Source organism: Sapajus apella, unplaced genomic scaffold (assembly GCF_009761245.1).
Source record: "Sapajus apella isolate SASKATOON/1434 unplaced genomic scaffold, GSC_monkey_1.0 scaffold243, whole genome shotgun sequence".
NCBI lineage: Eukaryota > Metazoa > Chordata > Mammalia > Primates > Cebidae > Sapajus > Sapajus apella.
In genome coordinates, this window is record NW_022437183.1 from 285,728 (window position 1) to 416,432 (window position 130,705).

Consider the following 130,705-nt stretch of genomic DNA (forward strand, 5'->3'; position numbering starts at 1 on the left):
GTCAGCAGTGGGAGAATGCATATATGTCCTCAAGCTGCAAACTGCATTCTGGGTCATCAGAGCTCTCTTTTCTGTTTTAATGTGGCACTGTGATCATAGAATCGCAGATACTTTGGGAGCAGTCCAGCTTTAATGCAGAGTTTTTCTGGAGGTTGGAAGGACTTGCCTGATAACCATCACCTTGCCCTCATTGATAATTCTGATGAAAGCCTGCCCCTCCATAGTCATCAGGCCTCTTACCTCAGATAACCAAGAGCAACCAGAATTCTTATGAGACATCTGGGATATGTTGTGCACTCATCATCTTTTGTATTAGCTGCCAGGAAAGCTAGTCTCTGGGAGAAGTACCTTTATCAGCACTTGTGTAGATTTTAAGATCTTCCAGACTGATTCTTTCAGTGGGAATTTTAAACCCAGAGTAGAGATGCTTAGAATGTAAGAAAAGATGACAGTGATTGAGAGGCAGTAGACACAAAAAGCTGATAACACAAAAAAGTTTTAATTTAAAATTTTCAAGAAACATTGATTGACTAAGATCATGATCATCTTAAAATTGGGGGATTAGTTTATCACTTATAATTAATATTGCCTAGCAGTCCCTTATGCTTGTTTGACATTTGTCATGGAAAAACATTGCAAATCCTTGCCCATGTTATATACTTAAGATTTGTGCACCCAAACATCAGTCTGCTAAGGAGGACATGGAGAATATAGACTTTCATGAAGTTATAGAAGAAAATGTAAAGGGCACTATATTCCAGAGTCTTTCTTTGTAAAGTTTTAGTTATATCAGTTATTAGCCCTTATGTTATAACTCCTGTTGCTGTAAAGAAATACCTGAGACTAAGTAATTTGTAAAGAAGAGGTTTCATTCTTTTACAGAACTTCATGGTACTGTAGGCTGTTTAGGAAGCTTGACACCAGAATCTGTTCAGTTTCTGTTGAGGCCTTGGGCTGCTTACAGAAGGCAGAGGGAAAATGTTATCTCACATGGTGACAGCAGGAGCAAGAGGTGGGGGGAGGTGCCACACATTCTTAAATGACCAGATTTCCTGAGAAATCACTCTGTCATTAGGACAGCACCAAGGGTAACGTGCTAAAAATGATTCGTGAGAGATCGGGCCCCATGATCTAATCACTTCCCACTGGCCCCCACCTCCAACACTGGGAATTAGGTTTCAACATGAGATTTGGTGGAGACAAATATCGAAACTGTTATCAGCCCTTCTTATAGAAGAGGTTCTCCTTTTACATTATATTCATATTGCTATTCGGGATGCGGAATGGAAGGAGGCCCCAAAACATCGGTGGAATTGTTCATGTGTGTAGTCTGTAAGAACAAATTATAGTAACTTGGTTAAGTGCTAATGGATTCACAACTCTACTGTCAACTAACTGATACTCCAGGGAAATTTGGTGTCCATGTTTTGACTTGTTCATGCTGTTCTCCTCACCACTGTTGCCACCATTGTGCGAAACCGTCTGTCCTTTTAATTTGCTTTTATAATCCAGTGTTCCCATAAATACTGCAGGCCAAAGGATGAGCCTGATAAGGAAATATATATATATATATACACACACATATATATATAATATAAATTTATATATGTATTTTATATATATATATTTTAGCAGAGTGAATAGTGTTAGCTGCCTTGGCAGGTGGCTAGAGAGCTCTCTGGGAGTGTTAAGGGAAACAGCTGGGGGTGCCATTTTGTAGATTGAGGCTCTGGATTGAGTTGGACTAGATGATCTTTATGTCTCTATTAATTCTGAGGATTTTTGAATTTTTGAGCACTCTTGGCCACACTTGATCTTTTCTTTTCTTTTCCTTACTTTTCTTTACTTGTCCTTTCTTTTCTTTTCTTCTTTTTGAGATGGAGCATCACCCTGTTACCCAGGCTGGAGTGCAGTGGCGTCATCTCAGCTCACTACAACCTCTGCTTCCTGAGTAGCTGGAATTACAGGCGTGTGCCATCTCTCCCAGCTAATTTTTTGTATTTTTAGTAGAGATGCGGTTTTGCTGTGTTGGCCAGACTGGTCTCGAAGTCCTGGCCTCAGGTGATTCACTCTGCCTGGCCTCCCAGAGTGCTGGGATTACACGCGTGAGCCACTGCGCCCATCCCACACTTGATTCTTAATAATCAGTTTGAGCCAGGCACAGTGGCTCACACCTATAATCCTAGCACTTTGGGAGGCCAAGGCAGGAAGATCCCTTGAGGCCAGGAGTTTGAGACCAGCCTGGGCAACATAGCAAGACCCTGTCTCTACAAAAATAATTAGCCACGTGAAACATACTGGAGATCACTATTTTATGATCTGTGTCTAAGCTGGGAAGGAAGTAGAGAAGACAAGAATAGCGATCAGCCTTCGAGCTGATTATCTTCATCAGGAAACTGGGAGTTAACAATGCAGGGCAGAACAGAATATCAAGGAAATAAGTCTCTTTAGAGAACGGAAAGTGGAAGAAGGGACACATTGCTCACAGTGTGAGGCTCACCTCAGGTGATAGGCCCTCTTATCCCCTCATTCATGGAATGGGGTAGGGAAGTGGGTGCTCAGGATTTAGAGAAAAAGGAATGTGACTTCCAAAAAAGGAAGAGTACAACTTGGCCTAGACACTTTCTGGTGGACATGCACTCTCATAAGACATTGAGAGGATTACAGAGTGTTGAAGAAAAGGATATCCCTGGGAGAAGAGAGCAGTGTTAGGGCTTTCAGTAGAGACTGGTTCCTTTGTCTGTTTATGACATTCCATGAACTGCCCTGTCCCCAGCATGCCTGCAGAAAGCTGCGTGAATGTGACATAAGCCCCCAATAGCTGGAAGAGAAAGGGTTCTCCTAGACAACACAGCATCACACACAGAGAAGCCAGATCGAATGTCCTTGTGAAGTAGAAGGCAATGAGGAGACATGGCGAGGCCTCTGTACACATGGCAGGACGGACAGAGAAAGGCTCAGTGCATGTGGAAGAAGGATGCAGAGTCTGTCCTGGAAGAAATAATGATTTCCTTTCAAAAAAGGAAGAGAATTCCCAAGTACTGTGGAATAGTTTAAGAGGAACTAGAAGTTTATAAAACACAAGTTCAGAAGTGATAAAATAACAGAATGAGGTGAAAAGGGAAAATACAGGGCCAAGAAACAGTTAAGGAACTTATTTGTTGCAGAACAACAAATAAATTAGAAGCAGCAAGGAAAAGGATACTCATGGCTGAAAAATTACCTTACTGACAGCAAAAGCTTGAGATGTTTACAGTGAGTGCAGAAGAAAAACATTGCAGCAATGAGAAAAATAGATGGGTATGGGAAAAAGATGGAGAACATTACAGGTTATTCGACTGTCTACAGGTGCAGCTGAGATGGTACCATTATGGGCCTTCACGTCTCTGGTTCAAGTTTGTCTTGGAATGATGATTTTAAGTTGCAGAAAATTTACTTTTTTAGATATGACTCATTTGGAAATATGTAAGCATTGGACACATTGGTGAAAATGAATATTCATGTGCTTCCTAGAAGAATACCAATGAGATAAAGATTTATTTATAGCCTGAAACCAGGAAAATCCCCCCTTGAAGCAGTTTGTTTCCTGGCATTGATACACAGGGCTTCCCTCCCCCACCCTGTGATGATTTTCTTTGGTCTGCAGGAACCAAAGAAAATCTTTTGCTAACTGTAAATACTGACCTGCTGATTGTAGGGCAAGCATTTTGCTGCTTTTTCTGCATCCAGAACTCATATGTAGGGTGGGTTTTATGGAGAAAAAAAAAATTTTGTTTTGTTCTGTCAGACATCTATGGTTAATCATTTACCTTTTCTTCATTAACAAAAAATGTTTCAAGTAAGTCTGGGTGACAAGTTAGCATACTGGAAAAGCAAACGGATCTGGTAACATTTACTGTCACTGACTGGAAACTGAACTTTCATTCCTTGCATGCCACCCAGTAAGGCTGAGAATCTTTACATTGCAGATTGCTTGGGGAGACTAGAGGCGGAGGGGAAATTGGTTGCTGGAATGCACTTGTCATGAATTATTCATTTACTTCTTCATTCTTTGAAGATCAGCTGGAGGAAGTAGTTAGTCCTGTTTGATGGTAGGAGTGATATGCTGAGGGCTTCAGTGAGCCCTCAAAAGTCCAGCTGCGACAGCCAGCCATGTGCCACTGCTGGCAGCTGTAGGGTGGCAGCTGCTGTGCAGGCAGCGCCCGTCCCCCAGCAACAAGCACAGAGGACTGTGCTGCGGGGAAGCACGGCACTGAGCACACACCAATGCATTCTTGTTGGAAAATGAAGCTTCAGGTAGGAGACGTGCCCTGTGAGCTGTGCCTGGTTTCTCACTGATGCTGGGATGCTATTAAGCTTTATGGAACAGATGTGTAGAATGGAGTTGTTACACAAGGATGCCTCACTCTTGAGATTCCCACACAGAAAAACTTAGCAATTTAATTTTAATTTCATTTTCATTTTATTTTTTGGAATGGAGTCTTGCTGTGTTGCCAGGCTGGAATGCAGTGGTGCGATCTCGGCTCACTGCAACCTGTGACTCCCTGGTTCAAGGGATTCTTCTGCCTCAGCCTCTCGAGTAGCTGGGATACAGGCATGTGCCACCACACCCAGCTAATTTTTGTATTTTTAGTAGAGACGGGATTTCACCGTGTTGGCCAGGATGGTCTCAATCTCGTGACCTCATTATCCGCCCACCTCGACCTCCCAAAGTGCTGGGATTACAGGCGCGTAAGCCACCGTGCCCAGCCATTTAATTTCATCTTCAAGATGTACTTTGTTTCTAATAAAACTGTTTCTTGAAATTGTGAAAAGTATTCTGAAGCCAGTAAGCATTTAAATATATAAATTATAGCATTTTAAAATGTATCATCTTATTCTTGATATGAAAAAATCTTTTTATTGATATAATGTTGTCCACTTGAATTATAGAGTTAGGGCTTTGAAAAATCCTGAGAAAGACAACTGAGTTCATAATTTGAATGAACACAGCTGCAGGCTCTCTTGCTATTTTCTAGAGGAAGGATTGTTTTCAGCCATTCCAATTCTTTCTACTGGAGCATTCGTTCTGGGAAGATCTTTTAGTTTCTCATAGGATGGAAAAATGCATCTTTGTTCTGTTTGTCGATACTGTTTCCCACGTGTGTGTGTAAGCCAGACACGTAATTTCATTCGACAGGGCTGCTCCCTCTGTCGGATTTTGTGTGGATGCCGTCCCTGTTAACTTTGCTGATGCTATGAGATGTTCTTGAGCTGTGGGGATCTGAAAATAGTAATGATGAAAAAAAAAAACCCCAGAGTATTAAGGAATCCAGGCCAAATTGAATATACTGTTTCATCAGTAAATATATCATTTATAGTTTTAAAACTTTAACAAACATCCTCTGAACACATAAACTCTGAGCTCTGAGATAACCAAAGAAAATGGACAATCTCTTTCTACACTGTTTTTTAAGCTCCTAAATAGCAGGGATCTTTGTTTTGTTCACTCATCATTCCCAGGGGCTGGACCTGTACCTGGCTCAAGGTAGGTGGTCAATAAATGTGTTCCTGAATAAGTCCATTCTGCACTAAAAACCATTAACTGCCCTTCTAGAAAGGTTACTTGCTCATATAGCACAGTAGGAAGTAGCTACAGTGTTATAATTTGTATAATAACTTTTATATCAAATGAATTCTGACTTGTATTGACCTAGATTATTTCAAGATTTTTGTGTATTTATTGGATACATTATTTTAAAATGGCAGAAATTTATTTGTTCATTTTACTGATGTATAACGAAGATTTTTTTAAAAAGTCAACAATGAATACGAAGACCTTTGTTTTCAGCAGACCCTTATTTCATACTCAGAAAATGAAAAATACTTAATGGAGAAAGCATTTGAAAAAGATTGTATTCTTCAGTACATTACTAAAAGATTATGATTCTAATCATATGTTGTATGTAACTTTTAAAAAGCATTTAATTTGTCAATCTATATCAGAAAGGCTTGGGGAACTGTAAAACCATTTATTCATAACTTTGGGAGTGAATTTTCAGCTGCAGTGTGTGGTGCTGAGCAGTGCTAAGCAGGGCACTATATTCCTCATAGACATTTGACTCTCAGAGGAACCAAAGGGGTCATCTTCGTTAACTGTATTTCCCTCCTCCTTCCACACAGTCCACTTTATAGAGGAGAAAGCTGAAATCCAGAGACTCTAGATGAATGGCCTCAGACAAATGCGTGGCTGTTAATGGTCTTGTGCTTGGTTGTCTCATATATTTTCTAGTTGCTTGTTACTTCATTGTTGTCACAATGAGATTTAAAGAAGAAAGCAGCAGCGGAAACATAATCACATGACTATAAATTTGGGCTGTATTATACTGAAAACAAATATTGATGCATTTTTAGCATTACTTTAATTAAATTACCTTAGTTTGATGAAATACAGTTTTATAAGTTGTAGATTTTCCCCTTTTAACTTCTGTGATGTAATTGTCTTTTTCCTAAGTTAAGATTGTAGTGACTAAAATATGGACTAAATTTTATTTCAAATTGAACTTCTTGTAAAATGGTACTTTATGCCATTTTTGTTGTTCCTTAAGATGACTTGGCCTTTTATATTTGAGATACATGTAGATTATGTCATAATTTTCCTGAATCCATTTTACTAACTATATTAGTCTGGTTGGGCTGTCATAAGAAAATGCCACAGACTGCATGGCTTAAATAATAGAATTCATGTTCTCAAAGTGCTGGAGGTAGGAAAGTCCAAGATCAGGGTCTGGCAATTTGCAGTTTCTGGTGAGGCCTCTCATCCTGGCCTGCAGACAGCTGCCTTCTCTCTGTGTCCTCACATGGCCTTCTCTCTGTGCACAAGCTGAAAGCATCTGTAAGCTGAATAATTGTAGTTTCCAACCTCCCGATGTTAGAATTCGTTTAAAAATTTGAAAGACTATTCTACACTCTCTCATTCCATCTTCTCCCTACCGTACTCTTCAAGTTAGGCATATAAGAGATGTTTAGTCTTCTTTCCCCAGAATCACTGGTTAAAGGTAATGTTCAGCTGGGCACAGCAAGAGTGTTAAAAGCTCCTTAAAGTTGCTAAGTTTAGTGTGCTGCAAATTTTCTTCAGGAATTTCAGATTGGATTTTTTTTTTTTAAAGCCTCTTGTTATTAGTGATCTTAAAGCTAGGAAGCCAAGCCAAGAACTCTGTATCAGATTTCACCTGTTTTACTTATAAGAATTCCTTATTTCTTGAGGTCCCTAAAATATCCCGAGACTCCTGGGCCTCCCAGGAAGTGGCTTTTCTTACTCACAATATTTACAAATCATATATCTAATAAAGGGATAATATCCAGAATATATAAAGAACTCCTATATCTCAACAGCAACAGATAATCTGATTCTAAAATATTGGAATAGACACTTATCCAAAGAAGATATACAAATGGCTGGCAGGCATATGAAAAGATGGTCAACATCACTGATCATTAGGGAAATGCAAATCAAAACCACAGTGAGATAGCACTTTACAACCATCAGGATGGCTGTTATGTATATATTTAAAACATGTTGATGAGGATCTGAACAAACTGGAACCCTGATTGTGCACTGCTAATAGGAAGATAAAATAGTGCAACCTCAATGGAAATAAAAAATAAAAGATAATTATTACTGTATGACCCAGCAAGTCCACTTCTGGGTATATATCCAAAAGAATTGAAAGCCAGATCTCAAAGACATATTTGTATACCTGTGTTCATAACAACATTATTTACAGTGCCAAATGGTGGAAGCAATTCAAGTGTCCATCAAAGCATGAATGGGTAAATAAAATATGGTACATTTATTGTATATAGTTTATTTTCTTGAAAAGGATTCTGGCCGGGCTTGGTGGCTCACACTTGTTATCCTAGTACTATGGGAGGCCAAGGTGGGAGGATTGCCTGAGGTCAGGAGTTTGAGACCAGCCTGGCCAACATGGTGAAACCCTGTCTTTACTAAAAAAACAATGATTAGCCAGATGTGATAGTGCATGTCTGTAATCCCAGCTACTTGGGAGGCTGAGTCAAGAGAATTGCTTGAACTTGGAAGGCAGAGGTTGCAGTGAGCTGAGATGACACTACTACACTCCAGCCTGGGTAACAGAGCGAGACTCCTTTAAAAAAAAAAGAAAAGAAAAGGATTCTGACATATGCTACAGCACGGATGACCTTGAGGACATTATGCTAAGTGAAATGAGCTAATCACAAAAAGACATACTGTTATGATTCCACTTATATAAAATATCTAGGATAGTCAGAATCATAGAAACAAAGTAAAAAATTTTTTTAAATGTTTTGGGGGTAGGAAGACATAGGGATTTGTTTAATGAGTAGTAGAGTTTCAGTTTTGGCAAGATGAAAAAGTTCTGTAGATTGTGCAACAATGTGAGTATACCTAATACTGAACTGTACACTTAAAATGGTTAAGATGGTGAATTTCATAATTATGTATATTTTATATGATGGTATATTTATATTATTTGTATTTTACCACAATTAAAAATTTAAAAAGAAATGGTGAAAGCAAACATAATTGCTCTTGTAATTTTAGGTAGTAAGCATTCAGTCTTTCACAATGAAGTATAAATGTTACCTGTTTTGTTTTTTTTTTTTTTAGACAGAGTCTTGCTCTGTCACCTGACTGGAGTGCAGTGGTGCGATCTCGGCTCACTGAAACCTCCACCTCCAGGGTTCAGGCGATTCCCCTGCCTCACCCTCCTGAGTAGCTGGGACTTCAGGCACGAGTCACCATGCCTCGCTAATTTTTTTATATTTTAGTAGAGACGGGGTTTCACCATGTTGGCCAGGGTGGTCTTGATCTCCTGACCTCCTGATCCACCCACCTTGGCCTCCTAAAGTGCTGGGATTACAGATGTGAACCACTGTGCCCTGCCCCTGTAATTTTTAAGTAGATGTTTGTATTAGTCTGCTTAGGCTGCCATAACAAAATGCCATGGGCTGGGTGGCTTAAATAACAGAAATTTAATTAATTTCTCACATTTTTGGACACAAGAAGTCCAAGATCACATTGCCAGAAAATTTGGTTTGTGATAGGCTTTCCTGTCTGACTTACATATGACTGCATTTTCTCTGTACCTTTCTTTAATATTGTTATTTACAGCTATAAATACCCACCTAATCACTATTTTAGTTGCATTGTATAATTGTGGTATTTTGTGACTTCAGATTTTGTTTTTTTTTGAGACGGAGTTTCGCTCTTGTTACCCAGGCTGGAGTGCAATGGCGCGATCTCGGCTCACCGCAACCTCCGCTTCCTGGGTTCAGGCAATTCTCCTGCCTCAACCTCCTGAGTAGTTGGGATTACAGGCACGCGCCACCATGCCCAGCTAATGTTTTTTTTGTATTTTTAGTAGAGACGGGGTTTCACCGTGTTGACCAGGATGGTCTCGATCTCTTGACCTCGTGATCCACCCGCCTCAGCCTCCCAAAGTGCTGGGATTACAGGCTTGAGCCACCGTGCCCGGCCAGATTTTGTTGTTTAATTTCCACATTTGTGAATTTGGTAATTTCTTTCTGCTGTTGATAAATAACATTTGACTCTAAAGTTTAACCCTGTTGTAGCCAGAATCATATTTTATTTGATTCGAATCCTTTTACATTTACTGATGTTTGTTTTGTGGTCTACTCTATAGTCTTTCCTGGAGAATGTTCCATATGCACTTGAGAAGAATGTACATTCTGTTGTTAGGTTGTGTATTCTATGGTTGTCTGTTAGGTCAAGTTGGTTTAGTGACGTTCAAGTCTTCTTTTACCTACCCTGGCTGTTCATTGTTGAAAGCAGGATTTTGAAGTCTGCAAGTATTGTTCATCTGTTTTCACTCAGCTCTGTCAGTTCTTGCTTTGTATATTTTGTGGTTTTCATATTAGGTGCTTATATATTTGTAATTGTTCATGATGGTTGACCTTATCATAGTAAAAGTCTCTCTTTATCTCTAATAAAATTTTCCTAAGTCTGTTTTGTCTGATATTAACATAATGACTACCGCTTTCTTACGGTGGTTGTTTTGTGCTGTGTATCTTTTTGCTTCTTTTACTTTAATCCTATTTATAATTTTGAATGCAAGTGTCTCCTGAACTTAGAATACAACTGGATTTTATTTTTTTGTACATCCTGACAACCCTTCCTTTTGATTTAATTGTTAATCCGTTTGCATTTCATGCTATTATTGATGCAGTTTGATTTGTTTGCCATTTTGCTTTTTGTTTCCTATGTGTCTTGCCAATTTTGTTCCTGTGTTCTTCGTTTATTGCTTTCTTTTGCATTATTTTATATTGTAACATTTTAATTTCTTTAATGATTTTTAACAGTTATTTTTAATGCTATTTAAAAATTATTTAGTGGTTGTTTCAGGGTTTACAATATGTATATATTTTTCTAACAATTTTCTTAGATTCATATTGATTTAATTCCTGTAATAGATAAAATGATTTCTCCTATGTACCTCTATTTCTTTGCTAATAATTGTTCATACATATCTATGTATGTTATAAACCCAATAATACATTGTAGCAATTATTAGTTTATATAACTGTCTTTTAAAGACATAAAAGAAAGGAGGGCATTATATGTTTATAAAGTTTGTTTTTTTAAACTTAGCACTTCTCATTATCTTCATTTGTTTCAGTGGATTTGAATTTCCATGTGATGTCATTTCCTTATGCCAACCTGTCATAGTAAAAGTCCCTCTTTATCTCTGGTAAAATTTTCTGAAGTCTGTTTTGTCTGATGTTAGTATAATGATGACAGCTTTGTACCCACCTATCTCTTATTACTGTTAAATATATTACTTTTGACTACTGTTTGGCGGTACATGCTTTCAACCCAAAGAACTTCCTTTAGTATTTCTTTTAAGGTGCATCTGCTTGCAATGGATTATCTGAGTTTCTGTTTATCTATGAATGCTTTTTTCATCTTCATTTTTGAAGACAGTTTTGCTGATTATAATTATCTTGGTTGACATTTTTTTTTTCCTTTCGGTTCTTAATGTCCTTTCATTGTCCCTGGCCTCCCTGATTTCTGAGGATGAGTCAGCTGTTAATCTTTTTGTGGTTCCCATGTACCATGGAGTAGTACATGATGAACCATTTCTTTCCTGCTGCCTGCCCTCCCCTCCCCTCCTCTCCCCTCCCCTACGTTCCCCTCCCCTCCCCTACCTTCCCCTCCCCTCCCCTCCCCTCCCTCCAAATTAAGAGATAAGAAAGCATGTGATAATGTGTGTTTTTACAGATGGGAGTGTCTTTTCTTCATGGCCATAAAACAACTCCTGGAGAGGGGAATTATGGTAGGTTTACTCTTGATCTCCTTCCTGGGAGTAAACCTTGGAAGAGGGAATTTATGGCACCCTCATTTGTCACAGTTTCTGCTTTTAATCATGAAAGGGAAGTATGGAGAAGGCTTCTTCCTGCATTCATTGAATATCAGATGTCTTCAGCTTAAAATCACCTTTATACCAACTGTGGAGTTTTGAATGGGTCCTCACAAAAGCAACAGATCAGAAGGGATTTATACATAAACAGATGCAGGAAGCCAACTGTCTTCTATTAAATAATAAGATTTACAAAAATATACAAGAGTACCACTTTGCTCACTATTTTTTTGGTCTGAGAAAATAGTTAACTTCATTGAAATGTTATTTTTATTAACTGGGTTTATTACTAATGCTAAATGAATGAAGAGATATATTTTTTAAATTTGCAATTTTAATTTCTAATATGGTAAATATCAATAGATAAAACCCTACATAATAATCACTTTCATCTTTTTTTTTTTTTTTGAGACAGAGTTTTGCTTTTGTTGCCCAGGCTACAGTGCGATGGCGTGATCTCAGCTCACTGCAACCTCCTCCTCCCAGGTTTAAGCAATTCTCCTGCCTCAGCCTCCTGAGTAGCTGGGATTACAGGCATGCGCCACCACGCTCAGCTAATTTTTGTATTTTTAGTAGAGAATGGGGTTTTACCACATTGGCCAGGCTGGTCTTCAACTCCTGATCTCAGGTGATCCATCCTCTTAGGCCTCCCAAAATGCTGGGATTACAGGTGTGAGTCACCACACCTGGCCCTTAATCCTTTTTTTTTTTTTTTTTTTTCCCCAGTATAAAGGGGTCTTGAGACCAAAAGGTTTGATTTCTGGTAACTTTTCTCTTTATGGTCCCAAAGTAAACTGCTTTACTTCCTGGTATTACATCTATTTTCCAGGCTGGATGAGGGAGGAGGAATTCTGGAGAAATGGGCCATGGCTATATCAGGAAAGCAAAATGTTTTCCCAGAAAACCTTTAGTTAATTCCTTTCAACAGAACTTTTTACATACTTAATATATTTTCTTAACTTCAAAGCAATGTGGAAAAGTGAGAACTTTTAGCTGTGTTTGTTGCTGCTCAGGGCGAAGTCAGGGTTCTTTTGGTGGGGACAAAGGGAGGATGGGTATTGAGTATGCAGTTAGCAATGTTCATTGCCCACATATTGTGTTTGTTTGTTTTTTTAATGACTGGTCCTGGTCAGAGTTCCAGGAAAACCCCACATGATGAAGTCCTGTTGTTTGACTGTTTTATATAGAATCTCAAAAACTTGCTTAGACGTCTCACTTCATTGTCTTCTTGATAATGTTTGGCTTCTACTTTCCAGGTGTGTTTGGTGTATGTGAGTTCTATGCCTTGGCTGTACCCCCAAGGTACATTCTGTTGGAGCCACATGTGGACTTGCAAAACATCACTGACAGTACTGATTAAATTGTACAATGTTCCTTATTCTACAGCAGAGCTTCTCTTTACCTTTGTGATCCGGTAACTTCTTTTTTTTGTTTTTTTTTATTTTATAAAGATGGGGTTTCACCATCATGGCCAGGCTGGTCTTGAACTCCTGACCTCAGGTGATCCACCCACCTCAGCCTCCCAAAGTGCTAGGATTACAGGCGTGAGCCACCGTGCCCGGCCCAGATCTGGTAACTTCTTACGTTAAGAAAACTGTTGAATCATACCCTCAGAGTCAGTCTTTCCCAATCTGTATCAGTGTGTTTCTGATTGATTTATTTTTATTAACTCAATTGTGGGCTCACAGCCATCTTTTACATAGAAATTTACTTTTAAAATAGTCATTATTTGCTTTTTAAAAAAGGAGTCATAACAGTAGTATGCCTGTAGTCTCAGCTGTTTGGAAGGCTGAAGTGGGAGGATCACTTGAGCCCAGGAATTAGAGACTGTAGTACGATATGATGGTACCTGTGAATAGCCACTGCCCTCCAGCCTGGGCAACATGACAAAACCTTGTCTTCAAACAAACAAAACTTACAGCCTTTATTGATTTTTCTGGTTCAGGATTTGGAATGAAAACTTAGAACACCTCAAACTGTGGTCTGGGGACAGCAACATGGGAGTCACCTGGGAGCTTATTGGAAATGCAGAATTCTCAATCCACCCTAGAGCTAAGAAACCACAATCTGCATTTTAGCAAGATCCCTAAATGATTAAGTGCCCAGAGTTGGAGAAGCACTGGCTAAAGGAGAAAACAAATGAAAAGAAGGCATGAAGCTGTGTTCTGAGAAGCTCTCGTGTTTAATACAGATGAAAAGAGCCAACCAGAGAGATGGGGAGATGAAAGCCAGGAAAGTATGCGACATCTCTTAGTACGTTCTCTGAGGGAGGAAGGAAAGATGCAGTGAGGCTTCCATCTCTCCTGGGGTCGCAAGGTGGTGGTACCCAGTAAGCAGTGACTGAAAGTGTTGAAGAGCTGTAAATAATTTGCCAAGGTTTTTATTACTTGGGCATTGAAGCTTAGTTTGGGCTTGAACTGGAACTTTTTTCTCTTTGGTATGCCTAATTCCAGTTCTCTTTACATTGATGCTTGGCAAACTTTCTCATTCAGAACCAAGATAGCATTCTGACTATAGGGCAGAGTGGTGTCACCCTTCCACCTTAATATACTTTATATATATGCTTTTTTTTTTTTTTTTTTTTTTTAGACGGAGTTTCGCTCTTGTTATCCAGGCTGGAGTGCAATGCTCACCGCAACCTCCGCCTCCCGGGTTCAGGCAATTCTCCTGCCCCAGCCTCCTCAGTCGCTGGGATTACAGGCACACGCCACCATGCCCAGCTAATTTTTTGTATTTTTAGTAGAGACAGGGTTTCACCATGTTGACCAGGATGGTCTCGATCTCTTGACCTCGTGATCCACCCGCCTCGGCCTCCCAAAGTGCTGGGATTACAGGCGTGAGCCACCGCGCCCGGCCATATATGCTTTTTTTAAAATGTCATTCTTAAGCTTTTCCCTAGTTTGTAAATTTCTCACCAAAACAATGTTTCAGAGCAGTTTGGTGGTAATAGATGTTGAGTGTCCCTAATCCAAAAACCTGAAATCCAGGGCTTCAAAATCTGGAACTTTGGAATGCCAGCATGACACTCAAAGGAAATGCTCATTGTCACCTTTCAAATTTTGAATTCTCAGATTTGGGATGCTTGACCAGCAAGTATAATGCAAATATTCCAAAGTCCAAAGAACTCAGAAATATGAAACACTTCTGGTCCAAAGCATTTCAAATAAGAGATTCTCTATATTATCATTGGCACATGGTTAGGAGTTGGATTTTTGTCCATATTCTGTGCTTGACAACAGTTGTTTCCACATAGTAGTTGCATAGTAAATAAGTGTGGAAAGAATGCCTGATTCGAATGAGTCCTGGGATTTGCTTTCTGGAAAATATCTCTGTTGTTGTCCTGAACTTTATATTTTTCTGTTAAATCCAAATAAATGGTCATTTAAATAGCATTGTTTATTGGGGGAAAGTAAAAGATGGTCTGCTAGAAGTAAATTGTTAAGATCCTACCAGATAGTGGAGAAGCAACCCTAAATAATGGTGGTTTCAGGCTTTAAAACACTTGTGTTTTCTGGGGCTTGTTATTTGTTTAGTTTTACCAATGTAAAATATGAATTGTTTTAATAAGAAAACAAATGAAAGTTTGCATTGTCAAATTGATTTATTAAAAGGTAAGGAACAACTTTAGCTCTCAATTTGGGTTTATAACGTTAGCTTAGCAGGTAGATCTCCCTCCCCAATTATTCTCCATTCTCTGTGGAATAATTAATGTCAAAAAGATCTGAGGATATGATTTATTGCTTCTGTTAGTACTTGTGAACTTCTCTGTAGATTTCCAGATGGTGTCAAACTAGCCATTCCTTATGAGATAGTAATTATGTGGTAGTGATCATAATTGATTTTCTATACAGGTAATCCAAGGCCTGTGATATCTTTCTTTTCTTTTAATTTAGTAGACTCTACTAAAATTTAGTAGTAAGTCACCAGTAGCTTGGCCTTAAAATTGGAACTCACAGCAGTGCACTGTGTTTAACCCATAAATACATTCCTGACTAATGAATAAAACTCAGATGGTTATAGATTACTTGTTCTCTGGACAGAGGACTTCCATCCCCAGTGAATGAATGTGTGAATAACAGGATTGAATGAAATTGCTAGTTAAACTTGGTCTTTCAGAAACATTCTTTGGTGACATTCTCCTAACACTTTAAGCATACTTTAAAATTTACTAATTGACTGTCTTAAGATAAAGAAACAGTCAGGTATGGTGACTCATGCCTGTAATTCCATTCCTTTGAGAAACTCAGATGGGAGAATTACTTGAGGCCAGGAGTTCAAGACCAGCCCATTCTGCATAGCAAGACCCTGTCTCTACAAAAAATGCTTAGTCAGACGTGGTAGCACATGCCTGTAGTCCTGCTACTCAGAGGGCTGAGGCGGTAGGATCATTTGAGCCCAGGAGGTTGAGGGTGCAGTGAGCCATGGTTGCACCACGGCAGTGAGTCATGATTGTGCCACTGCACTCCAGCCTGCGTGACAGTGAGCCCTCTCGCCACAAAAAATATTGAGTTGGACGTGTTGACACGTGTCTGTAGTCCCAGCTCCTCTGGAGGCTGAGGCAGGAGTGTCACTTGAGCCCAAGAGGTCAAGGCTGCAATGAGCCATGATTATGCCACTGCACTCCAGCCTGGGCCACAGAGCAAGGAGATACAAGTAAGATCATCTCTTCCTTAGGAGATATATATATATATTTATTTATTTATTTTTCTTACTCATTTGGGTTTAGAGCAAGAATAAGTGGATCCAGGAAAATGACTTTATTTTTAAAAATCAGATTTATGTTTGGAATGTTCTCTTTTTTTTAAAGGAAAGTCATAGCATGGAAGATGATTGTAGTTGTTTGGTAGGGTTGACATAACAAAGTGCCATACACATATACACATAAACACAAAGTTTATAGCTTAAACAACAGAAATTTATTTTCTCATAGTCTGGAGTTTGGAAGTCCAAGATCAGGGTGGCAGCAGGGCTGGTTTCTCTGTGGCTTCTAGATGGCTGTCTTCTCCCTCTGTGTTCACATTGTCTTTCATCTGTGTGTGTCTGTGTCATGATCTCTTACAAGGACACCACCCTATTGGATTAGAGTTCACCCTAATGACATCATGTAAATTTAATTACATCTCTAAAGACCCTATTCCAAATAGTTATATTCTGAGGAACAGGTAGTTTAGGACATTAACAACTAAATTTTCACAGAAGGGTGGAGAATATACAGTTAAACCCGTAACAGTTGTGTGTAAGGGAGGTCAACGTAAAGGCAAAAAGGCCAGGTGGGACCTTACTCTCCAATAATTCTAGTTGAGAAATGAGAATTTAAACTAAAGCATTGACAATAAAAATGAAAATGAGTTGTGATTAAGAGGCATTAAGGAGCAAGAATTCGATGCAAGACTATGTGACTGAAGGTGGGGGGGCACCAGAGGAAGGCAGCTGGCTTGGCTCCCAGATTTCCCTGCTCCAGGAGGAGAAACTGGCTTGAAGGAAAAGTGAGCTGTGTGACGTCCCTGTTGAATATTCAGCACTTTGTTAGCCAGACACCCCAGGGCTGGTCAACTGTCCCACTTTTCTTTGCTTTTTCGAAGCGGCTCTTCATAATGTGGACTGTGTCACATACAACTGAGCATGTAGCCTCTCCACTTGAAATGTGTCCTAAGACACTTATCACCATCTTAACTTCCACTGAAATGTGACTTAATACACTTATTACCATCTTATTTTGACAGTGAATTCCAAACTCTTCTTTTTTCCTGATAATAAAAAATTAAATATTTTAATTTAAATAAAAAGTTAAATCCTTAAGGACAGGGACTGTTGTTTTATTCATTTGCGCAAATCTCCAATATTTTCTGATTGGATACACACATCTAGTATATAGTACGTTGTGCTTAGAAATTCTAGTTCAGGTAATAATTTGTCAGTAGGGTTGTTATGATCAATTACTTGTTCTTTGCCTATTTTAATCAAAGATTCATACTTAAAACCTGTTTGATTTTCTTGCAGAATGAGAAGACTTTGGGACATTCCATGAGTCATTCAAGCAACATTTCTAAGGTAGAGCGCCATTGAAAAATGTTATTACCTTGAGGCTTTTGTGTTCTTTTTTTTTTTTTTGAGTCGGAGTTTCGCTCTTGTTACCCAGGCTGGAGTGCAATGGCGCGATCTCGGCTCACCGCAACCTCCGCCTCCTGGGCTCAGGCAATTCTCCTGCCTCAGCCTCCTCAGTAGCTGGGATTACAGGCACGCGCCACCATGCCCAGCTAATTTTTTGTATTTTTAGTAGAGATGGGGTTTCACCGTGTTGACCAGGATGGTCTCGATCTCTTGACCTCGTGATCCACCCGCCTCGGCCTCCCAAAGTGCTGGGATTACAGGCGTGAGCCACCGCACCCGGCGGCTTTTGTGTTCTTATGCCTTACATATGTTTATACTCTTTTTCTGAATAGACATTAAAGTTATTGATACACTTCTGTAATCTGTTCTGGAACCAGAAGAGGTGTGTGACAGTTATGTTTTTCTAGAAGGGCGATTTTGAGTGTGTGTTGGGGGAAGTAATTTCTAGGAGAAAACTCCATTTTTTCCAGAAACCCGTATACTTTAAGGCAGAAGAAATCTCAAGCACAAGAGTCTCTTGCCACAATTAGGAATGTATTGGACTGAAAGTAACAAAAAGCTAACTATGGTGACTTAAATAATTATGGATTTACATGGTTCAGATGACAAGGTACCTGGAGGTAGTGGTCTAGGGCTGAGTTGTTCACAGATGTTGCCAGGGACCCAGGCAGGCTCTTTCCTCTCCGTGCCACCTCCTGCTTGCACATGGTCTTGCAATAAGAGCTGGATCTTCAGGCGCTGTGGTTGTAGCCTTCGCAGGAATTAGAGGAATGATCAGGGATTAAGGGTCTCTTAGCTGAGAGTCATCATTTTCAGCAGGAAGGCAAAAGCTTTCCCAGAAGTCCCACCTGGCCACCTGAAATCTGCTTACATCTCCCTGGCCAGAACTGGATCACAGGCCACCTCTAGCTGGAAGGCAGCTAGGAAAAGGAAGGCTTGGGAAGTGAATCAGCCATCCAGTGGCATCTGCTCACCTGTGGTATGGTCACTTTAACCTACCAGGAGCACATTGGCTGCTAGGGTATGACCTAGGAACCAGGAGAGTGTATCTGATGCAATTAGTTTGCTCCCAGGCAGTGCTTCTCTCTCAGCCTAGACATTGACTCTGACCAAACCCTTGGCCATACAGTTATGCCCATGAAAATTCTTTGCAAGGGTAGATCTTTTCCCTATGTTTTTGGTATATGGCCAAACATGACACAGATCCAGTTGGGAGGATTCGAACAAGTGACAAAACCTGTCTGCTGTCTCAGGCCTCCTAGATACTCTGAAATAAACAGTTACATTATATGCCATTTTAATGTTCTAACTCAACATATGTTTTCATTCAGGTCACCTTATTTTTTGAAACTAAAAGTAAACTCTAGCAAACCTTCATAAGACATAAATTTGTCTGTTCTTAGGCATATTTTTAATCTAATTATATTCTTCTACTTAATTTTGCATTAAAAATATGAATGCCTTTCACAAAATATTTTTTCTCATCCAACCTCCATTTCTTTTCTTTTGCTGTCCCTTCAGCCAGGAATCCTACAGTGCTAAAACTGCAGTGGTAAACCATTACTGTCCAGTTTTGCCCTACCACCTTTCAAAGGAGCTGATCAGTGTCTAAGCATGGAGAAAAGTGACAAGGTGCAGCTGCAGATGGCCTGTTTGCTTAAGTTGAATTAAACGTTTTAAAAAACACTCAGTATCACACATTGCTTCCCCTTAGTAGCTAGTAGCCAAGGGCAGGTTCTGAAGGAGGACATCATCCTGTGCTTTAAACATGTACCTGTTCGTTCATGGATTTCAGTCATGTTTTATTTAAAGGAAACTTCTTCTATTGTTTAAAAAACTGCAAACTACCAGCTCAAAATGTCTAGAGGAAAGGATATGGTCTTCGCTTGGGTTGGGGGTATTTTGAGCTGCTTTGTAAGGATTTTGGAGTTAACATGGATGATGGTTTACTAGCCATGTGATTTTGAACAAGGACACTTCTTACAGCTTTAATTTGCTTATCAGTAAAAGTAGGGTAATAATACCACCTTCAGGGTTGTTCTGAGTATTGGGATTAATGTTTGCATGGAACCATGGGGCGGCTCACGCATTACATGGAGCCAACAAACCTGACTCTTGTCAAAAACTTTGTTGAATCCTGGTGATCTTTGGTTGATTCGGCCAGGGCAGTTCATTTAATTGTAGCTTTATTATTTGTTGCTGAACAATGGAGAATCATATAGTTTCTATTTTTTTCTTCTTGCACATATTTTTATTGTGTGCTCTTTGTGACTGGACACTCAACTGTTTGCAGTGAGTTCTGGGATACTTAGTAGGGTCACTGGAGAGAATCTGAGTGAAGTGAGCCTTTAGAACATCTGATTACTCTCAGAACTTCCTGGTGAACCTGTCAGCATGAAATCTTGTTGCAAAGTATACCCCCTTTGTAACTTAGATAGTAAGCATGCTATATAACATGGTTAGGCATGAGCCAGTTCATTGGGACTGGGGGAGTAGGGCCCCCTGGGGAAGATAACTGTTGATGAGAAGGCAGTTTTCTATTGGAGTATTTATTAAATGAATCTGCTGTTTCAAGCCAGTTATAGGTCATGACATGTAAAATCGTATCTTTAGTATAGGAGACGTACTCTTGAGATTAAAGAAGGCCACAACATGGATGTATTTTATGCTACCTGAAATCCCCACTGTCTCTGTAAGGAGTCTTTGTCTTCTGACTATTAGCCCCCAGCTAGAGTCAGCATATTAGCTAGTCACTGCATTCTGCTTTATGCTTCTGCAGTTCACCTCTTGCTAGCATAAGTTTAGAGGTTGAAAAGAGGTAAAAATAAAACTTTAATCCTGCCACCTAGTATTCCATCTAGATTTTGTTACAAAGTATTTCAGTGTGTATTGGAAGTATATGACTTTAAAAACCAGACTCTATTTTCAAAGAAGGAAGCAGGTAGGTTGAATGGGATGTTTTAAAAGAAGCATATGGCCGGGCGCGGTGGCTCACGCCTGTAATCCCAGCACTTTGGGAGGCCGAGGCGGATGGATCACGAGGTCAAGAGATTGAGACCATCCTGGTCAACAAGGTGAAACCCCATCTCTACTAAAAATACAAAAATTAGCTGGGCATGGTGGCGCGCGCCTGTAGTCCCCGTTACTTGGGAGGCTGAGACAGGAGAATTGCTTGAACCCAGAAGGCGGAGGTTGTGGTGAGCTGAGATCATGCCATTGCACTCCAGCCTGGGTAACAAGAGCGAAACTCTGTCTCAAAAATAAATAAATAAATAAAAATAAATAAAAAGAAGCATATGGGAATATTTAAGCAATTACAGTGGCAAAGTCTTCACCCAGTGCTTATTTTGTATTGATAGAATAATGTTAATGGATATCATTTGTTGAGCCTCTGTTACAAGGGCAGGATTTCATGAAATTTTTCTCCTCCAACTAACGTCCTAAGGGATCCAAATTCACCTTTTCCTTTTGTTTTTCAAGATCACACTTATTGCTGCCTGAGTTTTCATGAAGTTTTTCCGTTGAAACTTCACCCCACATGTAACCTCCATGAGTGTAGAACCATGCTTTGTTTATCCTTAAATCTGCAGAGCCAGTGATGGAATGGAGCCTTGGAAGTTGTCAGTACATGTTGAGTGAATGTTTGCATGGTGTTCCCTTAGACAGTTGATACCCAGCCCATTGTTCCTCTTCATCATTCTAGCCACTTCCTAGGCCCAAGCCTCCTGAACTTTTGCAGTAGCTTCTCAAGAATTTGTCCCAAACCATCTATCACCCAGCAACCAGTAAATAGAATCCTAATGCTTCTCTTTTCAATTCTTCAGTGTTTCTGATTATACTACCTTGAGCTGTCAGATCTAAGGTGACCTGACCCTGGCCACTTGGAGCCTGATCTGTGCAATTCTTGGTCATGATGATCCTAGGGTATGGTGACTACCTTAACTATTCTCAAGCCAAATTCCTACCTGCTCACATTTGCACATGCTGTTCTGTCTAAAAGGCCTCTTCCAGTCTTACCCCTTTTTTGCATGAATGGCTAAAATTCCTAACTCATTTCTTCATCAGTTCTTGGCTACTTTAGAGGCATTTACTCTTGACACCCTCCCCTTAATCTAAATTTTATTCCACCCATTTGGGTTTTGTATTCTTTTTCTTTATAGCGCCTATCACAGTTTGTAATGATAGCAGTGTGTAGAAAACCTTATATTTTTAGAAGCAGCAGAATGGGAAAAAAATCAGTTTAATTGGCTGAATCCCTGGAGAAGTCTGAGGTAGTTTGAGTCCCATAAGTGGCACGCTTATACAAAGACGGGCACTGGAATGCAGCCCCCATGAAACCCTCATGCATCTTGCCCAGACCTTCGCCTCACCACAGGGTCCTTGACCATGTGGGCAAGCTGAGCCATCCTGGAGGATGTTCCCCACGTCTCCCGTCCACACTCACTCCTCACCATGTGTACTTCCCTTGCTGCTGTTTGTTTAATCATTTTCTAAAGAACTAACTCAAAGTTTTATATCATTGTGTAGTATCTGAAATCACATTTGATTGGTTTTCTTTTTTCAGTTTATTTGTACGTATTTATGCGGTACCTCTGATATTTTGTTACATGCATAGACTATCCCTCACTGTGAATATTTATCATGTCTGTGTCGGGAACATTTTAAATCTTCTCTTCTAGTTATTTTGAAGTATATCATATATTGCTAACTGTAGTCACCCTACTCAGTTATTGAACATTAGAATTTATTATGACTATCTAACTGTATTTTTGTACCCATTAACCAACCTTTTTTTATCCTCCTTTGCCCTCCATGCACACCCTCCCCAGCCTCTGGTAATTTACTTTCTACCTCCATGAAATCCAATTTTTTTTTAGCTCCCACATGTAAGTGAGAACATGTAATATTTGTCTTTCTGTGTCTGGCTTATTTCACTTAACTAATGACCTCCATCCATGTTGCTGCAAATGACATGATTTCATTCTTTTTGTATGGCTGAATGGTATTTCATTGTATATATATGTCACCAATTCTATACTCATTTGTCCATTGATGGACACTTAGGCTGATTCCCTGTTGTGAATAGTGCTACAGTAAATAGTTGGAGTACAGATATCTCTTTGATAATACCAGTTTATTTTCCTCTGGGGAAATACTCTGTAGTGAGCTTGCTGGATTATATAGTAGTTCTATTTTTAGTTTTGTAAGAAATTCTCCTACTATTTTTATACTGGCTGTACTGATTTACATTCCCACCAACAATATATGAGAGTTTCCTTTTGTCTGCGTCCTCACCAACATCTGTTATTCCCTGCCGATTAGTTTTTCATACAATTTTGGGCATTTATATGTTTTTTTTTTTTTTTTTTTTTTTTTTTTTTTGAGAAATGTCTACTCATGCCCTTTGCCCAATTTTTAATGGGATTGTTTGTGTTTTTAATGTTTTTTGAGTTTCTTACATATTCTATTAGCCCCTTGTTCAGTGGGTTGTTTGCACATATTTTCTCCCATTCAAGAGGTTGTGTCTTTATTTTGTTGATTGTTTCCTGTGCCATGCAAAAGCTTTTCAGTTTAACATAGTCCCATTTGTCTATTTTTGGTTTTGTTGCCTATGCTTTTGAGGGCTTAGCCATAAAATCATTGCCTAGACCATTGTCCTAAATTGCAATCCCTGTGTTTTCTTCTAACAGATTTAGAGTTTCAGGTCTTATATTTGAGTGTTCAATCCATCTTGAGTTGATTTTTGTATGTGATGAGAGAGAGGGCTTCAGTTTTATTTCATTTTTCTGCGTAAGGATCTCTAATTTTCCCAGCACCATTTATTGAGAGGGTGTCCCTTCCCTAATGCATGTTGGGTTGGTGCTTTTGTTGAAAATCAGTTGGCAGTAAATACGTTGATTTATTTCTGTGTTGTTGATTCTTTTTTACTGTTCTGTGTATCCGTTTTTTTGTTGTTGTTTTTTGTTTTTTGAGACAGAATCTCGCTCTGTTGCCCAGGCCAGAGTGCAGTGGCACTGTCTTGGCTCACTGCAACCTCTGCCTCCTGGGTTCAAGCAATTCTCATGCCTCAGCCTCCTGATTAGCTATGATTATATGTGCATACCACCAGGCTTGGCTAATTTTTGTATTTTTAGTAGATATGGGGTTTCACCTGTTGACCAGGCTGGTCTTGAACTTCTGATCTCAGGTGATCCACCTTCCTTGGCCTCCCAAAGTGCTGGGATTACAGGTGTGAGCCACCGCTCCTGGCCTGTATCTGTTTTTATAACAACACCTTGCTTATTTTGGTTTTTCTAGCCTTGTAATATAAAGTGAGGTAGTGTGAAACCATCAGCTTTGTTCTTTTTTATTAGGATTATTTTCGTTATTTGTGCTCTTTTTTGGTTCCATATGGTTTTAGGATTTTTTTGTCTATTTCTTTGTAAAATGACATTGACATTTTGTTAGCAATTACATTAAATCTATAGATTGTTTGGGCATTTTAGTCATTTTAATGACATTCTTCTTATCCGTGAACATGGGATATCTTTCAATTTGTCCGTGTCCTCTTCAGCTTCTTTCATCAGTAGTTTACCTTGCAAGGTCTGAACTCTTTGATTAAATTTATTTCTAGATATTTTATTTTTCATTGCTATTTAAAAAAGGATTGCCTTTTTGATTTCTTTCTCAGCTAGTTCATTATTGGTATATAGAAACACTACCAATTTTGGTATGTTGATTTTCGTATTCTATAACTTTCCTGAATTTATCAGATCTATTGGAGCCTTTAGGTTTTTCTAGGTGTATAAAATCATATCATCTGCAAAAAGAGACAAATTGACTTACTTTTTTCCAATTTGAATGCCTTTTATTTCTTTCTGTTGGCTGATTGCTGTAACTAGGACTTCCAGTACTACGTTGAACAGGAGTGGTGAAGGTGGGCGTAATCGTCTGTTTTCACACTGCTGATAAACACATACCTGAGACTGAGTAATTTTTAAAGAAAAAGAGATTTAATACACTTATAGTTCTATGTGGCTGTGGAAGCCTTACAATCATGGCAGAAGGCAAAAGCCATGTCTTACATGGCATCAGACAAGGGAGAAATGACAAAACCAAGTGAAAAGTGTTTTCCTTATAAAACCATCAGATCTCGTGAAACTTATTCACGAGAACAGTATGGGAGAAACTGCCTATGATTCAATTATCTCCCACTGAGTTCCTCCCACAACATGTGGGAATTATGGGAGCCACAATTCAAGATGAGATTTGGGTGAGGACACAGCCAAACCGTATCAGTGGGCATTCTTATCTTGTACCAGTTCTTAGAGGGACAGCTTTCTTTTACCTTTCCTTCATTCAGATTTATATTAGCTGTGGGTTTGTCGTATATGGCCTTTATTAATATTGCGGTATTTCTTTGCCTAGTTTGTTGAGAGTTTCTATCATGAAGGAATGTTGAATTTTACTAAACACTTTTTCTGCTTCTAATGAAATAATCATATGGTTTTATCCTACATTCTGTTTATGTGATGTATCACATTTATTGATTTGCATATGTGGAAAGACCCTTGCATCCTTGAGATAATCGTGGTGTATTGTGTTTTTGATGTGCAATTGAATTTGCTTTCCTAGTATTTTGTTAAGGATTTTTGCATCTATGCCTATTAGGGATATTGGCCTGTACTTTTATTTTTTGTTGTGTCCTTGTCTGGTTTTGGTGTCAGCATAATGCTGGTCTAGTAAAATGAGTTAAGGAGAATTCTCCCTTCTTCAATTTTTTGGAATACTTTGAGAAGAATTGTTGTTGTTCTTGGAAAGCTTGGTAGAATATGGCAGTGAAGACATCCAATTCTGGACTTTTCTTTGTTAAGAGATTTTTATTACTCTTTAAACCTCATTACTTTTTATTGGTCTGTCCAAGTTTTCTGTTTCTTCCTGATTCATTCATGGTAGATTATGTGTTTATCCATTTCTTCTAGGTTTTCCAGTTTGATAGCATATAGTTGTTTGTATTAGTCTCTGATGATATTTTATATTTCTGTGGTATCATTTGTAATGGATCCTTTTTCATTTCAAATTTTATTTAGGTCTTCTCTCTTTTTTTCTTGGTTAGCTTAGCTAGTGATCTGTCAATTTTAGCTTTTCAGAAAATCAATTTTTTTCACTTCTCCTTTTGTATTATTTTATTAGCCTGTATTTAGTTTAGTTCTCCTCTAATCTTTATTATTTCTTTCCTTTTACTAATTTTGGGTTTGGGTTTTTTCTTGGATTTCTAGATCCTTGAGGTGCATCCTTAGATTCTTTGTTTGAAATCTTTCCACTTTTTTGATGTAGGTGTTTATTGCTATGGACTTCTCTGTTAACACAGTTTTTGCTGTATCCTATAGGTTTTGCTATGAGCAAGACTTTGTCTCAAAAAACAATAATAATTTGTCACCTGCTTGTGAAGTCCAGTACTTTAGGGGGACTATGAAAGTCATCTTCAGTGGCTGGGGGTGATGGCTCTCATGGCACCCCATTGCAGGTGCCTGTAACCACAAGATTATGTTGGCTGTGGCTGTTCATGTGAGTACTTTGGCCTAAAATTCTTTAGAGGCAGATTGAAAATCCCTGAGGAGGCTTGAACCCACTCTGTGTAGCTAGAATTTCTTTAATACCAGGAATTGGCCTAGGCCAGGCTAATCATAGGGGCTGGACTTTCTGGAGCCTCTCTTGATGCCTCTCAGGGGTGGACTATGGTGCAAAAAGGGCAGTACGTAGACACGATGTTATTTTACCCCCAGGGAAGCTTTCTCATTCAACCCTGGGAATCGAACTTGGTCCAGGTGACAAAAGTTCTTGAGCAAGTTAATGATTGGCAGCACTTACGGCAGGGAGAAGGCAGTGGAAGCCCATAGCATGAGTACCTCTCCTATAGCCCCCTAGCCAGCCTGGCTCTGTAGGCTCTGGCAGTTGCCCAAGGGTGGTACCCTGCAGACTGTGATATGTATCTTCTGTTAATCAAATATTCCGGTGTAGAATCAGACTGGACATGTTTAATGAGCACTTAAAATGATTGCTCTATTGCTTGGCAAGCACATCTCAATGAATTTCAGCACTGACCCTCATAGGCCTCTTGAATATTTTCTGGTTATTGTTGCCATTAGACAGGGATGAGATACAGCAGAATGTCACATGTCAGATGGACATGTCTTGCAAGGAATTCTTGCTGACCCACTTTTACTACACAAGGGCAGACCTGGATGTGGTTGTCAAAACCAGGGTTTGCTTCTTTCTGTTCCTGAATCCAGAGTTGACCAGTGACACACTGAGGTTACCCAGACTTTGTGGGTTACAAATACGGTAGAATGTGCTTTCTTACTTTATACTTAAGAAAACAGCTGTCCCAAAACAGGATACTTACTCCTAAGTGACACAAACAAGGGAATGAATTGTAGGAGTTGCAGGGGATCAGATGGCCCCAGCACCACTGAGCCTTGCTTGAGTCCTGACAGAGCACTGAGGCAGTGTTTCTATTTAGCTCTTTTGCAAAGTTTAACCGACTGTCTTTGCAGTATTTTTTCTTCTGACTGGTTACAGTTTAGTTTTTGGCTGAAGTTTGGTTCAGTTTCCTGAAGGTGGAAGGTGGGCAGGCTTAAAACAATTTCCCAATAATGCTAAGATTATTTGCATTTTTCACTCTTACTCTCCCATGAGCATACAGAAGCTAAACAGCATGCAAGGTAGCATCTTCCTTAGCTGGTGGAATATGTTCCTGTGTTTTAAGATGTTCTAATAAAGCAAAGATGGAGAGATGGAACCTGTGTAAACAAAAGCTCTTTGGGGGGCCTAAGTAATTTTTAAGAGCATAAGGAGGTCCTCTGGCCAACATGTTTGAGAATCTCTGTTGTAGAGGCATAGTCTCCGCAGAGGGTAGCCGTTTAGTTCATTCAGCAAATGTTATTTAAATACCTACTGTGTACCAGGCCAATCAGCAAAAGCTTCTAAGTTAACATATCCCAAAAACATCTTCTCATAAACCTTTATAGGTGCAACAAAAGAAATGAACAGGGTACAAGGATTGATAAAAGGGATGAAAAGCCCTTTCTGTGGAGAAACCTGAAGAGAGGCCAGTCATGCTGGGTTGGGATGTGGGAGTGTTCCTGGGAGGAGGAGGAGGGACGGGAAAGGCCACTGGTTGCTGGGCAGAGCAGAGGGCCCAGGCCGAGAGGAAGTGAGGGTCGTTTTTCCTGCCCGCCATGTTTTCGTCAGTAGTGTGGGCCAGGGCTGGCCAGATGAGTAGCCTGAGCAGAAATTGTTTTCTTCTCAGGTGGGTGGACGGTGGTCACCTTGGCTGGAATGAGGCATTTTGTAGCAGACATGAGACCTGCAGGTTTACTCTCCAGGTCATCAAGACTCAAGAGTGGTAGTCACACGAAAGTCTTGCTCCACACAGGAGGTGTGCCTTGAGTGGTATGTGCTGCATTTCTGCATCTCCCCTGACTTTGTTTGATCCTGGTAGCAGCGCTGTAGATTGCTGACCTCATTTTTTAAATGATTAAATTCCTGCTTGGTATTGTGCTTGGTGGACTGACCCCAAAACACAGAGGGAAGATTTTGGGGTCAAAAGCCAGTGCTTTGGCTACTGCCCCAAAATTCTCTCAAAGGAAATCTTTTATTGCCTCTGGGCAATGAAATGTATTTTGACTATATTTGAAAAGTTTAATATTTAAAGGAAATCAACAGTATTAAAGGGTCCTTTTGAGTGATAAATAACTCACAAACACAGCCCTTTTCACCGTGTTATTTCTGGTGATTTTGGACCTTTATGTGGTGACATCTGTAGTTTCTGGGACTTTGAAGCCACCTTTGCCCAGAAATCATTGTCTTCAATGTAATTTATTGAAAACAGATTATGTTTGCAAGATCCCCAACTGCAGCATGGAGGAAGACCGCCCTGAAAAAGTCTCTTCAGCTGTGGCCTTCTGTCCCCTCCACAGGGGACAGAATATAAGCCCCTCATTGTTCTGGGGACTTATTGCTACTCAAGTAGTTCTAACTCCCTTTAAAAGGCCACTATAGAAAAGAATTCCATGTTAATACTACTTGCTAAGCAATGCTAATAAGAGTCATTTATGATGGAAATCATTTTAGCATTCAGTAGTTTTTATTGTATATGCTCCTCTGTGAATCCTATATTGTATATACTTAATTTTTTAATGGTCAGCTTTAATTAATTGCCTTTGTGGAAGCTTGTTCTTGGCACAGCCCTGCATAAGAGTCAACATGTATTTATCAGAGCAAGCCTCAGAAAAGCCACAGAATGGCTTCTTTTCCTTTAATTGTGGCTCATTTTGAAGTTCAACACAACTGGGTATTTATTTATTGAAAGCAGACTTTCTCATAATGAAGCATTGGTTTGACACAGTAATTCTGTGCTAAGCAGAAAGTTTGGTAAGACGTAATCTCAGTGTGCACATTGCAGTATATAAACACCAAGTGAGAAAACTTTATTTGGCTCTGTCGTATGAAGTCAGGCCTGCTGAGTTGGCAGTTACGAGCAGATTCCTATCTCTTAGTTTGGAAGTGGGAGGGCAATAACCGCTAGCAACCTCATGAGCAGGAAACACAAAGAAGTGATTTGGTGAGCATGATTTTGAAAATGCCCCCCAAAATGTCTCTGTAATTGCCTAGAACCTGTGAATGCATTGCTATCATTACTCCTATGATTATGTTGTGTTGTGTAGCAGCACAGTTGACCTTTAAGGGAGATTATTTAGGGTTATAGATATGGGCCCCAGTGGAATCCCATGAGTGCTTAAAAAGCAAAGAACGTTCTCTGACTGGTGGCAGAAGGGGAAGTCAGAGAGATTAATAGCACAAGTGGGCTTTGAAGATGGGAGGGGTCATGTGACTGCAGATGCATGTGGCCTGCCCCTCAGTCCTGAAGCTGCGAGAAGTTGTGTTCTGCCAACAACCTGAGAGAACGTGTAAACGTGTTCCTTCCGAGGTCTCCAGGAAGGAAGGAGACTGACCAGAGCAGAGAATCCCAGCATGGGCGCATAGACTCCTAGTCCATGGGAACTGTGAAGTGATTATGTTTTAAGCTACTAAGTTTCTGGTGATTTGTTTACATAGCAAAAGACATCTCATATGGGTGGCAAATGCTTTCCATGTAGAGGAAAACCTTCTTTGGAGAGAGCTGTCAGACCAATTCACTTCTAGAACCTCTGGGCCAACAGCCAACATGATCTCTTAATTTAGCCACCTTCTTTTATTTCTTTTGTTTTTGTTTTTTGAGACTGAGTCTCACACTGTCACTGGAGTGCAATGGCGTGATCTCTGCTCACTGCAACCTCCACCTCCTGGGTTCACACGATTTTCCTGCCTTCAGCCTCCCGAGTAGCTGGGATCATAGGCGCACACCACCACACCCAGCTAAGTTTTTGAATTTTTAGTAGAGATAGGGTTTCACTATGTTGGCTGGACTGGTCTCGAATTCCTGAACTCGTAATCAGCCCACCTCAGCCTCCCAAAGTACTGGGATTACAGGCGTGTGTTGTCACCATGGCCGGCCCTATTTCTTTTGCTATTTTGTATTTTCTTTGTAGAAATACAGTCAGGCAGTGACTTTAAGTGACTTTGACCATGATCCATAGTAAGAAGCTTTTATATTGAAACCCAGTTCACTTAAATACACATCTGAGAGACAAAATTACCCCAAAAGACTTTATCCTTTTTATGTCAAATGCACTTTGACATATTCTATTTTATTGCATTTTTAAAATCATAGGTCATCACCCACTACATTGATTTATTTACCTGTCATCCCAGAGTTGGAAAGTCATTGCAGTTGGTTATGTTTCTGCAGTTTTGTTTTACTTTTTAAAATCATCAATCACATATTATTTTAAAAATGAATTTCTGTTTGGGAAATGGTACTCAGTGCAAAGTGGCATTATGGTTTTGCCGGTCTCTGTGACAAGTCCAGGTCCCTCCATTGAGGTTTCCTGGTCTCCCTCCTGGGTAGTCTATGCAGCACCAGCACAAATGGCAATGGTGCTTCTATCCACTTGTTTAACTTTGCGTGTTCATTACTGGACATAATTAGGGCTTTCCCCATCTTTTTAATGACTGCTGATACTTCTTTCTGTAGATAGAACAGTATTGACTCAGTCAGCTCTGAGCTGATGGGTATTTAGGATGATTCCAGCCCTTTACTGTCACAAACACTGCAGTGTACAAACCTCTTCCCACAGGTGTGTGGGGATGAATTCCTAAAAGAATTGCCGAGACAACGTATATGTGCCTTTTGTCATCCTAGGGAAGTTCACCATTTGCTCCCACCAGCAATGTATAAGCTTACCTGCTTCTCCACGCTTCTGCCAACACATATTACTTGATTAATTTTCTTGGCTGATGAGGGTATCTCATTTTAGCTTTTATTTGCATTTCTCATCATGAGAGAAGTGAAGTATCTTTTCATGTTTTGAGAGCTGTCTGTGCATCTTTTCCTATTGCTTCTATTAAGTCATTGATTGGCTGTACTGTAATTTGAGGTCATTTGTAAAAACGAGCTCTTCTCGCCTCTTAACCATCTTTATCCAGCCTTTCTTCAGGTTCCTCCTTGCGTAAAAACAAGCTCACCCAAACAGACCATTCCTGTGGTCCTCTCCCTTTGCAGATAAATCAGATGGGCAAGTTTGCTTTTGTTAGGGGCCTGAGACCTAAATGTTTAAAAGTAGCTTTGCTGGTAAGCGAAAAGAAGGCCCAGTCAGGGGGATGCACAGAAAAGGAGGGGCATGGGTAATAGAGGAGGCTGGGCAGTAACCTGGCAGAAGGTACCAGAGGCCAAGGAAGGCATGCTGGTGTCCTGCAGTGAGAAGGAGGTATGTGACGTCAACTGGGTAAGCACACTGCTATAGCTGCTCCAGTGATAGCAGGCACTCTAAGAGGGAACTGAGAGAAGGGGAATGCCAGTTTCTGCCAAGGATGTATAGAAAGGTTTTTTCCCCATATGTTCTTTGGAAGTCTTGTTAAAATCATTTAAAACAGTGAATTTGATAAGAAAGCCAGCTACTGAGAGACTTGAATGTAGCAAAACAAATTGTCAGAAAGTATTTGTCATTTCTAAGAAATAAACTGGCATTTAGGCTTGGATAGAAATCCAGAGGTTTGTTTTGGCATAATTAATTACAACTTCTTAAGAAGAGGGGATTACAAGAATTTTTTTGTAGTGAGATTGCTTTATATTCCTTTTCATGACTGGAAAGTCTGTCATTTATGACAACGCACAAAGAACTTCAGGAACAGAGGGCCTAAGTTTTCTTGACACATTTGGATTTTTGCATGATGAACATTTGTACTTCTATTAGTAACTGTTGAGTCGTGTGTGGTCTGATCGTATGGAGAGTAGAGTATAGGTGTTCTCTGGAGTTTTGTGTGTTACGGATCACTGAGCCTAGCACTGCCCCAGTTCCTGCGTGTCACACTGTCTGCTGTTTTCAGAAAGAGCAGGATGGCTAGTCCTGTCCCATCTAGTTGAGGTCCCATCCTGCAGAGCTCCTAAGAGGAGATTGCTGGCCTTTGACTACACTGGCTTCCAGAATCTGACCATGGAACCATATTTGAAACTGTCAGCTTTATTTTGTTGTTGATCAGGCTAGTCTTTTAGATCTTTGTTGGTTGATGGATTTCTCTCAGCTCTATCTATACCAGCAACAAATAAAGCTCTTTAAAATTGTTTTTGATGACCATTCTGCCTATAGATTTGTCCTAACCTTTGAAATGTTTGCTGTTCTTTAGTGACAGAAGGAGACTCTTCTGGGAGCTGTGATGAACCCACAAATCTCACTGGTTTTCTTGCTTTATTGGAGGAGTTGGCATTTGTTGAAGTTTATATTTATGTAAAATAACAATAAGTAGATTTTTAAATTTTTCTCGAAATTTTATGATCTAATCAGAATAGAGACCCTTTCTCTGTCATTAAGAGGCTTGTTGAGGATTAGACATACCTGCTGAGAATATTCTGTAATGTTTTCATAAGATTGGAAAGGGTGAAATGTGAAATGAGAGCAGGAATGTAGACAGAGGTTGCCGAGGCTGTTTCCTGTTTCCTAAGTAAAATTGAGCAGGGCAGAATCTCCCCAGCCTTGCAAGAACTCCCTTCCTTCCTTTTTGGGTCCACTGTCACTGTCATGCTGGCCTTGACGTCTACTACAAGTGCACACACATGGGGAACCACACAGGGAAGTGAACACATGTCCTGGCGTGTGTGCACCTGGTATGGCTGCTTCCTCAATCCAGGCTCTGTTCTGTTATAAGGCTCTACTCTCCTTCCTTCAGGCCTTGCTCCTCCTCATCATGGGCAGGCAAAGATGGAATCATTACCTTAGAGTACCCTTTATTTTTGAGATGGAGTTTCACTCTCACCCAGGCTGGAGTGCAGTGGCATGATCTCGGCTCACTGCAACCTCCACTTTGCAGGTTCAAGCAATTCTCCTGCCTCAGCCTCCTGAGTAACTGGGACTATAGGTGCATGCCACCATACCCGGCTAATTTATAAATATATATATTTTTTAGTAGAGACGGGGTTTCACCATGTTAACCAGGATGGTCTCAATCTCCTGACCTCATTATCCACCTGCCTCAGCCTCCCAGAAGTGCGGGGATTATAGGCATGAGCCACCGTGCCCGTCCCAGAGTACCTTTTTTGACATGAATTACTTGTAGTTCAGTACTGGAGTTCAGAAGTTTAGTTTCCCATCAGGAACCTACCTCCCCCCAGGACACTGACCGTGATTGGGCACCATTTTCCAGATAAGACACCACCTCCTCCCACAGGGTTTGCCTTCCCTTCACAGTACAGGAACGTACACGAGGTTCCAAGAGGACCATGCTCTTACTAAGTTAAAAGGGAGGTTGGTGACTAGGTACTTTCTTCTGCTGCCATTACTTGGAGGGCAGGGGCTTCCTTCCATACTTCAGTTCCAGGGACTATGTTTGACCCAGCAACACAGAGGAAGAAGAGGTGACCTTATAGCAATGAGGGGCAAGCATGTGAATACTGCTGGATATTCCTTCCTCAAAGTCTACGTGGGAACAGGGGATGAAGACGCTCACTTTTCTGCAATACACCATGGTCAGGCTGTGGTCTTCATGACACAATTCAACCTTGCCTTTGTGTGTTGAACAGAGCTGGTCATCCTCAGAAGTAACAGAATACAGCAATAAGTTCAGGAAGGCTTTTAGTCCTAGAATAGTGTAAGGACTAAATGTCAGAAAACAGGGGAATTGTAGGAGTTTGGGGACCTTAGCATGGGTCCCCCCTCAACCTGCTCCCCTGTGGTATAAACAGTAAAGCCCATGATACCAAAAGGCCTTGAGTGCTCGTCTCTGGGGCAGGTGGAGCCAGTGATAGGTGCCCCGAGAGGACGATGCTGGGGAAAGAAGACAGTATATAATGCAGTTGGAGAAAGAGGACAATGGCTCACGCAGTCAGACTTGAAGGATGCAAGGGATGTCACAGCAGAGTGTCCACAGGCATCCTAAGATGTTTCCCACATTGTTTTAGGAAGAATATTGACAAAAGGTAGTGATGGGAGGGTTATTTCAAGGATGCTATTTTCATGTCTCCAAGTAAACTTTAGATTCTTAAGAACTTTGACTTCTAATGCTTCTAAAGACCATATACCCCATGCCCATATGCATATTCCGTTAGAAAATAAATGTAGAAGCTGGGCGCAGTGGCTCACGCCTGTAATCCCAGCACTTTGGGAAGCCGAGGCGGGTGGATCACGAGATCAGGAGATCGAGACCATCCTAGTCAACATGGTGAAACTCTGTCTCTACTAAAAATACAGAAAATTAGCTGGGCATGGTGGCGCAAGCCTGTAATCCCAGCTACTCAGGAGGCTGAGGCAGGAGAATTGCCTGAACACAGGAGGCAGAGGTTGCGGTGAGCCGAGATTGCGCCATTGCACTCCAGCCTGGGTAACAAGACCGAAACTCCGTCTCAAAAAAAAAAAAAGAAAAGAAATGTAGATTCTTTGGTGAATTTGAAGACATGCTCATGGATTGGTGCGGCGTGATCTCAGCATACACGTGCAGCATGCTGACGAGGAGCTTCTTGGATCTTGTTTCTTTAGATGGACTTGGATTAAAGTGGTGTTTAATCTCTGTGCTGGAAGTGGGAGCAACCATGCGATGGGCAGCTTAATTTGAGTGCCATCCTGGCTTTCTCCAGGCTGCTGCGTTTGCTGTGAGAGGGAGGAGGAGGAGGAGTTTCTGGGCAATGGCCATATCTGTTCTGGTGACTGACCAATGTCAGGGGTCCCATTGGTGGAGTTCCAGGATGAGAATGCATCCTTGGGGATGGCACTTAGAAAAATTGGGACTAAGCCTCAGCCGGGGAATTGCGGGCCAGGGTGGAGCTCCCTTGTATCAAAGAGTTAGGGCCAAGGGCCATGCAGGTGGGCCTGCAGAAGGTGGGTGGTGATATGGCCTTTCCAGTGATAACAAACATGTGGCATTGTTTTCTTGGGGCTGTTGGGGTTGCATGGAGCAGATTCTCATTCAAGCTCACCATCTTAAGGGAAGAATGCTTATGAATACTCGTGGGTCTGTGGGGTCTGTGGAGCCTGGGGAACCTGAGGCTGGTGTGGGTGTCTGGGGCCCTCTAGTGGTAGTGGTGTATCCTCAGCTCAGCGGCACTCACCGTCCCTATTTCTCTCTGTCCATTTCTCTCCTCACTGAGGTACTTCCTGTCTTTCCTAGATTTTTTCTCTAAGTTTGACCATTCACCACCTTAGAGGCTCTATTCTATTCTATGACCTCTCGCTGCACTTTGTTTCAAATCTAAATTTTCTTGATTATTTTTCTTAATTTACAGTTCCAAGATTAGACCTATTGGGAGCATTCTGTGTTCCTCCTCAGCCCCTGGTGGCCCCTGTGGTCAGGTGGTCTGGTCTCCCTTTTGCGTGAAGAGCTGTGGCAGGGCAGTGAGGTTTTGTGGAGCACAGGGGCATCTGGCACTGTGCATGAGGTTGTGAGGTAAGAGAGAGCTCTTAAATCTGCCAGCCTTGGTGATCTTAGGAACTAGAGTGCTGGGGAACCCTGTGCTGGCAGGCCTGGAGCCTCTTATTTCTTTGACATTTGCATGATATCTTGTAGTACTTGGTTTCTTCACTTCTATATGAACGAATTCAATTTAGATGCTTAGAAAATAAACGGCCCCTGGACCTGCAGGAGATAAGTAGTGGTGTTCTGTAGCCTCAGACATTTCTTGGTTATACTTTTAGCCACAGAGAAGAAAAAAATAGTGCTATTTGATTTGTTTTGCCTAGGCTTAGAGGGACCTAATATGTGTCATTCGTTGAACAGCGGGAAATAGCAGATATTTCTAGGGTTTTTGCCCGACACTGTCCAGGAGACAGTGCGCATGGTCCCCTTGGCTCTTTCTGAACACTGACCAGAGGTCTGTCATTGCAGGCTGGGAGTCCTACGTCAGCATCAGCTCCGGCTCCGGTGTCTACCTTCTCTCGCACTTCTATCACGCCGTCCAGCCAGGACATCTGCAGGTAACACTCTGCTTCAGATGCTGCCGTGATCAGTGTGCAACTAGAAATAAGCATTAGTGTCTGCAGGTTCTTGAATTTCCATTTGCTTATTCAGTCTGCCTTTGGTCTAAACAGTTCACCCAGTTTTATGTGTGGTTTGCGCACCAAGTTGCCCATGCAAATTTCATTTCTTCACTATGATGTCTATTCTCTTTTAAAATTGTTTTTACTTTCTGTGCTTTTATCCCACTGTTCTGCATGCAGTTCCAGTGCAGTGTTTTCTGAGTGTTGTCACCACAGTTCCATGCAGTCTGCTGTTGTCTTGAAAGCTCCTCACTGCCAGAGTTCTCTGACACAAGGGCTCACTGTGACAGTTATCTGTAAGGACACATTACAGGCGTCAAAGAGAAATTCCTTTGGTTCAGAATGGGTCCAGGCCTTGAGGCCTGCTAAGAATACCAAAGCCAGAAGAACACTAAAGTTCTCAAGATCCCTCAGTGATGTGGGTGAGAAGGCGCAGGATACTTCGGAAAGTTTTGCTTATGTGGAAAGAACTTGTTCGGAAGGAAAATTAATATTCCCTCAAGATTCGTGTCTCAGAACCAGCAGGTACCTTCATAAAGAAAAAAGAACCCTGAACTACAAACCTCTTGGCAATTCCAAACATTCTTGTGTTTCATGCCTTTCTGCCAGTCACTCAGCTGCCTCAGAGGTGGAAGCTGGCCAGGGGGGCAGGCCTGGCCTGCTGCTGGAAGAGAAGGCAGATGGCGAGGCCACATCCCGAAGCCAGCGACTGCTCCGGTACCTGTTCTCACTCTCTCATGGCTCGAGCACCAGCAGCCTGCACAGGTTCCACGAGCTGGAGAGCTGCACCGCTCGCTTGCACACTGCCAAGTCTTCCAGTGGGCTGGCAGGGAGCACGGGCTTCTGCTCTGACGACATGGGAGATGACGACGTCTTTGAGGACAGCACATCTGCAAAATTGAAGAGTAGGGTTCTGCGGGCTCCCCTCTGCTCCACAGAAAAGGACAGTGACCTGGATTGTCCTTCTCCCCTCTCTGAAAAATTAGCCCCCATATCTCCCGTGTCCACATCAGGGGATGCCTGCAGGTTGGTTTGCCAGGAAGTGCCATTCTAGCCATCTCTGCTCACATCAGGAGCCTCACCTTGCTTTAATATGTGAAGTTTCAGGAAAATGAAGTAATAGGAAGTTGTAACCAGTTATGGGTTAATCATTTTCTCCAGAAGAATGGAGTATCAATATCATTTGAAAAACTTAATTTTTATGACATGGGTCCCAAGATAGTTTCACAAATGATAAAAGAGGAAGAAGCTGGCCGGGCGTGGTGGCTCACGCCTGTAATCCCAGCACTTTGGGAGGCTGAGGCGGGTGGATCACCTAAGATCAGGAGTTCAAGACCAGCCTGGCCAACATGGCGAAACCCCGTCTCTACTAAAAATACAAAAATTAGCTGGGCATGGTGGCGCACACCTGTAGTCCCTGCTACTTGGGAGGCTGAGGCAGGAGAATTGCCTGAACCCAGAAGGCGGAGGTTGTAGTGAGCCAAGATTGCGCCATTGCACTTCAGCCTGGGTGACAAGAGTGAAACTCTCTTGCCAAAAAAAAAAAAAGGAAGAAGCTACACATATTAAAGGCCAAGCTGACTCTTCTCAACTAAAAATAAGTAGACTTTACATAAAGAAACTGGAAGAAAGAAATTAGTAGCTCCAGCTTTCCAGCCTGATGGTCCAGATTTTAAGCATTGTTGCATCTCCCAGCCTCTTTTTTAACCCTTGCTCCCCATCTACCCCTAAAAGGTGTGTGGGGACTGGCTGTTCTCCAGTAGCTCCTTCCTTCCAGTAGCTGCTTCCTTCCTTTTAACTGGAGTGTAGCCACCTATGTCCCGCCCTAACTCCGTTTCCCGCCTTTATCTTCCCTTATGCAGTATCCTTTTCTGGCCTCCAGAATTCACTTTTTGTGACTCTTGTGCCTTCTTACTTCTGACCATTCCCCGGTCTCCTCTCCTTAGTGCCAGCTGTTGCCATTTCTAACAGTTGTATCAGAGACCCCCCTCACTAAAACACAGATAGCCTGAGACCCTGGCTCCTTCCAGGACAGGTGCCCCAGCCTGTTCGCTAGCTGCTGGAAAAGACCCTTCTGTTTCTTAAAAGCCTGTTAAGTTCCTTCAGGCCAATAGCTATATCTTGCTGCATACTTCCTTGGAAATAATGAGTGCTTTCAAATTAATTCTCACTTACTGCTATTAGTGGTCCCAAGAAAAAGAGATGAAATTGCAGCATCTTGTTATGGTGAGTTTTTTAGGTCTAGGAGAGGTACTGTGATCTTTGTTTACTTCCTGAGAGAGAACAGAAATATATAGTTGTGGGGTATGAAGGTAAAGTAAGTGATTATAGCTAAAAAGCAGATGTCATCATTTAAAGTCACTGTGGTATTTTTGAAAGTTGGAATGCTGGCTTTGTTTTATATAGAAATTTTCCGTCTAATTATTTTACCATCTTATGTTCTGGAAAATGATTACGTGTTGCTTTAAATTCACCTTTCAAGGAAGTTTCATGTCTTACCAAAAAATGACCACTTTGTCATTTCTTACGTCATTTTTTCCCTTTCGTTGCCAAATGCCCTCCAGACTTTCCATGTTGGTGCAGTAAGCTAGAAATTTTTAGTTTGTAGTGATTGTTTTCATTTGTGTTTGTATGTTTTTGTGCCTATAGTCATTTCTGTCATGTTCGTTTCTGAAAGTTTTCTTTGGGGGAATTGACCTTCCACTGAAGTGTCAGCTCCCCTGTCATGGGGCTCTCCTTGGAATGACGGGTTTTCCTTCCACCATAGGATCTGCCACTGTGAAGGAGACGACGAGAGTCCCCTCATTACCCCCTGCCGCTGCACAGGAAGCCTCCACTTCGTGCACCAGGCCTGCCTGCAGCAGTGGATCAAGAGCTCCGACACGCGCTGCTGCGAGCTCTGCAAGTACGAGTTTGTCATGGAGACCAAGCTGAAGCCGCTGAGAAAAGTATGTGGGAGGAAGGGATGTTCCCAGAAGTGCTTCACCCTTCCTGAAACCAGTGACTCCCGGAGAGCTGGTGTCACAGATCATGGGGTCATAGCTTGCCTGCATTCATTACCTTAAAAAGCTGGGGCTGGTGCTTACGTTTGCATTGTAGAGATTGTTGTTTCTGGTGCTCATTTTCAAGTCCCTCCCCTCAGGAAGAAGCTCTTTCTGACCATTCATAATCTTCTTTTCCCTTCAAACTGAGACTGCTTGCTTGTCAGTGTCAGTCATCTGGCCTTTGACCACAGACTGTTTGTGACGTATCTTAGCACCTAACTTTATACATATTAACTGTTGACGTCCTGCTGCTTTGATTAGGACTGTCTGTTGGAGATCAGTATCTCTCCACAGCACACAGTAAATTTATTTGTATAAACCTATGATAAGGATTTGGTGGATGGGAGTGTGAGTAGGTGGATGGGGAAAGGAAAGGAAGCACAGACGTTGCGTGATGTGCAGCTGTCTTCAGAAAGGACCCACAGATATTTCATGACGTGCAGCTGTCTGGAGGCCCATGTCACTGCTGCCTCCGAGAGGAACTGTGTCCGCAGCCCTGCTCTCCAGTTTAAATGTTGACTGTTTCATACGTCTTTTTTGCCCAGCACAGCAGGTTTTGTCTGGAAGAATAAAAGACTGTTCTTATCTCAAAACGTTATATATAAATTGTAAGAGAAGTCACATAATCATATACTAGCTAATTAAGTCTTAAATGATGTGCTGGTAGGGCCTATCAGTCATTCAGAAAAGGAAATGCTCATTATGGGCTAGAGGGCTGGGGAAGTGGAGCCGTGGTAGCCTCATAGGGTGTTTGAGTTTTAGAGTGGTTCTTGAAAGATCATTAGGATTTGAAGGCAGAGTGAAAGGAGTTTAGAGAGGTCAAGCTGTCTATGAAGTAAAGTATACCCTAGAAAGGTGAGAGCGAGCATTAACAGCGTGGCAAGCTACATGTGTTTGTAGGAAGTAGCAGGGAGCATGGGGCGCTGGGGTGCTGACTGTGTGTTACAGGTAGGAAGACCAGGGAACTTGCTAGTATATAAAATTCTAGCAGAAAACAACCAGATGTTAGCGAAGTCTTACACAAAGTGCTTAAAAAAATGTTTTGCCCCAGTAGAAGCCTTGTAATTTATTGGGTGCCTACTCTATGCTAATCTCTCACTATAGGAAGTCCTTGAGGCTCTGTTTACAACTTACCTTGCATAGACCCATCTGGAAAGAGGCTGTGACTAGGATTGGCAAAGGATATGTGCAGAGTGTTTATACATTGTTCTTTCTCTCTACCTTTATGTGTTTTCTCCTGATTCGGAAACCAGTAAATGAAAAAGTCTGGCTATTTGGAGTAAATTAATGAGCTCCTAAAGGAGATGAGACTGGCAGAGTCTGCTTGTACTCGGAACTCTTAGCGTCGATTTCGAGCTGTTGCTGCCAAAGTAGCGAGGACCAACGAGTGAGCTTCTTCTGCCTTTCACCTTCATGATGTAGTGTGACCCATCTGCTAGTGTGCTGTGGCATCATCAACCCTCTTCTTCCGCTCCTCCATGCCAGTCAACACATCAGGGAAACTTAAAATGTAGCACCTGGGTCCTGGACCAACATACTGTTTTCATTAGGACTGAAATCATAGAATTCTTTATCAGGCCATTTTATGTCTGCTTGCAAGAATTAGCAGACAAGGGGATTTTTGATGATAGTTCAGTTTCATCTCGATCCTGGCTTCTTTTCATTGGATAGAAAGTTGGCTGTACCTGGTACCTGGTTAAAGGAGAACAACTTTGGGTATTTGAGGAAATGCATCTAGTTTGGGAAGGGAGAAGGGGCAAAAAGCCAGTCTCACCTATAATGCTCTCACCTGACCAAAGCCCCTCCCCAAGAAGCCTGAGCCTCACATTCCGTGTTGTCTTTCCAGTGGGAGAAGTTGCAGATGACGGCCAGCGAGCGCAGGAAGATTATGTGCTCAGTGACATTCCACGTCATCGCCATCACATGTGTGGTCTGGTCCTTGTATGTGCTTATTGACCGTACTGCCGAGGAGATCAAGCAGGGGCAGGCAACAGGTGAGTTCTCAGGCTGAAGAGCAAGCTCAGCACCAGAGGCGAGGATAGCTCACAGTAGTCCTGGGGTCAGAGGATTTTCCAGCCAGGCCAAAAAAGTTTGGGTTTCTAGAGGAGGGACAGCAGTTAAGGGGCACCAGGCCTCCTTTTTGGCATTTCTTTTGCTGTGGTGATAGTTGTTGAAACTCAGTCAGAGAGTTCATATTCTGGAGCATGAGAATCTCCATAAACTGTGTTCTGGAAAAGCAGGAAGTAGCTGGACACTGTCTTCCACTCTTTAAGCCACATTTGGTGAGCTGTGAATCCATTGGTGAGTGGCATAGTCCTGTAGTCCCAGATACTTAAAAGGCTGAGGCAAGGAGGATTGCTGGGGCTCAGCAATTGAGGGCTATAGTGTGCCATGATCACACCTGTGTGCCACTGCACTCTAGCCTGGGCAACATAGCAAAACTCCATCTCTTAAAAAAAAAAAAAAAAAAAAAAATAAGAATGTGGTGGTGAGGAGTGGTTTGACAGTATGTTTTTTTTAATTCAGGTCTTAAATAAAATCTAATAGGCTGAGTTTTTCCCTTCCAGGAATCCTGGAATGGCCCTTTTGGACTAAATTGGTAGTTGTGGCCATTGGCTTCACTGGAGGACTTCTTTTTATGTATGTTCAGTGTAAAGTATACGTGCAATTGTGGAAGAGACTCAAGGCCTATAATAGAGTGATCTATGTTCAAAACTGTCCAGAAACAAGCAAAAAGAATATTTTTGAAAAATCTGCACTAACAGAGCCCAACTTTGAAAATAAAGATGGACGTGGAATCTGTCATTCCGACACAAACTCTTGTTGCACAGAGCCTGAAGACACTGGACCAGAAATCATTCATGTCTGATTGTGTGCGGGTTGTCATTTTCCTGGACATCCATGAAGAGCCGAAGGAAATTGTTTACTGCCAATTTGTGTACCTTTCTTATGTCCCTTAATAGCATAGACTGGGCAGGTGACTATTTATAGTGGCTTCTCTTTTTCTAAATCCTCCTTAGTTTCCTAGAAAGCCCTCTTGTGGGCTGGGCATGCCTGGGTCCTGCCTCTGCCAGGCAGCTCTGTGGGAAGGGAAGGTGGAAGGCCCCATGATGACACGATGGGGAGCCAGCGGAGTTCCTGCTCATGGTATTGCGCAGAATGAGAGAATAAAATGCCAATTCAAGGGAAGAGCAGGAGCAGGGGCACCCAGGCCCTGATATGCAGTGCCTCCAGCTTACATTGGTCCCCACCCTGGAACAGAGCTTGGGGAATGTCTAGCCATGCTGAAAGGATTCCCTCCATACCACGGAGAGCCCCAGGAGGCGGTACTGAAACAGGCCCCCAAACACAGACTCCGGCCCACCCTCTGCCAGTGCTGCCTCCTCCATGCTCTTGAGCAGATGGGGCCGTGGTGCTCTGTGGTGGCACATGATTCACTGAGCAAACAGCACTTTACAGAAGAGAATCTTTATTTTGTAATATGTGTGTCCAGTGGGATTGACACTCAAAAAAAAAGTCTCACTTGTAAATCTTCCCTTCCTTACCTTTGTTATCTCCTTTACATCATGAGAGATCAAAAACCCACTTTGCCTTATATATGCTAAGAAGCATGGCATTCGTCCTGTTCATAAAACAGACTCATGACTTTAAGACAGGACAAACAGGCCGGATGCTTTTTTATCACAGATCTCATGGAAATTAATGAATTCTTAATGGCAGTTAAAGCATGGTTTCTGTGCTTTTGAGCCTGTTTTATGACAAGGTGTTATTTCATAGACCTGACCCGTACATTTGTTTTTGTCAACACTGAAAAAGAAGAGTTTTTGAGATCTAAATGGAAGGAAAGGAAGTGAGTAATACAACAAAACTGAATATTTAAAAAATACTGCTTTATGGTTAAATCTCTCCAGTTGGTGCTGGCTTCACATTGAAAGAGCAGCCATGTGCCACCCAGGCTGGGGTGTGTGCACTGCAGGTTCTCCCATGCACACAAGATGGGCACTGGCTCACTGTGAGGCTTCTGCTCATGGAGGTTCTGTGGAGTCACTGCCAGGGCCATGAGGCAGGCAGGCTGGCTCTGGGACGAGGATCAGGTGTGAGCACACTGCCAGGGTCTGCTGTGCCACTGCTCCCCGGCCATACACCCGCCCAGCTGTCGCCTTAACCAGACTGAACAGGATCCTTTGGGACCCTTGGTCCCACTTTCGGTCCATTCTGTCATCAGGGATTACTACCTGTACCATTTTCATAAAACCAAATCACTACCATCAGATGGCCTTGTCTCTAAAAAGTCTGCTTAAAATTCTGTTTTTCAAACCCAGTTTCCTAGTGCCAGGCAAATAGTTACCTCCGGGAAAGTTGCCGGGGAGCCTGAAACACAATATAAGTAATCCGGATGCTTTCTCTCCAGGATACTCTCTCACCCAGCCTGCAGGGAGGAGGTGGGAGATGCTGGGGGTCCTGCCTCAGTCTGGGCCTTAGGCACTTCGTTTGCCCTGCACTTTGTTGCTACTAAGGGGATGAAGCAAAAACAAGATGATTTATTTGCCTTTCAGAGTGGAAGTCCTAGAGTTTGTTTTGAAGGCCAGAAGGCTGAAGGATCTCTGAGCTACGGTGTGGGCTTAATGGCAGTAGGCTTTGCCCTCCTGTCTCCTTCAAGCCGGTGTCTGATTCCTTGGCAACACAGGTCTTAGTCTGTGGAGTGGATCTGCTGTGGCCCTCCTCTGGCTAGGCAGGCACTGTCTAGCCATAGCCAGCTCCCGAAAACAGGTCAGCCTCCCCTCTCTGTCTCCCAGGTCACATCCAGCCCGTGCCTGTGTTAACTGTACCCCGAAGTGCAATTACCCATACCGCTTCTCAGCCTGGGGGCCCCAGGCAACTACAGACTGTCCACTCAGGAGAGCTGAATCCCAGGTCAGCCCTGCCAGTGTCCCTAAGGAACTGCTCAGGCAAGGCCCCTGATTTTGTATACTCATTCCTGCCACCCTCCAACAGTACCAGATTAGATTTTCTAAGTGTGAATCCCTACTTCATATATGGAATCCCTTATGCTGAACTTGAAAAGCACCAAGACTTCCTGTAGACAGGAGAGTGCTTAGGTAGGGACAGCCCCTGGGCAGCCCACCCAGTGTGGCTGGCACCCCACTATGGCAAAGGTGCCTTTATAACTGAGCCCTGTATCCCTCCCATGCCCAACCAGATTCTCATGGGAAGCCCTCTCCCTTTTCTGCCTAATACCGTCTCATCGTCTCTGGCCTCACTGTGGACAATCTGCACACATTCTTATTTCCCCTCCTAGCAGGACACAGAGCTACCCTCTTGTCTTTTTTCCTTGAAGGTTCTGGTTCTAGTTCAGCTCCTGATTCATCAGACCCTCCTAGCCCCCTGCATCTAGCAGTGAAGCACGAAGCCTGGCAGGGGTATGGTACTCCCATCTGGTGTGGGCACCAGCTCTGCCAGTGCTCCTGTAGCCTGGGTAAACTTGCTCCCTTAATTCTTTTGGGGGCTGTGTTTTCCCCAGCATCTCCCTGCTTCATGCCCCCTATTTTGCACCCGGCTTTAGTGAAAGGATAGCATTTGGTTGACCCATATAGAAGCCCAGAATGAGGTCTCAGGGCCAAGGAAGGGGAAGAGGCAAGTGGTCTGGGGCATCACCAGCCAGCCCTCTCTGATTTGGCCTCTATTCCCCATAAGTCACAGTACCACATGCAGGCTTTTGGCCTCAGCAATTTGGTTTTTGTGCCCAAGTTTATTGTAAGAATTTCCGGAAAACCCTATAAAGGTATCTTCCTACTCTAGGCCTCTAATGTTTCTCCCCATTTTGCTTCAGTCCACTCTTCAATCATGTAGGCCTAGTTTTCAAACCTGCACATGTGTCCTACCTGGCCATAGGCATGCCGGCCTCGGGCAGCTGGGCCAGTTTGGGAGCCTCAGTTGATGCCTGCACGATCCGGGGCTGCCTTTGCATCCCTGTTGTGGGCTACAGGGCTGGAGAAGGGCTGGGACCAACCTGGTGAGATCCATGAGGCTGTGGATGTGGCTGGAGGCAAATACACATTTAAAGTACTTTGCCTTTTGAAGTGCTTTCCCTTTTGAATCTGGCTTGAAACATGCAGCTTCCACCTCTAGCCCAAGGAAAGACCAAAACATAGGGAAATAAAAGCATTTCTCTTTGTCTTAGAAAGTAATTGTTGAAGTTGTGCAGTTGATCAATGCAGTTAGATACAATGTTTATGGAAATTGATCGTTAAACCAAATTTATACTGGCTTGTGTGGTGTAGTTTCTAAAAGGCACTTCATATTTCAAATTTTTCTTAGAAAGTTTCTAGTAATCTAAATGTCTAGTTTTGTATTCTTTTGTGTATGTTCACTGTTTCTCAGTATTACCACTTGAATAATTCTCTGTAAAGGGGGGTTTGTGCTATACACTGGGATGTCTAATTGCAGCAATAAAGGCTTTCTTTAAAAAGGAGTTTCACTATGAGAGTGTTTCCCTGCAGGGAAGCCTGGGACGCTGGCGGGCACTCCAGTTCAGCGTTGTCGGGCTTGCACATCAGGAAAGAACATGGCTCCTGGAGGTGTGTGTTTTCCTCAGCCTCCCTCAGACACAGGTGTGTCGGCAGTGGGCCGGCGGTGTCTGGATGAGTTTGTGGGATGGGAGTGAAAACAGGGATTTGTCACAGGTGTGCTTGCTTCAAACACCCAGACCCTGCCTGGGCTCACCGCCCTGAGGGAAGGCATACTTGAGTCTGTGTTGCCACATGACTGCAGAGCACTTGATTATGAATCAGCCTTATCCATGGAAACTTCCTCCTGACCCACAGCCCAGCTGTGAAAGCACCAGGGAGACCAGTGACAGCTCTGCCAGGCTGCATCCCCTGGCTCTGGCAAGGCCTGAGAGGGAAGGCAGTGCCATGATGCTTAGACACCAAACCACCTGCAGGGCTGGGAGTGCTAAGGGCAGATTGCAGCTTTTCTGCCATATGCATGACCAGGGTCGGGTTGCACAGGTGAAGGGAGGGAAGCCAGGCTTTCCCGGATGAGCTGCTGCCTTGGGGGTAATCCACAGAATTCTTCCACTCTGGGCTGCTGGCCGATTTGGGAGCTAAGCACAAGGCTGCTTTGCAGAGCCATGGTCATACCTGTGTCCCCAGGAGTGGAGGCCTGTGGCTCCAGGTGGGGGACAAGTCTGCAGAGCTGCTGAGCCTGTGTAGGAAGGTCTGTGCTTGTGGGCAAGAGTAGGCAGGGATGGCCCTGAGCACCATGCTGAGGAGGGTAGAACTGGAAGAAGAACCCTCCCCTGTAAGAAGGTGAGGGCAATGGCTTCCCTATGCTTTTTGAGAATTTTGGGAGTTTTTCTGAAGGGACACCAGAAAGGGTCTGGGTGTGGGTAGGCTTGAGGGGATGGCACCAGCCATACTGATGGGGTACTGGGCTGCCTACAACTTGCCAACACCAGGGACTCTTCGTGGTCTATGTTGGGGTAGCAAACTGCTCAAAGGGAGCTGTTTTTGTAAATAAACTTCATTAGCAAGCAACCATATGCATTCACTTACATATTATCTATGGCTGATTCACTGCTACAGAGGGCAAGGTTGAAATAGGACAGATTGTATTGCCTACAAAGCCTGTAATATTTACCGTGTGCCCCTTTATAGAAAAAGCTTGCAAAGTCTTTGTCAAGGTGAAGGGTGCTTGTAGAGTTGTTGGTGCATAGCCTGTGTGACACGTCTTGATAACGGAGGCGTTGAGTCACTCTCCAGGGACTTGGAAGAGCCACCATCATCTGTAGTCCTGGCACATCTCTGAGTTGCTTGAAAAACCCAAGAGGCAACTGCTTACCACCTGGAGCATCAGGCTGGTGGGAGGCAGATGATCCCCAGGAGTCACCTCGAGCTCAATCAGATGACCAGGGAATATGGCTGGCTTTTCTTTGTAAAGAAGGAGTGTCTGATTAAGCATTAAGAAGAGCTTCTGTAAGATAAAATCAGTACAGCAGAGGGAAAGGCATATGACAATCAAAGCTGTCAGCGTGGTGATAACAAAAGAGATCGAAAATCAAACCTGGTTCTTTTCCCAGGGAAAAGCCCCTCAGCAGGAACAGTCTAGGGCAGAGGCTGTTACAAGGGCCTGCTCTGGAGCCATAGCCATGCAGTTGGAGGCATCACACTCTCATAAGGTAAATACATGAGAAACAGCTTGCTTTTTTCATCTAACAACCAGTTTGTTATTTTCTATATACCAAGTACACAGGCATCGACCTTATTCTGACTTGTGCAGGATTACTTTAAATCCTCAAGGATATAGATTTTTAGGTTGTTTACTAATTTTTGGTGTTAGAAAGACTGCAGTCCACATCCATGACATTTATCTCTGTACACTTAGGGGTGTGTGAGGAAGGGAAGGGCACTTCTGAAGATGCATTTCTAGAAGTAGAAAAAAGATAGATGCATTTGAATTTCTAAGTTCCAAAACTGACCTCCAAAATGATTCACTTACCTTCCTACAGTGAGAATATGAACCTTTCCTGAGCCACATCACGTGTTATTTTTTAAATTGTTCCTAAAATGACTGTTACTCCTTTGTATGTCACTGAAATATTACTTTCCATTTCTCAGATAAATGAGATTGAGCATTGTTAGTTTACTGCCTATTTCTGCTTCTGTGAATTTCCATGCCTTGGCATTTCTCTTGGCTCTTTTTAGCATTTTTACATTGAATCATAGGTGTTTTCTTCCTGATATGGGGACATTAACTGTTTTTATGTAAGTGACACTTATTTGCAATTTATGTTTATTTTCTTTTTTAAAATTTCATTTTTTAGAGCAATTTTAGGTTCACAGCAAAATTGGGAAGAAAGTGAGGCAGGAGAATAGGATCAGGAGGCAGGTAACCTAAGGGCTTCCTACAACTAAATCAAAGAGAAAAACCCCAATTTTCCACACCAAGTAAAAAACTTCCTAACCTCACTTCATCCTCTTCATTTGCATAGGGTGTACACCAAGTAACTAACTTCACTTTAGCCTCTTAGTTTACATAGGGTGTACACCAAATAACCAATGGAAACCTCTAGAGGATATTTAAACCCCAGAAAAATCTGTAACCAGGCCATTGAGCCACTTGCTTAGGCCTGCTCCCACCCTGCGGAGTGTACTTTCGTTTTCAATAAATCTCTGCTTTTGTTGCTTCCATTCTTTCCTTGCTTTGTGCATTTGTCCAATTTTTGGTTCAAAATGCTGTACACCCTCCACTGGTAACAAAAGGATAGAGATTTCCCATTTACCCCTGTCCCTACACATACACAGCGCTCCCCCCATTATCAATACCCACCACAGTGGTGCGTTTATTACAATCCATGAGCCTACACTGACTCATCCTCATCACTCAAAGTCCATAGTTCAAGGTTCAATCTTGGTGTTGTACATTTTGTGGATCTGGACATGTATCCAACATTATATAGTACCACACGGAGTAGTGTTACTGCCCTAAAATTCCTCTGTGCCCTGCCTACTCATCCCTCCCACTGTCCTAGCCCCTGGCAATCTTTTTACTGTCTCCACAGTTTTGCCTTTTCTGCAATGTAGTATCTTTGGAATCTTATAACAGCCTTTCAGATTGACTTCTTTTACTTAGTGATACAGTTTTTCCTGGGTCTTTTCATGACTTGATAGCTCATTTCTTTTTAGCACTGAATAATATTTCCATTGTCTGGATATACCAGTTTATTTACTGCCTACTGAAGGGCATCTTTGGTTGCTTCCAAGTTTTAGCAATTATGAACAAAGCTGCTCCACATGAGGGTTTTTGTGTGGACATCAGTAAATACCAAAGAGTGTGATTGCTGGATTGTGTGGTAAAAGCATTTAGTTTAGTAAGCAATTGCCAAGCTGTCTCCCTAATTGGCTGTACCATTTTGTATTCTCTCCAGTAATTAATGAAGAGTTCCTGTTGCTCCACATCCTCCTCCTTATTTGGCGCTGTCATTGTTCTCAATTTTGGCCATTCTAATATACTGGTATCTTGTTATTGTTCTAATTTGCATTTCCCTGATGGCATATAATGTGCAGCTGCTTTCACATGCTTACTTGCCATTTGTATATCTTCTTTTGTTTGTTAAAGCCTTTGTCCCATTTTTCAATCAGATTGTTTCCTTACTGTTAAGTTTAAGAAGGCTTTGTACATTTTAAGTAACAATCCTTTATCAGATTTGTCTTTGCAAATATTTCCTCCATCTCCTAATGTGGTCTTTTGCAAAGCAGAAGGTTTTAATTTTAATTAAGTCCAACTTAGCAATTCTTTCTTTCATGGACCATACCTTTGGCGTTATATCTAAAAAGTCATAGCCGTACCTAGGTCATTTAGGTTTTATCCTGCGTTGTTTTCTGGGAGTTTTATAGCTTTGAATTTTACACTCAGGTCTGTAATCCATTTTGAGTTAATTTTTGTGAAGAGCATAATTGTATGTAGATTCATGCTTCTTTGTTTTTGCATGTGGATGTCCAGTTGTTCCAGCACCATTTGTTGAAAAGACAATTTTACTCCATTGTATTGTCTGTACTACTTTGTCAAAGATCAGTTGACTGTATTTATGAAGTTCTATTTCTAGGCTCTCTGTTCTGTTTCATTGATCTATTTGTCTGTTCTTTCACCAATACAGTACTATCTTGATTACTGTAGCTTTATAGGAGTTCGGTAGTATCCATTCTCCAAATTTGTTTTTTCCTACTATATTGTTGTGTTAGCTATTCTGGGCCTTTTTCTTCCCTATCTAAACTTTAGAGTAAGCTTGTCAACATCCACAAAATAACTTGCTGAGATTTTGATTAGGATTGCATTAAATCTATAGGTCAAGTTTTGAAGAACTGACATCTTGACAATATTGAGTCTTTCTGGGGAATATTTACTTATGTCTATTTATTTAGTTCCTCTTTGATTTCTGTCATCAGGGTTGCAGTTTTCCTCATAAAAATCTTTTATGCATTTTATTAGATTTAAACCTAAGTATGTAGTTTTGGGGCGTTAATGTAAACAGTATTTTGTTTTTAATTTCAGTTTGCACTTGCTCATTATTGGTGTATAAAAGTGATTGACTTTTGTATATTAACCTTTTATCCTACAACCTTGCTGTAACCACTTATTAGTTCCTAGATGAGCATGTCATCTGCTAACAAAGACAGTTTTATTTTTTCCTTCCCATTACATATGCTTTATCTCTTTTTCTTATCTTACTGCATTAGGTAGGATTTTATGGTTTTTCAACATTTTATCACAAAAATTTTTAAACATAAAAAAATTTAATTGTATAGTAAGAATATATATGAACCCTAGAATCTACAATTAACATTTTTTCTTTGTATGCTTTACCACAGATTTCCATCTATTAATCACTCCATTCATCCATCATCTTATGTTTTTATGCATTGCAGAGTCAACTGTAGCCATAATTCAACTTCACCACAAAAGTTTCTGTCTGTATATCATTCACTAGAATTCAGTATTTGCTTATGGTTCTTTTTGGTTTCGGGGTAGTATTTACATACAGTGAAATGCATACATCTTAAGTGTACCACTTGATGACTTTTGATAAATGTTATCTATCTAGGTAACCTAAACCCCTATCCAAATACGGAACATCATCCCAACCTGTTACTTAATGCTGCTTTCTAGTCCACCCCTGTCCCATCGCCACCAAAATCAAACCCCTCTTATTTCTTTCCCACCAGAGACGTAATTGTAAGTCATACAGTATATACTCTTTTGTGTAAGGGTTTTTCAGTCAGCATAATGTTTTTGAAATTTATCCATGCTATTGTATCAGTTATGTTGTTCCTTTTTATTGTTGAATAGTACGCCATTGCATGACTATACCTTTTATTCATCCATTTTCTTATTACTAGATACTTGAACTATTTTCAGGTTTTTGGCTAGTAGGAACTGCTAAGAATATTTTTGTACAGGTGTTTTTGTGGACATATGTTTTTATTTCTTTTAATTACCTGGGAATTGAATTATGTTTCAGAGAGGGTAGGAATTTGTTTAGCTTTATAAGAAACTGTGAGATGTTCTTCCAAAGCCAGAGCACCATTTTACATTCCAACCAATAATGTGTGAAGGTTCAGTTACTTCATATCCTTGCCAACATTTGGTGTTGTCAGTCATTACCTTTTAGACATTCTGGATGTAGATTAGCAGTTGTAGTAGTAGTTTAGATTTATAGTTGTATTTCATTTTTGTTTTGATTTGCATTTTTCTAATGACTAATGATGTTGAGCATCTTTCCATGTACTTATTTGCCATTCACAAGTCCGATCTGTTTCTTTATATCAAGGGCCAGGAACGCCAGCCCACTGACCAAATGTAGCCCATGGCCTATTTTTATAAGACTTGAGCTAGGTTTGTTTTAAGAATGACAATCATTAAAAATTCAGGAAACAATAGATGCTGGCAAGGCTGTGGAGAAATAGGAATGCTTTTACACTGTTGGTGGGAGTGTAAATTAATTAGCCATTGTGGAAGGCAATGTGGTGATTCCTCCAGGATCTGGAAATCAGAAATACTATTTGACCCAGCAATCCCATTACTGGGTATATCCCCAAAGGATTTTAAATCATTCTGCTACATGCACACGTATGTTTATGGCAGCACTATTTACAATAGCGAAGACTTGGAACCAACCCAACTGCCCATCAATGATAGACTAGATAAAGAAAATGTGGCACATATACACCATGGAATACTATGCAGCCATAAAGAGGAATGTCCCTTTGCAGGGACATGGATGAAGCTGGAAGCCATCATTCTCAGCAAACTAACACAGGAACAGAAAACCAAACACTGCATTTACTCCCTCAGAAGTGAAAGTTGAACAGTCAGAACACATGGACACAGGGAGGGGAACATCACACACCAGGGCCTGTTGGGGGGCAAGGGGAAAGAGGAGGGAGAGCATTAGAACAAATACCTATGCATGCAGGGCTTAAAACCTAGATGATGGGTTGATAGGTGCAGCAAACCACCATAGAACATGTATACCTGTGTAACACACCTGCACGTTCTGCACATGTATCTCCAAACTTAAAATTTAAAAAAAAAAGGCAGCAGGGTACAGCCTGAAAAACCTTAAATATTACAATCAGGAGAAGGGCAAAGAAAAAAAAAACCTTACATATCTGACAGAAAAAATTCTGCTTCTATTATGCATTTATAGTGTATATCTTATATATAGCATGTTGCGTATTAATTTTTTTTTTTTTTTAAATACGGGGTTTCACCATGTTGGTCAGGCTGGTCTTGAACTCCTGACCTCAGGTGATCTGCCCGCCTTGGCCTCCAAAGTGCTTGGATTACAGTCATAAGCCACCATACCCAGCCCGGGTATTAATTGTTAAAATGCATTCTGATCATCTCTTTTAGTTCTGAGTTTTTAGTTCATTAACATTTAATGGGCCGGGTGCAATGGCTTATGCCTGTAATCCTAGCACTTTGGGAGGCTGAGGTGGGAGGATCACTTGAGCCCAGGAGTTGGAAACCAGCCTAGGCTGAACATAGGGAGACCTTGTTTCTACAAAAAAAAATTAAAAATTAAAAATTTAAAAAACATTTGATATAATTATTGATAAGACTAGAGCTATGTCTACTATTTTATTGTTTGATTTTTGTTTTTCCTCTTATTTTTGTTTCCCTGTTCCTTTTTCCTGTCTTCATTATTTGTGAATTTTTAGAATTCCATTTTAAGTCCTCTATTGTTTTTTATCTACATTTCTTTAAGTTATTGTTAGTGGTTGCTCTAAGGATTATAATCTACCTCCCTAAATTTTCACGAACTACCTAGAATTAATACTGTACCACATGATACACAATTTAGAAACCATGTAACAGAGTAAATCCCTTTACTGCCCATTGTCTTTTATGCCATCTTCATGTGTATTACATTTACATGCATTATAAATACCACATGACAATATTATAATATTTGCTGTAAATAGCTATATATGTTTTAAAGAAATTAAGAAGGAGAAAAATCTTTTGCATTTTCCAAATATCTTCCACTTCTGGTTTTATTCATTCCTTCCTGAGTTTCCATCTAGCATTTCCCTTCAGCCTGAAGAATTTCCATTAGCATGTTTTGTAATGCAGATCTGCTGGTGACAGATTCTCTTAGTTCTATGTTACCTAAAATTTTTGTTTTCATTCTTAAAGGATATTTTTGCTGGTTACAGAATTCTGTGTTGGTAATTTTTTTTCTTTTAATACTTTAAAAATACTGTTCCATTATTTTTTGGCCCCACACAGTTTCTGATTAAAAATTAGCTGTAGTTCACATTTTTGTTACACTCTGTATGTTATGTTTTGCTGTTTTTGAGATTTTCTGTTTAATTCTGGTTTTGTGCAATTTGATTCTGAAGCATGTAGGTATGGGGTTTTTTTGAATTTTTTTAAAATTTAAGTCCTGGGGTACATGTGCAGAACGTGCAGGTTTGTTACACAGGTATACATGTGCCATGGTGGTTTGCTGCACCCATCAACCTGTCATCTACATTATATATTTCTCCTAAAGCTAACCCTTCCCTAGCCCTGCACCTACCGATAGGCCTTGGTGTGTGATGTTCCCCTCCCTGTGTCCATGTGTTCTCCTTGTTCAACTCCCACCTATGAGTGAAAACATGCGGTGTTTGGTTTTCTGTTCTTGTATTAGGTTGCTGACAATGATGGTTTCCAGCTTCATCCATGTCCCTGCAAAGGACATGAACTCATTCCTTTTTATGGCTGCATAGTATTCCATGGTGTATATACGCCACATTTTCTTTATCCGGTCTATCATTGATGGGCATTTGGGTTGGTTCCAAGTCTTTGCTATTGTGAACAGTGGCACAATAAACATACGTGTGCATGTGTCTTTATAGTAGAGTGATTTATAATCCTTTGGGTACATACCCAATAATGGGATTGCTGGGTCAAATGGTATTTCTAGTTCTAGATCCTTGAGGAATTGCCACACTGCTTTCCACAATCATTGAACTAATTTACACTCCCACCAACAGTGTAAAAGCATTCCTGTTTCTCCACATCCTCTCCAGCATCTGTTGTTTCCTGACTTTTTAATGATCTCCATTCTAACTGGCATGAGATAGCATCTCATTGTGGTTTTGATTTGCATTTCTATAATGACCAGTGATGATGACCATTTTTTCATATGTCTGTTGGCGTATAAATGTCTTCTTTTGAGAAGCGTCTGTTCATATCCTTCACCCATTTTTTAATGGGGTTGATTTTTTTCTCATAAAATTGTTTTTAAGTTCTTTGTAGATTCTGGATATTAGCCCTTTGTCAGATGGATAGATTGCAAAATTTTCCTCCCATTCTGTAGGTTGCCTATTGACCCCGATGATAGTTTCTTTTGCTGTGCAGAAGCTCTTTAGTTTAATTAGATCCCGTTTGTCAATTTTGGCTTTTAGTTTTCTTCTTTGTATTTATTTTGCTTGGGTTTGACTGAGTTTCTTGAAGCTTTAAATGGATATCTTTCACCAAATTTGGGGAAATTTTGGCCTTGGTGTCCTCAGATACTGTCCTGTCTCATTCTCTTTTATCTCCTTTCTCCTTCTAAGACTTCAATTATATGTATGCCAGTTGTTTTGATACTGCCTATAGATCTCTGGGCTCTGTTTATTTATTTTTTTTAACTCTGTATTTCCTATCGATCATTTCTATTGCTCTATCTTCATGTTCACTTTCTCTTTACTCTGTCATCTCTGTTCTGCTATTCGGTTATTTTTTCAGCCCAGTTATTTTTTTCCTCTGGTATTTTTTAGTTCTAGGATTTCCATCTTCTTTTCCTTCTTATGATGCATAATTTATTGTTGAGGTTTCCAATCCTTTCATAAGTTGGAGCATATTTCCTTTAACTCACTGAGCACAAATCTAAAAACTTCACTAAAATAATTGTCTGCTAATTCCAACATCATCATCTTGGGATTGGTCTCTGTTAATTATCTTTTCCTTTGAGACTATGTGACATTTTCCTAATTCTTTGTATGTTGAGTAATTTTGGATTGTGTTCTAGCTATTATTAATGTTATTTTGTAGAGATTCTGAATTCTGAATTCTATTAGATTCCTCGAAAAAGTGTTGTTGATTTTTCTTTTTCTTTTTTCTTTTTTTTTTTTTTTTTGAGATGGAGTCTCACTCTGTCGCCCAGGCTGGAGTGCAGTAGCACAATCTTGGCTCACTGCCACCTTCATCTCCCAGGTTCAAGCAATTCTCCTGCCTTAGCCTCCTGAGTAGCTGGGACTACAGGCATGTACCACCATGACTGGCTAATTTTGTATTTTTAGTAGAGACAGGGTTTCACCATGTTGATCACGCTTGAACTCTTGACCTCAAGTGATCCACCCACCTTGGCCTCCCAAAGTGCTGGGATTACAGAGGTGAGCCACCATGCCCAGCCATGATGTTTTTTTTAATTCAAGCGAGCAATTAACTTAGTTGAACTGAAACTACAAACTATTTGAAAATTCAAATATCACTTTGGTTGTGCTGTGATTTGAATGGATGTGTCCTTCCAAAAATCATATGTTGGAATGTAAACCACAAGGTGATGGCATTAGGAGGTGGGGCCTTTTGGGAAATGATTAATTCATGAGGGTTGTGCTCTCATGAATAGATTGGTGTCCTTAAGAGAATGTTCGCCCTTTTTTGCCCTTCTGCTGTGTGAGGACACAGCATAGAGGGCACCCTCATGGGAGCAGACACCGAGCCCTCCCTTACCAGACACTGAAGCTGCCAGTGCCTCATCTTAGACTTCCAGCCTCCAGAACTGTGAGGAATCAATTTCTGTTCTGTATAAATGACCCTATCTAAAGTATTTTATTATAGCAGCACAAACAGAGTAAGACAGGCTGTTTTATCCTAAATTGGGCTGCTTGCAGTTTGCCCTATGCACATGTGTCTTAGATGTTTAGACAGAATCTATGCACAGAATTTGGGATTCTCCCTCTCCTGTGGTAGCAATGGAGCTGTCCTATTCAGACACCCTACCCCAGGGAACCAGAAGGACCAGCTGCAGAGAACGTACTTGACTGACAATCTTAGCTGCCACAACTTTGGATCCACTGTGGGGTTCATGCCAAGACCATTGCTATCATTTCTGCCAGATGTAAGATTTTTGTAATGGTGACTTTGTTTCAGGACTCTTCATTAGCTGGTGTGAGACTTTTCAGAGATGCTGTAAAAGGGCTTCTGCAGTCTGAAGCCCTTCCAACCCAATCCTTCTCTCTCTCTTTTGCTCATGTCAGACCTGCTTCAACACCCCTGCCTACTCCTATTCATTTCTCTTCTCTCCTTGACCACACAGCCTTGTTGTTCTAAAGGTTGGTATGTTCATTCTCAAAGCAACATGGAGCTGAATGCCTCTACCATGGTATATGCTTATATCACCTGTCCCAAAGATCATTCACAAATGTGGTGGGCAATTCTCCGAGGGATGGCAGGGAGTCTCGGACATTAAGGGGCTGGACCTCAGTCTCTAGTACCCACCCCAATAGTCAGGTCTCCTCAGAAGGCCTGTGGCTTCAGGAATGCATGCATGCCTTCCCCCATGCCACACTGGCCCTGTAGAAGCCTTTACCTAGACACTGAGCTGCTGGTCTGCCACACTGGAAGCACCTTCCAGAGACATGGGAAACCCTGATGACACGGTTCCGAAGCCAGGGGCTGGAGGGCTGGGATTTGGGCATGTGAGCACAGGGAGAGAGTGGGTCACTATGCCCAGGCTCAGAGCTGGCTCTGCTTCTTAGGCCTGGGGAAAGAGAATGCGTTTTAATATGTATTTTATTTTATTTATTATTTGAGAGAGAGTCTGGTTCTGTTGCCAGGCTGGAGTGCAGTGGTGTGACATTGGCTCACTATAACCTCTGTCTCCTGGGTTCAAGCAATTTTCCTGCCTCAGCCTTCTCAGTAGCTGGGATTGCAGGTGCCCACCACCATGCCTGGCTATTTTTTTGTATTTTCAGTAGAGATGGGGTTTCACCATGTTGGCCAGGCTGGTATCAAATTCCTGACCTCAAATGATCTGCCCGCCTCGGACTCCCAAAGTGCTGGGATTACATGTGTGAGCCACCGCACCCGCCCATTATTTTTTATGTCATGTTAAGAACCCTGCCTCAGCTCCCTGATAGCCATTAGCTAGGTGCCCTGCCAGGAGGAAAATGAGGGAACAGCCGAGTTCTGGTACCTTTTGCCAGTCCTGGGGCACCGACATAAAGTGAGTTCTCTGTACTTCCAGAGGCTCCTGTCCCCAGGGAGAGACCATAGAGAGGGCAACAACAGAGGTCCTGACAAAGCCCTGGGGAGAGACAGGAACCAAGGATGCCTTCCCAGAGGTGGTGGCATTTGGGATATGTTCCAAAGAGAGTAGGTACTGCTTGGGGGAAAAAACACCTTCCATCCAGACTTGGGTGGGGAGGTTTTTGCCCTGATAAAATCATAGTGATTGTGGCTTTTCTTCTTTTGGTGTGGGAGGTGGCAATGAGCTGTTTGGGATGATTGGAACACAGCACATGGAACAAGACCCATTTTAAATGAACCACTTTATTTTTATGACAACCAATTCTTAATTCATTCAATAAGAATGAATTGGGTACCTATTGTGTGCAAGGATTTGGACTAAGCACAAATAGAACAGAAAATAATCATCCCATGTCTCCAACAAGAACAGACATCTATCAGTGGTGGTGATTTGCTGTTGGTGTGGAAATCCTGAGTTGGGTGTGGACAGGACACTGTGCAGTCCTACTCTGCGTAGAAGGGGTCCCTGCGGTGTTTACATTTTGATCAATCTATGGGGTTCCCTAAAGATCAAAGGATAAAAGGAAAGGCACTGGTCTGAGAGGAAGAGATGTGACTGCCAGGAGGCTGGCCAGAGAGCTGGCCAGGCAGGCTGGAGTACAGCGGGCTGGGGCAGCTGACCTTCCCACAGTGAGTGTGCTCAGATGGCCACGCTGTTCGGAATCCGGTCTGGAGACAAGTAGTAATATGGCAGCTTCTTGTTCTTGTTGCGCTCAGCAATCACGCTGACAATAGCCTCGAGGTTCTTGCGGAATCGGGCCATGGCCTCTTTCACAGGCTTCTCGATAAAATGTTCTTCTGGGTACATGCCCAGGAACAGCTGAGGGCCAAGACATGGACAAACACATAGGTCGGTCTGCGACCCGGGTAAACTGACAGGCCTGTCTCATCCCCTGGAGCCAACCACTCTTTGGGAGATGAAGGAGGGAACGTCTATATTCACACTCTCCTGCCTGCCTCCCCATATTCACCCTCTGCTGCCTGCTGAGAGGGCCTCGGGAAGGCAAATGTCGCCTCCAACTTGCCTCCCTAAGGAAGGCTTCAGAGCTGGGGCTTCATGGGTAAGTGAGAAAGTAACTGCCCGCTGCCAGGTGGTAATGAGATGACGCAGATGAAGGAAGAGGCTGCTGGTGGTTGCAGCCACGGTATTCTGCTAGCTCGGGCCACCCCTATGAAGCACTCCCACCTCCCATCAGGGGTGCTGGGGCCAGTGCTGTCCTCTCCAGCCCAGGAGGGCAAAAGGCAGGCCAGGGAGCCCGAAGGGGTGGTTGCCCTGTTGGCATGGTCACACAGATGTCTGTGGGGCAGAGCTGGACATCATTCACAAAAAATATATATACTGTATTGGATTAAGATCACAAAGCTTCCTAGCTAGAAAGGTATAAAAAACTTTGGCTACTGATGATAGGATTTTGGATTTAGTTTGTGGAGGGCGATTCAGTCTCAATATTCTTTGACTAAGGAATTCTTCTGCTAGGAACGTGTCTGTCATACTGAACACATGTGCAAAGGCACAAAAACAAGGATGTCCAGTGAGGGACCAACACATTATTAGCCTGGAACAACTGAGACGCCCAGCAGCCTGGAGCGGGTTGGACCGTCCCGCCATTCTATGCAGCACTGAGCTACCCCAAAGCAGGTGCATCCACCAAGACACAACGGATTTGGTGTTAAGTTAAATTAGGTGCACGTGTCCGTGGGGAATAAAACGGGAAACTTGGTCATTCCCTCTGGAGTGCCAGGGAAAAAAACATGTGCAAGAGCTTTGTCAATAGCTGGGGGGAGGGGACGTCACACACGACCCTTTGGTGACAGTGAGCAGAGCCTGTACACTTCCTGCCGCGTCCACCTTGAGCTCTGTGCAGGTTCAGGCTGGGGGACCTGGTGACCGCTGCAGCCCTCTGGGCCCCTCCAGCCTTGGAGGTCAGGATTCCTGCCCCCAGGTGAGCCTTGAGGCCTGAGTCACAAAGCCCTCAGGCTGAGGAACAGGCTGGGGTGACCTGGGGCTGTGCCCCGCCCTGCCCAGCCTCACCTCGTTTTCCTGGAACTGGCTCAGCGCCCACACTGCACCCAGATGCCAGCAGGAGCGGCCGCGGTCCGGCAGTGAGTCCACTATTTGCTCTATGGTCACCACGCCCTTGGCCGTGGGCGGCGGGGCTCGCATGGTTGGGGGCGCATTGGGGATCCAGGAGCACCAGTCGTACTGCGGAGACGGCCACGGACGAGCGTGGACCCCCCGAAGCCCAGCTGCTCCCGGGGCCCTATCCTTCCCGTGCCGCCCAACTCCAGCGGGCCCCGCAGTCCGTCCATTCTCTTTCCCCGCGGCCAACGCCCTCGGCTGAGCGGGCAGAGTCCGCCCCGCAATTCCCATTCCAGGCCCGAGGCTGCCCAAGGGTGCGGGTGCAGGGCTGGGGCGGGGTCCCGGCGTGGCCCGGCCCGGGGAGCTGTGACGGCCCTGGGGAGGGAGCTCCGCCTAGCGGGCCCGGCCCCGCCTACCTGGCCGAAGTTGACCGCGGCGTGCTGGGCGGAGGCGGTGAAGATCACCACGGTCAGGTACTCCGACAGCTGCTCCCGGCTCTTGAGCGACTTGGGGAAGCCTGGGGCGAACCACCGGCGGGTTGAGGCCCGGTCCCCAGGTACCCCAGGGCCCGGCGCCCACCGCGTGCCCGGGCAGGACACCCCGGAGGGGCGGCGGCTGGGCCCGCGCTGCTGACTGCCGGGGAGCCTGGTCCGGAGGCCCTACCTGAGGCCTTGCAGCCCCGCATGCCGTACACGTAGACGTCCTTCACGAAGTCCTGCAGCTCCGAGTCCTCCGCCACCACCTGGTCGCTCTCGTAGTAGATGTTCACCACCTCGGCCGTGAACCTGGCTCGGGGGCGCAGCCGGGGTGGGCGACCCAGCGGGGTGGGCGACGGGTGCCCGGCGCCGACCCAGTCATGGACTCCTTAACGTCCGGCCCCGGACTCCTTCCCCCATCCCTTCCCGCTTCAGCGCCAGCCACGGGGGTCAGGCCAGCCCCCGGGAGTCAGGCAGGGGGCCCCGCTCCTCCCCCAGGACCACCGCCCCGCGGGCGCTCACGTTCTGACGGCTTCCCACACCAGGAGCCCGTCGTCCCGGTAGAAGTAGTAGGGGATGTCCTCTTTGCTCTCCATGCCCCGGGCCTTGATAGCCTCGGGGAAGCACAGTGAGGCGTAGGTCAGGTCCTTCATGGCCCTCTGCACCATCTGCACGTGCCCGCCGCCCCCTGTGGCGTTGGCCTGGAGTGGGAGGCAAAGTCCCTGAGCCGGTGGCTCACCCCACAGCTGTCCAGCCCCAGTGCTCTCCACACATCCCTGAGGAAATGTGCCAGGGGGCAGGGAGACCAGGCACGCAGAGGGACAAATCCTTGTCCTGTGAGAAGGGGGAGGGATGTTTAATGCAGAGAATGACAAGGGCAGCCGAGTGGAGAGGTGACAGGGAGGAGCCTCCCGCCCAATCCAATGCAAGGGACTGAACGGTGGGGCCGCAGCGTGCAGAACGGAAAGGTGCGCTCCCACCTCCAGGAGGGCAGCAGGCGGCGGCAGGTGTGCGGGGAACCCCAGCACCGGCGGGCCTGGCCTGTGAAGTCTGCCCTAGTCCCGGGCACAGGACGCTCAGTCATTTCTCTCAGTGACCTACAGTTCCCAGATCCCATGCAACTCTGTTGAGTGCTTGTTGTGTGCTCAGGTGAGGCTGGAGAGACCCACAGGGAGGGATCCTGGTTCTGATACTGGCTGTGGAGCCATGCAGGCACACTCACAGGCTCACACGTGTGTACACGTGCACACACAGAAATACACCCACGGAGCTGGGATGTCGTGCCAGAGAAGTTTTGAAGGAAGACTTGGGTGCTGGGGTGACAGAGATTGGTCCATGGTGGGCATTCAGCCCAAGCGGGACCAACCAGAGCTGCTCCAGGAACTTTCTGTTTGGATGTGGCTGGGGGATGTGGCTGGGAGATAATGGCCACATGGGAACCTGAGGTGGAGCTACTATGCTGAGCTCCTGTGCCCTCTCCTGTGGGGGCCTGTGTGCAGCAGGAGAGTGTGATGCCAACACAGGTGAAGGAGAAAGACGGAGCCAGTGTACGTGCACCCTGGGGCACTGCTTGAGTCCCTGGATCCATTTCTGGCTGAGGCCCCTGCCCCTCTATTGTGTCCAGGAATTTGAGATAAGGCATGTCTTGTCACAAGGCAGCTGGTTTGAGTTGGGTTTTGCCATTTGCAACCCAAACAGTGTCTCAACTTCAGTGGTCAGATCTGGCCTGGTCACTAATGGGCCGAGGAAAGGAGGAAGGTTAGGGCGAGAGCCTAGGCGAGAGTCCGAGTTTGGTGAGGCTAAGGGGGCTCAAAACAAGGTGGGGTGCTGCCTGGGGAATGCGAGGGCTGGGCAGATGCAGGGGCCAGGGGTTGGGAGGGTTGAGACCCCAGAGGCAGGGTGCTGGGGAGGGCCAGGTCAGGGTTGCAGGGGTACAGCAGATTGAGAGGCAGACACAGGTTCCTGGCACGTAGGAGGTCAGGGGGCCATGAGGAGTCCGTGCCAGAGGGGGTCTACACCCCAGTCCCAGAGGCTGGAAGAGGGGAGGGGTGGAGGAGGGGACCGGGAGCCATCATCGAGGAGGAAGACCTGGTGGTGTGCCTAGAGAAGGGCTCCTGGCTGGGTGGCAAGGGCTGGAGACATTGGGAGGATGCTGGAGACACTTCTCTGAGCACAGCCTCCAGCCTTCACCCTCCCAGGCCTCCAGAGACTGCATCTAGATCTCAGACAGGGAGTGAGGCAGCCAGGCTGGGCTCTTCCATGCAATGAGTGGGGTAGGAGGGCACCCACCTTGTCAAAGAGGCCACACTCGCAGATGAGCTGCTCACGGGCCTTGGTGTTGATGGCGATGGTGAATCTCACATGTGCCACCAGCAGCTAGGCAGGGGAAAGGAGGAGGCCTCAGAGGGGGCCCAGCTGGGTGACCAGGTGTCCCCAGGTCCCACAGCTCCCCCACCCAGGCCTGCCCTGCAGGATGATGCTGGGTGCAGGGAGGAAGTGAAGGCCAGGTGCTGAGCTTTCTGCTAAGCGCTGGAGGCCTGCACCCCTCTGATGCTTACCAAGCATGATAATGATTCAGAAGGTCCTGGCCAGCACTTGTACAATGCTTACCTCTGTGCTCCCTGAGTTCACTGTTTTAATCCTGACCATCATTCTGTAGGGCAGATGTACTATTTGACATCTTTTACTGATGAGGAAACTGAGGCACACAGAAGTACTTTTAGCCTGCAGTCACCGCAACAGTCAATGCTTGTAGGATTCGGAAACACGGAAGGAGAGTGACCGCGGGGGCGGCCGTCAGCATCAGCCGAGGATCACCGTGAACTCATCTGCCTTTTCCAGCTCTACTGGCTGGCCAGTGAGGCCCCTGTGTCAGCCCCCGCGCCGGCCTCGTCTCCTGGGGAACAGGAGGCTCCCAGCTGTTTTCTTCCTTTGGGGGCAAAGTTACTGACTCTGGGAACGTCTCTCCAGTGTCTCTTTCTGCCACCCACTCCTAGCCACAGGTCCCCCTGTGGGATGTTAGCACCCCCTCCCACCCCACATCTCACATGCCCTCCCACAGCAGGTGGGGCAGTAGCTGGCTGTACCTTGAAAATGGGGTGCACAGCAGGCAGCTGGCGGTACATCGCAATGCCAAAAACCTCAGACACCAGATGTGTTCGCAGAAGGTGGGTGATGGTCTGGTGGATGTGGAAGTCGCTGGAACGCACCCAGATTTTGGCCAAAAGCCAGTCGTATTTTGCATCCGAAGGGAGGAAGATAGGGTTCTCCTCTCCTGGGATTTGGTTTAGCTGACACATTGAGGGAAAGGAAACACACTGCTGTATTTCACTTCAGATTAGAGCTGTTGGAGAACGTGAAGTATCTGAATTTCTTCAATAGTGACTTTGGAATCAGAAGAGCCTGGAGGGGGCAGAGGGCCCCGGGGTGGTATTTCTTGTTCCAGCCATATTATTCACAACCTGCATGACTCTGGATGACACACTGGGCCTTTCTAAGCTCCGGCTTCAGCATCTGTCATGTGGGGACAGTGATCCCTCGGCTCACAGTTACTGTGGGAATGACCTCAGGAGCCGGCGGCATGGAAGGAGCAGGGAGGTGGAGGGCCCAGCAGTGGGGGGATCCCAGCCCCCTCTTCCCCTCCTTGCCCTGCTCCCTCTTCCACTGCCACTCATTGATCTCCCACGCTTTCCTCCCTCTCCTCTTCCCTGAAATGCTGGTGCTCCCCAGGGTCTGCCCCACTGCTCCTGTCTTCTCTTCTTGCCCTAAGTCAGCTACTCCTGTTCCAGGACTCGGGGCCCTCCTGGTGCTGAGCCTCCCAGATCAGGGTCTGCAGCTCCAGCTCTGCCCGGAGCCCACACCTGCGGCCAGGCGTCTCCTGTAGCAGAGGCTGAACCTGTCTTCCCTTTCCAGTTTCCACTCCACACTGGGACAAGGTGAGTTTTTTTCTTTTCCAAAATGTATATCATGTCATGTTAACCGCCTCCACAATCACCTCTTGATGCCAGAAAATAAAATCCCCAAACTCTGTGGTGACCTGGTCGCTGATGCCTCTGCACACACAGCCTCACCTTCCCACCACCACCCTGGCACCCAGCCCCAGGTCCCTCCATGCCAGCAGCCCCAGGCGTCACCCCCTTACTGAGCGCCCAGCACAGCCTCAGCACCTGACAGTAAGCTCTCATGAAAGCCTGCAGAAGGTACTGGCACTGCATATTTTTAGATGAAGACGTGGGGTCTTGGAGGGGTTGACAGAAAGAATGAGGTGGGTGGCAGGACCGCAGCCAAGAGCGGCCAGGAAGGGGCGTGGCCAGACTTTAGGTGCCTGGAAAGATCAGTGTCACTGCAGCAGAGTGGCCATGGCTGGGGAGGGAGAACTGCCCCAGAGCACACAGCTGTGTCACTTCCTGTAAGTATTGTGGAAGGTGGGGTCCTTGAGTGTCTCTCCCTTGAAAACAGTGCTGTCCAATAGTCATATAATGCCAGTCACACATGGAATTGTATATATTCAGGAAGCCATATTAATAAAAGTAAAAGGAAACAGGTGAAATGTAGGTTAATAATATAATTTTATTTTACCCACTATATCCAGAATATTATCACTTCAACATGAAACCAATCTAAAACTATTAAAAGAGACATTTCACATTCCCTACCTCCTTATTCTGTCTTAGAAATCAGGTGTGGACTTCACACATGCAGCAGGTCTCGGTTTGGATGAGCCGAATCCTAAGTGCTCCAGAGCCCCAGCAGCCCCAGCGCCCCCTGAGGACCAAGGCAGGGGGAGGGAGGAGGGAGAGCAGAGTGTGACATGCACACTAGGCGTGCCTGTCTGTTTATACATGAGATTAGTTGGCTGCTTTTAAATATCAGACAATTTCACATAAAAATTTGAATGACCTGGTTTTCTTGAAAAATTAGAAGGTCTGAGATCTCTGCACCCATGTTCTCACAGAACTACACTCTTGTTCCTTTTACACAGTCCCAGCTCTGAGGGTCCCCACTGCCACACCATTTGCATGAGCTGCCTGGCCTGCTCATACCTGATCTGTGCCCTAGAGCACCGGGCTGCTCTGGGACACTCTCTGACATGTCTCCACATGCTCTGACGAGTTCCTGATGTCTCTGGGACACTGGCATGTTCCTGCCATGCTCTGGGGCCGAGGAGCCCCCTGTTGTGTGCCAGGGGCTTTACGTATGCCACTTCACTTAATCCTCACTTTGACCCTGCAAGACAGGTATTCCTTGCTGTACCCAGCAAGGTTAAGCAGCTTTCCCAAGTCACACAGTAGATAAAGAGCTGATCCCCCAACATGATACTGAACAGATGAAAATTGGAAGCATTCCCCCTAAAAACTGAAATAAGACATGGATGTCCACTCTCATCCTTCCTATTCAATACAGTATTGGAAGTCCTAGTCACAGAAATTAGGCAAGAGAAAGAAGTAAAAGGCATCCAAATAAAAAAAAAAAAAGAGGAAGTCAAATTATCTCTGTCCATCCATGATATGATTCTATGACTAGAAAACCCTGAAGATGCTTCCAAAAGACTCCTAGACCTGATAAACAACTTTAGTAAAGTCTCAGGATACAAAATCAATGTACAAAAATCAGTAGCATTTCTTTTTATTTGAGACAGTCTCACTATCCCCCAGGCTGAAGTGTAGCGGTGTGATCTCAGCTCACGGCAACCTCCGCCTCCCGGGTTCAAGCAATTCTGTCTTAGCTTCCCAAGTAGCTGGGACTGCAGGTCCCAGCTTGTGCTACCATGCCTGGCTAATTTTTGTATTTTTATTCAAAATGGCTTTTCACCATGTTGGCCAGGTTGGGTGATCTGCGTCCTCGGCCTCCCAAAGTGCTGGGATTACAGGTGTGGGCCGCTGTGCCCTGTGTAAAAATCAGTAGCATTTCTATGCACCAACAATGTTCAAGCTGAGAACCATACCAGGAATGTGATCTCAGTTACAATAGCCTCCCCCTGCACACATACACAAAATAAAACACCAAAGAATACATCCAACCAAGGAGGTGAAAGAGCTCTACAAGGAGAACTATAAAACACTGATGAAACAAATCATAGATGACACAAAAAAATGGAAAAACATCCCATGCTAATGGATTGGAAGAACCAATATCATTAAAATGACCAAACCGCCCAAAGCAATATACAGATACAATGCAATTCCTATCAAATTACCAACATCATTTTTCACAAAATTAGAAAAAACAATCCTAAAATTCACATGGAACTAAAAAATAGCCTGAATAGACAAAGCAATCCTAGGCAAAAAGAAGAACGCTGGAGGAATCACATTACCTGACTTCAAACTATACTACAAGACTATAGTAACCAAAACAGCATGGTATACTGGTACAAAAATAGGCACACAGATTAATGGAACAGAATAGAGAACCCAGAAATAAAGCCATGTACCTAAAACCAACTAATTTTTGACAAAGTCAACAAAAATAAACAATAGGGAAAGGATATCCTATTCAATAAATGGCGTTGGAAAAACTGGCTACCTATATGCATAAGAATGACACTGGGCCCCTACCTCTCACCACATACAAAAATTACCTCTAGATGGATTACAGACCTAAATGTAAGAGCTCAAACTTTTAAAATTCTAGAAGAAAGCCTAGGAAAAACTCTTATGGACATTGGCCTAGGCAAAGAATTTATAACTAGACCTCAAAGGCAAATGCAACAAAAACAAAAATTGGCAAATGAGACTTAATCAAACTAAAGGGCTTCTGCACAGCAAAACAAACTATCAACAGAGTAAACAACCTACAGAATGGGAGAAAATATTTCCAAACTATACCTCCACAAAGGACTAATATCCAGAATCTATAAGGAACTTAAGAAAAAACACCGCCATTAAAAAGTGGGCAAAGGACATAAACAGACACTTCTCAAAAGAAGACATACAAGTGGCCAACAAACATGAAAAAATGCTCAACATCACTAATCATCGGAGAAATGCAAATTAAAACCACAATGAGATACCAGTCAGAATGGCTATTATTAAGAAGTAAACAAATGACAGATGTTAGAAGGATGCAGACAAAAGGGAATACTTACACTCTGTTGGTGGGAATGTAAATTACTTCCACTCCTGTGGAAGGCAGTTTGGAGATTTTGCAAAGAACTGAAAATAGAATTACCATTTGACCCAGCAACCCTATTACTGTGTACCTACTCAAAGGAAAAGAAACTGCTTTACCAAAAAGACACATGCACACATATGTTTATCACAGCACTGTTCACAATATCAAAATCATAGAATCAACCTAGGTACCCACTGACAGTGGCACCAGATTAAAAAAATGTGGTACATGTACTCCATGGAATACTACATGGCCACAAAAAAGAATGAAATTGTGTCCTTTGCAGCAACGTAGATGCAGTTCAGGATTGGCACTTAGGCCATAATCCTAAGTGAATTAATACAGAAACAGAAAATTGAATACTGCATGCTCTTATTTATAAGTGGGAGCTAAGCATTGTGTACATATGGACATAAAATTGGGAACAAAAGACACTGGGGACTCCAAGAAGGGGAGGGAGGGAGGGAGGAAAGGATTGAAAAACTAGGTATTGGGTACTATGCCCAGTATTTGAGTGATGGGTTCAATAGAAGCCTAAACCCCAGCATTATGCAATATAACCATGTAACAAACCTGCACGTGTACCCCATGAATCTAAAAAATTATATCTATATATACTCATACATATATATACACGAATACATATACACACACACACACACACACACACACACACACACACACACACATATGCTGTTCTGACCAGTAAACAAAGAGCTGAACAAGAACAAGAGCCCAGTGCTCTGCCCATTTCTTCAGCACATCACTCTGCCTTCCGCCTCTCTCCACCTCCTGGCCTGGCCCAGCCTCACCTGCCCATCCCCTTGAGCGCTTGTACCACTGAGCTGAGCCTTACCCGACCCATCCTTCACATCGTCCCACTCCTGTCCAGGATCTTGGCCTGCCATGGGATGCCAGAACTTGCCCTGAGCAATTTGTGTTTCTTAAATTTGTTTTTTGGGTAAAGAAGTAGCTTTACATTTCTGATTAGAAAAGAATACTTGTTTATTGTAAAAAGAAATTTGAGTCATGACAGGAAAAGCATTCCTTTCAAAGATGCTGCAACATCTCATAGTGAGGACATGGGAGGGCTCACTCACTCAATCCTCCTCTACCTTCAGACTGTTTTCAACTTTGTTTCCCCATCACAAACTATGCTCCTGCTGGTACCCACGCACATCAGTGCTTTCATTTCTGCTGAGTGGCTGCTAGCGAAGGCTGAGCTTTGCGGGTGAGGGGGTGTTTTCTTTGAGTAGACACTGCCTGCCCTACTGTTTCTGGGACGGGTTCACTCTGCTGGTGAACACCTGTTCAGTGCTACCTGCTGTCAGAACACTTAAACGATAAAGTCCCCTCCAGTGCGCCTGTGATTGAGATGGAGCAGGGGCCTCCTCTTAGGGATCTCTAGCCCCCCTTGCCCCAACAAGCACGGAAATGAAGGAAAATCCTGAATTGCTTCAAGGGAAATTCCAAGCACCCAGCTAGCCCTGAGAAGCAAATGAGCAACTTGACAAGCAAGAGGGTAACAGCAGCCTAATACAACAGCCAAGGAAGCTAGTGTCATGGGGTGTTTGGTTCCCTCTAGAAAGTAAACAGAACATCTGAACAGGTGTTTTTCAGAAACCCAGACCCCCCCCCAAACAGATCCACTGGCACTGGCACAGAGACCTCAGATAAGAGGGAGCTGAGGACTGAACTCCCTGAGCATGGCTCTTTGCTCTAAATTTCTTCCTGTGGGGACTGGGGGAAAGTCCCACCCACAGGCCAGAGCTAACATTCCTTTCTGCTAACCCAAATGTTTAAACAAATCTTCTCTTCCTTAGCCAATTGCAAAACAACAAAATTTTGTATCTACCTATGACCTGGAAGCCACCCTCCCCAGCAACTTAAAGATATCCCACCCTTTTAGCCCAAAACCAATGGGTACCTTCCGTGTATTGATTAATGATTTTGCCTGTTAAATTCTGCTTTCCTGAAATCTACCTCACCTTTCAAAGCCCCTACCTGCAAGCCATCAGGGCGTTCCAGTCTTAAGAGTGAGCTGCCCAATTCTCCTTTTTTGGTCCCTGCAATAAATGCCTTGTGTTCTAGACTCCGTCCCAATCTCAGTGTTTGGTTTTGCTGCACTGGGCAAGCAGACCCCAGTCCAGCTCGGTAACACAATTGCCCTTGCCAAGACAGCCCAACCCCAGGATCCTCTGACCGCCCACTCCAAAGTGCACCTGGTACAGCAGGTGCTGTGGGATCTGCTCCGAGCTCTGACCTCGGGCTGCCCAGGCCCACCAATGATTTTCCCGTGAACACTGCCAGGCTGCAACAATTCATGAGCAGTGCATGGGCGGGCGTCTGTCCTTGCTGGTGTTTGCCAGTTACCTCTTCATTTTTCCAACCAGACGGGTCAGAAATGATATCTCATTGTTAACTTTCATTTGAATTTCCCTAACTACAGGTGAAATTAGGAGTTTTTCCATGTGCTGGTTGCCTATTTACATTTCTTCTTTTGTGAATCGCCTTTTCACATACTCTGCTTATTTTTCCATTGGAGTATTTGCCTTTTCCTGTCAATGTGAAGGAATTACTTGGATATCATAGATAGGCCTCTCTTAGCTGTCACTTCTGTTATGATTACTTCCCCCAACTTCTGTTTTGCCTTTTAGCTTTGTTTATGGTTTGTTTTATTGTTCACATTTTAAAACATTACATAATCAAGTATACTTAGCTTTCTCCTTAGAACTTCTTGTTTTCTTTTTACTTCTAAAAGTCTTCTGAGTCTCCACATAGTTTTTCTACATTTGTTTACTTTTTTATTTAAATTTTTACTTCATCTAAATTTCTTTTTTTCTTGTTCTTCTAAGCAACTCTACATGATGAGATTGATTTTTGTAGATGGCATGACAGAGCAGTCCAATTTAATTTTCTTCTTATGCAAAGGCAGTGTGATAGCACCATCAAAATAATATCCCTTGTTCACTGAGTTGAAAAACCTCTATTGTGATGCATTAAATTCCTCTGTAGGGGAGTCTATTTCTAGGTCTTACTCTGTACTGCCCCACAATTCTGTTTTCAAGCACAGCATCTGCTTAACAGTAACCTTACAGATCCAGCAAGGAAAGTGTTCCCTCTGTGTTTTTTCTTTTTATTTTATTTTTAAAGACAGGGTCTCACTCTATTGCCCAGTGTGGAATGCAGTGGAGCGATCATGGCTCACTGCAGCCTCTCAGCCCCCTGAGCAGTTGGGATTACAGGCATGTACCACCATATCTAATTTTTTTTTTTTTTTTTTTTTTTAGAGATGAGGTCTCACTTGGTTGTGCTGCCTCTCTGTGTGGTTTTAATTTTTTCCACGAAAATTTTGACTATGCTAGATTTCTCTTTCTATATGAATCTTTCCATTTTTAAAATTGTTTTCTCTCCTTTTTAGTTCCTCTTCACCAACACCCCACCCCCACCAAGAAAGAGAAAAGATTCTGGCTGAAATTTAATTTGAAAGCACATTCAGTTTGTATACTAGAATTTGGTAGAACTGACATTTTCATGTTATACTGACTGTTTCCTGCCCAATATCAAATCACTGTAAGTGGCTGGCTGACACTCAGCTGCTCACCGTGTGGGTCTGTTATCAGTCACTATATGGAAATTGGCCTGTTTTCTACAATTTCTTCTAATTTGTCTTTTCCTAGGTTTTTATCCATTTCCTCTAACTTTTCAAATTTGTTGCCATATTACTGTCATTTAAGAAATATATAATCTACGGCCGGGCGCGGTGGCTCAAGCCTGTAATCCCAGCACTTTGGGAGGCCGAGGCGGGTGGATCACAAGGTCAAGAGATCGAGACCATCCTGGTCAACATGGTGAAACCCCGTCTCTACTAAAAATACAAAAAATTAGCTGGGCATGGTGGTGCGTGCCTGTAATCCCAGCTACTCAGGAGGCTGAGGCAGGAGAATTGCCTGAACCCAGGAGGCAGAGGTTGCGGTGAGCCGAGATCGCGCCATTGCACTCCAGCCTGGGTAACATGAGTGAAACTCCGTCTCAAAAAAAAAAAAAAAAAAAGAAGAAAAAAAAAGAAAAGAAAAGAAATATATAATCTAATTACGCTTCTTTTTTTAAGAGATGGGGTCTCACTGTGTTGCTCAGGCTAGAGTGCTGTGGCTACTCACAGGTGTAATCATAGCACAATTCAGCCTCAAATGAGCCTCCTGCCTCAGCCTCCCAAGTAGCTGGGACTACAGTTACGCACCATCACGGTGCTTGGCTATAATTACTCTTCTTATGACTCCTTTTTTCTTCTGAATCTTCCATACTTTTTTTCTCTCTCTCTCTCTCTATCTCTCTCTTTGTATCTCTCTCTCTCTTTCTCTCTCTCTCTCCTCTCTTTTTCCATCAGCCTCAAGAGGAGGTTATTATTATTATTTTTTGGCCTTTCAAAGAACCAGATCTTGGATTTACTATCCTCTAGCTTTCATTTGCTTGGGTCTTTATGCTTTGCAAAGTTTCCATTTTCAGAACAAGAAAGAGACTCGGGAACATTCTGTGGCTTGCCCAAGGTTCCACAGCCTGCTAACAAGTGACTGAGCTGGAATTTAAGCCAGGCCCCTGACTCCAGGCTGCTCCAAGAGGTCTCTGAGCCAAGCTTTTGAAGGCACCCACCAGTACTGTCTGGGATCTCCTGGAATCTCCTAGCAATGTTGTCTTCTTTTAGGTCTCCTGTCCCTTTACCTGCTGCTTCAGTTTCTTAGGCACAGGGCTTCTCTCTGGTAACAGACAGGAAACTCCTCTGACAGTACATGCCCCAGGAGACTGTGGGGACCCTGGAATCTAGAGTCAGATGACCTGGCTTGAATCCTAGCTCTGTGGCTGGCTGTGGGCACCTGTGCCTCAGCTTCCTTATCTGGGTAAAATGATCAACATCAATAGAGCCCACTACCTAGGAGAGTTGTGGTGATGATTACACAGATAAAGATAGGTTATCTAAAACCCCAGTGGTCAAATGTGCTGCAGAATCCAGAAGTTTTAGGATTTTAGCAGTGGGTATACTTCATTATATGCCATACCCCCTCCCACCCCAGGTCTAGGGCAACATAATCTTTTACAATCAAACAGCAGCATTTCTGCAGTGATCCACAGGCATATCACACTGAATAGGAATAAGCCTCTAAATAACCTCACCTATTGCTTCAAAGAAGGTTTGTTTACAGAAAATGAATTTGCTGCACATTTTTGAAATATGCAGCAATTTTCAGATTTTTGAGATTTAGAATGGAGGGTGGGGATTGTGGACTGTGAAGGTTAACCCCTGGGATAGTCTTGGCATGTGGCTGCTGCCTGACCTATCCAGCTGCTATTGTGTCCACAGCTCCCACGGTCCATTTCATGGACATTATTTGCTGAATGCTCATCTGCCAGTCTCCCATGGGGTCCCCTGTGTAGTTCCTCCCTACCCCCACGGACCTATACGCAGTCCAGTCCTGGCCCTGGCCCCTGCTGTCTGCATACCAGCTCCCAGTCTGGCAGCAAGCTGGTGCCAGGAACAGGGGAAGACAAAGCCCTGTGCCCGCCTGCCTCCTCCAGGGTCCCCCTCTTCCTCTTCTCTAGTCTTAGGTAGACGTAAGGACCCACACCATCATCAAAGGTGACATCCCCAGACTGGCCTGGTTCCTGACCCCAGAGCCCATGGTGCCCCTCAGTGGCCTTGGTCTCCAGCTCAGCCCACAGCTTCACCTGCCTGACCCCTGGAAGCACCTTGATTGGGGGCCCCTGGTCAGCGTGCTGAGGTGGAGAGTATAGAATGTCATCCCAGGACAGGTCCTCCACAGTGTGCCTTGACCGGCCAGGGGTTTCTCGAGCGTGCCTCAGGGGAGTAGAGCCCTCTCCACCCCTGCGGACGGCACACCTCAGGGCAGGCGGGAGCCCTAGTGTCTTTCAAGGCATAGCTTCCTCAGCTGGAGTGTGAATGGAGCCACCCAGGAGTCCTGGATCGCCGAGGACTGTGCTGCCCAGAAAGGTGTGTACCCCAGCAGCCTACCTGGATGGCAATGGGGACGATCTTGTTGGCCAGGTTCTTATACAGTAAGCAGATGGGCGCCGCCAGGAACTGGAGTGTGCAGGGGTCTGTTTTGTTGGCATCGATGCCATCCAACAGCTCAAAGTCCACTACGAAAATGTTCCCTTGCTGCAGGAGGCAGAGAGATGTGTGCAAATCAGGCTCAGCAGATGGACCAAGAATCAGGCCTGGGGAAAGAATGTTGACCCCTGGGGCCCCCTCTCCCTTCCCTAGGGCTCAGCAGAGTTCAGAATGTGAACGTCTCTCCTCTTGACTCAAAGGCTGATTGAGTCACATGGAGCATGCTCACAGGTTGTGGCAGTTTGGTCAAGGTGAAGGAATGGCAGCATTTGTGGTATCTAAAACCTGCCTGACTCACATGAAAGATGAGAGACCACCCTGAGTGTCAGTTTAATAAGAAGAAAGGAGAGGTTAGATGAAATAGATGTGACCAGTTAAATGTCAAAAAATGGTCCTGAAAGACTCTCCACAGAGGTCAAAGCTGGGCAACTCAACCCCAGTCAGAGCCAGGACAAGGGTTCCCCTTGGGAGGAAGAGACGGGAAGCGGGGCAGGGCGGGGCTGTCCGCCCGATTGGGCAGGAGACGGGGGAAGGGGGAGGGGATTCTGCAGGAGTGGGAGACTACAGGGGCTGAGGGGGCTCTCCAGGAGGTAGGACAGGTCTGCGGGGGCGGGAATGGGCATGTGGCGGGAGAGGGGCTGCAGAAGCAGAGAGGGACGGGTTTGCAGTGACCGGGTGGCGGATGGGGGTGGTCTGCAGGGCGGGCGTGTTGTGCCCTGGTACGAGACTGGGGACACGGTGGGTCATTGGTGTAAATTCGTCAGGCTTGCTGACCCTCGGATCTGTGCCCTTTTCTGTAGGAGTTAACACACCTCGACACAAAAGGAGCGTGCTGGTGAAGTGGGAAGCGCAGAGGCGCCCCTAGGAACGCAGGGCAAGGGGTGGGCCTGCTGGGCCGGGCACGCAGCCCTTAAGCCCGCGGCAGGGCCGCTCTTTCTGAAGCCTTTTCTGTTGCCTGAGTGATGAAGGAAAGGGTGAGGGTCCCGGCTGCAGAGGGGTCGAGGTCTGCGCTGCCTGGACACATCCCAGAGCACCCCGCTGCAGCTTCACCGATCACGCCCGCGCGCAGGAATCCCAGGCTGCCCCATGGGGACAGAAGCTGCCCAACCAGGACGGCGGGAGCTTGGAGCCTGGCCACCGCCTTCCTCCTTTGTGTCGTGTGACACCAGGGATGAGCTCTGAGCATCTGTCACGTTAAGCGTGGGAGAGGGGATGGGGACGGGGACTTTCCCCGCGAAGGCGCTCAGGGCACCTTGTCTGGGGGTGGGCAGGTGGAGAACCTCGGGCTCGTAGGGCACAGCGCTGGCTTGCCTTCCAGGACGACGGCTGGACATCTGGACTTTGAGAGCTGAAGTGACCATCAGACTCTACCCAGAAGGAAGGACTGCTAATCCAATCTTGAGACCACCCAGGCTGGTGAACGTGATGCTGGGAACAGGAGGCCTGGGATTTGGGGGCGATGCCTGCAACATTTCTCTGTTATTCCAAGGAAAACAAGGAGCTCACCTCTCTCTCAGTTCTGACTTTTTGGGATTTTGCTGCTGAAACACTGGTGCTCTTGTCTGTCTAGAGTCCCTGTCCCCTTTGGGTCAGCGTATTCCATTCTCCTGGCCACAGGCACTGGCTCACAGAATTGGTGAGGCCAGAGGATGGCCTAAGACATCTGCTGGGAGTGTTGGGAAACAGGGTCTTTCTTGCTGGGAGTGGGTGGTGTTTGCTAAGCTGGTGGAAGGTAAATCTGAAGCCGCTGGTGATCATTCTTTACCTCCACATAAGAAAACCCTTCTAAGGAGAAAACTGCTAGAGGCAGAGAATTGAGACATGGAGAGAGAGACAGTGCCAGGAGACTCTGAGTTCTGGTCCCAAACGAGTTAGCATTGAGGCAATACACTTCTTCATTAAACCAGATTGAGTTGACTTTTGTGATCTGAAACGAAAGAATCCTAACATAAAGTCTAAGAGCTCAAACAAACTTGACCTGGAACAATGAATCGTACCAACAACAGGGATACAATTTCTGTATTCATGTTCAGAGAAATAACTGCACTTTTTTTTTTTTTTTTTTAAAGACAGGGTTTCACCGTGTTGGCCAGGCTGGTCTTGAACTCCTGACCTCGGATGATTGGCCTGCCTCGGCCTCTCAAAGTGCTGAGATTACAGGTGTGAGCCACCGCGCCCAGCCCAACTGTACACTTTAAAAAACAACAATGTAGGTATTTTTAGTAGGCCACCAGCTTGCTGTAGATCACTAGGATGCTGCCAGAAGGGCAGCGTGAATGACTGTGAGGATTAAGAGTCATGCTGGTGTGTAGGAGGTAGGGCAGTGTGTGTGTAAGAGTCCAGTCAGTGAGGCGTGGCTCAGTTCAAAGGAAAAGTGACCCGTAACCCACATGCCCTGGAGGTGGCTGAGACTCCCAATGGGAAGCTGATGTCCTGCCCAGGTGCTGAGGACGGCCACTCCTTGGCTGCCTTGTGCAAAGACAGCTGCTCAGAGCCTTCCAATTCTAGGATTCTGTATGGCTTAAGGTTCTATGATCTCTGACTTGAAGTTTGAAACCTATAGCCACTGAATCAATGTTACTATGTCTGACAATTCTGTCCAGTGAGGAACACAGATGCTCCCTCTGTGTGTGTGGGATTGTTATTGTCAGCTGTTCACATGACCAGGAAGTGTTCCGGGCCTGGTGGGGTGCAGGAGGAGAAGGCTAGGAAGCACTGCCTGCCCTGGGGCAGGAGACTTGTGCAGAGACTTCAGCTGGGTGGGTGCCCTGTAGATTCAAGTGGGCCAGGTACTGGGGCTGGAGGTTTATCCCTAGAGGGCACCAACCGTCTCTCTCCAACTAGAGCCCCAGGGTGAGCTGAGCTCAAAAGACAAGGGGACTGGAAGCGGCAGAGGCTACCTGGACACCTGGGGCAGCAGCAGGGCCTGGGTGGCAGGAGGCCCCATCATGCTGGCTCCATGGGGAAGAGGCAGACTGATGAGCTAGCGCCTGTTGCGGAGCCCCACCAGAGCCAGGTGGAGTTGGTTTGAACTTCTGTCTCAAGACTAGGTCAGCCTTGCAGCCAGAGGGGACCCAGTCTGCAGGTGAGGGTGGGGAGGAGGGTGCAACAGGAGCATGGGCAGCAGCATTTCTAACCAGAAAGTCAAGCATTCTGTTGAGTTTCTCCTTGTGCTCCTTTTTTTATTCTCACACAAGGTCTGCTTCTTTCTCCAGTGTTTTCTCCTGTGCAAGGTGGGTCACAACTGATGACTATGTGTATAAAGCACCTGTCACAATGCCTATCCCACCACAGAACCCCCTAATTAAGGGGAGCTCCTGTAATTATTGATACTGATAGTGAAAATATTGACATATGTTCCCAGACTCGAGCATCATGGAGAAACACGCCCCGCAATTCCTCCCCTGACGTTGCACAAGACAGCCTGCGTAATGGCCGGGACCCTAGCTGACAATGTTGCCAGGAAAAGGAAGTGGCTGCTCCAGCCCAGATGGGCCTGCAGTTAGCGTCTTAGGGCCTATGAGAGCTGGCCAGGAGGGAGTGGCTTCCACCTGACAGACTGTGGCCTTGGACACTTCTCCAGCCCCTCAACCCCTACCTGGACCTCCTGCTCCAAGCTGAGCTGCCGCTCCAGGCTGCACTCCACCATCTCTGTGGTCACCGGGAGCTTCTTGGGCAGCTCCGTGCAGCGCTGGATCAACACAGGGTTGCAGCCGTTCAGGAACTGGTAGCCAAACATCAGGTCTTCTTGCCAGTGATTCATGACTCGTTCTACCAGGAGAGAAGTAAGGCCCATCCTGAGCTCTGAGCAGAGGGCAGGCAGGCCTGTGGTTTTTTTGACCCCTCCTGAGAGCAGAGTCCCTGCCTGGTCTCCTTCCCTGAGTGCTCCCTGGCTGGGCACAGCTCCACCTGCTGTGCCCAGTTGCTGCCCCCTGCCTGCCACTGGGTCAGGCTGTGGCACCACCTCATCATACCTGAGCCGGCCCTTAGTGGCTCAGAAGCCTCCCGGGGCACCAGTCTCTCATGAACTCAGATCCTGCAGCCCAGCATGGAGAGTCCAGGATGGAAGGAGGAAGGGAGTGGAGGGGAGTCCCTAGGAGGAGTTTGCCAAGGGCGGTTCCCCACGTCCTGATTTCAGCACCTCTTCTCGGCCAGCCATTCCTGCCTCCTTAACATCGTTCCCATGTCATGACTGGGCATTATAAAGCTAGTGCTTTCACCAAACACATCCTAGTCCAAAGGAACCCAAAATTGCTTTCATGTAAATGCCTAAAACACAAGCCAAGTTTTGCTTTTGCTCTATTCAGAAGCACAAATGGTTGATCTGTGCCAAGAAAAAGTCATTATTCTTGAGACTTTTGAGGGTGAAATGAGGTCAAGGGTGCTCGAGCTTGACTATCGGAGGAGGAGAAGCCTCTGGGCACAAGGGTGACCACAGTGATGCAAAAGGTGTGGAGTGTAGGGGCTGCTGGCCAGGGTCACGTGGTAGCAAGAGGCCCCCCGTGCTGCAGCAGGTGGGAAAGCCCTTGCCAATTTCCCAGCAAGTCTCAGACGGGAAAGCAGCTTCCCCTCTCCCCAGCACCACTAGAGCCCCCAGAAGCACACTCACCAGAAATAGTGTTGCTGATCTTGACAAAGATTTTCTCAAAGTCAGCAAAATCATTCCAGGAAGACTGGAACATGTGCATGAAGCGGTTGATGAACAGGTTCTCCATCCTGCAGACCAAGAGAGAAGTCACCTCACACACGCCAGCCATGCCTCCCTCTGCAGAGCTCCTTCACACTGAGCCCTCAGGGGTCCTCACAACCCCCCAGGAAGCTCCGAGGAGGCAGGTAATTGGCCTTTTGGAACCAGGACAGAAACTGGCACCTATACTGAATGCTGTTCCAACTGCACCTCACCTGTGGAGGACAGGCCAATCAGTACTGTCCAGAATAGCCCATAGTGCCTTGAATTCCAACCACACATGTGTTCATTCACTCATTCATTCATTCGTTTCCTCCTCAGGCACTTGTTGCCCCCCTACTCGGTGGGCCAGGCCATGAGCAAGCTTCCAGGAAGAGAGAGCCAGTTGCTCTACTGTGTTGCCTGGATTTTGGAGAGATGAACAGTTCAATTGACTTGAAAACTCATTTATTTTCTGCTAAATGGCTCTGCACTTGGTGCTAAGGAAGACGGAAGTTTTCAAATGCTCACTGCGCAGGACCAGAAAATAGAAACCCAAGGTTAGAGCTTGCTAAATTCAGAAGGCAGGCTGCAGGTACTAAGGAGTGAGATGTGAGTATATGAGCAATCCCCAGGGCTTCCTGGAGGAGGCACGGTGTGGGATGGGTCTTGAAAAGGTGGAAAAGAGGGGAGATGCTTCCCAGGCTTCCTCCATAATCCCACAGGGTGCAGGACAGGGGCGCTGGAATGCTGCCCAGTGTTCAACGTGACACACCCTGCCTCAGTTTCCCTCTCTGGCACACACATGACTGAGATTAACTCGTTATCCTGTCTCTTCCCCACCATCAGTGCTCAATCTCTGTCCGCTCTTCAGCCTGACTCTGGCTGCACCTCAGATCTCACACCTTTGCCTTGGGCCTCTGTACATCTGTTTCCTTCAACCTGGAATGCTCTGTGCCCCTTTTTTCTCTGCTATGGAGTGAATTGTGCCCCCCAAATCCACATGCTGAAGCCCTGATCCCCAGTGTGATGGCATTAGGAGGTGAGGCCTTTGGAAAGTGATTAGGGTTAAATAAGGTCACGAGGGTGGGGCGCCTATAATGGGATTAGTGTCCCTGTAAGAAGAGGAAGGCAGCAGAGGGCTTATTCATGCCCCGTCCCCCTCTCTCCTCTGCCATGTGACCATACTGTGGGAACACAGAGAGACATCTGCAACCTGGGAAGAGAGCCCTCACCAGGAAGTCGATTGGCTGGCACCCTAATCTTGGATTTCTAGACCTGTGAGAGACAAATGTCTGCTGTTTAAGCCATCTGGTCTGCGGTATTTTGATGTGGCTGTCCCAACAGGCTACGCCATTCTCCTTCTGCACAGATGGAGTAAGTGTGTCTGGAGGGCTCACTCCTATGATGCCATCTCTGTTCATTTCCTCTGTAGCTCTTACTGCAGCTTAAGTGCAAACTCATGTGTGTGAATCTGTGCCCGCTGCCCTAAGCATGCTGAGGGAACGGTCATGCCTGTGCTTTACTCAGTATCGAGCCCAGGCCTCCTAGCATCCAGAGGGGCTCATGCAGCATTGCCTCGTGGACTGGGAGGTGACCTCACCTGTGCAGGGGACTGTACCTGGAGAACTCCCCCAGTGACTCCCTGCTTCCTGGGCACCTCGAGGAGGCAGCCCTAGGCGGCCAGGGCCCAGTGCTCTGCCTGGACCCACTTCTCAGGTGGAGTGTGGCTGGAGCTGAGCTGTAGACACACCACACCTTGTCATGGGGAAAGCTGGGGAGTCAGGGACCTCCATACACTCTCCTGATCTTGCAGAATCAGAGGATGGAGTCTGGGGAGAGCCTGACTGATGGGACACAGGGCTTGGTGACATCCCAGCTCTGTTGTCCCAGAGAAGTCACCCTGTAAACATGCATGAAGGCAGCAAATTGGAGCAACCACAGGGGGAACTCCTAGGATAAGCAAGAGACACTGGGGGTCTCTGCTGCCTGCCCTGCCAGGCCTAGGGGAGCATCCAGGCAGAACAGCAGTCCCCTTCCATCCTTCCTCAGCTTAGAAAATGCTTGTCTCCTTTGTCCTGGTCACCCTGGGTCTTCTAGGAGGCCATGATGCTCAGGAGAGGGTCCTGGGGCCATGAGGCTGGACGCCTTTGTGAGCATTGTCTTTTTTTCCTCATGTGTCAGGACGACCCAGCAGCCTGCAGGTGACTGAGAGGAGGAACTGCTGGAAGTTGCCGTGGCACAGCCTGGACAGTGTGGGCAGCTTCATGATGGGCTCATACAGTAGGTGCTCAGTGCTGCAGCACCCTGGAGCTGTTGAATAATGCCAGCCAGCATCATCTTCCAGTCCTTCGGGTGCCTTCTTCACCTGCATCCAGCCCCTTGTGCGGAAGGAGGGGCTTTTACGCAGGTGCCTGTTGCAGCCTTCCAGGGAGCCTGCTGCGACCTCACCAGGATTATGACCAGCAGTCAGGCACTGGAATACCCAGAGAAGCTTCTTTCAGCCCTGCTGCCTCCTTCCTCCCCCAGAACCCCTCGTCAGCTGAGTGTTCTGGGCCAGAAGCCCTTGTCAAGATAGAGGAGTAAACCTCATTGTGGCATCCAAACCTGTGAGAGGCAAATGTCTGCTGTTTAAGTGTCAGTCTGGGTGGGGAAAATAACTTATTTCTGGGAGATGAGAGGCCTTGCCAGGCCCCGAGAGCCCTGTAGGGCCTGAAGATGGCCCAGTACCAGATGGTGCCTCAGAAAGGGGTCCGGTGTTGGGGTGCCTGAGGTCCTGGGTGGTTGCTCACCCCTATTCTTTGGAGGAATCAGGAGTGAGTCACCATCTCCCCAGCTGGGTCTTTTTGACCTCAAAACAGGTTTGCTCTGAAAACAGGGTGGGTGTGGCAGTTCTCAGAGGAAGCCACAGATCCAGGAAGAAGTGGAGTTGGGAGGAACACATTTGCATGTCATCTAGAGGCAAAATATTTCTGTATCCTTATAGATAACTGGAATATTCAGGCTTCAAAGATCCATTTTTGTACAAAGAAGGAACCCGCAGGCCAGAGAGGGAACCAGGCTTTTTCAAGGCCACCCAGGCAGGTAACAGCCACCGTGGTCACCTGGCGTAGGGGTGGTGACCTCGCTTTCTCCTGAGCCTTCAGCTTTCTCCCGCACCAAGTTGTGGCCGTGGCTGGGCACCAGCTGCTGGCTGTGTGTCAGGTGGGGTGGGAGCCCTGCTTCCTTGGCCTCCCTGCTCTTTGCTTCTGCTAACAGCTTTTCCATTTTCCATGCCATAGTTGTGCTGTGCAGGGAGGGGGCAAAGCCTGCTGAGGAGGGCTGGCTTCCTTCCAGGCACAGCAGGTGGCTAGGAGGAACTGGGTGCCAGAATTACTCAGAAGCGGTGCAGAAACCAAGTTGTCCCAAGCCAGCGGTTCAACGGGGAAGGCCTCCTAGTTGACCTCAATCACGAGTTTCAGTTTCCTGTGAGTGGGCACTGAGTTTAACCCACTCTAGGGGATGGGTGTGGCCATCCAGATTTTAACAAGGGCCCCAGGGGATTCTGATGAAAGCTATACTTTGAGAACCACTGCTAAAGAATTTGCAATGTTTTTCAAATTAACCTGACTACCGAACAAATCGTTTTCTTTGAGGGAAACATGACTTCATGCTTCGTATTAACTCTTGGTCTTATTTTATGATGCATTTTTAACAACAGCAACAACACAATGCTACCTTAGCAAATAAAATTGAAAATTTCTAGCCTTGTCTAACTTTTAGATGGGATTTCCCCCCTTACATTTTCCAAACAAATTTATTTTACAATGGGACACATCTCTGATTTCACAATAAAATTTAATGAAAGTCAATATGTTTTATAGGCATTGGCTAATAGGAGGGGATTATTTTTTAAATTTCCAAGGATTTCAGAGGCTTTTGGGTAGCATTTGGGAAGTGGAAGAATCCTACTTGTGTCACAGGAAAAGTGGTTCCTATGAGTGTTTTGGTGACATGGGGTCAAATGGTTTCTGAGTTGGGGTGACCATAAGAGGGGATGGAGTCTTTTTCCCATAAATAAACCCACGCTTTGGTTTCCAATGCCAGGCCAGCAGGCTCCCTACCCTTCCTGCCTCTCCTTCCTTCACCATCCTGTCTTCCCACCCCAGCCTAGCCCCCACCCCTTCCCGTGCTGGTGCCACCCTCCCCTCCGCCACACGCATTCCGCCCATCCACTGCAATCCAGGCCTGTCTCTCCTGGCCTGGCCCCTCTGCAGCCCTACTCGCCTGGGGGACTGTCACTCCTTCCCTGCACCCCTGGTGCTTTTATTTATTTATTTATATTTTTAGACAGAGTCTTGCTCTATCCCCAGGCTGGAGTGCAGTGGCACGATCCTGGCTCACTGCAACTTCCGTTTTCGGGTTTCAAGCAATTCTGCCTCAGCCTCCCGAGTAGTTGGAATTACAGGCACGCACCACCACGCCCGGCTAGTTTTTTTGCATTTTTAGTAGAGACGAGGTTTCACCATATTGGTCAGGATGGTCTGGATCTCTTGACCTTGTGATCTGCCCGCCTCGGCCTCCCAAAGTGCTGGGTTTACAGGCGTGAGCGACCACGCCCGGCCTGTTTTTGTCTTTTGAGACAGTCTCACTCTGTCGCCCAGGCAGGAGTGGCGAGATCACTGCAGCTTCCACCTCCTGGGCTCAAGCAATCCTCCGGCTTGAGCCTCCCCGAACACTGGCATTATAGGCGTGAGCCTCCGCACCGACGCCCTGCCCCTCATCCCCCTTCAGGAGGCTGCTATTCCTGTAGCTGGGTAGCCTGGAGCAGGGGGCAGGTGTCTGGCCTGCGGGGCTAGGGCAGGGCGGGTGGGAGTGGCTGCCCTCATAGCGCACGCCCTGGCCTCTGCCCGGCCCCAGGCCCCCTTTTCCCCGTCCCTTGCCGGGAGTCCCACAGCAGCTGCTCGGCTCAGCCCGGATCCGCAGCGCTCTCAACCCCAACGCCCACCCCTGGACTCATCTTCGCCCCAGCCTCCTTCGTGCCCAGCGTCTCTTGTAAATGACCCCCGGGCCCGGTGCCCCGCGTTCTCTCTCGGCCTCTCGCCAGTGACTTGCGCTCCGCCCGGCCTCCCCGCCTCTGCGCCTTCACCTGATCGCAAAGGCGGCCGGGGCAGCCTCCGCGCGACTTGACTGTCACACCTCCCCATTTGCCCCTGGACGTGGGAAAGTCGGGCTTATAGCGCCTCTACGTCCACCGCGGCAGCACAGACTGGCATTTCCCTTGCCGCCTTCACGGAAAGACGCCCTGTGGTTCTGGGGAGAGGGCGGCTCCACTCGTGACCGTTCCTCGAGCTGCCCCTGCCAGGTCTCCTGGGGGGAATCCCAGGGCGTGTGAGTCGCCACGCCTGGCCCTCACCTCTCCCAGGATCAGCCGCGTTTCTGCACTGTTCCACCCCACTGGAAAGGAAACTCTCTTTCTCAATTTCCTTTAACGAGGACATTCGGTTATCAGCCCTGCCACCCGCTGCAATCGCCTTCCAGGCTGCAAACGGAATGGATGGTGAACACATCAGCTGCTCCTCCCTCCACACCACCAGGAAATTTCGCAAACCATTTGGCTCTTGGGCGGCCTGTCCTCACCACACCTGTGCCCACAGTGCTCTCTTTGCTGCAGCGCCCTGCACCATACTCCAGGCCCCAGTAAGACCTAGTCAGATGGCCCCCGGTTCCAAAACCTTCCTGGGTCCCATCAGAGAGGACACCCAGGTGGAGCGAAGGTCCTCCTGCCCAGCCCCCAAGCGCAGGAGTCCTTCCAAGAGTGCAGCCCTAGGCCGGTGTGTGATGGTGGTGACGCTGGTCCCAGAGGGCCTGACCCCCTCACCAAGAATGGAGAAGACTAAAGGCTCTCTTTAGGGAGAAACTTCTCTGAGGAGCTGATGTGTGTGGTCCCATTTTAATCTCATAACAACCCTGGGGAGGAGCTGGGGTCTCATTGTTGGTTTGAGGTCACCAATGGTCAGGGAACTCAGATGACTTCCCTAGGGTCCCCCCTACCAGCCCAGGGCCCTCTCCCAGGAAACCCTCAGCCCCAGACAGGCTTCTCTGAGCTGCTTCCTTGTGGTCCAGCCCCCTTGGCTCTGCTCCTCAAATGCAGGGGCACCTCTTCTCTCCTCCTCAGAGCTCAAGGGTCTCCGTCCACTGTGCCGACACAGAGCGGTACTCAGAGGGGGCACTAAGCTGACTGTCTGGCCTGCTGCTCCAGGAGGGACAGAAGGGCCCCTCTCAGGATTCCTTTGCTCTGCTCCTGCCACTAGGCCATCATCCAAGGGGCTAAGTGACAGGATGATGTGGAGAAACATGGGGCAGCTGCACTGCTGGGGCTGAGACAGGGGCAGGGTGGCGGCACTGGGGAACACAGCAGAGGAGACCTCACTGAGGCCCAGGGCTTCTAGAAGCTTCTGCAAGAAGGGGCCCCTTACCCATGTCTTGGCCAAGAAGTAGAAAGGACGGGTGTGGCAAAGGAAACAGCCAGGGCAGAGACAAGAGAGGCCCTGCAAAGCCCTGCTGGATCACCAGGGTGAAGGGTCCTATGCACGTGGGACCCAAGAGACGGCAGGGGCGGGTGTGTCCTTATGGAGTGTCTCCATTTCTGGGCAGAGATACCTGGGCTCTCACCTGTAATTGAGCCAACCAAGAAATTATATTTGCTTTTTAGAGAGAGCCTCCAACAAGTTATACATGCACTTGAGAATAAGACCTCCCAGTGCCTTAAGAGATGGAGCTCAGGGAGGCAGCGGGAAAGATGCTCCTGCCCTCACCCAGGAGAGATGGTGGAGCTGGGAGAGGAGGGACACGCTCCCTGGGACCCAGCAGATGGACTCACCTCAGCAAATAGATGCAACCATGTGTGGGGAGTGGGGAGGCCCAGGGAGGCATCCAGGTCAGTGGTCTTAATCCTGGCTATACACTGGAATCTCCCAGGACCCTTAAAATATAACTGTACTTGGACTGCAGAGCCCCTGGTTCCATGGTCTGTGCGGGGTGGGCAGCATGGAATCTGTAACACTAAACACACAGGATCGAGAACCATGTATCTAGGCTGCCATTAGCTATGATGGGGATACACAAGACAGGGGTGCACAGTTACCATCTATACCATAGGATAGGTGTTCATTAAACCCTGTTAAAATGAAAGTGTGACCCAGCTGGTTACACTTTCATTTTAATAGGATTTAGTGAGCACCTATCCTGTGATAGCTAAGATACAGAGGCTCCTGAGATACAGAGATGACAATGATCTTCAGAAACACTGAGCAGACATAAGAAAGGGAGAGTCTGGCCTTCACCATTAATTCCTCCATCCATCCATCCATCTACACTTCCTCCATCTACCATCCATTCACCACCCTCCATCAATCCATCCATTGATACATCAGTTTCTCCATCTATCCTTCCATCCATCCACCATTCATCTCTTCTTCCCTCCTTCCTCCTTCCCTTCATCCATTCATTGACCATCCATCCATCCCTCAACCCATCCATCTGCCTATCCATCTGTTTTTCTGTCCATCGATCCTGTATTCCTCCAACCCCTCCTCCACCATTACTAAGCCCAGGTGGCACTACTCTCCCCCTCACAACCCCACCATCCTTATCATTCTCTCCAAACTGCTTCTTTCACATGGACCTTCTGTCCTGATTGTTGCATGGGACCCACCCTACTAAAGCTACATGGCTTTGATCAGCAATCCCAATCCCAGAGTAGAGGAGGGGAAGTGAGCCCTTAACTGCCGTGATGTTTCCAGGGAGATGTTGGGTATTCTGGATTACTAGTCCAGATGTTTGGCTTTAATTTTTCTCTCTAGTAGACCCCAATTGTGGTAGAAAAAAAATGTCCCAGCTTTGGACCCAAACAGATTGGATTCAAATGCTGGTTTTGCCAATTTCTGCCTAAATGACTTTAGGCAAATTCCTTCACCTTGACCCCCTGGAGCCTCAGTTTCCTCACCTAGAAATGGTCAGTAATATTATTTACCTCCCAGGATGGCCATGGAGCTTAAAATAGATGATTGTGCCCCACAAAACACATGAGCAGTGTTTATAAATAAATATTATTTTAAGCTTTGAAGGTTGACTGGGTTCTCAGCCCTGTCTGCCTGCTGGGTGTGCAGACCCGAGGCCAGGGTCCCACCCTTGTAGAATGTCATCTGTGGGTGTAGGGTTGGCCCGGCACTGGTAGGTGCTAACACTCCTCAGAGGAGTAACGCTTCTCTGAGCAGACATAAGAAAGGGACAGTCTGGCTTTCACGCCACCATTAATTCCTCCATTCATCCATCCAACCATCCATTCACCATCAATCCTTTTACACAGGGTAAAAGGAAAAGAAAATCTTTGGACACCAATTCACTCTGCCAAAAGAGAAAAATTAAGCTGAAAGCTGAGTCGTGCAAGAAACTAAGACAGCCACAGATAAAAGGTTAAAAACCTCCACAGGTAGCTCTTGGGTTCATCTTATCAAGTGCTGATGTACTGAGCGCAAGAGGAATACATAACTGACCATTCCCCTACCTGCCCCTTTTCTGTTGCAGCATGTGGATTCAGCAACGTGACCATCCCCTCCCTCCAGCCTGCTTTTCCCCTTTAAATATTGATGCCCTTAAAGGCATCTTTGGGAAAAGGCACAGACCACTGAATGTTCCTGTGGATTTGTGTTCCCTTTTTTCCATGTATGTCTTTAACCTTGGCAAAATAAACCTCTAAATTGACCGAGACCTGTCTCAGATACTTTTTGGATTCCATAAGGTTCAGTCTGGTTTAAGAACCATGGATTTAGGGTTTGTCAAACTGATATGATTTTTTAAATTCCCTACAGGGTCAATGTGCAGATTTAAAGACCCCTCCACTAGCCCTGGGCTAAGGTCAGGGGATCCATATGTTTAACAAGCAGCCCGGATTCTCCAGATAGCCTGGGCAAGCTTTAAAAAGCCCTGCAGACATTCCGATTAAACAAAGGTGCACAGAACCCGTATCTGCCATTTATTAGCTGGGGACCTTGGGCAAGGAAGGTACTCAACCTCCGTATTCCTCAGTTCCTTAAGTGCAAAATGGGGACAATGACTGTGCCTCCGTCATGGGGTTGTGATGCAGGAACAGGGGACGTATGTCATGGGGTCAGCTCTAGCATTCTGGTCATCCTTACCATAGCACCTGCCATCTTGGTGACAGCCTGAACACAAAGTCTTCACACCCTTGAAGTGGCCATAGAGGGGATGAGATATGGATGGGGAAGAGGCATTCCAACTGAAGACCCCTGCTTTGGGCCAAAAACACATCTATGTTTTGTGTTTGGAGTCCTCTAGGTTGTGACTTTTTTTTAGATACTGGTTGTCCGGCAATGTGCGCTGAAAATCCACTCCTATGACCAACATATCATCAAAGCATTTTGCTCGGCTAGGCGTTCTCCCAACCCAAGGACCCCATGAAGAAAGAAATGAGGGTCCTACTCAGCACCAGCCACTGGAGGGGCTGCCCAGCATCCCTCAGTTCTCATAAACTTACGCTTTGGAGTAATTCAGAACAAAGTCCACTCCTTTCTCACTATCAAACTGGATATCACGGGGTAAATCCTTGTGGCATTTGGCATCAATGCTCAAGGGGAAGCCAGGGTTCCACTCCATCCATCTGAGCATGAGAAAGGAGAAGAAATTAGATTAAATGCCGGCCTTTGGTCTGCTTCCTCAGCTGGGGGTTGCCTACACTGTCTGACGATATTACACGAGGAGGTAGATGTACCCACAAAAAAGTCAACACATCGCAGGCTGATCCTATATCCAGTAAGGTTCTGGAACTTCTTCCAAAGTCCAGCAGCACCAACTTTGCTGTGCCCTGAGCATCAGAGTGGGAACCCTGGGACTGGGCTTACGGTGGTACAGGTGGGCACCAGTGCGTATAAAGCTCTGAAGATAGCCTCAGGAGACCTCACCTACTAGAGGTGTCACTGAACAGCAGAGGCCTGCCTTGCCAGTCGCTGGAGGTAGAAGGGGCTAAGGCTGCCCAGCCATGCCCAACCTGGATATCCACCATTCTGCCAACTTGGTCAGTGTGTGCCCTGGACTGTATGCAAGTCCTGAGTGTGGCATTTCAGGAAATGGGACCGTTCTTACGCCTTCACAATAGGGCCATAAAGCAGCAGGTCGCCTGGCAGAGTGCTCCAGGCACAAATGGCTGAAAGGCTTCCCTCTCTCACCTGCTGGCCAATAGCAGGTTCAGAGATTGTTAAAATCAAAACAGCTTCCCACAAAACAAGCCATGCACTGCATCCAGTAAACATGCTCAAATCTGGCACCTTTGAAGCTTATCCTGTGGCATTGGGCATTTGGGTTTTTGAAAAATGTTTATTTTACTTTTCCTTTTGTTTACTTATTGACTAAACTTAAACTGAAAATGTCAGAGGTGTTTGAACCAGAGTGACTCCATCTTGAACAGGGGCTGGGTAAATTAAGGCTGAGACCTACTGGGCTGCATTCCCCGGAGGTTAGGCATTCTAAGTCACAGGATGAGACAGGATGTTGATGCAAGATACAGGTCACAAAGACCTTGCTGATAAAACGGGTTGTGGTAAAGAAGCTGGCCAAAACCCAACAAAACTAGACCAGCCTGGCCATCATGGTGAAACCCCACCTTTATTAAAAAAAAAGAAAAAAAGACAGTAATTTTAAAAAGGCCAGGTGCTGTGGCTCGTGCCTGTAGTCCTAGCACTTTGGGAGGCTGAGAGATGGGTGGATCACCTGAGGTCAGGAGTTCAAGACCTGCCTGGCCACCATGGTGAAACCCCATCTTTATTTAAAAATAAAAAAGAAAGAAAGTAATTAAAAACCCAACAAAACTAAGATGGTGACGAAACTGACCTCTGGTCATCCTCACTACTCATTAAATGCTAATTGTAACGTATTAGCATGCTAAAAGACACTCCCACCGGTCTTATGACAAATGCCATGGCAATGTTAGGAAGTTACCCTATATGGTCTAAAAAAGTGAGGAACTCTCAGTTCCTGGAATTGCCCACCCCTTTTCTGGAAAAGTCATGACTAATTCACCACTCTTTAGCACATGATCAAGAAGTAACTGTAAGTATGCTCAGTCGAGCAGTCCATGCTGCTGCTCTGCCTATGGAGTAGCCATTCTTTATTGCTTTACTTTCTTTTTTTTTTTTTTTTATTGCATTTTAGGTTTTGGGGTACATCTGAAGAACATGCAAGATAGTTACATAGGTACACACATGGCAGTGTGATTTGCTGCCTTCCTCCCCTTCACCTGTATCTGGCATTTCACCCCATGCTCTCTCTCCCCAACTCCCCACCTCCCACTGTCCCTCCCCTATTTCCCCCCAACAGACCCCAGTGTGTAGTGCTCCCCTCCCTGTGTCCATGTGTTCTCACTGTTCAACACCCGCCTATGAGTGAGAACATGCGGTGTTTGATTTTCTGTTCTTGTGTGAGTTTGCTGAGAATGATGGTTTCCAGGTTCATCCATGTCCCTACAAAGGACACAAACTCATCGTTTTTGATGGCTGCATAATATTCCATGGTGTATATGTGCCACATTTTCCCTGTCCAATCTATCATCGATGGGCATTTGGGTTGGTTCCAGGTCTTTGCTATTGTAAACAGTGCTGCAATGAACATTTGTGTGCATGTGTCCTCATAGTAGAACGATTTATAATCCTTTGGATATATACCCAGTAATGGGATTGCTGGGTCAAATGGAATTTCTATTTCTAGGTCCTTAAGGAATCGCCACACTTTCTTAATAAACTTGCTTTCACCTTATGGACTCGCCCTGAATTATTTCCTGCGGAGGTCCAAGAACCCTCTCTTGGGGTCTGGATCAGGACCCTTTTTTCCAGTAACAAAAACAAAATTCACATTTTAGGATTTTAGCTTTTTCATTTGTATTCCTAATTCTCCTTCCTTTTAAAACTTTCTTGTGTGGGGAAGGTAAAATGTTGAGATTTTAGGTCATAAAAAAGTTCTGCGTTCATTTAATACAATCTTGTGTTTTGACTTTCCCCAAATCCCAACTGTCACAGTGTCCTGCTGGCCCATTAGGGTCCTAAGGCCTGCTCCTTAGGATCAAAAAAAAGGTGAACATGGATCAGATATGATCCTTCTGACAACAAATGCATTTTGTCAGATGTTTTCTGTTATGTGGCACTTTACATTTCTCACTGTTGGTTTATTTATAATATTCTGCTTCCTCAGACTTTAAGAAAACCTTCCACTTTTTGCTGTTTGTATTAATGCCAATGCTAGTATGTTAACAAGCATAAAAATATGGACAAGTCTACAAGTGTCTTTGTTTTGTTTTGGAAAATGACTCAAGGCATCTTCAATATATATCTAAAATTGAGCCAGTCAATTTGGTAACCTCACTGGTAGTAATGATCAATTAATTAGCTATCATTAGTCACATCGACTTAAATATTACTGATGACTTTCTTCTTGCCTAGACAGTTCAAGGACTCTAGCTAATTTCACAAGCTCAGTGGAGCTGGATGTTTTTTAGTATGTAAACAATAAGCCCTGCAAGGACATCTGTGCCAGAAAATGGCATTCATGTTTTCTTAAGTGAGTAGTCCACTTGGACAGATGTGGAATACTTTTTCAGCACCAAAAAGACCTTCTCACCCCATGCCCTGCTTTGGTCTGTGGAGGGTGGCAGCAGCAATGGGCAGAAATGCCCCACTTGGGTGATTAGAAGATGATGGCCTCCCAGCACATGAGGACAGGACAGCTTGCTTGCTAGTTTACTACTTCCCCCTGAAATCAAATATCTATGTCCCTTCCACTGCAGGTCACTGCTGCCTGAGAGACCCCGATGGACTGACCTGCACAGGAGCCAAAGGCCTGCATAGCCACAGACATTAACCGGCAGAGAAGGACTCCCACTCCATTGAGGAAAGCCAAGTGGAACACCCAGGCAGAAGGAACAAAGAAGTAGAAAGCATTTAATTTATTGGGGAAAAAAAAATAAGAGCGAGCGAGAGAGAAAGCAAGAGAACCAGAGAGAGAATGAGAGACAGACAGAGATCCTGAGGAGATGCTGTTAGATAATTCGAATGTAAAAAGACTTTCTGTAACCACAAACATGAATTCTGAATGAAGATTTCAATAGAGAAACAGGCAAAGAGAATAGTCACTGTGAGATGTTAGTCTCTTGTGTTAAAAGAAAAACCTTAGACAAATTAAATTTAACAGAGTTTAACCGAGCAAAAAACAATTCAAGAATCAGGCAGCCCCTAAAGCAGAGCAGTCTCAGAGTGACTTTGGTGCTGCCTTGTAGTTGGACAGGATTTACAGGCAGAAAAAGGAAAGTGACGTACAGAAAATGGAAGTGAGGTAGAGAAACAGCCAGGCTGCTGATGGCTCAGCCTTAATTGAGCCCAGTTTGAACAGCTGGCTGCGGTGATTGACTGAGACTCGCGTACTTGCTAAGAGAGTAGGTGACAGTCTGTTTACACGTCCAGTTAGGTTACAGTTCACTATGTACAGAGAAACTTTTGGGCTGAATTTAAAATACTTAAGGAGAAAGGTTTAGGCTAAACTTACTAACACTAGAAGAGAGACGATGTTCATTCAACAACTAATTATGGTGCACTTACTATGTGCCAATAAGTGCTTTGTGCAAAATAGAAGAACAGGTAACCCAAATATGGGCAAAACTACAAAGAAATGGAAGCCACACGCGTGCCTGTAATCCCAGCTACTCAGGAAGCTGAGGCAGGAGAATTGCCTGAACCCAGGAGGCGGAGGTTGCGGTGAGCCGAGATCGCGCCATTGCACTCCAGCCTGGGTAACAAGAGCGAAACTCCGTCTCAAAAAAAAAAAAAAAAGAAAAAAAAAAGAAATGGAAGCCACAAATGAAACTATGAGAGACATAAAGACCAAAAATAAAATTCTAAGCCCCTCAACTGACTGATGGGCCCTCCCCTTGGCCAAGGGCACTCCAAAGTTAACCTTCAGGCCATGATGGGAGTAAGTGGCTCTACATGCCTCATTGTATTCTCCTCCTTCTTGGAAATCAGGCACAGCTGATCAGCATTAATGTCAACACAGAGCGTTAAGGCTGATAGAACAGACTCTTTAAGATTGATAAGAAACATTTAGAATAGATTCTCCCTGAAGTCTGCTACCTGGAGGCTTCATCTGCATAATAAAAACTTTGTCTCCACAATCTTATTTTAACCTAGACATTCCAAGTCTTTGGATAATAATCCTTTCAAGCAGTTGCCAATCAGAAAATCTTTGAATGCACCTATGACCTGGAAGCTCCCTTTCCCCAAGTTGTCTCACCTTTCCAAATTGAACCACTCACTGTCCATCTTACATGTATTGATTGATGTCTTATGTCTCCCTAAAATGTGTAAAACCAAGCTGTACCTCAACCATCTTGGTGTATGTTCTCAGGATCTCCTGGGGTCACTCATATTTGCCTCAGAATAAATCTCTTCAACTATTTCACAGAGTTCAACTCTTTTCATTGACAGACATGAAAACCAGTTACAGATGTAATATGCAAGGAGTAAGGGCTCCAGAAGGAGAGAGAAAAATATATGGAGAAGTGAAAAAAATCAAAGAAATACAAGAGCTTCTTTAAGCTGAAAAAGACTTAAAGTCTGTGAAAGGAAATTAAATTTTGGGACCCCAAACTCATTTAGCCAAAGGGAAATGTCAAGCTGGGAACTATGTCATGCAAACCTACCTCCCTCTTTCGGGTCCTAAATAAAATGGTTACGATGAAAAATGCGTCCACCATATTTTGCTCACAAGGAAATTCCTAATGAACCGTTAAAATTTCACCATGGCAATGCAAATTGATAACTTATCTTTACAAGTGCAGTCACCCCACCCACCAGATCCAAATGCATATCTGATTGTTCCCCTGTCCAATTTTGTCTATATTCTCTTATGTAAAATGCAGATTCCCTGCATTTTTCCTTAGCTTCATTTGTTTATGTCATCTTACGTTTAAAAAAATGCAGATTCACTGAGCCAGACAGAGGTGTGAATGACTATTTTTCCCTGCCCGGGTCTTATATGAAAGCTGTGTACTTATCAATATCCCGCTCTTTCTTCTTTAGATTTGGAGCCCTCAAAATCATCCTCAGAGAAAGGCATAGACCTGTCTCCTGGGCATGCGTCCTTAACTTTCGCAAATAAATCTCCTAAAATGATTGAGACTTGCCTCATCACTTTTCTCAATTGACAAGTCCTAGGTGGGAAAAAAAAAAAGGAAAAAGACACACCTAGGTATATACTGATTAAATTTTAAAATGGCCAAAAGACAGGAGAGAGAGAAATAGAGAGAGAAGGAAAGAGATGCAGAGAGTAAGAGAGAGAGAGGAAGAAAGGGGAGGGAGGGAGATAGAAACCCTAGGAAAAGAAACATAATCAAACTACCATTAGATTTCTGCCTTGTCGTTCTGGAAATGGGAAAACTGAAGCGTATATAGACTTTTTTTAGATTGTCATCCAAACCTCTCATATCATCATCAATGAGGGCAGGGAAATCTGTTTTGAGGGGACGGGTTGGGGGACAGGGGGACAAGCACAGACTCAGATCTTACACTACACATAGACCTTCTGAGGAAATTAATTGAACAAGTTCAGGTGAGCAAAAATTAAATTAGAATGAACCAATAAACTCCTAAATACAGTAAAGAATATTCACCATAAAACTACAGCAAATATAATAATAAACAAATAAAAATATGAGCGGGATGTTCATCATTACTACAACTACTTGTTTTGGGAATTCCAGCCATGTAATAAGAAAAGAGTATCAGTAGAGGAAATAATGGAAAGTAAGAGAGAATATTATTATCATTTAGAAAATGTGAGCACATTAACCAGACTCACTAGCAACAAACAAACAAAAACAAGTGATTAGAATCAATGAAAGAATTCAGTAAAGTGCCAACACACAGTAAATATAAGAAACAAGTAATTTACCTTTATCCCAGCAACATTTTTGCAAACAGAAAAATCTACTCAGAACAGCAAATGCTAAATGTAGAGTAGCTAGAAAAGTGAAGGACCTGCATGAAGAAAACTAGAAACTCTGGAAGGACACGACACAGGGTCTGGAGAGGTGGAAAGACACGCTGTGTTCTTGTATGGAAAGGCTGAATCACACTAAAATGCCAGCAAATAACACAGTTATGTGAAATGCAAAGTAATTCTCATTATGAAAATCTTAAAAAACAGTGAGATATGAAACAGACATTAACATTTATTATAAAGTTATGATAACCAAAAGGTGGTGCTGGGGTCTGGAGTAGAAAGATAGGCTATCACGAAGTCCAGAAACAGACCCAGAAACTATGTGTACATGATACAAAACTCACCAACACTTATTTACTGCTTTCTATGTGCCAAATACTATTCTCTGTGTTTTCATTGTTTAACCTATTATCTCAAAACCCCTAAAAGGAAGGCACTGTTATTTCCCCCATTTTACAGATTAGGAAACTGAGGCACAGAGAGATTAAACAACTTTCAAAGGACTGCAGTAACTGTGAGTTGAGCCCAGACGCTCAACTCCAGAGCTCATGCATGTTGTGACAGCCATCCTATGCCAGCTAGTACCGTGGGTGTCATCATCCCTGTCATCCCAAGTCAAGAAGAAGGAATGTGTTTCATAACGAATGCTGCTGGGAGAGTTCCACCCCTACTTTGCAGCATGTATGAAAACATGTGGCAGGAGTGGGGCATGGTGGCACACACCTGTAGCCCCAGCTACTTGGGAGGCTGAGGTGAGAGAATGGTTGGAGCCTGGGAGTTTGAGGCTGTAGTGAACTGTGATCACGCCACTGCACTCCAGCCTAGGAAACAGAGCAAGACTCTGTCTCAAAAAAAAAAAAAAGGTAGATGAATGAAAGGTCTAAACTCAAAGAGGAAATTGTAAATGTATTAGACAAAAATACAGGGGAAGTATTTATGTAACACTGGGGTGGAGAGGGCTTTCTTAAGCAAAGCAGGAAACCCAAAATTTCTAGATGTAAACAATACATAGTTAAGAAAATAAAGAACTAAAATCTCCCGTGGCAAAAGCAACAGAAGACAAATAATAAACGCTATACATATATAATAAATGGATACTATCCTGATATAGAAAGAGCTCCTTTAGATTGATAATTGAAAGAACCCCCAGGGGAAAAAGCTTATAAATAGGTAATGCTGTGATGCTTAATTTGTTAGTGGTCAGAAGAGTGCAGATTAAAGCAACAATAAGGTCTTAGGGGTTTTTAGGTTGTCAAACAAGGTCATTAGGTACAGACAAATGTATGAATGGGTAAAAGTATCTTTTCATACATAGTTGGTGGGACTGTAAATTACTATACAATTTTGTGAAAGGATTTTTGTCAGTGTTTCTTAAAATAAAAAAAATGCTGATTAGTTCCAGCAATCTGAGATCTGGAAATGGATCTGCCAGTAATTAAAACCCCAGTACATCAAAATGTTTGTACAAGGTTAGTTCTGACAGCATTGTTTATACTGCAGAACCCAAAACAAATAAACACACCTACAAACAGGAAATGAACTGAACATCAGTCAATAGGGGAATGGCTGAGTTAATTATGGTGCATTCACAGAAGGCAAGAAATAAGTACAAATTTAAGAAGAGGAAAATAAATGAGGCACTATTTCACACACAAGAATGAAACCATCTGAAGATGCGAAGTGCTGGTGATGCAGGGAAAAAGTGAATCTCAAAAACAGCTGCTGAGGTGTCCATTGGCAGAATGCCTTTTGAAAACAATCAGCAATGTCTAGAATGCTTAAGAACACATGTGGTCTGCAACCCTGCAACTCTACTTGGAATATTCCCTACAGTAACTCTTCCATGAGAACGCAGAGAGATGTGTGAGGAAGCTCATTGTTGCTTGGTTTGTAACAGCTAGAAATTAAAGACAGCCACGTGCCCATCAGCAGGAGAGCGGATGGATGCATGGGTTATTCAGATACTGATGTGCCATGAAGAAGTTAACTGCATGAACCACATCTATCTGTGTCAACCAGATCCTCTTTAATACAGAATGATGAGTGGAAAGTGCAGGTCACAGAATGATTAGATTAAATGATGTTGATTAACAAACACCCACACTTTGCCATTTACTGCGTGTATGGGTATACATGTTAATGCCGACAGATGCGGTCACATTGGGAGAGCACAGGCTGTGGGCTATGACCTGGGTCGGCTTCTCCTTCTCCCTGCCTGGCTGAGTGAGTCAGGAGGGCACGCAAGAAGCAGCAGCTTTCTGACATAGTGGAGACTATTCTTAGTCATTGCTTTACTTCCAAACTCTGATCTAGAAGCCTGAAAAATCTTGTGAAAGAGGAACTCCAGGATTGTGCAGACAGTGCAAAGTTCAGTGCTTCCTGAGCGGAAGCAAAGGAGGGTGTCTGAAAAGGACAGAAGAGTGGAAGCAGGAAGAATAAAATGATTAGATCTAAGAAAGGGGGAAACTATCTCACCAGAAGCTCCCTGCTGCAAGATTGTGATGATGTTAAGCAGCTCCTAGAGAATCCCGCTAATTTGTTATCTTGGATGAGTAGACAGCTAGTCTAATTAGGTTCCAACTAATGCATACTAAAGTGCTAATGGCTTATAACAAATTAAATAAATTTTACAGGCATTTTATCTTAACCTAGCTTCACAGGCCAGAAGTACTCTGAGAACTGGCTGCAGGGGTTTTGCCAGGTGGCTGAAACAGGGAGGGAAGTTGAGGAAGAAGCATAGTGACAACAGCTCTTTGTGCTGGGAGGCAGAGCTCAAGTACAACGTGTGTACTGCACCAGGTACAAAAGTCTGAAAACATGATATGGTGCCTGAGCTGAGAGGCTTGAGCACAAATACTCAAAAACAAATCACACATTCATATACCCTTAACATGACCCACAGCACAGCAGGTTACTCTCCCACACTTGACACTAATGGCATGATAGTTTTATTTTTAATTTTTCAATTGGGAAATAGAATATATAAAATACGTATGGATATGGATATGGATATGTGCATACACACACTCACACTTTCAGAAAAATGCACAAAACACCCGTACGACCACCATCCAGGTAAAAAATCAGAACACTGTCTGTACCCTCACCCCCATCTTTCCCAATCAACACTTCTTCTACCCCCAGTAATCACCATGGTTGGCTTTATGATAATCATTTCCTTGTTATTGTTTATGGTTCCACTACTACACATCTCCCTAAACAATTTAATTCCAAACTAATGGATTAGCCAGACACGCTTCTGGCTTCTTTCCTTCAACATGGCATCAGTGAGGTTTGTCCATGTTGTTCTGTTAGCAGCAGTTTGTTGATTTTCCTTGCTGTGTAGAATTCTCCTTGATTATTTATTTCTCTATTCTACTACTGTTGGACATTGAGTTGCTGCCATTTTTGGCCATCATGAGTAATGCTTGAGTATCTAGGTGCACATGTACACAAATTTGGATCCAGTTTAGGATTTCTGTGTCATAGATTATAATGTAGCTTCAGTTTTGCTAGATATTGCAAAACTGTTTTCCATGGAGGTCGTATCAACCTGTCCTCCTGCCAGCGGTATGTGGGTGTTCCCAGCCCTCTGGATCTTCTTTAATACTCAGGCATTGTCAGTTGTTGGAGTGGTGCCCATCTGGGAGGCATGAGTGTGGCAGTAGCAGCAGTTCACTGTGATCTCCTGATTTCCCTGATTCCTAATGAAGCTGAGCACCTGTTCTATACTTGCTGCTCACATTTTGTACAGTGACTACTCAGACCTCTTGCCCATTTTCTACTGAATGATGGTCCCCTTCTTACAGATTTGCAGGTCCTTCACATACTAGGAATAATTCTCGTCAGTCACTCCATGACTTGGCTTCACACTCTCCCGGTGTCTTTCAATGAACAGAGTGTCCTTGTCTTGAGGGAGGTGAACTTACCAATTTTTCCTTGGCATTTAATATGTTCTGAGTCTTGTTAGAAAAACCTTTTTAGCTTGAAACCAGGAAAAATAATAACCTGTAGTCTAAACGTCTTAGTTTTGCCTTTAACTTTTAAGTCTAATCAACCCCAAACTGAGCCTCCTGAATGGCAAGAGGTGGAGTCTGATTTCTTCTCCTTCTCCTTCAGCCCTCCCCGCGGGCCTGTCCTCCAGATGCACATCCAGCGGCCTAGTGCCACCCATCAGCCAAGCCCTCCATACAGACTCGGGACCCACATACATGTGGCTGTTTCTTGTTTCTTTATTCTGTTTCATGGAATGTTTTTGATGAAACAGGGGATGGAGCCAAAAATAGTTTTGAGGCTGGGGTAATTGTGTTCTTGGTGTGGGATTTCTCACCCCTTGACAGCGGTGGGTGGCTGGGCATAGGGGAAGAAGGAGATACAGGGTTGAGAGATGCTGTTGCAAGTTAGAAAACTTTAAAAAAAGAAGATACTGCTCAGCTATGGCAAGTGTTTGATGAAATAGGGACTCATACATGGCTCGTGAAAACTGGTTAAAGATTTTTGAGGAGAAATTTGTCAATGTATACTAATAACTTTCACTATTTGGTAATTTCACATCTGGACATCGATCCTAGGAAAATAGTTAATAATGCATAAAAATTTCATATATAAGACTTTTCACATGGCTTATAAGAATTAAAAAGTGAGAAACCTCCTAAACGTCCAGTGAGGTGGGTGTTGAAGTGAATGATGGGGCATCTATGCAATGGAACATTACGTAGAAGCTAAAATCATGCTCATGATAAATGATTCTGCTATACTGCTAAGGGCAGCAAGGAGGATGCAAAGTGGCGTATGTGTAGCACAATCCCACATTTTAAAAAGTGAGTAAGACAAAGCGAAAACAACTAAACATGAATTATAGGTATTTTTCTGCTTCTATATTGTCTTCTTTCCTTTACTTTATTGAGTTAAAAAAGAACAACCCAGACATACTACATATTCCCTGTAAGAAGTGTCAGCTATTGAGGGATATGTAGAAAAGTATCACAACATTGGCTCCCAGAAACCCCTCCACAGCTTCACTGTCCACATAGAACGATTCCTTCCACTTCTTTCCCTTGGAAGGAGGAACAGACTCAAACGTATCCAGGGGCCAAAGCAGGAAATTAAATGAAAGAAGCTTTGATATAGACAACAGACAGGTGTGGACTGAGGAACCCTGAGGAATATCCCTGTTTACTCAAAAGTCCACAATGATCCATTGAACACTTGTAGAGGCTGTATACAGCCCATCAGCCACCCATTTCCAGAGGAGCACTCAATAATGTGTTATTATTATCTTCCAAAAAGATTGATTGAGATACATTTACATACCATTAAATTCACCCTTCAAAGTATGCTATTGAAAGATTTTCAACATATTTGCAGAGTTGTATGTGTAATCATCATTATAACCTAATTTTGAAATAATCTCATCCCCAAAGGACACCTCAAACCCATTAACACTCCCTCCTTGCTCCCCCTCCCCAACTCCTAGTCTTAGGCAACTATTTACCTACTAATCTGACTCTGTGTGTTTGACTACTCTGGACGTTTCATACAGATAAAATCATACAATATGGGGTCCTCTGTGTGTGAGTTTTCCATTCAGCATAAGGTTTTTGAAGTTCATTCACTGTTTGGCATGTATCTGTAGTTCATTTCTTTCTTTTCTTTTTTTTTTGAAATGGAGTCTTGCTCTGTTGCCCAGTCTGGAGTGCAGTGGTGCGATCTTGGCTCACTGCAGTCTCCGCCTCCTGGGTTCAAGTGATACTCCTGCCTTGGCCTCCCAAGCAGCTGGGATTACAGGTATGCACCACACTGACTGGCTAACTTTTGCACTTTTGCAGAGACAGGGTTTCACCATGTTGGCCAGGCTGGTTTTGAACTCCTGACCTCTAGTGATCCGCCATCTCAGCCTCCCAAAGTGGTGGGATTACAGGCGTGAGCCTCCGCATCCGGCATTCATTCCTTTTTAATGCCAAATAATATCCCACTGTATGGATTAACTACATTTGGTCTATTCATTCCTTAGTTACAGAATTTAGGTTGTTTCTACTTTTTGACTATTGTGAAGAATGCTGCTATAAATATGTGTGTACAAGTTTTTGTATGGATGTATGGTTTCATTATTCTTGGGTAGAGACCTAGGAGTAGAATTGCTGGGTCATATTGTAGCTGGGTTTAGGATTTTGAGGAACCGCTACCCTGTTTTCTGACGTGACTGCATCATTTTACATTCTGGTTGTAGCATCAGGGGTCTAGTTTCTCTGGCAGCACTTGTCTTTATGTTGGTCTTTATGTCTTTTTTATTCTAACCATAGAATAAAATCATATTAGTGGGTGTGAAATTGTATCTAGTGGTTTTGATCTGAATTTTCCTGATGATTAATAATGTTGAGCAATACCACATGCTTATTAGACATTCATAGATTTTCTCTGGACAATTATTTAATTAAATCCTTTGCTAATTTTTAAACTGGGTTATTTGTACAGAATTTTAACAAATTGGGTTGTCAGAGTTCTTTATATATTCTGGATACAAGTCCGTTATCAGACATATGATTTAGGTATTTTCTCCATTCTGTGGGTTTTCTTTTCACTTTATTGATGATGTCCTTTGAAGCACAGATATTTTACATTTTGATGACATCTAACTTGGCTACTTTCTTTTGCTGTCTGTGTGTCTGGTGCCATACCTAAGAGGCTTTGCTAAACCCAAGATTATGAAGGCTTACTTGTATGTTTTCTTCCAAGACTGTTATGTTGTTAGCCCTTACTTTTAGGTCTATCATCCATTTCTTTTTTTTTTTTTTTTTTAGACAGAGTTTTGCTCTTGTTACCCAGGCTGGAGTGCAATGGCTCGATCTTGGCTCACTGCAACCTCCGCCTCCTGGGTTCAGGCAATTCTCCTGCCTCAGCCTCCTTAGTAGCTGGGATTACAGGCACATGCCACCATGCCCAGCTAATTTTTTGTATTTTTTTAGTAGAGACGGGGTTTCACCATGTTGACCAGGATGGTCTCGATCTCTTGACCTCGTGATCCACCCGCCTCAGACTCCCAAAGTGCTGGGATTACAAGCTTGAGCCACCACGCCCGGCCCTATCATCCATTTCTAATTAATTTTTAAATTTCTTTAGCAGCATTATTGAAATATAAGTCACATACTATAAAATTTATCAATTTAAAGTGTTCAATTCAAGGCTATTTAATATTAGTTTTTACACATATGGGAACCATCAATTTTAGAACATTTTCATCCCCATTAAAAGGAACCTTGTATCCTTTAGCTGTCACTCCCATGACCACCCCTTCACTCCCTATCCTGAGGCAACTAGTAATTTACTTTCGTCTGTACAGATTTTTCTTTTCCAGAAAAAGGAATCATACAATATACAATCTTTTGTGACTGTTTTCTTTCACTTAGCCTAATGTTTTCAGGGTTCATCCATGTTGTAGCATGGGTCAGTATTTCATTCTTTTTTCATGGTCAAATTATATAGATATACTCTATTTTATCCATTCATCCATTAATGGGTTGTGTACAACCATTAATTACCAAAGGGTGTGCACAACGCTTGAGTTGTGTACACCTTTTGATAATTATGGATAATGCTGCTATAATCATGCATGTACATTCATTTCTGTTGGGAATATGCTTAGGAGTGGAAATGCTGTCATATTGTAACTCTCTGTTGAACAGTTAGGAGCTAGCGGACTGTTTTCCCAAGCAGCTGTGCCATTTTACATTCCCACCAGCAGTGTATGAGGGTTCTGATTTCTCCACATCCTTGTCAACACTTGTTCTTGCTTGATTTTTTGATTCTAGTTATCCTAGTGAGTAGGAAGTGGTCTCTCATTGTGGTGTTGATTTGCATTTCTTAGATGGCTAATGGATTGAGCATATTTTATGTGCTGGTTGTCTATTTGTATATCATTCTTGGAGAAATATCTATTCAGATCCTCCCTCATTTTTTAAAGGCTGTCTTTTATTATTGAATTGTAAGAGTTCTTTATAAATTCTGAATGGAAGGCCCTTATCAGATATACAATTTGTAAATATTTCTTCCATTCTGTGGTTTGTCTTTTCACTTTCTTGATGGTGTTCTTTGAAACATAAAGATTTGTAAATTTGATGACATTGGTGTCATATCAAGAGTCCTTTGTCAAATCCAAAGTCATGAGGTTTACTCCTGTGTTTTCTTGAAAGAGTTTTAAGCCAGGTGCAGTGGCTCACGCCTGTAATCCAAGCACTTTGGATGCCAAGGCGGGCAGATCACCTGAGGTAGCGAGTTCAAGACCAGACTGACCAACATGATGAAACCCCGTCTTAAATAAATAAATAAATAAATAAAAATAAATTTAAAAAAAAATAAGAAAGAGTTTTAGCACTTACATTTAGGTAAGTATTTGATCCATTTTGAGTTAATTTGTGTATATGGTGTAAGCTAAGGGTCCAACTTCATTCTTTTGCATGTGGCTATCCAGTTTTGCCAGGGCCATTTGTGAAAACGGCTATTATTTCTCTGTTAAGTTGTCTTGCTGTTTCGGTCCAAAATTAATTGGCCATAAGTGTGAGGGCTTATTTCTGGACTCTCAAGTCTATTTCGTTGATCTATATATCTATCCTTATGCCAATACCACATTGTCTTGAATACCACAGCTGTGTAGTAATTTTAATATTGAGAAATACAAGTACTTCAACTTTTTTTTTTTTTAATCAAGATTGTTTTGGCTATTCTGGGTCCCTTCCATTTCCATATGAATTTTAGGAGCAGCTTGTCAATTTCTGCAAAAAAGTCAGCTAGAATTTTGATAAGAACGGTGTTGAACCTGTACATTACTTTGGGGGGTATTGCCATTTTAACAAAATTAAGTCCTCTGATTTATGAACATGAAATGTCTTCCAGCCTATTTAGACCTTCTTTAATTATGTTAACAATGTTTTGTAGTTTCATTGCACAAATCTCAGACTACTTTGTTAGGCTTATTCATAAATGTGTATTATTTTTTGATGCTATTGTAAATTGAACTTTTTCTTACTTTTATTTTCAGATCATTGGTTGCTGATGTATAGAAAAACAATTGATTATCTTGTATCTTGCAACCTTGCTGGTTTATATTTCTAATAGTTTATTTTGGTGAATGCCTTTGGATTTACTATATATAAGATCATGCTTTGATCTTATATCTAAAAATGGTGATAGTTTTAATTGTAAATTGTGATAGTTTTACATACTATACTCCAGTGTGGGTGCCTCTACTTATCTTTTTCTTCCCTAACTGACCTTGCTAGACCCTCCAGTACAATGTTGAATAGAAAAGTATGATGTCAATTGTGAATTTTCAAACCTTTATCGGGTTGAGGACATTCTTTTCAATTCCTATTTTTTGAGTGTTTTTATCACATTGGATTTTGTCAAATGCTTTTTTTGTGTGTCTATTGTAATGATTATGTGCTTTGTTTTATTCTTTATTGAGACGGTGTATTCGATTGACTTTTGGTTGTTGAACCAACTTTCCATTCCTGGGATAAATACCACATGTTCTTATTGTTTAATGCCTTTTATATCCTCACAGGCGTGAGCCACCACGCCCAGCCAGTTTTGCTAGTATTTTGTTGAAAATGTTTATATCTATATTGCTAAGAGATATTGGCTTACAGTTTTCTTGTGGTGCTTTTAGTTTTGATAAAATATGGGTACCAGACAATGAGTTGGGAAGTGTTCCTTCTATTTCTTAAAATAGTTTATGCAAGATGGGTATTAATTCTTTAAATGTTTGATAGAATTAGCCAGTGAGGCCAACTGGGTCTGGGCTTTTATTTGTGAGAAATTTTAAAGTTAATAATTCAATCTCTTTGGTTGTGATTGGCTTATTCAGATTATCTATTTCTTCTTGAGTCATTTGGTAGTTTGTGTCTTTCTAGGAATTTGTCCATTTCATTTAACTAGTTTGTTGGCATAGAATTGTTCATAGTATCATTTTTTATTCACTTTAATTTCTATGTTGATTTTTCCTTATTTTTCTGAGTCTTTTCCCTTTTTATTCATTTTAATTTCTGTATTGATTTTTCTTCTCTTATTAATTTTAATAGTTTGAACCCTCTGGTCAGTTAGCTGAGGAGTTGTCAATTTTGTTGCTGATCACATCTCACTTTTATAATTGAATTGTTATAAGAAGACATAAGAACTGAGAGGCAACCCCTACAATGGAGAACATTAAGGTACACTCGAACTTTTCTGCCCATTCCTCCTACATGCCAGTATGGTTGATCCCAAGTTTCTTTCATTACTCTCCTCTCCATCTGTTGTCTGGAATGTAGGTAAGGTGAAGCTTGGAAATTGTATAGCCACACCGGGAGCTGGTGCCGTGGTGATTTTCCAACAGTGATAGGCCATACATGGTGGAAAGGGTTTATTTCATACCATGCACTTGAGATAGACGAAACCACAGTCCTGTGACCACATGATCTGATGTCATAACTCACCGATACTGTTTTTGTCGTGTTTCCAGTTCTTTACGTCGGTGTTGCTTGAGAATGTGAATTTGGTCATCTCGGGCCAACTTTGCTGTAAAGAAAGAACAATGTGAGAGGAACCTTAGGAAGAACAATAACAATGCCCAGTGTTCAGGCTTCCCTCAGATGCCCAGCCTATGCCAAGGGCTTTAAGTGTATGACCTCATTTATACCTCAGAGCACTTCCCTACTTAATGATGAGAAACCGAGGCTTGGGGAAGTTGTATAGCTTTGCTCTTGAACTTTACCCAACGTCACACACCTATTTAGTAGATTTTCATGATAAGACTCAAGTGCTCTTAGCCACTCACTTTACAAGAGGCAAATCCAGTTCCTCATCCTCTTGCCCACTCAGTCAGCAAGCCTAGGGGCCCCTGCCTTTCTGTGCTTAGAGAATCATGCTCAGATTCAAGAGCAGGGCTTGGTTCTCATCGGGCTTGGCAGGTGCAGTACATGCCACCTGAGGTCCTAACCTTCTACTCAGCCTCCCAAGCCTCTGCAGGGACCTGAGGGCCTCTGGTGCAGAGCTGCCTTTATGTTCCAGGGCAAAGGCATTTCGTGGCCCTTGGTGGGTATCTTTAAATCACTGCAGAATAGTTTACTCCTCTTCTCTGCAATTCTTATACTGAGCAGACATGGGAGTTCACTTTGGGTTTTAGTGTTGCCTGTGCGAGCAGCAGTTCTTACAGCTCTGTCTTTCTAAGTCCATTTGGTTGCTTCATGGAGAAATGTGTGACTTAAGGTTCAATACACAGACAATGACACAGCCTGGTTCCTTGTGGTACCTACATGAAGGATTGAGAATTAGCTCCATTCTAAAAGGTTGCAGTGTCCTAGAAGAGACACAGGTGCTTGGACTTGGGCTCTGTCACTGAAGCTGTGTGACCAAGAGTTGCCCTGACCCCCTCACATGTAAAATGGACATGATAATGTCGACTTCTTCAAGTCATGGTGTGTATTTGGGGAGAGAATGCAGAAAATCCCTCCACACGGCGCCTGGTGCCTGGCACCCAGTAAATGCCAATGGATGGGAAAAATGATCATTATCATTATCATTATGCCTGTAGTCATCATCGGCTTGAGTGTTCTCTTCTCCCTCTGAAAGCATCTTATTTCTCAGCCTATCCTGCTGGTATCTCTCACTGCAGGAGTTGGGGCAAGCTAAGATTAGGGCTGCTTCTCAGAGCCTCTAGAGCAGCTGAGGTCATATCATGACCACTCTTTAAGCTATTACTTAAGGCCAAGCCTGTGAACACAGCCCATGGAGCTGTGAGTAGGGGGAGCCCAGATCTCCTGAAAATAGGGCCTGGAATAGTTTCTCTAGCTTTTGGTGGTGAAACATCATGTTTTAAAACTTTATTTTCAACAGAGATTGATATTTTTATAAAATACAACAAAAATTAATTACTAGAAAAATGAAATTTAAAAAACCTAAAGATATTCAAAATGCAAGTCCTGCTTTTTCTTATTAGGTGCAAAAGTCATGAAATTGTTCTGTTAAGTTGCTATTGAAGTTTCTAAAACCCCTACTCTCAGTCTTTGTATCTTATTTTGTATTTATTTTATTTTATTTTATTTTTTTAGTGACAGGGTCTCTTTCTGTCTCCCAGGCTAGAGTAGAGTGGCATGATCATAGCTCCATGCAGCCTTGAACTTCAGGATTCAAGTGATTCCCCCACCTCAGCCTCCTATGTAGTTAGGATTACAGACACACATCACCACTCCTGGCTAATTTTTAACTTTGTTTTCGTAGAGATGAGGTCTCTCTACGTTACCCTGGCTTGTGTTAAACTTCCTAGACTCAAACAATCCTCCCACTTTAGGCACCTAAAGTGCTGGAACTACAGGCTTCAATCTCTGTATTGACCTATTTGCAGACCTGGACCCAGTTAGTTCTCAGACCACACTCAGGCCACACTCCGAGCTGTCTGGCCCACAGCACCTCCAGGCTAAGGCATCTTCATCCCTGAGCTTGGAACTGGGGCCCAAAAAGGAAGATCAAAGGGATACCTCTACATTCTCCCCTGGGGATGTAAAGCCAGCCAGGAGGGGAGGCTTGAGGCCACCGAAGGTAAGGTGAGTACTAATGGTGACAATAACTGTTATCATTGGCTATGGGGGTAATTCTGGAGACACCCAACATTCATCATCTCTAATCTTTTGTAAGAAAACAGCCAATCCCTTGGGCACCTCGACTCTGAGAAGTTGGATCTCTTCAGTTTCACTGGTATGAATAAGTCAGTACATGCAGAATTACATCACACCAAGTTTCAAAAAGAGAATGGCTCTGTCTTCCTGGTCCCGAAGGTGTTTGAAGAATCTACCCAATGGCTGATGAAGTTCTGGGAGCATGGCAGGATGAGAAAGCCTGGACTAATGGTAGAAGAGCTCAGTGGGGCAGGCCCCAAGGACTGACACAAGTGCCTTAATGAAACTGTCCCTTTACACAGATGCTCTGGATCTCTGCGGTCACAGTAATGGTCCTCTGACATTCATGTTCATCCAAGGTGTAGTGGTGAAATATTAAGATTTAAGGGGTGATCATGTGGTGGGTGATTGAATCACTTGTAGGCTGGGCCCCTCATTTTCAGGTTGTTCAAGGGATTGGTTGTTGTGCCATATGGTGGATTAATAATTGGCCACAGTCGGGCATGGTGGCTCATGCCTGTAACTCCAGAACTTTGGGAGGCCGAGGCAGATAGATGACCTGAAGTCAGGAGTTCAAGACTAGCCCGGCCAACATGGCGAAACCCCATCTCTAATAAAAATACAAAAATTAGCCAGGCATAGTGGTGGGAACCTGGAATCCCAGCTACTCAAGAGCTGAGGCAGGAGAATCGTTTGAAACTGGGAGGCAGAGTTTGCAGTGAGCCGAGACTGCGCCACTGCACTCCAGCCTGAGCAACAGAAGGAGACTCTGTCTCAAAAAAAAGAAATAATAATTGGCTACAAATTATTTGACATTCCTTCCATTGAGAGGTGGGGGTCTCCATTCCCTCCCTGGAGTCTGGGTGGGCTCTGTGACTGCCTGAACAGTACATTATGGTGGAAGTTACACTGCACCAGTTTCCAGGCCCAAGCCTGAAGAGACTGGCAGCTTCCACTTTCTGTGTCTTAGAAAACTTGCTCTTGGAAGCCAGCCATCATGTAAGAAATACAAGTACCCAGGGGACACCAGGCTGTAAGAAGCCTTAAAGAATGAGACTCCATATGGACAGAGAGCCCAAGGAGCCTAGAGGTGCCACACACGTGAGAGAAGTCCCAGTCCCCTCAGCTGATGGTACATGGCCATGGATGAACTGCCCAGTGGAGCCTTTCCCAAACTGCTGACCTGCAAGACCATGGAAAAAATTAAATGGCTGTTTAAAGCTACCAAGGTGGTTGGTTTCACAGCAGTAGAGAGGGGAATTTGCCGGACAGCTTCTCTATGCCCACCCTCCAACTTGTGCCATCCCTGAAGATGATCAGAATGAGATGCCTCAGTGGGCTTTCCACTGGGAACCCTGACAAGATAGGAGGGAATGTGGAGAGCATGGAGGGGCTGGTTACTCCCTAGTACCTTTCTACTGAGGGCCGCAGCTCCTCCAAGAGTGCCATCTCCAGGATACTTCTGGATGACTCCCGCAATCTTCCCCTGGTCCCTGCATCAGGACTAGTAGTGCTGCACGGTCTAGTGCATTCTGCACGGTCCCTCTGCATATGGGCCCACACCTCTGTGAAGTCCCTTTCTTAAACCCTCATCCTAGTGTACCATCTGTTTTTTGCCAAGACGGGCTGAAGGATCTGGAGGAAGAAGGGCTTCATAACCAACACCTTGGGTGAATGGGCAGAGGGAGTTTCAGAGCCGGCATTTTCTAACTACCAGAAAAAGAGAAGTGCCCTATCCACAACCTTCCACATTCTGACCACCACAAGAAAAAAAAAAACTTTGTGATTTTGTTTTCCTGTCATGAGGTAGGGGGACAAAAATCCTCTTATTTCCATGTTCAAAAGTATTCCAGAAATTTGGTTTCTTAAGTCAAATTCCACAACAGAAACAATAGGATGTGGCCTGATAGCTTAAAAACAGGTAGAGAATAACTTTTTTCTTCTTTGTCTCAGTTTTCTTAGCTATAAAATGGGGTGGCAGTCATCGCTTCTTACCTCCTCCACCAAAGTTCTGTGAAGAAGACACTAGCAACAGAGAACTTGGCAAAGAGGAAGACTTTGATCCTGTCACGGCAGAAGCAGCGGCTTCCTCTTATTATTACAGTGGCTGCCTGGCGTTTGAAGGCTTCTTTCCAGGTTTAGACGGAGAGCAAGCCAAAGGGCCATGACTTGATGTGAGGCAGAATTTTGCCAGGCACGCTAGGAGGCTGGGCGTGCAAGGCGGTTCATTCAGGGAGGGTGGCCTTGGCTGGCCTTGACGCCTGCTTCTCTGTGTCGTGCTCTGTACCAGGTCGGTTGTGTGTCCCTTACAAAGAATGACCTCCTGAGAAAGTGCCATACTGGGGTCTGCACATCTGGGGGTCTCACTTAAGGGGAGCAGATTTGAGGTTCTACTCTCTTACAGCAAAAGGTGAGACTTTGGGTTAAAGAAATGGTCACTGTGATTCGCAGACCTGTTCATGGCCCTTTGAAGCTGGCACTTGGGGTGCTCCTTCTCCACCCTTTCCCTCCCTAGGACTACATGGGGCACCCCAAGCCTACCTGATCCCTACTGTGATCTCACAGAGGGCAGGCTATGAACCTAGAAAGTGATGCCACACCCTGGCAACTGGAGAAGTGCCCCTCCAGGGGCATGCCCATAGGTATCTGCCTCTACGGACCCTTTTACCCACTGACAAAAAGGGGAGCACACCCCTCCCCTGTAGAACTGTAGCACAGTGAAGCCTGGGGCCACCCGCCCCACCCTCAGGGGCTTGCATGTACCCCAAGGAAGGTCATGCCTCCCGCAGGTGCATCGAGGCACAGGGCAGGGCCCTCCCACTTCCCGCCCCCGCACGGGTGTGTCATTCCTCCTATGACTACAGTGCTTTGAGGACAGGAAGAACTTTCGGTTCTCAGGAAGCCCGGGACAGAAGGGGCCTAAGCCGCTCACCGCGTCCGTCCCTCAGGACAACCTCGCCGTCGCCAGTGATCCAGCGGTAGCAGGGGAACTCGATGTAGTCGCCATGGGGCGTCTTCAGCGTGATGTACTTCAGGTACCAGTCATCGTGCAGCCAGTACTTGCGCTTCTCGATTTTGACCAGCTGGATCTCGCCCAGTTCTTCATCCACGGTCACGTCGTAGGAATCCACCTGGGAAGGAGAACAGGCAGTCAGGCCATGCGTGGTCTTCTGAGCCTTTGTTCCGGAGGCGTTAAGAATTTGTCACCCCAAAGTATGCTGCTTTGGCATAGGGACTATGTTGAATGAAAAGCACTTAAAAAAACAGCAGGTGCAAGATCACTCTCACCTTTGTGCTGTTTCTTAGAAGCCGGAGATGAAATTCCCTTGTGAAAGATGTCCTCCTTATACCAAAAGGAAAGTAACACTCTTTTCATCAAGATCGGGAAGTTGAAGCCAAAGGGGCTTGGGCTAGGGCCAAAGAGACTTTGTACAACAGGCCTTGTACAACGAACCCTTACAAACAGACCTTGTACAACTAACCCTTAACCTTCTGCCCAATTACCTGCCCTAGCCCAAGCCCCTTGGCCTTATCACATTTCATGACTATTCATCCAACGCAGCATCTAAGGGGAATTGACTCTAACTGCTTCTTGGAGTCTTCACTTTTTTATGATGAAGACTTTTCCATGCCACATACTACTTGTATTAAATAAATCTGTATGCTTTTCACCCATGAATCTGTCTTATGCCAATTCTTAGGCCCAGATGAAATGGGAAGAGGTGGAGTTTTGTCTCCGCTACAGTTCATGGAGCCAAGATTCTTCATGAACACCTTAAATGAACTCCTGAATTCATTTAGCCAAGACATTAACCAAAGGCCTGCCCCTAATAAGGCTTAGTGCTATGACCCAGGCAGGTGACAGAGATGAACCAGTCCTGAGCCCCGCCCTTGAGGGGAAAGAATCCAGTGAGCCAGGATGGTGCTGCGCTGCTCAGGGGGCAACATCTGGTGTCTGCACTTAGCTCAGGCTGGAGGATGGGGAGACACCTGGGCTCATGCCTGCACCTGTGAGGCTATGCCCAGTGAGGGTCTGCAGCTGCCCCCACAGGGGACAGTCGTATGGGAGGCCTTTACAACTGGTGATGGGCTTGCTGACAGCGGATCCCCACAATGACTCTGGGAGCGCAGGGGAGTTATGACCCCTTCCACAGATGAGGACAGTGAGGCTCAGTGTCACCCACCTCTGCCACTTGCCAGCAGAACTGGAGTCCCACTTCAGGCCTTTCCATTACAGCCACTTCCTCTCGCTCCAGTTTTTGGTGGGGCCAATAAGTGAGTGAAAAGGATGAGGCTTAGCTACAGGGAGCTCACAGGGATTCGAGTTCTCCTGGGACACTGGCAGTTCACAGCCCCAGGGTGATACCCAGAGAACAGTGAGACCAAGTGGATCCAGCTGCACCTGTGGTATTACTGGTGGCAGGCTGAGGCTGGCCTTGCAGCTAGAAGGCACCACCCCAGGTATATACAGCACTGCTGCCCAGGCCTCCCGGACAGGACTGCTTGGCCCCTTCCCTGGCAGGCTCCTGCCTCCAGGACACAGGTGGCTCCGAGACAGCAACCATAGCTTCTGGAAGGCTTGCGCCTCTGCAGCAATGGATGGCAGACAGGAAGGAGGGATGAGAGGCTCAGGCACTGCATCATGCATTCTGACGACCAATGAGTTTGGAAAGCCCTGGACTTGATGCCCTCCAAGGCACTTTCTTTTTTATTTTAAGACCGAGTCTCACTTTGTTGCTCAGGCTGGAGTGCAGTGGCTCGATCTCAGCTCACTACAACCGATACCTCCCTGGTTCAAGTGATTCTCCGGCCTCAGCCTCTCAAACAACTGGGACTACAGGCATATGCCACCACATCTGGCTAAGTTTTGTATTTTTGGTAGAGACAGGGTTTCACCATGTTGGCCAGGCTGGTCTGGAACTCCTGACCTCAAGTGATCCACCTGCCTTGGCCTCCCAAAGTGTTGGAATTGCAGGCATGAGCCACTGTGCCTAGCCCCTTCAAGGCGCTTTCCAAGCCCTATTCATCAACCCTTGAGCTTTATCCCTGGCGGCAGAACCTAGTGTTCTTAACACGATGGTGAAGTGGTGGGGGCAAGGGGGATCATCCCTTGTGTGGGCCCAGGCATCCCCATTCCATGCCCTGTCTCCAAGCTGCCAGGAGGACCCCTGGCAGAATGGGAAGTTGGGTGTTTTCAGCAAACCTCTCGACTCTGAGCACTGTGAGCAGTTTGGGGTGGCTGGCACTGAGGCCAGACGCTTGTGGTCAGAAAGCGGAAGCTTCCTCCTTGTGCTCTGTGGTCTAGGCCAGAGGACCTAGGAACAGTTTCTGATGACAGATGAGCCAGGCCCGTGTGCAGGGATGACATGTCTTGGGTCCAGTTACATGTGGACAAGCCTCAGCCCCACCAGAATGCCCTCCTGCAGGGAGAGTGCCGGCCTCACCTGCTGCCTCTGAGAGAGAGCCTTCCTGCCACAGCTTGTCCTCAGGAGAGCAGGGCTGCAGACAAGGCCTCACAGATCCCAGGACCCACCGGATCTCGGGCTGGGGCCCTGTCTGTCTGTGCCGCTGCGGTGACTCCTGGGGAGAAGTCAGCAGGCCTCAGGAGGCAGAGCTGTGGAGAGGATCCCCAGTGAGACCCTGGGACAAATGATCTGGGAGGAGGAGAGAGTAAAGGACGGGTGTTGCTCATTTGCTCACTGGGTGTCTTCTGGGGTGGAGACAGAAGGGAGAGTTCTGTGCTGAGGCATCATGGGCAGGGCAGGCAGGCTCTGATGGGACAGGAGTCTCAGCATCTCAGGGGCTCGGGCCCGTCTGCAGGAGCAGAGTGGAGGCTGAGTGGTCCAGGAATAGACACCTGTCGGGCCTGCCCCACGCCAGGCCTTGCACGCCCTGGGGATTTACAGGGGCCTCAGCTGCAGGTTGTGAGCCAAGACAGATATTCCTGATCCCACTGAGGAGGGGAGAGAAGGAAATGAGGGGCAGAGGGCTGGGTGGGTCTGGAGCTCTGAATTCGCATCCCAGCTTCAGGCAACTAGCTGGACGGCCTGGGCACATTGCTTCATTCTCTGAGGCTGTTTCTTCATCTACCCGAGAGAGATAACCCCTCACTGGCAGGACCACTGAGAAAACGAAATAATACCATCCTGGGTAGCCTCCTTTCCCCAGAGGCACAGGCCACCAGTTGTGCACATCAGGACCAGCAGTGCCCCCTCGCGAATCCAGGGGGTTGCAGGGCAGTGGGCCCCACACTGCCTGTGAGCTAGCGTGGGCCCCTGTGCCTTGGCCCCTTCATGACTACATGTGCCAAGCCGAGTAACTGGAGCTCACGTGGGAGGAAGAAACTGAACCTGTGACCTCAAACCCCTTTGCTCAAAGCCCAAAGGAACTCCTGAAAGGGTGGAGATAGGGCCGTGAGGACAGAGGGAGAGTGGGAGGCATTGTGGGTGCTGGTGGGGCAGGCAGAGCAAGTCCATGTGCAGTGAGGACTCGGGGACGGCCACCAGAGGCCTGGGCCTGGTTCGAGTGTGGCTGCTGCAGGGAAGTGGCTGCCTGTGGCTCCGAGGGGCTGGAGGAGGAGGAAGGTGTCCCTGGGGGATTGATGCCAGGAAGGCTGGGGTGGGGCAGGAGGAGTTGAAGGGGAAGCTCTCATGGGAGGGAGAAGCCCAGCACCCTGAACTAACAGGGGAGGGAGACGGGCTGGGGAGGCACTCCAGGACTGGGTGGACCCCACAGGGAGGGCCTGATGTCTACCTGGGGGTGGTGACTCACACGAAGAGAGAGCAGCTTCTCTGATGGAGTGCACAGTGGGGTGACCCTCCAGCATACCTGTGGTGCAGTCACAGGGGACTGGGACACTCTGGGCCCCTGCCCCACCCACACCTGCAGGTACCTGGTGGAGAGAACCCGAGTTTCACTTGGGATGAAATCACTAGGCAGATTTACAAGGACTTCATCTGCCATCTGATGGGGCCTTCCACAGTGGGAAGGGCCAGGCCTGCAGTCTAGTTGGTCTATGGCCAGCCAGAAGCTTTGCTGGTGCTGGCTTCAGGCCTGATTGTGATAAGTGAACAAGGGGCTGAGGGCTCCAGCCTGGACCCAACCCAGGAAGTAAAAGACAAAGCTTGGTGACTGTGGTTCTAACATCCCAGGGGCAACTATTGGAAGAATGACAGAGGATAGAGAAAGGCCTCCTCCAGGAAAACACCAGGGTCACGTGTCAAACAACAAAATAAGGTCTTCAGAAGGTATGTGGAACTATAGTGCCCCCCTTCCTCCCTCCCCTCTGGGCCAAGTACACTGGGCTGATGCTGTACTTGTCCATTTGCTGTGACACACTAAATTCTCAGGTGACACAATGAATGATGGTGGGCACTATTAATAGTGGATGTGCCCCAACAGGCTCTTAGGAAGCTCCGGACCTGGCAATGGCCAAGCAGGTAATTATTCTGCTTTACAAATAGAAACTGAGGCTCAGAGAGCACTGGTGGCCTCAAGATCAGAACCCACACCTGTGTAATGGCCAAGCCCAGGTGCCTCTCACAGTTCCCCAAGGCCACATCTTGAGAAAGGCCCTGAACCTGAAGCTAGAAGGCCCGGGGTGAGCCCTGGTTCGTACCCTGGATGGAGTGTCAAGGGGCGATGTGGAGTGGCATGGAAGGACAGGGAAAAGCTTCATAAGGGTATTTAAAGCAGGTTTTGGAGGCTGATCAGGTTTCAGATGGGAGGTGAGGAGGATGGGCATGGATAGGGCATTTCAGATGTGGGGAACTGGGAAGGCAGTGTCCCCGGGGGGATTACATGTGAGAGGAGGAAGGCTGGACACAGTTTCTGTGGACAGAAGTGAGTGGTGTGGTGGTGCAGATGCTGGAGAGAGATAAGGGAAACCTGCAACTCACCAGCCTCATTTCACAAGGGACCACTTTGCTGATTTAGCTTGTTGCTTTCAACTTTTTAGTGGATATGTAGTTTTAAAGCTTTTGAATATTTCAGCAAAGTGTGAGTTGGTCAGTTTTAATGTGAGCTTTCTATCAGCCTTTTTCAGCTGTCTTTTCATCTGTCTTTCATCAGATCTCTGCTGTTGCTGGGACAGGGAGACGGATCTCTGCAGAAGCAAGGATGTGTGCCCTACTCCCAGGTTACCCATCTTGGAGGAGGACTAATGAGGGGCTTGTGGGAGAAGGTGGCTATAGGGCAGAGAGGAAGATTATGGGCCAAAGGAGAGACTCAGGATGAGAGAGGGGGAGGCTACAGGGAAGAGCTGAAGACAGCAAGGGACTGAGAGAGGGACGGGGGCAGTGGATAGGGAAACCAAGGGGCAGAGGAGGGAAAAAGCTGGAGATTGAGGGAGCAGAGAAGCAGCCTCTGAGGGGCGGCTGGAAGACAGAGTGGAGAGGAAAATCAGAGCAGAAAAGAAGGGAGAGCTGTAGGGCAGAGGGCAGAAATGGGGGGCATTGAGGGAATTGGGAGCAGGGGAAGGAAGAGGAGGCAGAAGAGGGGGCAGAATGTAGGGAAAAGATGGTTCAGAGGGGGAGACTGGGAGATGAGAGACAGGCTGAGGGTATTAACAAATAAATATTTTTACTCCACTAACGGTCCCATTTCCAAGAAGGAGGTTTTCTAGAATTCATTTTTTATGAATGTAAGGGTACTCACTGACTATATTTAAGAAGCATGTATCATTATAAGACTTGTCTATACTTGCTGAACACATTCAAGTATCGTATATTAAACACCACCCTATTGCCCCTAGGTTTCGTAAAAGTACTAGCACGGAATGAAATGGGGCAACTAAGATTTCTCAAAAAATCTTCAGATCTTTTACAGTCATCTTATCCGATCTGAATTACTTTAAATTTAAAGAAACAAATCAACTGGTTGAATTTGCGTAGACTTGGGCTAGCCTCTGGAAATCAGGCCATTCTGTGTGGGATCCCGGCTTTCTCCAGCAGACAGTGGGGGGCCAAGGAAGACACAACCGTTTACAGGATAATCCCACCTTCGAAGGACTTGATTCCCAGTCCTGACTGAATTACTATGCGGAACTCTGATGAGAATAAGCAGGGATTTGTGACTCACTTTATTCAGGGAAACATCAGTCCTGTCCGTTATTCGACTTAACTATGCCTGCAGGAGGGGGGTGTTGACTTGCCAATAACTTGGAAATGATTGAATTGTGTGGAAACACCTTTATTGTTATTGTTACCATAGTTAACAGATTTTCACACTTTTCCCCATAAAATGGGATAGCCTTGTCTTCTCAGCAAGTACTTCCTCTAGGGTTTCTCTTTTACCTTTACCCAAAAAGGATGATTGTCTTTACAGATACCCAGCTGGGAGAATGAGGAAGTAGTTCTGGGCTGGGCAAGAGAAAGCATGGAGTAACTTTGCATCAACAGGAACTTTCTCAAAGGCTGATTTTTTCAAGGAACCTTTCACCCCTAGCTGGTTCCGCACCCTGCTGTAGGCCCCCTCTCCAACCCCCGCTTGTAGCCCTTCTAATCCAATGGAAATGTGATATGCAAATCTCTCCTGAAATTTGTGCCTGGGATTCCAGCTGAGGTGTTTAATCACAATGTCATTTGAATGACTTCTCAGGGTGGGGAAGACAGGCTGAGAGAGAAAGGTAAGGGACAGAACAGTATCTTCACTCTGTCCTGAGACCCCGCTATTGCCACATCAGCATGTCTCCTCTGGGGGAAAAGCACACACGGGGTGCCCGTGCTATGCAGTGTGAGCACACCTATGTCCTTTGCTTCTAGAACCTTGCGGTGTGTGGAGGAGAATGGGGGGAGGCACTTACAAAGGGAAAGTAGTCTGCACCCTGTCCTTCTCCTCTAGGTGTGGGGGAATCCATGAAATCATGGAAATAAATGAAGGTGTGTCAGAAATGGCAGAGGGTCATCACCCCAAATGGATGACACATTAACTCCATGGCACCATAGTCCTCAGGGCTGGTTCCCTGACTGGGGCAGCTAAGCAACTGAAGGCTGCTCTTGTACTCCATGCCTAACTCTTCTTGAACGGAGCTCAAGCCAAGCTGATGGTGAACTTGGCTGATGGCCATGTCAGGCTACCCGGTGAGGGTCTGAGGATCCTGGGTAGGAACTGAGCCCATGGAGAGCTTGGAATCCAGAAAAAGAGGAGAGTCATTTTTACTTACGTTAGGCTCTGCACACCTAAAACATGACAAGTTTTATCCAAGAACAATCAGTTGAAACATGAACTTGCCAGTTATATTTGTCCATTATGAGCAATTTCATATGGTTTGATCGAATAGGAAACTAAATGGTGAGAAGACAGCTTGGTAAAGTCTAAATCTTCTTGGTTTAGTTAGGAGCTGGGATGGTGGGAAGGGAACTGATATTCCCTGGGCACCTGCAGTGTTCTGGGACTATTACCAGTCATTTATGGAGCGCTTCCCTTGTGCCAGGTACTGGATTAGGTACTTCATTAAGGGCTCAGTGAGAACGGCCACCTGTCCATGCTCAGGAAAGTTGTGAGGTTGGAATTCAGGTCCAGGTCAGAGTTAGGAACTAGCTTCCAAATGCTGAGGGCTCCCCTGAGTCCTTACACCTAGTGTGGAAGTGTTCCCTGGTGTACATTCTGCTGGGAGGGAGTGCAGCCCCTCCGTTTAGGAAAGGCCTCTCCTTGCCTGGGTTCTCCTGTTCCTTCCCTTTAATTTACTCTGTGGCCTGTCCTGAGAATGTAAGGTGCCCAGGTGCCGTCTGAGCCACCACCAGGTGGGCCTGGGTTCCCTCATGACTCATGGACCAGACTGAAGCCAACCCTCCATTTTACAGCTGGGGAAACTGAGGCCCAGACAGAAGGCACAGTGAGCTGGTGGTCATGTCTGGATGGAACTCAAGCCTCTGGACCCGCTGACCTGCATCCTCCCCCACAGCTCATGGCTGGCTGCTCTGAGGTGTCCTTAGAGTTCTGTGAGCACGACCCCTCCCCATCTCCCTCACCGTGCACCTGTGGAAGGAGCCCAAGGGAGAGCTGGCACAAGAAATGCCGCCCTGTGAAGGGGGCTCCGGAGCCTCCCGGCCGAGACTGTGGAGAGGAAACCGTGGGCCTTCTCCCAGGGGCGCGGGCGGCGCCCTGCAGACCGCACGCGGGTGGCAGCCGCCGCGAGGGGTCCTGGACGCTTCCCCACCAGGACCTACCCGCCGCTGGGAGCCCAGGGCGCGCCCCACCGCAGTTTTGCCCGCCGCGACGGGATCCTGGACGCGCCCAGTCCTGTCCGACCGGCCCTTGGGGCCCCCACCCCGGCCTCTGCCTCCAAACCCGTCCCGGGACGCGCCCCAGCCGGATCCCCGCCCGTGCCGGACCCGCGCCTCGCCCGCGCTCACCGCACCGCGCTCGAAGTCGTTGTAGAAGGGCTTGTCCAGCAGGTGCTTCTCGCTGCAGCCCGCCGAGCCCACGAGGCTGAGGTAGATGTAGTCGTCCGTGCCGGCGAACCACTGGCTGCCGGTGGCCACGGTGACGGTGTAGGAAGGCATGGCGCGAGCCGCGGGCGCGGAGAGCGCGGGGAGCCTCGGAGCCGCGGTCCCGGCGTCCGCATCTGGCGCCGCAGCCTCCTCCTATCACTGGCCCGGGGCCCCGGTCCCCGCCCCGCCCCGGTCACCCCTGCCCCGCCCCGGCCTGGTCCCACGTCTCAACAGGTACTTCCCTTCCACCCATCCCGCGGCGCCGGCCACTGGGGACCTCGCCTCGGGCCGGGTAGGGTACCCCAGCTCCTGGGTCTATCCTCATCGAAGATCTGTTCCCGCAGCCAGGGGACTGGGGCAACCTCGCTGCCACCCCTCATCCTTTAGTTCACTTGGTCTCTACTGCATTGGTTCCACCCTGCGCCCTGTCTGCCTGCCTCGGCGTCGCCCAAGGCCACATTCCTGTAGGCACTGGGATGGGGCTGCGGGGACCCCTAGAAATCTAGGCACAGCCTCTGCCCTCCCCAGGTTCTTAGTGCCACGCCGCGATACTTAGAGGAGGGGGGCTCTGGGAGTCTGCAGGGGAGGAGCGACCCACTGGGGAGTCAGGAGGGCTTCCTGGAGGAGGCCACCCCAGCGCTGATACCCAGGGTGGATTCTGGAGCAGAGGCTCCCTTGGCGCCTTAGCAGAGGCTCCCTCCTTCTTCACTGGCTGGACCTGCGGCTCCGGGTGGGAGGCTGGCAGGCAGGCGCCAAGACTGCGCCCAATCCCGGAGATGACCAGTGGTCCCAGTGGTGTGGGAGGAGGTCACCGCACCTGGACGTGCGGGCTGTCTAAGGAGGCCAGTGCGCTTGGGGAGACTGGGGTGTGTGGTGCTAAGGAAGTCAGGCTTGTGTGGAGAGGGCTCAGTGCCACCTATAGAGTGTCGTGACTGGAAGTTGTCCAGGTTCTTGGCGTTTTGAACAAAGAATTGGACAAGAGGCCCAGCAAAGCAAAGAAAAAGTGAAGCAAAAGAACAAAAGCAGAAAATGAAAGTACAGTCCAGCCTGGGAGCCAGCCGAGCAGTGACTCAAGGGCCCAGATACAGAAGCTTCTTGGGTCCAAATATCCCCTAGAATTGTTTCCCACTGGTCACTTCATACTCACCTTATGTAAATGAAGGTGGACCGCAATTGGTCTGATTGGTTGCAGAAAGCAGCCAACCAGAGGCTGAAATGAAGTTATAAAGGTCAAACTCCTGTGCAAACAGCTGCTTGGTTGTAGAAAGCAACCAGTCAAAGGCTAGGGTGAAGTTACAAAGTTATACTGCTATGCAAAGGAAGACTCCGCTGGCAGTCTGATTGGTTGTGGGGGGCAACTAGTTAGAGGCTGGAGTGAAGTTACAAAGTTGCAAACAGAAGACTCAACCCGAAATCGGTCTGATTTGTTGGGGACAGACAATTTCCTATCTGCCGGCAGAAAAGGTGGGGGGTTTGCAAAGGGAGTAGCCTCTGGTCCTTTTGCTAACTTAGGCGTGGAAAGTTAGGGTTTTCCCTTTAATTTAGTTCTAGGAAGTCCGTGTGAAACAGCCGTAGCTTCCCTGCCTCCAGACCCTATTCTGCCTCATCTCCCCCATGACAGACGTGATCCCTATAAATCTTTATGCGAGGCAGTGAGACTGAAGGTCTTTATTCTGTAACTGCTTCATGTTGGCTTGGGTCATCGTCTCTACCTGTTGGTGATCATGGAACTCTCGCCCTACTCTGTCTAGTGGAGACAGGGTGGCTTCTTGATGGCAGGGGGTGGTGCCTTCACCTGGAACTGGCTGGAAACCTTGTCACACAATCATCTGAAGCTCAATGGTCTCTACGTGAGAGGAAATGAATTAAAAGATTTAATGGGAATTTTGGGAGTGGATATGTATGCCATCAGGAATGTTTGCTATAGAAATGTATTAAAACATTCTGCTTAATTACTGCAAAGGAAGTGATTCCATCTATTTGGAAGAAGGCAATTAAACTCCCAAAATAAAAAATGGCTACAATTATCCACCCTACAGTAAATATGCAACAAAAACACCAAGGAAAGTTGGTAGGCATTTACTTATCTTTTGACTGTCTTCTAAATAGGCACTTCAGGTTTTCCACAGGTTTACAGGTGTAGTGAATGATGGGAACTTGAGGTTCCTGGTCTGGGGCTTCTGATATTGCTGGCTCCATCCTTGAAAGATATATCCAACTATCTAATCCTAATTCTTTGATCACAGAAAGTGTGACCAGCATTACTGAAAATGGTCCCTTCCATTTGGGTTGTAATTGTTGAGCAGGTGATCCCTCCTTCCACGTTTTAACAAGTACCTTATCTCCTGGCCTGATTTTGGGTTGCTGGTTAGTTCCCAGTGTGGGGAGTCTTTGAATTCCAAACTTTTGTAAAGCCTGATGAAATTATCCTAGGTCGACTAGGTATTTTACTAAACCGCTGTTTCGGGGTCAGGAATTAAGTCATTAGTTAGGAATGGCCTTCTGTATAACATTTCGTAGGCAATTATATTTTTTGCTCTAGAGGTATTATGGATCCTTAAGAGGGCTATGGGCAGTAAGCTGACCCAAGTTTCTGATGTTTCCCGACATAGCTTAGCTAATGCTTGTTTTAGAGTTTGGTTAGCCTTTTCTACTTTCCTGGAGGATTGAGGCCTCCATGCTGAATGTACATAGTATTTTATTACAAGAGCCTTAGCAACCCCTTGAGTTAGCTGGGAGACAAAGGACAGGCCAGTATCACTTTGGAGGCTTTGAGGTGACCAAAACTGGGGCATTATTTCTCTTAAGAGAACATTTATAACCTCATTAGCCGTCTCTATTCTGGTAGGATAAGCTTCCATCCAAGCAGTAAAGGTATACCAACAAAAAGGTAAAGGTAGTATTAACAAAAACTCATATCCTCTGCAAGCTGGCATATGTGTGAAATCTAACTGCCAGTCTTTCCTGGATAAGTTCCTCTCCTCGGCACTGGTTCTGTTAGAGGAGGCGTTTTGTTTCCTGGGTTGTTAGATTTTCACAGTGAGCAGGGTTGGCAGACCTGCTTAGCCAGTGAAGCTAAGTTAGCTCCAGTAAAGAGCTTGTTTACCATGGCCAGAGTTGCATCCCTACCCCCATGGAAAGAGGCATGCATGGCTTTTATGACTTTCTACTGGGCTGTCTGAGGGAGATATATTTTTGATCTCATACACCACCAGCATCCTTTTTTCTTTGTCTCCCTTGTTCCTTTAATAGCTGTTCTTCCTGCAGTGGGTACTCAGGTTCTATTGGGGAATCACAGAAAGGAAGTAGTGGTAGGATCTGTTGGGATTGCACCCTGAGGGCTGCGGCTTCAGCTTCTCCATCAGCCTTGCTCTTCCCTTGTGCTATAGGGGTTAAGTCCCTTCGATGCCACCCACAATGAATTATTGCCACAGCCTTTAGCAGGTGTATTGCTTCCAATAGCTGAAGAATTTCAGGCCCACGCTTTATAGGGCAGTGTTTGCTAGTTAGTAGTCCCGTTTCTTTCCAGATTGTCACGTGAGCATGAACCACAAGGAATGCATATTTAGAATCTGTATAGATGTTAAGCTTTTTTCCTTGTCCCAGTATGAATGATTGAGTAAGAGCAATGATTTCAGCCTTTTGTGCTGACGTACCGGGGGCAGTTGCTGGGCTTCGAGAATGGTGTTATGATTCACTACTGCATATCCAGCTTGGTGCTCCCCATTTGCCACAAAACTACTGCCATTTGTGAACCAGTCATCCTCAGAATCTGGAAGAGCCTGGTCTTTTAAATCAGGCCGGCTAATATATGTGTGTGCAATGACCGGCTTGCAGGAATGATCAGCTATTGGGTCTGTGGGCAGCACTGAAGCTGGATTCAGGGTGTTACAGGTTTTAAGGGTTACATCTGGATTGCCTAGGAGCATGGCCTGGTATTTGGTTAAGCTTTCCCCCCTCATCCAGATGTGTCCCTTTATCTCCAAGACTGATGGGGGGTTAGAACTTCCATTGGTGGGCCCAGGGTGATTTTAGTGGCTTCCTCCACTAGCATAGCAGTGGCTGCTACTGCCCGCAGTCAACTTGGCCACCCCAAGGCCGCTCCATCCAACTTCTTTGAAAAGTAGGCAGCTGTTCTGGGTTCGGAACCTTATGTCTGGACTGAGTGCTCCCACAGCTATGCCCCTCTTCTCTGCTACATACAGAGAGAAGGGTTTAGTTAGGTTCTGGGATGCCAAGAGCAGGATCCTGGGTGAGAGCTTGTTTTAACTTGGCAAAGGCTTCTCTCGTTTCTGGAGCCCATTCCATTGGCTCATTTTCAGGCCCCCTTGTTGTAGCATACAGGGACTTTAATATGAGTTCAAAATTTGCTACCCATATTCTGCAAAATCTGGCCATCCCCCGCTCCAAAAATGAAGCTGCTGCTTGGTGTGTGTGTATGTGGCAGGGGGAGGGGGCGCACCCAGACCACATATGGCTTGCAGTCATTCTGAGGATATTTGGTGGGCTCCAGGTGTTAAAACATATGCTAAATATTGAACCTGTTGGAGGGGAATCTGCACCTTCTTTTTTTTTTTTTTTGAGATGGAGTCTTGCTCTTTCACCTAGGCTGGAATACAGTGGTGTGATCTCAGCTCACTGCAACCTCTGCCTCCCAAGTTCAAGCAATTCTCCCTCCTCAGCCTCCTGAGTAGCTGGGATTACAGGTGCCTGCCACCATGCCTGGCTAATTTTTGTATTTTTTTAGTAGGGATGGGGTTTCACCATGTTGGCCAGGCTGGTCTCAAACTCCTGACCTTGTGATCAGCCCATCTCTGCCTCCCAAAGTGATGGAATTACAGGCATAAGCCACCTCGCCCAGCCTCTGCACCTTCTTTTTGGGCACTTTGTATCCCCCGTCTGCCATGAAATTCAAAGTTTTTATAGTATTTTGGTCAGAAACCTCCTGGGTTGGGCTATACACAGGGTCATCCACATGCTGGATTATACTCTCATTCTCCAATCGCAGATTCCTCAGATCCCTCTCTACGGCTCAAAGAAGTGGGGGCTGTCCTGAAAGCCCTGAGGGAGCACTGCGTGGTTTATCCCTGATACTAGGATTCTCCCATTCGAAGGTAAAAGGGTATTGGGACTCTGGGGCCAGAGGAATGGAGAAAAAAGCATCTTTTAGGTGTAGGTCAGAGAACCATTTTGCATCTCCTGGCACCTGAGCCAGGAGGGCATACGGATCTGCCACCAATGGGTGGATGGGGATGACAGCCTCATTAATTATTCTGAGGTCCTGTACTAACCAGTATTCCCCGGTAGGCTTTAGAACAGGTAAGATGCGGTAATGCAAGGAGAATTACAGGATTTTAAGAGACAATGGGTAAGTAATACCTCAACTATGGGTGCTAAGCCTTTTCTTGCTTCCTGCTTAATTGGGTATTGTTTGTTATTGGGAAAATAGCTGGGGTCTTTAAGCTGTATTTTGACTGGCATTTCTGTTTTAGCCTTTTCCAGTTTTCCAGTATCCCATGCCAGCAGGTTAACCTGTTTATTAATGGGATCTGGGACACTGTCTGTATTTCTGACTATAGGCAATTTCACTGGATGATGCTTAAATAGTGCCTCTATTTTAACCATAGTATCACTTCCCGACAAGGGGATTGTGCAGCTTGGAACTACTAGAAATTCCTGTTGGAAGATTTGTTTCTCAAATTGACAAATCAAAGGAGGAGTGAAAAATCTTGTTTGTGGTTTTCTTTCCATCCCCACAACATTTGTGGACCAGGAGGAAAGTTTTCCTGCATAAGAATCAGCAGCACAGAGTAATTTGCCACTGTATCAAATAGAAACAGAATTTCGGTGCACGTGATGTCCAGAGTTACCTGGGGCTCCTAAGTATGTTCCTGGACAGGGGTGGTGAAGAAGACTGTGGGCCCATTCAGTCTTTATCTGATTCCTCCTTTAGCACTACTAGAGTTTTGTCTGAACCAGCCCCTCAGTGGGAGCAGGGGTTATCATTTCTTCAGTGCATGGGGTCATGACTGGTGCCTTTGCATTGATGGCAGGGTTCCAGTGGATGCTTAGTGCATTTCTTTGCCAGGTGCCTGCTTTTCTTGGATTTGAAGCAAAAGCCTTTGCTGGCATTATCTTTATGGCCCTTTGGGTTTCCCTTAGACACCCTTTGGGCATTCAGGGCATTGATGATGATGGCTGCCATAATTTTGGCTTGCTGGTTTTCTTTACTCTGTTCCCTTTTTCCTTTTTCCAGGTGATGATTGTTATACACCATAAAAGCAGTATCAATAAGTTAATTTTGATTAGTTTGTGGCCTCATCTGTAGCTCTTGGAGCTTGTGTCTGATATCTGGGGTGGATTGACTAGTGACATGCTGTGCCATTAATATTTTGTCCTCGGGACTAGAAGGGACAAGATTAGTAATGTTTAAAGGCTTTGTCCAGCCTGCCATAAAACATGGCTGGATTTTCCTCCTTGCCTTGTGTAACCTCCTTTATTTTATCAGAGTTTACTGCCTTAGGTATCATAGTTTATTGCCTTTGTCATTCCTCCAAGGAGGGCCTCAAGAAATTTAGCCCGGTTGTTCATTCCCATGAGGGTGTCATAGTCTCAGTTAGGATCAGTAGTGTGAACTGTGTCTGGGCTTGGGTGATTACCTGACAGTTTAAGGCAAATAATTCATCCAGTTCCCGGTGGGCAGCCTCAAAGATTTGTTCCTTTTCTGAGGGGGTGCAATAGGTTGCTAAAATGAATTGAACATCTCTCCACGAGAGATCAAAGACTAAGGCCAAAGTTCCAAACTTTGACCTGTCTGCAAACAGCGGCTTGAGCGGCGGCTCAAAGGCCCCGATACAGAGTCTTCTTGGGTCCAAATACCCACTAGAAGTTTCCCACTGGCCACTTCATGCTCCCTTCATGTAAATGAAGGTAGCCTGAAATTGGTCTGATTGGTTGCAGAAAGCAGCCATCCAGAGGCTGAAGTGAAGTTACAAGGGCGACACTCCTGTACAAACATCTGATTGGTTGCAAAAAGCAACCCGTCACAGGCTAGGGTGAAGTTACAACATTATTCTTCCATGCAAAGGAAGACTAGGCTGGCAATCAGTCTGACTGGTTGTGGATGGCAACCATTCAGAGGCTGGAGTGAAGTTACAGGTAGCAAAGGAAGACTCCACCGCAATCCGTCTGATTTGTTGGAGACAGCCAATTTCCCATCCGCGGGGCAGGAAAGGTGGGGAGTTTGCAAAGGGAGTAGCCTCTGGTCCTTTTGTTACTTAGGCGTGGAAAGCTGGGTTTTCCTTTCAATTTAGTTTTAGGAAGTCGGGGTAAAACATCCTTAAGTTCCCTGCCTCCAGACCTATTCTCGTGCCTTATGAGGACCACAGGCTAGAAGTCCCAGGGAAGATGCAGGCTCCACAGCACGAAAGTTCCAGGACTGGGCTCACGGGTGGGCTCTCTAAATCGCCGCGGGCAAATACCTGGAAGGGGTATGGAGAAGGCTTTGCATGCTCCTGGGCCGCTGAGGCCTGACCCCCAGGCCCCCGCCTAGTCCCGGCGCCCGCCTCCCCCCCCCCCCCGCCCCGCCCCGCCGCCAGCGCGGGGTCTGACGGGCACATGCTTAGTCGCCTGTAATGGCCTCAGCGAAGTTTAAACACAAGGGCACCATGCGTGGGGCGGCGGGTATGTGAGGTTCCCAAAGGCGGCTGCCTACATTCTCACCAATGTCTGTGAAGTAGCAGAGCCCCTGTAGCATCTCCTCATACTATCTTCGTTTTGTACACATGGCTGATGGTATTGAACATCTCTTCATATGCTTATTGGCTATCTGTATATCTTTGGAGAGATGTATATTCAGATGCTTGACTCTTTGGAAAGTTGGGCTATTTACTTTTTTTTTTTTTAATCATCAAATTGCGTTATTTATATATCCTGGATAGAAGTCTCTAATGGGATATATGACTTAAAAGCATTTTATTGCTTCTGCTGATTGTCTTTTCACTTTCTTGATGATGTTTGAAGCATAAAAGTAATTTTAAGTCCAATTCATAGATTATTTTGTCGCTTGTGATTCTGGGGTCATATTTAAGAAACCACTGCCTACAATAAGATCTTAAAGATTTACTCCTACGTTCTCGAGGATTATTATAGATTTAGCTTTTCATTTACATCCGTGATCCATTTTGAGTTAGTTTTTATGGATGGTGTGATAGAGGAATTTAAATTCATTGTGTTGCATGCCCATGTCCAGTTGTTCAAGCATCATTTGTTTAATTCACTAGTTTTTTCCTATTGCATTGTCTTGACACCTTATTAAAAAGTAATTCATTATGAACAAAAGGGTTTATTTCTGGACATTCCATTGATCTGTAATGTACATGCTATACAGTGCCACATTGTTTTATTACCGCAGTGTTATAGTAAGTTTTGAAATTGGTAAATGTTAATCCACCAGGCTGTTCTTTATTTTTCAATATTGTTTTGGCTATTCTGGATCCTTTGAGATTCCACATAAATTATAGAATCAGCTCGTCAATTTCAGCAAAAAAGCAAGCTGGGATTTTGATAGGGGTTGAGCTGAAGCTATAGATCAATTTGGGGAATGTTGTCACTTTAACAATATTAAGTCTTCTGATCCATAGAATATGTTTTAGTTTATTTAAATCTAATCTCTCTCTTTCCTCCCTCCCTCCCTTCCTTCCTTCTTTTTCTTTTTCTTCTTTTCTTTTTTCTTTTCTTTTCTTCTCTCACTCTTTTGCCCAGGCTGGAGTGCAGTGCTGCAATCTTGGCTCACTGCAACCTCTGCCTCCCAGGTTCAAGTGATCAATTTATTTAAATCTTTTCTAATTTATTTTAAAATGTTTTATAGTTTTCATTGCACTCTTTTTGTTTATTTCTAAATAATTGATTTTTGATACTACTGTAAATGGAATTTTATTTTGAGATTGTTCATTGCTAGTGTATAGAAAAACACTTTATTTTTGTACTTTTTTTTTTTTTTTTTTTGGGGACGGAGTTTAACTCATGTTACCCAGGCTGGAGTGCAATGGCGCGATCTCGGCTCACCGCAACCTCTGCCTCCTGGGTTCAGGCAATTCTCCTGCCTCAGCCTCCTGAGTAGCTGGGATTACAGGCACGTGCCACCATGCCCAGCTAATTTTTTGTATTTTTAGTAGAGACGGGGTTTCACCATGTTGACCAGGATGGTCTCGATCTCTTGACCTCGTGATCCACCCGCCTCGGCCTCCCACAGTGCTGGGATTACAGGCTTGAGCCACCACGCCCGGCCTATTTTTGTACGTTTTATATTCTGCAGACGTGCTGAACTTTTTTATTGGTTCTAATGGTTCGCATGTGTGCACATGTGCACATTTTCTATATGCAAGATCATATCGTGAGCTAGTAGAGATAGTTTTACTCTTCTTCTCCTATCTGGAAGCCTCTTATTTCTTTTTCATGCGTAATTGCCTTAGCTAGAACCTCAGTCCAAGGTTAAATGGAGTAGCAAGAGCAGCCATCTTTGTCTTGTTCCTGGTTCAAGCGGTAAACACCCAGCCTTTCACTATTGAGTTTGATGCTAGATGGGGGTTTTCACAGATGCCATTTATCAAGTTGAGGGAGTTCCCTTTTATTCTATTTTTTAAAAGTGTTTTTATCATGAAAAGATACTGAATCTTATCAAAAAATGTTTCTGTATCCGTCAAGATATGCATTTTTTTCTATATGCTATATTAATATGATTATTTTTATTTTAAAACATTTGATTAACAAATACAAATTGTATGTTTCAAGGTATAAAATGTGATGATTTGATATATGTATATATTGAATACTGATTGTTACAGTCCAATTAACATATCCATCACCACCTATAGTTACCATTTGTGTGGGTGTATGTTGTGGGAGGGCTGGGGAAGCTTAAAATCTGCTCTTATCCAATTTCAAATAATAACACAGTTATAAACAATAGTCACCATGCTGTACATTTGATCCTCAGAACTTATTCATCCTTTTTTTTCTTTTTTGAGACAGGGTTTCGCTCTGTCACCCAGGCTGCAGTGCAGTGGCATGATCTTGGCCGACTGCCACCTTGACTTTCCAGGTTTTTTTTTTTTTTGAGATGGAGTTTCGCTCTTGTTATCCAGGCTGGAGTGCAGTGGCGCAATCTCGGCTCATCGCAACCTCCGCCTCCTGGGTTCAGGCAATTCTCCTGCCCCAGCCTCCTGAGTAGCTGGGATTACAGGCACGTGCCACCATGCCCAGCTAATTTTTTATATTTTTAGTAAAGACGGGGTTTCACCATGTTGACCAGGATGGTCTCGATCTCTTGACCTCGTGATCCATCCGCCTCAACCTCCCAAAGTGCTGAGATTACAGGCTTGAGCCGACTTTCCAGTTTTAAATGATCCTGTCACCTCAGCTTCCTGAGTAGCTGAGACTACCGGTGCATGCCACCACTCCCAGCTAATTTTTTAATTTTCATCTTTTGTGGAGAAGAGGCCTCATCCCAGCCTGGTCTGGAGCAATCTCTTGGCCTCAGCCATTCAAAGTGTTGGGATTGCCAACCTAAGCCACTGCGCCTGGCCTTTGTCTTACAACTGAAAGTTTATACTCTTTGTCCAACATTTTCCTCGTTCCCCACATCCCCTAGCTCCTGATAACCACTGTTGTACTTTATGCATCATCAAGTTCGAAATTTTTAGATTCCACATATGTGAGGTCATACAATATTTGTCTTTCTGTGTCTGGATTATTTCATTTAGCATAAAGTCCTCCAGGTTCATTCATATTGTCACAAATGGCAGATTTCCTTCTTTGTTGTGACTGAAAAATAGTCCATTGTATGTGTATACATGCACACACACACACATCCCCATATTTTATTTATCCATTGATGGACATTTAGATTTTTTCCTTATTTTGGCTAATGTGAACGAAGCTGCAATAAACATGGAAGTACAGAGATCTCGTTGACATACTGATTTGATTCCTTTGGATGTATACTCATAAATGGAATTGCTGGATTGTATGGTAGTTGTATTTTTAATTTTTGAGGAGCCTTTATTCTGTTTTCCATAATGCCTGTTGCAATTTACATTTATATCAACAGTGTACAAGCGTTCTCTTTTCTCTATGCCCTTGCCAATATTCATTGTCTCTTGTGTTTTTTATAACAGCTTTCCTAACAGGTGTGGGGTGATATCTCATTGTAGTTTGATTTGCAGTTCCCTGATGATTAGTGATGTTGAACACCTTTTCATACACTCGTTGGCTATCTGTATGTCTTCTTTGAAAAAAATGTCTATTCAGTTCCTCTGCCCATTATAAAACAGGTTATTATCATTCTTTTGCTATTAGATATGTGAGTTCCTTATATATTTTATATATTTTGATATTAACTCTTTATGAGATACATGGTTTGCAAATATTTCCCTCCATTCTGTAGGTTGCCTTTTCATGTTGTTGACTTTCTTTTGCCATGCATAAACTTTTTAGCTGGATGTAGTCCTACTTGTTTATTTTTACAAAAGTCCGTGCTTTTGGTGTAATATCCCAAAAAACTATTGCTAAGGCCAATATCAAGGAGCTTTTCCCCTATGTTTCCATCTAGGAGTTTTGGTTTCAGATCTTACATTTAAGTCTTTAATTCATTTCAAATTATTTTGAGTCCAATTTTGTGTATTAAAAGGGTCTAATTTTATTTTTTGTGTGGATATGCAGTTTTCCCAACACGATGTATTGAAGAGATGAAATTATTATTAATTTTATTTGTAGCTACTGAAAATGGGATTACCTCCTTGATTTCCCTTTCAGATTGTTTGCTATTGGCATATAGAAATGTTACTGATTTTTGTATGTTGATTTTGTATCCTGACCTGATTTATCAGTTCTAATCATTTTTTGATGGAGTCTTTAAGTTTTTCCAAACAGAAGATTATACCATCTGCGAACGAGGGTAATTTGACATCTCTTTTTGCAGTTTGGATGCCCTTTATTTCTGTCTGTTGTCCGTTCTAGCTAGGACTTTCAGTACTATGTTCTACTAACACTGGTGAAAGTGGGCATCCCCATTTTGTTCCGGATCTTAGAGGAAAGGCTTTCAGTTTCTCTCCATTTCATATGATTCTAGCAGTGGGTCTGTTATATATGTCTGTTGTCTGTTTATTATGTTGAGGTGTGTTCCTTCTATCTTCAGTTTTTTGGTTTTTTTTGAGATGGAGTCTCGCTTTGTCACCATGCTGGAGTGCAGTGGCACAATCTCAGCTCACTGCAACCTCCGCCTCCCGGGTTCAAGCGATTCTCCTGCCTCAGCCTCCTGAGTAGCTGTGACTACAGGAGCGTGCCACCATGCCTGGCTAATTTATTTATTTATTTTTTTTGTATTTTTTAGTAGACATGTGGTTTCACCATGTTGGCCAAGTTGGTCTCCATCTCTTGACCTCGTGATCTGCCCACCATAGCCTCCCAAAGTGCTGGGATTACAGGCGTGAGCCACCATGCCCAGCCCTATCTCCATTTTTTTTTAATGGTTTTTGTCATGAAAAGATGTTCATGAAGAGATGTTCCTTTTCATCTCTGATTTTATTTATTTGAGTCTTCTCTTTTTCTT

The 130,705-nt window shown here is 45.0% G+C and overlaps 2 protein-coding genes across 13 annotated transcripts in view; one reads left to right on the forward strand and one right to left on the reverse strand.

The window, feature by feature from the left end:
* The window catches only part of MARCHF8 (membrane associated ring-CH-type finger 8), a 121,881-nt gene extending 76,235 nt beyond the window's left edge, over nt 1–45,646 (forward strand). For 4 of the 10 annotated variants that reach the window (XM_032271614.1, XM_032271616.1, XM_032271615.1 and 1 more), the window contains exons 3-8: nt 17,418–17,468; nt 35,979–36,067; nt 36,311–37,156; nt 38,898–39,078; nt 41,021–41,168; nt 41,742–45,646. In XM_032271614.1, coding sequence (XP_032127505.1) covers nt 17,418–17,468; nt 35,979–36,067; nt 36,311–37,156; nt 38,898–39,078; nt 41,021–41,168; nt 41,742–42,043 — 1,617 coding nt within the window. In that variant the 3' untranslated portion in view covers nt 42,044–45,646. Of the gene's footprint in view, nt 1–13,275; nt 13,654–17,417; nt 17,469–27,819; nt 27,963–35,978; nt 36,068–36,310; nt 37,157–38,897; nt 39,079–41,020; nt 41,169–41,741 lie in introns of those variants that run through there. The other 6 variants (XM_032271622.1, XM_032271623.1, XM_032271618.1 and 3 more) reach the window with 5 other exon arrangements.
* A 12,094-nt stretch (nt 45,647–57,740) lies between these two features.
* Nucleotides 57,741–118,281, reverse strand: ALOX5 (arachidonate 5-lipoxygenase). 3 transcript variants are annotated; one of them, XM_032271646.1, is made up of 15 exons: nt 118,018–118,281; nt 109,596–109,794; nt 104,486–104,567; nt 87,514–87,636; nt 77,919–78,025; nt 76,908–77,080; nt 73,211–73,357; nt 63,159–63,362; nt 62,362–62,448; nt 60,595–60,773; nt 60,260–60,381; nt 60,013–60,113; nt 59,549–59,719; nt 58,138–58,336; nt 57,741–58,019 (listed from the first exon to the last, which is right to left on the reverse strand). In XM_032271646.1, the coding sequence occupies exons 1-14, from the start codon at nt 118,165–118,167 to the stop codon at nt 58,157–58,159; spliced, it is 2,025 nt and encodes a 674-aa protein (XP_032127537.1). In that variant the 5' UTR covers nt 118,168–118,281; the 3' UTR covers nt 57,741–58,019; nt 58,138–58,156. The 3 variants fall into 3 exon arrangements, with proteins under 3 accessions (XP_032127537.1, XP_032127536.1, XP_032127538.1); XM_032271645.1 differs by having other exon boundaries at nt 57,741–58,336; XM_032271647.1 differs by lacking the exon at nt 59,549–59,719 and having other exon boundaries at nt 57,742–58,336.
* Nucleotides 118,282–130,705: the final 12,424 nt, after the last annotated feature.

What these genes read in the sequence shown, in the direction of transcription:
- ALOX5 (XM_032271646.1), bottom strand. Translation starts at nt 118,167, where the DNA reads ATGCCTTCCTACACCGTCACCGTGGCCACCGGCAGCCAGTGGTTCGCC. An exon ending in TGTCCTGAGGGACGGACGCG is followed by an intron (nt 104,568 to 109,595) that starts GTGAGCGGCTTA and finishes CTTTCTTTACAG; the next exon opens with CAAAGTTGGCCCGAGATGAC. An exon ending in GCGGGGCTGCAAGGCCTCAG is followed by an intron (nt 60,114 to 60,259) that starts GTAGGGCCTCCG and finishes GGTTCGCCCCAG; the next exon opens with GCTTCCCCAAGTCGCTCAAG.